Source organism: Canis lupus, chromosome 21 (assembly GCF_003254725.2).
Source record: "Canis lupus dingo isolate Sandy chromosome 21, ASM325472v2, whole genome shotgun sequence".
NCBI lineage: Eukaryota > Metazoa > Chordata > Mammalia > Carnivora > Canidae > Canis > Canis lupus.
Window position 1 is genome coordinate 29,061,090 of NC_064263.1, and position 144,179 is coordinate 29,205,268.

At 37.9% G+C, this 144,179-nt stretch overlaps 10 protein-coding genes across 10 annotated transcripts in view; 9 read left to right on the forward strand and 1 right to left on the reverse strand.

Moving 5' to 3' along the window:
- The first annotated feature begins 16,194 nt into the window (after positions 1–16,194).
- Positions 16,195–21,580, forward strand: LOC112667519 (olfactory receptor 52H1-like). Its single transcript, XM_025459253.3, has one exon. The coding sequence runs from the start codon at positions 16,717–16,719 to the stop codon at positions 17,884–17,886; it is 1,170 nt and encodes a 389-aa protein (XP_025315038.1). The 5' UTR covers positions 16,195–16,716; the 3' UTR covers positions 17,887–21,580.
- Positions 21,581–23,957: 2,377 nt separating this feature from the next.
- Positions 23,958–30,123, forward strand: LOC112667521 (olfactory receptor 52H1-like). Its single transcript, XM_025459256.3, has one exon. The coding sequence runs from the start codon at positions 29,108–29,110 to the stop codon at positions 30,053–30,055; it is 948 nt and encodes a 315-aa protein (XP_025315041.1). The 5' UTR covers positions 23,958–29,107; the 3' UTR covers positions 30,056–30,123.
- Positions 30,124–30,218: 95 nt separating this feature from the next.
- Positions 30,219–46,899, forward strand: LOC112667520 (olfactory receptor 52D1-like). Its single transcript, XM_049098843.1, has 4 exons — positions 30,219–31,332; positions 32,663–32,817; positions 38,093–40,445; positions 40,608–46,899. The coding sequence occupies exon 4, from the start codon at positions 42,854–42,856 to the stop codon at positions 43,802–43,804; it is 951 nt and encodes a 316-aa protein (XP_048954800.1). The 5' UTR covers positions 30,219–31,332; positions 32,663–32,817; positions 38,093–40,445; positions 40,608–42,853; the 3' UTR covers positions 43,805–46,899.
- Positions 46,900–58,023: 11,124 nt separating this feature from the next.
- On the forward strand, positions 58,024–62,092 carry LOC112667364 (olfactory receptor 52P1-like). The gene has a single exon (XM_035704134.2). It carries the CDS (start codon positions 58,051–58,053, stop codon positions 59,026–59,028), a length of 978 nt encoding a protein of 325 aa, XP_035560027.1. The 5' UTR covers positions 58,024–58,050; the 3' UTR covers positions 59,029–62,092.
- An 8,211-nt stretch (positions 62,093–70,303) lies between these two features.
- Positions 70,304–71,281, forward strand: LOC112667371 (olfactory receptor 52D1-like). Its single transcript, XM_025458949.3, has one exon. The coding sequence runs from the start codon at positions 70,304–70,306 to the stop codon at positions 71,279–71,281; it is 978 nt and encodes a 325-aa protein (XP_025314734.3).
- A 10,903-nt stretch (positions 71,282–82,184) lies between these two features.
- On the forward strand, positions 82,185–83,181 carry LOC112667372 (olfactory receptor 52D1-like). The gene is given in 2 exon segments (XM_025458950.3): positions 82,185–83,069; positions 83,071–83,181. Coding segments are annotated over 2 exon segments (978 nt in total). The 3' UTR covers positions 83,164–83,181.
- Positions 83,182–93,350: 10,169 nt separating this feature from the next.
- Positions 93,351–94,286, reverse strand: LOC112667368 (olfactory receptor 52P1-like). Its single transcript, XM_025458946.3, has one exon. It carries the CDS (start codon positions 94,284–94,286, stop codon positions 93,351–93,353), a length of 936 nt encoding a protein of 311 aa, XP_025314731.2.
- Positions 94,287–113,336: 19,050 nt separating this feature from the next.
- On the forward strand, positions 113,337–114,317 carry LOC112667374 (olfactory receptor 52P1). The gene has a single exon (XM_025458952.3). The coding sequence runs from the start codon at positions 113,337–113,339 to the stop codon at positions 114,315–114,317; it is 981 nt and encodes a 326-aa protein (XP_025314737.3).
- Positions 114,318–121,601: 7,284 nt separating this feature from the next.
- Positions 121,602–122,567, forward strand: LOC112667909 (olfactory receptor 52N4-like). Its single transcript, XM_025459967.3, has one exon. It carries the CDS (start codon positions 121,602–121,604, stop codon positions 122,565–122,567), a length of 966 nt encoding a protein of 321 aa, XP_025315752.3.
- Positions 122,568–137,998: 15,431 nt separating this feature from the next.
- The window catches only part of LOC112667911 (olfactory receptor 56B1), a 6,367-nt gene continuing 186 nt past the window's right edge, over positions 137,999–144,179 (forward strand). Inside the window, 5 exon segments of the mRNA XM_049099101.1 lie at positions 137,999–138,074; positions 138,361–138,416; positions 140,351–140,501; positions 141,595–141,764; positions 141,766–144,179. The exon segment at positions 141,766–144,179 is cut by the window's right edge and continues 186 nt beyond it. Of these exon segments, the coding sequence (XP_048955058.1) occupies positions 141,601–141,764; positions 141,766–142,570 (969 nt within the window). The 5' untranslated portion in view covers positions 137,999–138,074; positions 138,361–138,416; positions 140,351–140,501; positions 141,595–141,600 and the 3' untranslated portion in view covers positions 142,571–144,179.

The window sequence follows — 144,179 nt, forward strand, 5'->3', positions numbered from 1 at the left end:
TACATATGGGTATATGTACATGTAATCATTTGTATAAATACATGTATATATATATTAACATGATCCTGGTTAGTCTTCACAAATATCCTAAGAGGGAGAAATTTATATCAGGAGGTTAAAAGAGTTTATAAACTAAAAAAAAAAAAAAGTTTATAAAGTGTTATAATTTTCTCCTATGGACCAAAGGCTAATGAGCAAGGGAGGCAGGATTAGTACCAGCTGTGTGCTACTCCAGCTTCTGTGGTTCTCCTCTGTACCACACCCCAGAGAAGGCAGCAGCCTGGCTCCCACGGATGTGGGGAAGAAGGGAGAGTCAGGAAATTCTACCTGCAGGGGAAGCCTGGTGCATCTTAGGGAAAAACTTAGGTGCCATTAAATGAAATTTTATATGCTCAATCCATCTAGCCTAAATGAGATGGAAGTAAGTCATGACCATAGGCAATATTATGTTGAGCTTTTCATGGCCAGCATGCTATTGCAGATGACATGAAGAAAATATCCCCACCCTTTAGTGTAGATGATAAAGGCTAGAATTGGAGGTTATAAGGCTGGACTCTGAAAACAGATCAAATTTTGTGTAATGAATATATAGCCTCTTTGTGGCCCTTATCAAATACACTGAATACAATAAGAAAAAGTGGGAATTGGTAGCCAAGGAGCAGGGTCAGACATTAGTAGATGGAAAATTACTAACATCACTAAGAAAATCCCAAAGAGGTAAATATTGCTAAAAATGACTGACAGAAGTTTTGTCAAAGGGCAGGCCAGGGTGATAAGGTATTGAAGAGTGTTCAGATCAGGGGCAGGAATTTCCAGAAAACTCAGCAGGATTCTGGACCACAGAGAAGAATGTCAGAAGTCTGAAAGTCAGGACCCAGTTGAGGAGAGAGTTCAGAGGAGCCTGAGTGAGTTCGGTCAAGGAGAGAATCGTTGGCACCATCCAGGCCTTTGTACGAGCCTAACAACAGGCAAGTGTCTCTGGGCCCCTACAGCCTTCTATTGTGATGGCTCCCACTGCTGAATATATTGTATTCAGTATTGATATTGTATTAAGTATTCCGTATTGATAAGGCATCTGTGCACACCTTTGCTAGCCTCCGCCCCCAAACCGTTATAGGGACATTTTGGTGGGGCATGTGGAAAATTGTAAACATACTTGATTCACAGGCTATAGCAAATGGCCTGACTGTTTGATTGGACCTCTACAGAACCTTAGGCTAGCATATAAAACAAGCCTCCCCATAGAGATGGGGAATTTGGAGAAAAGTCCATTGTTCCTATTATGTTTTTGTGATCCATGTGGATGCTCAGCAGAGAGGACCCCATGCTTGGCCAAGGAAACAATTGATGAATAGACCATGACTGTCAACTAAATGTGGAGACTACAATGTCCTCTACCCCAGAGCAAACAGTATGTGACCAATTTCTTGAATTCAGGTGAGGATGGCCTTTGACAATCTAGACTCCATCTTATGTCAGGCCTACACACACACACTGCCCTGTGAGAAGATGCTAAAAGAGTATAAAAAACGTGTCCCATCTTACCTATCAGACTCTGCATCACTGCTCAAGGACAGATTCCCCAGGGCAAGGGGTGGAGTACATTCTTGGCAGGTGGAACATTCTGCCTCACAGCAAACCTCTTGTCCCATCAGAGGATCTCACGTGATCCTGCATAAGTTGACACTTTCATTGCATGTGTCCGAGCCATCCCATGCATTCCATTGACTCCAGTCTCACTATCCAGGCCCTCCAGTGCCACGTTTATTTCCTGTCCAGGTTTTCTGAGCACCTTGCCTCTAATAATGGCCTTGTCTTTGTAGCCCAAGCTACAGATCAATGGATCTCATCATGGGATGTATCATGGACTCCCAGTATTTTAATGGACAACTAATAGATGGAATTTTGCAGCTGATGGTAAGAGAGAGCCAACCCCACCCTGGAATACACATCTCAGACAAACAATCTGGGTTCTCAAAGCAGCAGCAAGGTGTCCTTTGTCCCCAAAAGGACACTTCTCACTTGCAACTCATGTTTGACCAGGTTTCTGTTCCCTTCCTTCACTTCTACATTCTTCTTTTACCATTTTGATATCTCAATATTTGAGAGGGACTCTATAAAGGCCTTCTAATCCCTTACCCCTTCTAAAGATTAAAATAGATAAGAGACTAACATGATAGCAAGGGATGAGAAATTCAAGATATTTGTGCTAACCAATTCTTCAACATGACGTGTCTTGCTGATTAAGTTGGAAAAAACTTTTTCCTGTATAAATGCTTTTGTCCCTCTTGCATACAATCCTCTGGACTAAAAGGTTTGTATGAAAATAAGGATTTTTAAAAGATGTAAAGTTCATTATTAAAAGGGACACATTGATAGCAACAACACAGGAAAATGAATAATAAAAAAAACAGAAAAAAAATCCTAGAATTTAGTACTTACTGAGGCATGGTGGAGGGGGAAAGACATTAGCAGTCTTTTAGATCTTTCAGAATTGGCCCTGAAAGCTTTGCCTGTTCCTGAATTGAAACCTCGGGGTGCTGCCTTTTGGAGCTGATGTAAACACTTTGGATCCAGACTGACCAATTGGACCTGTGGTCACACGAGAGCACACACAGATGTCGTTCATACCATGAGGCTGATAATCTGATATCACACACAAATAAGACTGGAATTGCAACTATCTGTGGTAGTTCTTAAACTGGTTCTAATGGACTGGGAACCCCAGGATAGGAGTTCTGTTAGTGTGCTGCCTGGTGAGTAGATGTCCTGCTTGGGGTACCTTCAAGCAGGGGAAACCTGTTTCTAGGGGGACTGCACGTGCCCCCTGGGATTATTCTTCTTGTATGTGAATCGTGACCATCCTGACATTGCCTCGTCCCCTCTGAAAGCCTTTAGCTGTGTGGTGCCCAAAGCTGTGCTGTGCTTGAGTCAATGCCTTGGGCCAGATGAAAAAGAACTCAATTTACATAGAGACTTAGGGAGAAAGCTTCCTGGCTCTCTGAAGTAAGTTCTACTGCTTATGGGACATGGGACATCTTTTTCTGACTTGGTAACTGTGGAGACCTGGAGTTACATTCAGTTCTTCAGACAGGTCTCATCCCACTCAGAGCGATCTTGATCATTGGCAGGTCCACTGTTGTCCTGATAGAACCCCTCAAAGTCTCACCCATTAGGGTTCATGATGGGTTAGACTATTTCTAGCTTGAGTCCTGAAAATTTAAGGACTGAAATTCATTTTAGCTCCAGGATGAAATCCTATGTGTAATTTCTTAGGTTCCTCCATTGCCGATTACAAAAGCTTTACTTCATACGGCAGGCTTCATAGGGCAAAAAACCCCTCTCCCACCAGACTTGGTGCACTGCCATGCATGGCAATCTTGGAAGGGACCTGTGGTCAAGGCCTCGAAGGCCACCCCCACCATGGCCCAGCAGGTCATGCTCTTGTGCAAATATGTATTGCTAGCCCAGATGTCTTCACTTGGAGGTCTTCCTATTGGGAAACCAGGAAGACTTTTTACTCTAGATCAGTACTAAGTACTTTGCACTCCTAGTCCTCCCTCTTCAAGTTCCCTCAGGCACAGGGGTTCATAAAATGGCAGGAAACTTTTATTCAGGATTCCCTTAGCAGCGAGACAACCCCCGTGTCTGTGCTGATCGCTCTGCCCCTCAGCTTGAGCTCTCCTCCAGAGGGGAAAATGGGGTGAGGACATTGGCACTGTTAAAATCAATTATAGACTCAGCCTCTGTCTAAGGAGACAAAACCAGCTTAGTCGTGTAAAGTTTAATTATGTTTATTTTGCATGGCTCCCTTAACCTGGGCCATTTCTAGCTTGTGCCTTAGGAAATCCTAAGCAAAACCTGAATGGTTTCCCAAGGTTGATATCAGGCAACCACTGACCAATTCCCTGTAATTTATCAGGAAATTCTAAAATCATAACCAATCTCTGTGAAGAATAAACAGTCAAACCTTTTCCCACAACACAAGCTGTTTTATACACTCACAGGCCTCATACCATGTTTTGGTTTGAGTTCTCCCCCTGGTTTGCAAGTTATCCTTTTGATGTGTGCACAATAAACTTTTACTGATAACTACTTCAGTAATTCACTGGTTTTACTTCTGTTATTTATGAAATTCGATAGCATTTTCTCTTGTTTTAGCCTCTTCCTCTCTTCCTTATGCTACTGCAGTGAATGTTTAAAGGCTTTACTGTTACTTTTGTTTTGGCTTATTGTTTTTAATCTGCTACTCTGATGCTTGATTGCTTAGACCTCTTTAGATCATCTGGGAGCTCCTGGACACGCTCAGCCTCCAGGTGATCATTCTAGGGCTTTGCCCTTCCCACCACGTCTGAATTTTGAGTGGCAATCACACCATTCGTATTTCTGGGGCCTTAGGACTTTGCTGGAACACTAATGAATGAGGTGGGTGTCCACAGTGGGAAGTCTGGGTAGGCTCAAGAGAGCCTTCAACCCTCAGGATCACCCATGGACAATGTATAAGCGGTGGTACCTAGAACCATCACCAGACAGTGATCAGACATTTCTCAATATGCTGAACTGAGATGTTGTTATTGGAAGACTGACACGCAGACCACCCCCATGGGTTTGGAATTCCAATAATTTCCTCTTTGCTCAAGGAGGATACTAGACAATCTAATTTTTTTAATAATAAATTTATTTTTTATTGGTGTTCAATCTAATTGATCAAGACTCCTAATTTCTCTAAATTGTTCAACCCCAAACTTGTTTTTAATCTCAAAAGCCTAAGCCCCTCCCCCTCTACTGTGCCTCTTTGGACTATGCACCCTCCCTTCCTCCTCACCCCACCTCTCTGTTCTGGTGACTCTCTCTCCTGTAGTCTGTCTGAGGTGGTAAGTGTGGTTTTATTTCTTTCCTGAGTCGTGCTTTCCTACTAAGACCCTCCCTGCACATCCCTAGACTCTGAGTATTTTCAGTTGTTTTTGAGAGTTTTAGAAAGCAATAACCCATATTGTCTTCAAGGTATAGAGAAAAATCCTCATAGCAGATAAATGTTATTTCTCTTTCTATCAAACATACCATTATGCCAAGTTGTCATCTTCAACAAACTCATACAATTTTACAATATTTATATTTAATGTGTAACCTGTATACATTTTTGGTATTTAATATAGTCTAGCAAAACTAGAATGAAGTGATGATACATTACAAGTGGCACCTGGGCCCTCACAGATGTTCTCAATGTCCCCAGGTCTTCCTGTTCACTAAGAGCTTTATTTCCTTTTGCAGAAATATCTTAGTCTCTTTATAGCTGTCTACTTTTATTAGGTATAATATACTAAATTTTTAAACAAAACATTTCCATTTTTCATCTCCTAACATTTGGGCTACAAAAATAGTTATAGTTTTTGTTTATCTGATAAAATGTCTTCATTTTGGCCTTATTAAGAATATTTTCATTGCATACAGAATTGCAGACTCATATATATACATTTTTTCCTTCAATTTTTAAAAGATATTATTCCACTGCCTTCTGGTCTCTGATGTCTCTAAATAGAGGCCAACAATCATCCCACTCTGTTTATTGTGCTGCTTCCTCTTGCTGCAGTCAAATTTTTCTCAGAACTTTGACTATAATACTTGAACCTGATTTTCTTTGTATTTATTCTAATTAGGATTATGTCTTTCATAAAATTAGGACTTTTTTTGGCTATTATCTCTTTAAAAATTTTCAGATATATGTTGTTTTCTTTTTCTTTTAATTCTGGAATCTCAATTAAATGTGTGTTATACCTTTTATTTTGTCCTATAAGTCACTGAGACTCTGTTTTCTTTTTTTTTCTCTTCAGTTTTTTAAATATGTTGTTCAAGTTAGATATTTTTTCCTCTTTATTGAGGTATAGTGGACAAAAAAATTGTATATATTTATGGTATACAAAATTATGTTTTGATATATGTATATATTGTGAAATGATGACCATAATCAGGCTAATTAATATATCTGTCACCTCATAGAGTTCCTTTTTGTGTGTGGTAAGAATACTTAAGAGTTATTTTCTTAGCAAATTTCAAGTATACAATACAGTACTTTTTTTAGGATTTTATTTATTTATTTTAGAGAGAAGAAAAACAGAAAGAACAGGCAAACGAGTAAGAGGAGGGGTTAGGGGGAGGGGTAGGGGGAGGGAGAACAAATCTGAAGCAGACTATCTGGATGAATGTGGAGGCCTCAATCCCAGGACCTTGAGATCTTTTTTTTTTTTTTTTTCTGTGCAAACTACCTTTATTTATAAGGAAAAATGTCCCCCATTTGGTTATAAAACCAGCGCTGTGTGAAAGCCCTTGACTGGAGAGAGGTGGGACAGAGGTCCTGGTAGAGGCCAGTGTGTCTCACCCAGCCCTGGAAAGATGGGGGCAGAGGTGACTCCCAGGGAAATCCAGTGGTGATTCATCCCAGGCTCCACTAGGATGGTGCATTGGCTTGTTTTGAGGGGGTGAGAAGGGTTGGCAGTAGGAGTGAAAGGCACTTTGGACGGGATCTGATCTGGCAAATGGAGGTGGTGGGGGTGGTGGTGCTGGTGCTGGTGCTGGTGCTGGTGGTGGGGTCTCTTGCCTCCAATGATTCCCAACCCCAAGGCGATCTCCCATGGCTAAGGCAGTTTCTAAATTTAAGGCCGGGGTTCTCCTTATCCCCTGGGCTTCCAGGGAAGCAGAGAGCTGGAGGTGAGGACCAAAAGTCTGATGCTTAACCAACTGAGTCACCCAGACCCCCCCTACAGTACACTATTATTAACTATAGTCATCATGCCCTGTGTTACCTCTCCAAAACTTATTTATACTGCATAACTAAAATTTTGTATCCTTTGGCCAACATCTCCTCATTTCCCTCAGCTCCTAGCCACTGGTAACTACAATTCTACTCTAGTTCTAAGACTTTGACTGTTATAGATGCCACAGATAAGGGAGATCATGCAGTGTTCGTCGTCCTCTGACTTATTTCACTTAGCATAATGTCCTCTAAGTCCATCCATGTTGTCACAAAAGGCAGAAATTCTTTTATTTTTAAAGCTGAATAATATACCACTGTGTGTGTATTGTGTGTGTGTGTACACCACATTTGATTTATCCATTCATCTGGTGATGAACAATTGGGTTATTTTCATGTCTTGGCTCTTGTGAATAATGCTGCAATGAACAGGGGAATGCAGATATCTTTTCAAGATGCAGATTTCATTTCCTTCAGATATATAGCAAGAAGCGAGATTGCTGGATCATATAATAATTCTATGTGATTTCTTGAGGAACCTCCATAGTGTTATTCATAGTGAATATATCACTTTATCTTCCCACAACAGTGTGCGAGTGTCTTTTTTCTCCACATCTTCATCAACATTTATTTTTTTGTCTTTTTAATAATAGTCATTCTAATATGTTTGAAGTGATATCTCAATTTGGTTTTGATTTGAATTTTTCTGTCGGTTAGTTCTGTGCTTATTGCTCAACACTTAGCCACCTTTTTTAAAAAAACCTTTTAGCCATTTGTATGTCTGCTTTGGAGAAATAGTTATTCAGGTCCTTTGCTCATTAAAAAAAACAAGGTTGTTTTGTTCTGTTTTTGTTTTTGTTTTTTGGCTTTTAAGTTGTTTGAACCTCTTTCTTATGTTATTTTGGGTATTAACTTCTTATTAGAGGCATGGTTTGCAAATATTTTTCCCCAACCCACATCGTGTTTTACTTTTGTTGCCTATGCTTTTGGTCTCATATCCCAAAAAATCATGCCCAGACCAATGTCAGAGAGATTTTTCCCTGTGTTTTCATCTAGTAGCCTCACAGTTTCAAGGTATATATGTGTTTAATCAATTTTGAGTTGACTTTTGGGTAGAGTATAAGTTCAATTTCATTCTTCTGCAGGTGGATATCTAGTTTTGGGGTTTAAAAAAATTTTTTTAGATTTTTATTTATTTATTCATGAGAGACACACACACAGAGGCAGAGACATAGGCAGAGGGAGAAGCAGGCTCCCCGCGGCAAGCCCGATGTGGGACTTGATCCCAGGACCCCAGGATCACGCCCTGAGCCAAAGGCAGATGCTCAACCATTGAACCACTCAGGTGTCCTTGGTATCAAGTTTTCTTTTCCCTCAGACTGGATAACTGTAATTAATCCATCTTCAAATTCCTTACTTTCTTCTCTTATCTCTTATCATTTTTTTTAGCCCTTTTAGCAGTTTTAAGTTTCAGTTATTGTTTTTATAGTTTTATACTTTTCATTATTTCAAAATAATTTTAATTTTTCTGCTGAGATTTCCTACTTGCTCATTCATTAGAAACATATTTATCCTTGTGTTCTTAACTATAATTAAAGTAGCTGCTTTAAAATCTGTGTCCACTAATTCAAATATCTGTCTCATCGTGGAGTCACCCTCCATTGATTGCCTTTTTTTTTTTTTTGAACATGGGTCATGTTCTTTCTATTTTTCTCATATTAACCATATGGGACGAACTGTAATTTTGGATTGCCTATTGTACTCCAGAAATTGTGAATGATATGCTGCAAAAAAAATCTAGATTCTGTTATAGTTTTCTGAGTTAAATTTATTTATTCAGGCAGTTTACTTGGCTGATCTCAAATTCCATCTTCTCTGCAATAGGTAGCAGCTAAAATAGCTCCTCAGGTCTTGTAACTTTACTTAGGTTGTATGGAGTCTTCCTTAAACATGTGTACTTTAAAGATGTGGTCAGTATTTATATGGGAATTTCAAACTCTTTCTTCTGTGGATATTTCTTTTCACTTTCCAGCATATGTGGTAGACCTGTATTTTCTTTTTTAAATTATTTCCCTAATTGAGCTTCTCTACAAATTTTAATTGTGTTACCTTGTATGTCTCAGTTGAAAAGACACAAAAACAGGAAACTCCCCCAATGTTATTTCCTTTTTACTAAGGGCATACTCCCTTTTGGTTTCTGACTTTTTTTTTTTTTTTTTGGTTTCTGACTATTTTCGATTATTTTACAGTGCCTTCAGATTCTTTCCCCTCTCCCCACCCTCCCCCCTACACACATGATTTTAAGTCATCTATGGGAAGGTTATTTTGACAGAATGACCTCCTCTGCTCTTTGAAATTGAATCTCAACTTCACCTGTTTGGATCTTCTTTTAAATGAATCATACACTTAAATTCCATTATATAAGCCTTTCACCTCACTTAACATTTGTTTTCTTTATTCAGATCATTTTGTGTATCAGTGGTTTGTTCTCTTCTGCTTATTAATGTTCATACACAATCTATCCATTCTCCTGTTAAGACATATTTGAAGTTTCTTCAATTATTGGATATTATGAATCAAGGTATTATGAGCATTTTTATAGATGTCTTTTTGTGGAGGACATGTGCTTAATTCTTCTTGAGAACATACCTAAAAGTTGAATTTCCTTGTTACAAGATAGACATATATTTCGCTTTAAGATAAGTGCTAGAGTTTCTTACAATGTTGTCAGCATTTTACACACTCACCAATAACATGTGAGGATTCGGACTGCTACTTATCCTTGACAACATATGAATCTTTAAGTCATCATAATTTTAAGTACTTTAGTAATCTATCGTGCTATTTTATTGCGATTTTAATGTGTATATTCCTGAACTCACAAGCACTTTTTTCTTGTGCAAATTGGCTATTCATAACTTTACTTAATGTCCGTTCAAATCTTCCTCAATTTTAAAATTACAATAACATGTCTGTTCAAATCATTTGTCCATTTTAAAATTAGATTGTTTTGTCTTTTTTATTATTGATTTGTGGAATTCTGCATAGATTCTGGATACAAGTCCTTTGTTGAATATTTTTGATGAATATTGGACTATTTTCTCTCTCTCTCTCTCTCTCTCTCTCTCTCTCTCTGGCTTGTATATGCATCTCTTTAATGGTGTCTATAGTTGAGAGGAACTTTAAATTTTTTTGAAGTTGAATTTTTCATTTAAAAATATTAGTTGGAGTATTAAAAATTTTGAATTGGAGTATAGTTGACATGTGATAATATGTTAGTTTCAGATGTGCAATAACATGATTCAACAGTTATATACACTGCAAAATGCTCACTGTAGGTATAGTTACCCTTTGTCACCATACAAAGTTATCATAATATCATTAACTATATTTTCTACATAATTTATCATTCTCTGAAAGTTCATTGTTTCTGGTTCCTCTTAAGAAAATCTTTGTTGAGAAAATGATTAAGGGAGATAACTTAAGTGATACATGAGGTTTTTAAATACTTCATGATGTGGATAGTCTCCTTTCAGACAACCACAAAATGGAGCTGAAGGCAAAAACCTTTCATGGGTTAAAGAATAAGCAACAAGGAAGAGCAAATAGAAAATATCTGACTGGCAGGGACCACTTAATCAACCTTATGTGGGATAAGAAGGGCCAGAGTTGGCTTGGCATCCGGGGCATGGCTGATGGATATACTGTGTGTATGGTCAAGGGGAGTACTGACAGGGGCACTAAGTTGTCTAAGTTTTGGTTTGCTAATGTGGCATCCCAGGCAGGAACAGCTCCATTTTGGGCCTAAAACTTATTTTCAACATCTTTAACTATTCAAGATTATAAAAATGGTCTCCCATGCTTTCTTCTAAAGATTTTATTCTTGTATTTTTTCCATTTAATGTCTGGTTTACTGACTTTCCTTAGAGTACTGACTTTTAGTTTGACATGCAGTCGCATTGCTTGTGGCTCTTTTAATCACATTCCATTCACAGGAAACATAATGTCTGCATCCCATTCATTCCATATTCTGACATTAAAGCACCTTGACATTCTAAATCTACCTGACGTAGTTCTCAAGGAAATTGTAAGCAGCTCCAAGGTGGCTGAGGAAACATTAGTAGGAAACTGAGAATTTGTCAGGTTATATCAGAAATATGATGTCCTAGAAGGCAGGAGAAGACTTTTCTGAACCCTTTAACTATTCCTCCACTGCATCTCTGCACCTAAAGGCATCACCCATGTGAAGAAGGAGAGCTGAGAGGTTTGAGAGTGGTCTTTTTAGAAATGAACACATTTACTTTATCTTTAGTCTGTAAGAAGTAAATGGTACAAATGAAACTTTCTCTCCCACTTTAATAGAAAAATGGGGAAATAGACCAAACATTTGTTTTTAGGCTCTGGGAAAATAAATATTGTGGAATTGTGATCCCTAAACACTAATGACATTTTTGTGGATCAAGGAAAAAAAAATAAAACAAGGACTATGGGTCAGGAGGTTCACAAATCCATAAATATTGAGTTCCAGATATAGAACAAACTAGTAGCCTAGAAAGAAATTCAGCTCCTGCAAGATTTTGACAAGTTCTTTCATGTAGCAGACCAAAACTGAGGTCACTACTTGGGATAGGGTTCCTGCTCAAAAACATAAATTAAACACACACACACACACACACACACACACACATATCATCCACACACACCCCCAAACTGGCATCAAACCACTTTCTAGAATTCCATTTATAGAAAATGTTTATCTGGAGATGTTAGAGTTTAGATACACAGTCTGCCCCAAGGAACTGAAGAATTAATCTTCCTTTCGTGCCAGTAACTAGATCTGTGATGTCCATGAAATGATCATTGGATCAGGATCAGAAGCCACCACACTAAGCTTTGATTCAGGACAGAGTGCTAAGAATAGGATGAGGTAACTGGAAGAATGAGCACAAGAAAGAAGTCAGAAAGAGAAAGAAAAGTCAGAGGGACTCTCCCACTCAGAACCGTGCTGCAAATCACCAGGATATGTGAAAAAAGGCATTATGTATGTATATTACAAGATAGCCTCAATAAGTAAAATATTCACTAAGAAGCAAGGAGAGGGCAGCCCGGTGGCTCAGTGGTTTAGCGCCACCTTCAGCCCAGGGCATGATCCTAGAGACCTGGGATGGAGTCCCAGTCAGGCTTCCTGCATGAAGCCTACTTCTTCCTCTTCCTGTGTCTCTCCCTCTCTCTCTCTCTCTCTCTCTCTCTCTCTCTCTGTTTCTCTCATGAATAAATAAATAAAATATTTAAAAAAAAAGAATTAAAAAAAGAAGCAAGGGGAAATGAACAAAACAAAATGACATGTTTAAATGCATCTATTATTGACAATATATCTAGAGATTAAATTAATCAAGAATAGTGAGTTCGTCAAACATAATTTACAAACTCTGAAACTTGGTGTGGTAGGCAGAATAATGGTCACTCAAATAGTATCTCCATCTTAAACCTCTCTGATTATGTTAGGTTACATGGCCATGAGGCATTAAGATAATCAGATGAAACTCATCAGTAGACTTTAAAAATAGGGAGATTATGCCAGGATATCTAGCTGGCCTAAATGTAATCACAGATATTCTTAAAAGTGAAAGAGGAAGGCCCAAGGGGAGAGGCAGAGGGGAACTGAATATGGAAGAAGGGCAGAAAGAATATTGCTTTCTTTGAAGATGGAAGGAGGGGGTTTCAGATGCAGAGAAAGTATTTCTAGTTACTAGAGAAAGCAAGGAAAGAATTTCTCTTCTAGAGCTTCCAAAAAGAGAAGCAGCCTTCTCAACACTTTGATTTTAGTCCAGTGAGAACTACACTGAACCTCTGAACTATAAAACTGTAAGATAATTACTGTGATCTATGGCATTTAAAGCCATGGAATCTATGGTAATTTTTATAATAACTATAGAAAATAAACATTCTGCACCCCATAAAAAAGAGTATTTGTGTTTTTAACTGAGTTGTAATTGACATATATAGCATTGTATTAGTTTCAGGTACGCAACACAATGATTCAATATTTGTATACACTGCAAAGTGTTCACCATAGTAAGTCTAGTTAACGATTATAATTATAGTTCCCTTGCTGTATATTCTTTCTCCATGACTTATTTATTACATAACTGGAAGTTTGTACCTTTGACCACTTTCACTCATTTTGTCCACCCCCCCCCACTCCCCCCCTTTGGCAACCACTAGTATGCTCCCTGCCTTTATGAACTTGTTTTTGTTTGTCTTATTGTAGTTTTTAAGATTCCACATATAAGTGAGGTCATATAATATTTGTCTTTCTCTGTCTGACATATTTCAGTTAGCATAATACCTCAAGGTTCATCTGTGTTGTCACAATGGCAAGATTTCATTATCTTTTTATGGTTGATACATACATACACACATATATGTATCACGTTTTCTTTTCCATTCATCCATGAATGGATACCTCTTAGCTTGTTTCCATATCTTGATTGTTATAAGTAATGCTGCAATGAGCATGGGTATATAGATATATTTTCAAATTAGTTTTTAACCCATTATTAGGGAAATTAAAAGAAGACTATGTTAATAATAGAATATATCATACTTTTAAAGATATAATATTATGAACATATCAGATATTTACGTATTGATATACAGATTCAATGCAATCAAAACAAACTCTGTGTGTGTGTGTGTGTGTGTGTGTGTGTTTATAAATTGAGAAACTGTTTATAAGGTTTTTGGCAATGCAAAGTGCAAAGAATGGCTAAGAAATTTTTTTAAGGGGGGGATGGGAGGAGGAGCAGAGGGAGAAGGAGAGAGAGAATCCCAGACCCCTTGGGGCTCTATCTCACGACCCTGAGACCATGACCAAAACTGAAATCCAGAGTCAGATGCTTAAATGACTGAGCCACCCAGGTGCCTCTGGCTATGAATTTTTTTGAAGAAAAAGTCAAAGGTCTTACATTCCAATGTCAAGACAAGAAAACTTTAATCATACTCATACAATATTGGTGCAAGTTTACACAAATAGACTAATTAAAGAATACCACATGTACAGGAACATTCTTAGGCCCCTGAGAATTCTGTCTCAATGTGTCTAAATTGTCTAGACTGAATCTCTTAGGAATCCAATATCTACAGCCTACTGAAATCACCATGGTACATTCCATCTCAAGGGAAAAGAGTTAATATGGTTGACCTCATCCCCTCTCTGGGGATGGAAAAACTGGTGGTACCCACATAGCATGAATTCTATTTCCTGGGAATAGAAGGTAGCACATAAAAACTTTCACTTCACCTCTTATGGAACATCTCCCAGCCTAAAATTTTACTTGTTTCCTCTAAGCAGATATTTCCCACTCCTCCTGTAAAGCACGAGGTAGAAGACAATTTGGTGAGCTCAAAACTACAGCCGATTAGGGAAGAGAAAAATGCTACACTGACTTTTTAATTTTTATCAAACAATGTAGTTTGGTGTTTACTCAGTGTCCAGATAGGGTCTGTGTCCTAGAGGACATGACTCTGAGAGGAAGGAGTCCTGCTGACACCTATGACTTCATAAGGAGACAGCTCCTGGCAGAAAACGACTGATCTCAACTGTAGACCAACTAATGTAACCAGGAGTACAACGGGGAATCCGGAAGAAAAAAAAGAGCTCTTTGGGTAAAAGAAGTGAAGTCAGAGTAGATTCGGACCAAAGCAGCAAACCTTGGTTTGTATGTTTTCTGTTGACCTCCTTTGTAGTTTTAACAATTAGTGGTTCATTTTTCTCCACATTAAATTTATTCCCTGGGACCCTTCTTGGAAGGCAGTGAGTCTGTGCTTCAAGAGACTGAGTTGCAAGCTAGCCTAAATTATAGAGACATTTTGGGACCTTCTCAGTCTACTTTTCATATCACACGAGATGAGGTGGTTGTTCTTTTAGGGAGGTTTTCAAAGACTCTGTGAGTACCATTATTCTCACAAATTCAGTGCCCACAGGTGGTTAGCCTACATCAGATCTGTAGGTGGAATTTAGAGTCTACATCCTCATGGGCATAGAGGATGAGTCGCGATTGGGGCGGGGATGAGGGGCTGCTTTTGGACAGTGGGAACTGGTTAGATTCAACCCAGGTCAATGTTTTTTCACTTTGACTGATTAAGGACTCTGACAATGACAGAATCATTCCCTACATGAGAGAACCTCACTATGTAAAGCTTTGACTGGGCTTCTGGATTCACAAAATCCCACGTCTCAACCTGTTCCTCCCTCCCTGTCACACAACCACACATTTCTGCCAAGACATAACAGTATGGAACTGTTATGACCTGTCTGAAAAATCCGCTTCCTTTCCTTCAAAGCTTTTTGAATGATTTTTTAAAATTTTTTGGAGAGGATAAGAACTAGATCTCTCCCGAAAGGGACCGAAGGATGGCTCCACTTGTGCTGGCGTCTCCGACTCTACACTCTCGGCTATCACTGTTACTGGTCCGTGTCAAAGTACTTTATAAAATAGATCATACAGTGGAGTTAAACTTTTTTTTTTTAAGATTTTATTTATTCATTCATGAGAGACACAGAGAGACAGGCAGAGGGAGAAGCAGGCTCCATGCAGGTAGCCTGACATGGGACTCAATCCTGGGTCTCCAGGATCAGACCCTGGGCTAAAGGCAGTGCTAAACCGCTGAGCCACCTGGGATGCCCCATACAGTAGAGTTAAAACTGAAATACAAAAAGAACCTCCAAAGGCAAGCCCTAATTAGTGCAAAGATGGGGTCCAAGTACTGGCAGACCAGAAACAAAAACATTAGGGCAGCACTGTTTTATTATTTTTAATTTTATCTCTAGGAGGTGAGAATCTGCTCTGCTTGACTTTGCCCAGGCTAATCACACTGGCTGGTATCGTTACAGAGGCATTGTTACACTCACTGGTGGATAAACTGTCTCCTCTACTAAGTTAGGGGGCAGAGATCCTCCAAGATTTAGGGCATCATCATCCATGAAGCCATAAATCATCCTCTGAGCTCACTACCCTTTGCCTGAGTCAGGAGAAAGCTGCTTACCTGTCCTTGTGCACTTGTTGGTGGATAAATTCTCTTATTTTCACATTACGGGAAGCTACCCTCCTAATCTGAACCATATGTCAATCTCTGGGTAACAAAGTCTCCTGTATCACCTACCCCTCTAGAATCTATTCTTTATTTTTCCTTCCCTTTTAATTATTCCTTGTATTACTCTATTGAAGTTCTTCAGTTTATTTTTTTAGCTTTTTTTAAATAATAAATTTGTTTTTTATTGGTGTTCAATTTGCCAACATACAGAATAATACCCAGTGCTCATCCCGTCAAGTGCCCAACTCAGTGCCCGCCACCCAGTCACCCCCACCCCCCGCCCTCCTCCCCTTCCACTACCCTTAGTTTCCCAGAGTTAGGAGTTAGTTCGTTCCCAGAGTTAGGAGTCTTTCATGTTCTGTCTCCCTTTCTGATATTTCTCACTCATTTTTTCTCCTTTCCCCTTTATTCCCTTTCATTATTTTTTATATTCCCCAAATGAATGAGACCATATAATGTTTGTCCTTCTCCGATTGACTTATTTCACTCAGCATAATACCCTGCAGTTCCATCCACGTCGAAGCAAATGGTGGGTATTTGTCGTTTCTAATGGCTGAGTAATATTCCATTGTATACATAGACCACATCTTCAATTTATTTTCTAAAAAACATTGGCAGAAACCTAATATTTGCTCTATAAAAGTCCATTTCTCAAAGCTCATCCCATTTAATAGTTGTAATTTATTCTACTTGTCTCCCTCCACTGCCCTCCCTCTCTCTTACATACACAGACCTTTTCTTCATATATAATGTAATAATTTCCTTCTCCATTTGAGCCCAGGCTTATTACAAATAATCTACATTGAGAAATAGACACAGTTACTTAGGTTTAATCACATGAAATTGCTGACCTACAAAAAAAGCATTCTGTAATGTGTATTAATAAATGTATAAAAGAAATGAAGTGGGGCCACTGGCAAAGAAAAGGGATAATAAAAAGTCAATTCTATAGGTGTCAACATCCAGGGGGCAGAGGGGACTCTCAGGCAAGATGCCTGAATGCGACAGTTGCAGTCACCTACCATGGTCAGTCCCAGCCCATTCTATCGCTGATGTGTCCTCAGGGCCCCAAAGCCAGTGGATCCCAGACTGAGGAGACCATGTATAATCTGAGCTGTTACAATCCTGGTTCCTTTATCCTTGTGGGGATACCTGGCCTGGAGAAGTTTCACATCTGGATCGGGATTCCCTTTTGTGTCATCTATGTTCTGGCTCTTGTGGGTAACTGCACCCTCCTCTACCTCATTGCAGTGGAGCACAGCCTCCATGAGCCCATGTTTTTCTTCCTAGCTATGCTGGCTACCACGGACCTCATCCTGTCCACTGCCACAGTGCCCAAACTGCTCACTAACCTCTGGCTGCACTCCCAGGAAATAACCTTCTCTGGCTGTCTCACCCAGATGTTTTTCCTCCACTTCAGCTTTGTAGTCGACTCAGCCATCCTGTTGGCCATGGCATTTGATCGCTACATTGCCATCTGCTTCCCCTTGAGGTACACCACCATCCTGACTCCGCAGGTGATCATCAAGCTTGCAGCGAGCATTGTTGTAAGGAGCTTCTCTGTCATCTTGCCAGATGTTTTTCTGCTGAAACGGTTACCCTTCTGTGGGACACGCATCATACCACACACATACTGTGAGCACATAGGTGTTGCTCGGCTTGCCTCTGCTGACATCTCCATCAACATCTGGTATGGCTTTTCTGTGCCTCTTATGACTGTCATCTCAGATGTGATCATTATTGCTGTTTCCTATACCTTCATCCTCCGTGCTGTCTTTCAGCTCTCATCTCAGGGTGCCCGCCAGAAGGCCCTCAGCACTTGTGGTTCTCATGTCTGTGTCATCCTCATGTTTTACACACCTGCCTTCTTCTCCATCCTTGCCCATCGCTTTGGGCATAGTGTCCCTCGAAATGTGCTTATCCTGTTTGCCAACCTCTATGTGGCCATCCCCCCTGCTCTCAATCCTATTGTCTATGGAGTGAAGACTAAGCAGATCCAGGACAAATTTATTCTCCTCTTCTCTTTGAAGAAGACACAATGAGTGGGGGAGAGTCACTGAAGGAGAAGTTTAAGTAAAAATAGACTAGGTGAAATTTTATAGAACACAGACATAAAAATAAAACTGTAACTCCCATTAACTTGAAATTTTAGGGTTCTAGCTGTATGCAAAGTATGGGAAGGGAGGAAATAGGAGAAAGAAAATACTCTAGACTTTCAGAAAATCAAGGGTTTTCTTGATCAATTTTCTCATCATTTATATGAAGGAGGTGATAATGGGTACACAAGAGCACTAATGCTCAGGTTTACATTTTTCCTGTTGCTAATTTTGAGATATTTGAAGGCTAGGTATTTCCTAACATACAACTCACCCCCGTGTTTCTCATTTGCTAAGTTAAAGGCAAAGGCTCTTGTGTTCCTTTTTTCAGTAGCTATCAATGTTTTCAACTATAACTACCAAACTTGCTGCTTTACACTTCAGTCCTGAGTCTATACACTTTAAATCCCACCTCCTATGACCTGTACTTGCTTTACTTTTTTCTTTAACCATCTCAAATTACATAGAACTGATTATCTTTTGTATCTGTCCTCTTAATTTGCATGTTCCAAGAAAATGTTTACTACCTTTGGCCCATATTTTACAATTATTAATTAATTGAATTAAACCTAATTATGACAGGGTAATATTGGTTAATTCATTTCACAGATGAGGAAATGGAGACTTATGAAATGATAGAAAGACAATTAGTAGATTTAGGATCCAAACCCAGGTCTGTCTGATTCAGAATTCTTTATCCAATTGCTTCCTGGTTGTCTACTCACTTGAATGGCTTTCAAATGCCTCCAACTTAATTTCTCCAAAACTGACCTGGGAATTCACTAACTTCTTCCATAAAAAGTGCCCTTCCTTTTCAGTCTTCTTTTACAGTGAATGGCACTACCACCAACATGAATTCCCAAGCCAGAAACCTATGGTTTGTCCTTGATTTATCCTACATCACACTCCAACAAAATTAAGTCGATATTTGGGTTAAATATTTTATTTAAAGTTGCTTATAAGTGATACTAGTAGATATATACATGAAATTCTCACCTCTTTCATGACCATGACCAGCTTGCCTGGGCCCTTCTCTAACATCCATCCCTCTGAGAGTATTTCAAAGTCATCTTTTTAAAGGAGTTCCATCCCTGCTCCATTCAATCCATTCTCTCTATAAAAGCTAGAGTGATCATTTTAGAATTCATATGATGGTGTCACGTTGCACCTTGCATCTCTTGAATAATTCTATTGTCTTTATGATCAATTCAAGGAATGGGAGAATTTAATGAAAAGAGCAATCTTCCCTGAACTCAGAGCTTTACATTTAATTTACCTTTATTTATACTTCATTTATATTTATTTCACTTAATTTGCATATCTCTGACTCTGAGCAAGTAATTTCAGAAGCGATATTCTTTTTGTGTGTGTCATACTCAATGTCTTGTTACTTAACAACAAGTTGGTGTGAGTGTAGAGTGTGTATTGACTGGAGTTGGGTAGGAGCCATCTATGTTTCTCTTAAGAAACCATCCCAGGATAAAAATGCCTATTTCCTAACAATTTCCACTGAAAAGGAAGCAATAAATTTAATCAAGATGAGCATATTAAATTACTTGGGAATAAGAAGTAAAGAGTAAAATTGGTATAATGGATAAGATCTCTGTGTACGTTGGTCTGTGTGTGTGTTGACATTTTCTTTGCTGTCTGTACTGTCCTTAGGCAGTTCAAAAAATACACAAGCAGGGCTGCTTTATCTATGCCATAATTACAAATCATAATACTTATTTGCATGTTTATCTATCGATGCCTACATCATGAGTTCCTTGAAGGAAGAAACTTAGTCCTAGGCATCTTCTTATACCCTTTTATATGAAAATATCTAACATGTGTTCTCAGTAAAGGTTTCATACATCTTCAAACTTTATCAGAAACCTCTTCCTTAAGGCCATTATACCTTACTTTTCCTTTCTTCCTTCTCTATCCAATTTAGATTCCATACTATATTATTGCAGTCTTTGTCTTGTTTATCCTAAACTCAACTGTCTCTCTTACATACTCAGGAATCCTAATGAATCCTGATGAAGTTAGCCCTGTATTTTGGGGAAGTTGGAGAAAAAGACTGCACAAGACATACTGATACTACAGTTCATGAATTCAGACAATACACAACCAGACTTGCCTACTTTCAGCTTCTCAAATGCATCAGATTTCTCCTTTTCTCTTCCACATGTGCTTTCTCTTTATTCTTTGCCTAGCAATTTATGTTTAAGCTTCAGCTAAAAATACCCTTAGATATTCCTTTTTTAGTCCTGTATTTGGCTACTACCTTTCACATACATTCTCATTGTACAATGTACTTTTCATTTTAAGACTTACCACAACTTTAATAAGGTGATTGCTCATATACTCAGTTGTTTAATGTCTATTCCTCCATTATATGTCATCAAGAACCAGGTTCATGCCTGCCTTGTTTATCATTGCTTCCTATCATTTAGAAGCTCCTGCTTTGTAATAGGAATGCAATAGGGCAGCCCAGGTGGCTCAGCAGTTTAGTGCCACCTTGAGCCAGGGCCTGATCCTGGAGACCCGGGATCGAGTCCCATGTTGGGCTCCCTGCATGGAGCCTGCTTCTCCCTCTGCCTGAGTCGCTCCCGCTCTCTCTCTCTCTCTGTCTCTATGTCTTTAATTAATAAAAAAAATTAAAAAAGGAATGCAATAAATGCTGAATAAAAGAGTTGAAATGAATGAGTTTTAATGAAGGAATGAGATCCATCTTCCTTAGTAGAAGTCTACCGGCATTTGTAAGTCTGCATAATTAGAGAAAGAATTATGGAGAGTCATGGAAAAAAAAAAGATTTATTTTCTCTATAGTCAGGTAATAGGTTGTTTCCTCACTTATTCTTCAGAGTTCTTCTTTCAATTAAGCATTTTTAAACAATTAAGCATTACATCACATCTGTGTTTAATTGCTCATCTCTTTTTATACATGCAGAAACTTATTTCTAGAACAGTTAAAGCATTTTGTTAGAGTACAAAAAGAGGAATGAGTAGAACAGGGATAAATTCCAGATGTTTAGCCACTAGACATTGAAAGTAGTGGGAAGTTGTACATAGTGTTCTGTTGGAAGGATGAGATTGTACCCTAGCTGGCTAGCTATGATTTTTAGATTTGCATGTGCTTTGTGTTTTGCCTTAAACAAATAGATTAGTAGCCTGTAGTCTAAAAAAATTGAATGAACACAAAGTTAGTGATGATTCTACACTGAGGGGAGTTGGACAGAACTACCAAGCAAGACTAAGCATTGGGGTAGGTATCTAAGAAGAGAAGCCTCTTCACACCTGGAAAGATGCTGCCTCAGTGAGAATTATCCCCAGAGTTTTTTTATACAAGGTTAGAAGCAGATACATTTCAGTCCAATAGATATTTATTGATTTTCCTCTATGAAGTACTCTCAGCTAGGGATTCAGAGGAAAATGAAACAGTCTCTACACAAGAAGTATTAGGAGTTCTATATTGGGCTAACACATAGTAAAATGACTCTTGACAGACTTTCTTTTTTTATTTTTTATTTTTATTTATTTATTTTTTAATAAATTTATTTTTTATTGGTGTTCAATTTACCAACATACAGAATAACACCCAGTGCTCATCCCGTCAAGTGCCTCCCTCAGTGCCCGTCACCCAGTCACCCCCACCCCCCGCCCTCCTCCCCTTCAACCATCCCTAGTTCGTTTCCCAGAGCTAGGAGTCTTTATCAAATTACTGATCAAGCTAGATCATGACCCCGCTGAGGCTCAGGTATGCTATCATCATGAATTCCAAAATTTCCAAGCCACCACTAATATGAGCAGAAGTGTAAGTTTCTAAAGCTGGGAAAGTATTAATTTGACTGAATCCTTCTTCGTGTCCCAGACTGACTTGGAGCCTTGGGACCGGAGGCCTACAGGTCCCCTGGGTTCAGAGGCTTTCTGTTCTAATTTGTCTCTAATCCTGGGAGATGACAAGAGAAGTACATTGGCAATCCTCTTTTCCAGGCTTTGTGTTGATTCTGCCCTACAGTAAGCATGATCTTATATGTCTGTTCCTATGTCCCTGTGTCTGTCCTTACTAACTCTGGTGCTGCTTCTTTTGTTCTTTGCTCTGTTTTTCATCTGCTGTGCTTCTGCACTCTCTGATTATCTCCTTGCCTTTGCAAAGCAGTTCTGAGACCAGGATCTGCAAGGTGTAAGCCCATGGTGAGCAATGCAGAACTATGAGGAAGTAATGGAGTAGAGCCAATTAGAAAAGGCTCTACTAGAGCTGGTGAAGAGGAAAGAGACAGATGGGGAAAGAAGGAGCTCCAAGAGGAGAGGGCAAGATTAGAATTCTACATATAGATTATAGAGCTGCCGCTCATGCTAAAAAATGGTATGAAATAGAGGTGTCTATTAGGAGCTTTATTCTGAGCTCCTCCCATTTATTTCCCTAAAATATTTCTAGGCTTTTCTAAAGGTCAAAATTTATAATGCTACGGATGTAAAAATAAGTAAATAAATAAATAAATAAATAAATAAATAAATAAATAATAAAATGAGTAGTCATGATAGACTTAGAACTGACCATTTCGGACTGGGTCCAGACACCTCGAGATTGAAATTTCATACACCATCTCAGAGACTTTTAGGTTATCTTATATGTGTAAACATCAGTTTGTATTTGTGAGTACATTTACGAATGAGTGTCCTATTGTTTTTGGGGAATCATAGGGGTAAGCACTCAGATGTCCACCTACCCTAGACACCACAGAGGGACACAAACACAAAACAGATTTGAACAGTTACTTTTTGGATTGGATCTTAAAATAGTCCTTCTTGTAACCCATGGGCCAACCATGGATATCCCTTTCTCTAAAATAGGGCAGAAGAAAGATATTCACATAGACAAACTTAGCATAAAAAAGAGAAATAAAGTCAAGGTTTGGATTATAATACCTCATGATCAAGATATTACCGAAAGTCCTGTCCTGTGTTTAGTTTAGTGCTAGAGGAGATGGAGCTTGTAGAGACATTGGATGTGTTATTGCAATATTCCTAGTCTTAGGAGAGAGAAGAAAAATGCTCCTCAGTCAATCAGAGACCAGTAAATAAGGTGGTAGTAGAATACTTGCTAAAATGCAAAATCTTATTCAGGAACCTGTAATCAAAGGGACTGTGATCAAAGAGTACTAGTGCTAGGAGATTAAAGAGAATGTATAGTTAGTGATGCCTGAGAAGTTCCAAGAAGGCAAACGTAAAGCCCACAGACCTTTTTCTGTATCTAGAACTTTGAAGGTAGGTGAGGAAGGTGTACTAATTTCCCACATCTAGCTGAGTCCTTCCTCCCAGACCATCTTTCATCACTGTGCAGTGTTTGTGGATTCATTCCATAGGTTTGTTTGGTGGGAGCCTTCATCCAGTTTGGAAATATTTAAATAAGGGAAGCAAGTTTTCATGCGTTTCTAGATCTTTAGTTTTCCAAGTTTTATGTGGAGGAGCCTACTTTATATTGTTGTGGTAGGCTGAGAGGACATAAGACTGAGGGAATGGTGAATAAATGAGAGGATATTCACAACACTATTTGAATGATCAAGTTAATTAGTATGAAGTCCACTGGTCTCTCTGGCACTCATTTATTCAAGAACCTATTGAACACTCTGTGACACATTCTGTTCTAGGGATAGAACAGTGAAATAAGCAGACGTGATATATATCCTCTTAAACTTTATCACTTATTAAATGAGAAAGCAAAATAAAATAAAATAAAATAAAATAAAATAAAAATAGTGTGATAAGTGCTCTGATTGGATAATGTGGAGTGCCAGGAGTATACCTGGGGCATTACCTAATTTGGATATTGTTCAGGAAAGCTTGTTTTGTGCTATAGATGAGAGAAAGTTTGCTAGAGAAAGAAAGAAAATGGACGAAGCTGAAGAAACTTTCTTTCTTTTTTTTTTTTAATTTATTTTGTATTGGTGTTCAATTTACTAACATACAGAATAACCCCCAGTGCCCGTCACCCAGTCACCCCCACCCCCGCCCTCCTCCCCTTCCACCACCCCTAGTTCGTTTCCCAGAGTTAGCAGTCTTTACGTTCTGTCTCCCTTTCTGATATTTCCCACACATTTCTTCCCCCTTCCCTTATTTTCCCTTTCACTATTATTTATATTCCCCAAATGAATGAGAACATATAATGTTTGTCCTTCTCCGACTGGCTTACTTCACTCAGCATAATACCCTCCAGTTCCATCCACGTTGAAGCAAATGGTGGGTATTTGTCATTTCTAATAGCTGAGTAATATTCCATTGTATACATAAACCACATTGAAGAAACTTTCAAGACCAAATGTAGGTGGAAAAGAAATCAGATAAGAATATTCCTCAAAGCTGAAATTTAAATTGGGGTGACACACTCAGTGGACTAAAGTTATCTCATGTTTGACATGGAAGAAGGCTTTATGGCCTCTTCTACTTTGATATTCTCTTCTGGGATCTAGTGTTAGGTAATATTTGTTTCTGACTGAACAAGAAAAATTATTGAAAGTCTTTAAAGTCTTTAAAGCATTGAGGAACTACATGGGTGTCAGTAATGCCATGGTGTTAGGTATAAAACCATGAGTTTTATGCAAATTCTTCAGTTATGAGATTATGCAGCAAGAGATATACAGATGTGGATACTACTCATAGGATCAGATAATGTGTCTTCAAATTAATGTCTATTTGCTTACCTTAGTTGATAGTAAACAAATGGGCATATTTTAAATAATCTTAAAATTATTCTCTAAAATCAGGAGACAAAGTAGAAGCCAAGGAAACAAAATAAAACAGGGCAAACTTGACTTGAAGTTCATAGATATGGAAGAATTTGCTGGTGTTTCAGCAACTTCATCACTCCTCTTTCCATCACCCCTCTATTGACCGATAAGTCCTATCAATTCTGTCTCCTCATCTTTCTGAAGACAATCTCTTCTGTTACAGTAATGCAGGCTGCCATTTTTTACTTCACTTCAGTCATGATCATACTCAGTCCCTTGTTTACAGAATGGGTTCCTAGTTCATCTGGGTACATATTAGGACTTACAAGTAATGTTCAAATAAAGGAATATATTTAGGTTTCACAAAATAGTTTAACTAGCTTTTAAAATAAACTTAGAACATTTTCGGGCTTCCTATATGCTCAGAAATCAGTTGTATCCTACATGAATTACCTGCTCTTTAAATATGAGAAGATATATTTGATGAAATTGTCTAGTTTGGGCACCATTCGGAGGGAGATAGGTCTCTGATAACCTTTTTATTTTATATAAATTGGTTTACTTAGGTTGTATGATTATTCATCAATCATGTTTGTTTCTGTATATTTTCCCAAGTATCTTAATTTTACTTTAATTGTCAGAGCATTATAAGGGACTTCAAAATACCATTATTGTTTAAAAATATATCTTCTTTGTCATTAGAAAATTTTTTGTCTTTTTTATCTTGATTTTAATCATTATGCTTATGTAATTCACTTGTGACTTTAGAGAATTCTACTGATTACATTTTTTTTTTTTACTTTTTTCTCTTTTTAAAGTAATTGATTTCCAATTTTGGATATTTAATATACTTATATTAATTATTCTTATTTCATTGATAATGTGTTTAAAGATTTTTTTCAGAGATTTTATTTATTTATTTACGAGAGACACAGAGACAGAGGTAGAGACACAGGTAGAGGGAGAAGCAAGTTCCATGCAGGGACCCCTGTGTGGGACTTGATCCCAGAGCTCCGGGATCACGCCCTGAGCCAAAGGCAGATGCTCAACCACTGAGCCATCCAGGTGTCCCTTAAAACTAACATTTTGAATCCTAAAGCAACATCTACTAGTTTTCGAAGATTTGCCATTTAGTGAATCTTTGGTGCTGTTCTCTAGTCTGTATCTACCTTTTTGTCTTTCTGCCTTATTTGATATTTCCTGATTGTTTACCTAAATATATTTCTTAAAAACCTCATTCTCATACACATTTCAGGCGCATATACTTTTAATATAAGCTAGAGGTTTTATTGTGATACTGTTTACATATATTCATATATGATGCATATATCTTTTTGATTCATGAGGAATTTTTTAATTGTGAATCCAACTACATATTCTTCTGCAATAAATAAGAAATAATTTCCAAGCCTTTTGTGGAATTATCCAGTATTGTCTCACCAATCTTGATTCCTCTAATTGCATATAGTATAAAAATTACAACCAATTTTGGAGCTATATATTCTGTCCTTGGGTGTATTTATTCTTGAGCCAGCAAGATACTATGTAGTTTAGTCATGTATTTGATTTATGTGTGTATGCATTTAATAAATGCATTCAAGTTAATCATGTCATTTTATTGTTAATTGATAAATCATATAATCCTTTTTCTTATCATTTAAAATTTTTCTTTACACATTTTTTTTGCTATTTAAAAACATTCTGAAATTATGTTGCCCTTTAAATATTACCAGCTAACCTTCTCTGTTTTATTCCAGTTTTAGTATGTGTCCTGCAGAAGTAGCACTATTTTGGCATCTTTTGATTCCTATACACATAGCTTTACCTCATTCTTTTTGAAAGCCATATACTATTACATTGTATGAACATACTGTAAATGTTAAAATAATTCCCATATAAAAATTAAACTGATGCTAGCTTTTCAATTTTTATTTTCATATTAAAATTTCTCTCAAATTTCATATTATAAATGTTGCTGCTGTGAATATCTTTTTGCCATTTTAATTTATATAATTGTATCTCTAGATCCTATATTTGGAACTTCTGGGGCAATGGATATGTGCATTTTATGTTTTGATACACATTGTCAAATTAGTATCTAAGAATGTTATATAGTAAACCCTTCTAAAATAGTTATGACAACTCTTACTTCCTCAGACCCTTCACAGGATGTATATTATCAATGATACCATTGATCATTTTAAGTCTTGATTGATAAATAATATACCTCATCATTCATGTTTATATTAAGTTTAATTATTTACGAGACCAAAAATATTCTACATATTGTTACACATTAGAGTTTCTTCTTATATGACCTGGTTATTCATATCCATTGTTACTTTTTCCACTTGATCACAGGGCTTTGCTTTAGGGATCTGTAAGAATACTTTAAATAAATGTTAATGGAATTATATATTTTTCATTTAGATTAGTCTTTAATTGTGGTGCTTTTGTCATGGAATTTATTGTCTCCTGCTTAATTATCATTTCTCTGTAATAGTTTGTTCTTCCAATTTCCATATTTTGTCCTTCTTTCTTCCTTTAGATGTTATCTGGGTGTATATGTGGTAGGGAATATGAGATGCGGGTGAGGTGATTTATAGATAATTTTGTGAATAGGGAACCAAAATCCTGGATCCTGAAACCTAGCTAAGGCTTCTCTATGTGTCTCTGCTATACCTGTATCTATTTTTAAAGAGGTGGACTCCATGTAGATTTAAGCACTGAAGATATTTACTGCTGCCAATGGTCAGCCTTGCCATTTCTTCTTATCTGGAATTATAGTCTTTCCATTTTCTTTTCTTTCTAGTTGGGACAGACTTTACATCATATCTGCCTTTAATTGCTCAGGGAAAATCGGTGCATTTGAGTTAGAATGCAGAGGTCTTGATGAGAGATGATAGCATGTAGGATAGAGCAGTCAATGCGAGGATAGCAATAAGTTGATGTAAGACAGAATGAACACTTACTTGTAACATGATACTTGTTTGGAAGATGAGCAAGATGATTGTGTGTGAAAGAATAGGATTGAGATAATTTCAAGGCTTCTAGACTAAGAAACCGTGTTATACTATCATTTGCTGAGTTGGAAAACATTATAGGAGAAACAGATTTGAAGCAATGGAAAGAGAAATAAGATAGTTTGAAATATGCTGAATTGGATGCACCTGTGGTATTTCTAAGCTAGCAGGCATTGAGTAAGTAACTAGTTCCAAACCTGAGGGGAGAGAAATATCTGTAAAATTATAAACTTCAGAATCTTCAACATAGGAGACACAAAGTCATGGCATTTGGGGATATCACCCAGATGGAGTTTGTTGACCTAGATAGAGTAGCAGATATAGAGCACTACAGAATAACAACATTCAAGAACAGGTAGAAAGAAAAATGAGAGACTACTGAAGTTGGAGAAGATATTTGTGTGTCATGTCACAAATAGAAGACTTTTGGGAAGAGGTCCCGACTATTTCAATGAAATCTCACAAGAATGAATTGTTACATAGATTAGATAGGGGCAAGAATACTGGGGTATAACTACCCAGAGACTGGGCTGCCCCTGCTGAGATATCTTCTGTGAGAGTTGAGAGGAGGATTATATTCTTTCCTTGAGACCAATCTGACATAGTAAGCTAATGGAGAATGTCTTTTCTTGGAAGATTTTCCAACCTGGGAATATCTGAAGGCAGAGTAAACCACCTAAACCATAGCCTTTAGGGAAGAATATATTTTGTTTCCTCTTTAAGCTGGTGAACTTTGCTACAATACTAATGAGAACCAAGGTAAATGTCCCACTGTGGAGAAAGAGCAGAAAAGAGACTGCATGGTCTACTTCAGAGTTAGACCCCTTGAGACTCTACAGTTGTTAGTCCAGTTCACTAGGGCTGGAACTTTACATTGAACTTGTGCCAAATCCCCAACTAGCCATTGTCTCTCCACCTAATAGTATTTTGAGCACCTATTTTCCTAGAAAACTTCCTGGGGAACAGCGCGGGTGCTCAGCATTTTAGCGCCACCTTCAGCCCAGGGTGTGATCCTGGAGACCCAGGTCGAGTTCCGCGGCGGGCTCCCTGCATGGTGCCTGCTTCCCTCTCTCTCTGTGTCTCTCATGAATAAATAAATAAAATCTTAAAAAAAAAAAAAAGAAAATAAAAACAACTTCCTGGGTTCCTGGTAACTAGGCAGGTCTAAAAGTATATGACTGGGGTTATGTGATTTGTATCTCTGGGAAAAATTATTTTGATACCTCTCTTAATATGACTTAAAATTCCAAGTAAAAGTTTAGCAGGTGTTTATTAGCAAAAAAAAAGTGACAAATGATAGTCTGTCACTTCACAGAGCTGCAAATAAGTGGATAATACTGAAGTAGGTTCAGAGGTGGACGTCTATAGATCACTAGCAATCAGCCATGAAATTTTTATTTCCAGGCTATGAGGCACATCTAATCCAAGACCATGGTGGCCACATTCAACTTGAGCAGCTTCAATCCGGGCCCATTCATCTTACTGGGAATCCCAGGGCTGGAGGAGTTTCATGTCTGGATTGGGATTCTCTTCTTTATTATCTATCTTGTGGCCCTGGCGGGCAACAGCATCCTTCTCTACCTTATTTCCATGGAGCGTACCCTTCATGAGCCCATGTTCTTTTTCCTCTCCATGCTGGCTGCTACAGATGTCATCCTGTCTAATACATGTGTACCCAAAACATTCAGCATCTTCTGGCTAGGTCCTCAGGAAATCACTTTTCCTGCATGCCTTACTCAGATGTTCTTTCTCCACTACAGCTTTGCTATGGATTCTGCTATTCTGCTGGCTATGGCATTTGATCGCTATGTTGCTATTTGCTTCCCCCTAAGGTATACGAATATTCTCACCCGTCAGATTATTACTAAGATTGTAGTGGCTATTGTCAGCAGGAGCTTTTGTATCATCTTCCCATGTGTCTTCCTATTAAAGAGACTGCCTTTTTGCCGAACACTCTTCATTCCACACACATACTGTGAGCACATAGGCATAGCCCAACTAGCCTGTGCGGATATCTCCATCAACATCTGGTATGGATTAGCTGTACCTATAATGACTGTCACATCAGACTTGATCCTTATTGGCATCTCCTACGGTCTCATCCTTCGTGCCGTCTTTAACCTTCCATCTCGAGATGCCCGCAAGAAAGCCCTCAACACGTGTGGTTCCCATGTTTGTGTCATTCTTATATTCTATACACCAGCCATGTTCTCTGTCCTCACCCACCGTTTTGGTCACAATATTCCTCGCTCTTTCCACATACTGACTGCCAACCTCTATGTAGCCATCCCTCCTGCACTCAATCCAATCATCTATGGGGTGAAGACCAAGCAGATTCGGGAGAAAATCATCTTACCCTTCTTCTCTAAAGGGAATTAGTGACATGAGATGGAGAACTTGGGAAAGAAAACAGGTAACTATATTGACTTTGGAATGTATTTCATTTTTTTTACAGCTAAAATATCTACAATGGTGATTTCAATACATATGAAGTCCTAAAAGTCCTCTATGTGTTGGAGGAATCAATAAGACAAGGTAAGGAGGCAGATGTCAAGAAAGGCAACAGAAAAGGTTGAAGAAGATGTGTCTGCCTGCAAAGATAGATCAGAGGGAAATTTCTATTTCATTTTGAGTTAGATTTCCAAGACTTATGGGATAGAATAGTGATCATATATAATGTAGATGAAAAAAGTAGAATATTACTCTTAATTAATAGGTTAAAAGAGATGACCAAAAGGTCTAACAATTTGGGATAGTTTTATTGAATACTTTCCAGATGAGAGTTAAAGCTAATGGCAAATGATTACCTTCTTTTGGAATCATCCAGGATGATTAATCATCCAAAAACATGGTTTTCAAACACCAATGAGTCTCATAACCACCTGGGTAATTTGATATGCTTGCAAAGTCTCAGGTTTTATCCTACTTCCATGAGCCTCTGTGTTCTTTAACAGTTCTCTAGGTGATTCTGACACCTAAGAAATCGTGGATCCTTCCAAATCAGAAAAGTCCTGGTCCTTTTAAATACCCATAGACTTGGTTCTTCTAGTAATTTCCTGGGCTTGGAGTAACATAGCTCTCTTTTATGCTCCCAATAACTGTTTCTTGCTTAGTATTATTGATCCATCTTAAAATTCCACAACTTTAAATCTCATATCATCAAAATACATTATCAATTATCTCTACTTACTATAGTCTTTGAAGGATTTCACTTCTGGCACAATTTTCATCATGATTATTGGGGATTTTAATGAACACAGAGAGGATCCATTAATAACTTGGTGTGATAGACTGTATTCTCTAAAGATAAAGACAGAATACTATATTCCATCTTCCATGCTTTTCTGCAATGTGAACTTGCCATTCCACATTTTGGGTGGAGTCTAATTCTATTTCTCTTGAATCTGGATTAAACAAAGGGGTTCCTTGATAAATAGAATTCAGTGAAAGTGTCATTCTGAGGCTTCTGAGGTTAGGTCACAAAAACCTTTGCAGCTTCCATTTGGGTCTCTTGAAATGCTTTATCTTGGCATGCTCCCTTTTGGAACCCAAATACCAAGCTACAAGTATTTTGACCAGATGGAGAAGCCATGTCTAAATATTCTGCTAAAGGACTTCAGTTGAGATCTCAGTCAACAGTTCACAACAACATGTTGGTAAGTTATCTTAAACAGCCTCTGTAGGCTCAACTGACATCTCTCTTTAATGTATGAGAGACTCAAAGAGAGAACTACTCAACCAATCAAAACCAGGTCATAGAACCAAAAAAGTAATAATTTGCTGTTTTAAGCTAATAAACTTAGGGATGGCTAGTTATGCAGCAATAGAGACATGATGCAGAAAGTGGTAACAGGGAGTGGGGTGTTGGTGTAGTAGCAAAAACCTAAAGCATGTAGCATTAGCTTTGGCATAGTCAGCAAGCAGAAGCTGAAAGGGCCTTGATGAACTGTTAATGGAGGCCTGAAAGACAGTGAGAAAATTATTATTGGAAGCTGGAGAAACAGGTACAAGTGCTATGTAATTATAGGAGGTTTGAAAATATAATAACCTAGAAAGTAGAAGATATACCTAATTAACCGATGCATTTGGCCATGGGGATTGTGAAGCAGAGTATTGAAAATATCAACATTATTTTTATACCACAGATGATTAGGTACAGATAGATGTAAGCTAAAGTGAAATTATTCAGTGTTCAAGCATAACTTAGAGTAAATTTAAAGGAATCATAGTTGGCTAAATGCAAATAAAAAGGAAATCTCCTTCCAGCCTTTCCAAATGACAAAGACTCTCTTTGGAAAAAAAAAAGAAATGTCTTCAGGGTGTAATATTATCTCTAAGACAAGACTGTAAACTCCTTTGCTTAGAGTAGAGAAATATTTAAGGGTATGCCTAATAAATCTTCTCAATTAGACAAAGAAGCTTCCTGGAATCTTAAGGACATTTTCCCAGAGAACCATAACTCTCAGACAAAATCAAACAGGGAGAAAACTGGAAGATATTTGTGGGTAAGATTTCTGTCTAATGGAGTAAAACCTAAAAGATTCGTAGAAGACCACAATTTTTAAGAGAAATGTACGCATGTAAGCACCATCAGCTTGGACCAAAAGGAACGGAATTGGTGCAAAATGAAAAGGGACTTTGGGTCTCCAACTTCATAGGCAGAAAGCAGATGAAGAAAAGTACTCAGATGTAAACATAGGTCACTACTCAATGAGAAGCAAAGATGACAGAATTCAGAGCCAAATACTCAGAGGTTAGACAAAAGCCATGGAGAATCATTCCCAGGGAGCAGGATTGGGTCCTTTTTAAGAAACTGGTGATATTAATCTCTGGCTGGATTTTAGAAACTCTAATGGGCTAGTGACTGTAATACGAATCTCTCAATATTTTACATATAAGGATCAATTGCAGCTATCCATCTCAGCATCACCATGGTGTGTTGGCTGTGTAAATGGAAGATTTCTTTCTCATTTCTTTACTTCACAGGTCTTCAGATTGAAAGGAAGTGCATTCAAGAATCTGTATACAAGAAACTGAATTGAAGGAGCCCTATTCACACTTTGTCCTGATTTAGAGGCTGAGGTCTTAGACTTTGAACTAGTCTTGTAGTGGGAATGAAATATTGGGATCTTAGGGAAGAGGTGAACATATTTTTTGTTTTGTTTTGTTAATATTTTTGTATGTAAAAAAAGATCGGCATTATTATGACCTAGAGTGCAGTGTTGCAAGTGTTATTTTCCAAAGATAGCCAAAACAATATCATGCATCCTATACACTTTGCAATATGGTCTTGCCACTTGTCTAAGAGGTGTGGTGTAATTTTACTCCCTTCTTATCTGGGCTGGCCTTAGTGACTTCCTTGAAAAAAAATGTAATCAATATTACATTTCAGGATATTCAAGGCTGGATTATAAGAACCCTTACATCTTCCTCCTTGGTGTCTCTGGATAGATATTTGCATTTTTGGATGCTCTTCTCTACAACACAGCCACCATACAGTGAGAATCCCAGACCGCATGGAGAGTTCATGTAGTTCACAGTCTAGCTGAGCTACTAGTTAATAGCCAGAATTAATTGCATCAATTGCTTAGAGATAACTGCAGATCTATCCAAAATCTGATTGCATGGGCAGCCCCGGTGGCCCAGCAGTTTAGCGCCACCTTCAGCCCAGGGTGTGATCCTGGAGACCTGGTATCAGTCCCTCGTCGGGCTCCCTGCATGGAGCCTGCTTCTCCCCTCTGCATGTGTCTCTGCCTCTCTCTCTCTCTGTGTCTCTCATGAATGAATAAATAAAATCTTAAAAAAAAATCTGATTGCAGCATCAATCAATGCATCTGATTGCAGCATCAATGATTGCATCTGATTGAGAGAAAGAGAGAGAAGGAGAAACCCCAAGCAACAACCTGCCCAAATGATCTCAGGAAACCTACAGAATCATGAGATAATAAATTGTTTGAAATCAGTACTTATGGGGGTATTTTGCTATGCAATAATAAATAACTGGAACAACTAGATTCTCAGTACTCTGAATTTTTCTCTAAAGATCTTGACCATCCTACTTCACCTATTTAATTCCTTAGAAACAACTTAGAATTTGTGTTCCCACAAATATATGCAGATTATTAAAAATCTAAATATTAGGCATTCAGTTCCTGATCCATCACCTCCTATTTTTCCAATTCACTTTTTCTTGAATCTCAGTCCAATAATCTCTCCACTTCTTCAATTCATTTATAATAAATTCATTTTATTACCTTTTCATATTTCCTCAATCTCTTCTTTTCTCCCTTCCTCCTTACCAGCATTAATTTTATAACTCATTCTTAGAATTTCTGTTGAGTACAAACTATTTCTCTCCTTTAACCTTCTTTCACTTTGTAACACACTCACTTCACTGTGCTTTTCCAGTAACTTTTTTTCTAAATTGACTGTCCACTCTAGGTCTGCAGCTATGGGATAAAATTGTAAGTACACTGACTCGCCTTATTTTAAACTTACCATTGCTAAAATAAGAATGTTTTTAGTTCTAAAGAGACCACAATAATTTGACAGTGACAGGGAAACATAATTTTACTTAGATAACAGATATAAATTGGAACTTTCCTGGGCAAGCTGGAATATACAGCTTCCTAAGTTTTATAACTCATGGTAATTATATCATATTTCTCTATTTCTTCTCATATTCTTTTTTAAAATTTTGTTTTGAGGTTGTTGAGTTTTTTTAAGTCCTCAGACTCTAAGGTCCCTTGGGGCACATAGCTGTTCCCTAGGCTGTGTGAGTGTCTTGGGCAGTTTTTTGGCTCTATGTGCTGTTTGGCCCCGCCAACTTTCAATAGATGAAGTTATGCCATCTCAATGCCCCAGAGTCTTCCAAGCCCTTCCTGGTCCCAGACAGAGTGCCAAGCACACAACAGTCCTATTTTATTCTGCTAAGGAGCCTTTGAATGAAGTGTTATTACTATCTCCATTATATAGACCAGACAACCAAGGCCCAGAGAGGGTATCACATTGCTCAAATTCACACAGCTAGAAAATGGGGGAGCCGGGATATTAACCCACACAAGCTAGTCTCAAAGTCCATGTTCTTAACCACTAAAACTTAATGCTTGGGGAAGGCCCAGAAAGGGGTATGGATTCAGTTTAAAATGCTATGCACTCTCTTAGTTACTAAATTTAGTTTCCTGGAAAAAATATTTCCTGGCCCTTGGGATATGTGTGTTGGTGGGGGTGCTGTGTAAGCAGATCTCACTAGCTTTCCTTGGCCATTGGGAGTGTCCACCTCCCAGTACCAAAGGTCTACAGGACTGGGTCACTTCCAGTCACTCCTGAAGGCACTGAGGCCGTGACCATTGGCACCCAAAGATTCCTCACAGATGCAGAACCACGACTGTCACACTACCAGTGAGAAAGCACCTTTGCTGCCTCAGTGTCCATGCCCCTGCCTCATGTCCATGCCCCTGCCCACGGTCTCCTGCAAGCTCCTCTGCTCATTGACAGCCCAAGTGCCCTGTGGGACAGGGGCCGGTGAGTGGTAGGAACCTGCCACCACTTCCAGAAACAGATTAGCGCCTGGGATCCCTGGTGCCTTCACCTGAAGACCAGTGAAGTCATGAGATTTCAGCTATCCAATTGGCTGGCTACTCTCCAAGCTTCTGTATCCAATTTAAGAAACAGGCAGGGCAGGCTGGAATGGAATGGAGATTCTTAACCAAGAGTTAATGGATCAGCCTGGATTTGTAAATTAAATGGACCAGGCTAGACTTCTAAACTTCTAAATTAAAAAAAAAAAACTGTATATATATATATATATATATATATATATATATATATATATATACATATACATATGCACACACACACAAAATGTGGCCATATTAACATGAAGATTGATTTAGAATATGAGTGCTTGGGGAACAGACCTTCTGGGTTCTCCAGACAATTAAACTATTGAAGTGCCTGGCACAGGGGACTTCTGAATCTTAGCATTGTTATCTGTAAATGGAGATGAAGAAAATACCTTAGTGACATGCCCAGTACCTGCATTTTCAGAGAACATCTCAGAAAATTCTAGCTATGTCACATTTGACCACCTTCATCCATTTTTCTTCCACCACCAACCACTGCCAATGATCTAATCTATACTCTGTCCGTGAGCTTGTTTTTTTTTTTCTTCTATTCCATGTATAAAACAGAGAAAGATCATATGTTATTTGTCTTTCTTGGAGTTATTTCATTTTTCATTATTTCATTTAGCATAATGATCTCTGGTTCCATCCAAGTTGTTGCAAATGATTTGATTTTATTTTTATTGCTAGATAATATTCCATTATATATTTTCCATTAGATATATGTACTATAGATATATGTAGATATGTATATATTTCTTCATCCATTGATCTGTCAATGGACATGTAAGTTGTTTTATTTCTTATGTCCACAAAGTCTTATAGCAATTGACAAATATCAAGTGTAGTTTTTCTCTGTGCAGTGATTCAGGGACCCAGGTTGCTTGTAACTTGCAGTTCAGTGATGACAGTATGGCTTCCTTGTCACTGCAGCAGATGAAGAGAAAACATAGAGCATACACACTAGTTCTTAAATATTTTAGCCTAAGATGACATTTGCCACTTCTATTCTAATGTCGTTGGCCATAAATAGCCACATGGCCCCCTCTAAAAATATCAGGAACACTTTTATATAGACAAAGGAGAGAGAAACCAGATAGATTTGAGAATCAGAAATCTCTATTACAGAATCCAAAACAATCTTAACTTCCTGTGCATCTCTGATCTCATCTACTCCCTGACTTACTTGCTTTTGGCATGCTTGTCTTCTTGAATCTTCTCAACTATACCAAGTATATCCTCTCTCAGAACCTTGATGATCTACCCACTGTCATGGCCTAGGTTTCATGCCATAGCAATTAAATCAGCGTGGTTGTGGGTAGGATTAAGACACCAGCATTTTTTAAAAAGTTCTCAGGAGGTTCCAGTGTACAATAAAGTTTTGGAATAGACTTATGGTGTAATTAATGACTCTATTTTACAGATGAAGAAACTAAGGGCCTGAAAAATTAAACAGCCAATTCAAAATGTCTCAGCTGGTAAATGTCAGACCTGGGATTCAAATCTACATCTCTCTCATTTTAATTTAATTTATTTTCAATAAAATAGATTCTTCTGTGTGGCAGGACTAGATTAAGAGAAATCACTTTTTAAGTTTATACTCGAATTACTTTCTAAAAATCTTGAACCAATTTACACACCAACTTGCATGAAAAAAATCACAGATATATTATAAATATTATTATGCTCTGAACATGTACTTATGGTTCAATACCCATGAGTTAGATACCTAGGTCTGGAGTGAGGGAGGGTGAAGAAGGATAACTAAGATGTTTGCAGTTCTGTGAGATCTACCTGGTGAGTACAGTTGAAATGAATATGAGTCCACCTTGTCCACTCTTCCTTAGAAAGCTATCTTCCCATGGTTCAGATATACCCTAGTTTTGATAGTTTAAAATGACAATCCAGCCTGGGGAGGAAATGTTTTCATAATTTATAAGAGTCTCTCCTGACATAATCAATCCAACATATACTTTTGCATCTTCCTTCCAGGCTACCTAGATACTTGGCCTGAGTGAGACTTTGATGAGAAATAAATAGAAGTATTTCAAAAGCCCACCATATCATTCCCTCTGTGCATAATAGAAGAATGTATCTTACACTGGACTGTAACTAACAATACTTTTGAATCAATAGCTTATCATCTGATCTAATTAGATAAAGGAAAAAAGACAAAGAATTACCCTAATGAGGATACAAACTGTTAAAGGGAATTAAACACTCAAGCTCCAGGTCAATGTGGAGAAATTCGGAGTAAGCAAAGTGATTATTTTCTTGAGATCATGTAATATGTGGCATTGAATTAAGAACCAAAGGGAGCCATACAAATTCCAACTCAAGGTATACCTCTTCCCAGTCTATCCTCATTCCATGTCATCTCCTTTCTCCCTGAATATCCCTTCACAACCATTTCACACAATTTGGCTACATGTTTTTTGTTGTTGTTTTTTTAAGATTTTATTTATTTATTCATGAGAGACACAGAGAGGGAGAGAGGCAGAGACACAGGCAGAGGGAGAAGCAGGCTTCATGCAAGGAGCCCAATGTGGGACTCGATCCTGGGTCTCCAGGATCATGCCTTGAGGTGAAGGCGGCGCTAAACCGCTGAGCCACCCAGGCTACCCATGTTTGTTTGTTTTTATCTAAGTGCTGGGAAGATATTAACTTACTGTAGGACAGTGATGTCCTTTCTCTTGCCTTAAAATAATGTCCTTCCTTTAAGAGAAGACTCTGATATGATTGGTGTGTCTCCTTAGGGATCTTATTTGCAAATTCACCTCTCTTTAAGCAGCTGGGACCTTTGGTGCTCTGAGCCACACCACAGCCTCTCTAGGTCAAAAAAAAGGTGGAGATAAGAGACACCAAATCATATATCCAGGAGTATGTTACTTGTGCCGAATCAAGATTTTTCCAGTACAGCTGACCATCAAGGGGGTGAGTGTCAAATGGATGAAATTGATAGAAAAAAAGGTTGAGGACAGTTCTGTAAGATTAGGAGGAATGACCAGGAAGATACAGGGAAATGACAAACATACAAAGATATCTATATCCTTGGCCACTCCAGAAGTTATATCAGATTGTCCCCTGACTCCATTATAAGAAGTACAGTTCCTTGAATTCCTCAGGTGTTTGCATAGCCTCAGTGCATATTAAAATGTATTATTGGTAAGTCCTTCTTTTCTTTGCATTTCAGTCCTTCCTGTTGCAATTAGATATTTTAGTCTCTTGCTATTTTCCTTATGGACTCAAGACAAGCCAGGAAGGTAGATCTCTGGGAACAGCCTTTCTTAAAGTAATGATGAATTCAGAATTTCTTAATAATAGCTGCATCTTGTTATCACTCATATCAACTTGGCAGGAGTGATCTATCTATCTATCATCTATCTATCTATCTATCTATCTATCTATCTATCTATCTATCTATTTATCTATCATCTATTATCTATCTATCTATCATCTATCTATCATCTATCTATCTATCTATCTATCTATCTATCTATCTATCATCTATCTATCTATCATCTATCTATCTATCCATCCATCTATCCATCTAATTAGAGAGTAAACTTGTTCTTGAATATCTAAAATCATCACAGAGAGCCTAGGGAATCATCAAACTCATCTGATTTTTAACCTCACCAGGGTCCACGTATAGCTGGCACTTTTTCAATCCAATTCTCTAATCCTGTCCAGTAATTTAACATGCAGGAAACTTAGAAGCCCATCAAACCAGGAATCTCTGTTACAGTATCTCCAGGTTCTATTGTCTTTTCAGGGGCAAAATCAGATGACTGTCTTATTGAACAGCCTAATAGAAGTTCTTCCTTTAACTCAAATAAGATACATGTTTTTCTTCTTTACTGTCTCTTAGTAGCAGCACAGAATATACTCATTCCTGTTGTACTGAAGGATCCCAAATACCACAATTGTTTCTTGGTTCAAAAGGGAAATTACTGAGGGGAACTCAATGACATTGTCACATTGATGCGATTGGGATCACTGAAGAGCCATTCCATCTCAGATCTTGTGAGAGTTTACCAAACCCAGCTAACTGAGAAGTGGTCTTGGATATCTCTGAAGATAGTTCTTAATTTAAAAGTGGATGAAATCACAATGCCTTCACCCTTGGATTACAGACTCAAGAAAATCCAGTGTATCTTTCAACATAGGAACTAAATGAAGTTTCCTCTTCTGAGAGGCAAGTACACCATTAGCCCAATGCACTCTTAGATGTGCAAAAGTATGAGAAATGTCTGCATTATAACAAATGCATATTAAATTACAAACTGTATCATGTACTTTATGTGATTTTTTCTAATTCCCTGACAACCTTATGAAGTATCACCTGAATTTTATATTAGGAAACTGAGAACAGAGGGGAATAAGACAAGTAACAAGTAACTGCAATCAGGATGCATTTTGAACCCAGGCATTCTGAATTTAGTCTCTGATCTCGTATTTTGCAGACTACATAAAAAAGGTGACAATCCTAGGAAGTAAGTTGTACAAGAGATGTTTGAAGCATTTGAGGAAGACTCAGATTTGGAGACTTAAGTTTTATTTCCTTTGTGAAGCTTTCTTTGAAAAAGATCTGGCTTATGTATCTTCTTCATAGCATACATCAACATAGCATTTCCACACATATATTGGATATTATTTGATTAATTATGTCTTCTCATTAGCAAGCTTAAAGTATCATGGAGCATGCGTATTCTTACTACTTAATATTATAAAAAATCTAGAAGAGTATCTGGTATTTATTAGACTATCAATAATGTGTTTTTTGACAAAGTAGTAAAATGAAGGAGCAACTTTAGAAATTATATTAAATTCATAAAATTGAAAACTTAGGACACTGAAGAAGAATAGTACTTCTCTGATGTGGATTGTTCACAGATATTGACTTAAGGAAAGGAGAAATTCTCAGACTCAGAGGGTCTGAAATTGAAGATGACTGTCTCAAAAAAGCATAGATTTTCTGCAATTAGAGTTGTACAGGCAACTTCCCCATGATCACTTTTCAAGATAACACATTTGGGAGCCAAGCATCATAAAATTATTGAACTGTTCATGTTTTGTAATTTATTTCCCAAATAGATGACAAGATTATATTCCATTTATTTAACTATTGTTTAAAACCACAGGTATTCTCTCTTCTGTTCCACTGATCTGTGTGTCTGTTTTTGTGCCAGTACCACACTGTCTTGATGACCACAGGGTGTTATTCTGTATGTTAGTAAATTGAACACCAATAAAAAAAAAAAAAATCAAAAAAAAAAAAAAAAAAAAAAAAAAAAAAACCACAGGTATTTCCTGGATAGAAATTAAAAAATATTTATACTTTCCAAGATGAACATTGAAATGTTTATAGTCACTTGTTGTTATAACTTGATTATTGAATTTTTGAGAATATAAAAAATTATAATAGAATTATAATAAATTTTATTTTATGGCTTAAAAAGTTAAGCAAAATAATAATTGTACTAGTAATTAAAAGTTGTAATGACATTATAATCTATGTGATTTATAGCTATAATAATTGTTAGCATGAATAAACTTGCAGTAGCACCTGAGAAATGCATATTGCAATTAATAAAACAAACAAAATTAGTTGGTCTTTAATAATACAATTGGGTATGAATAGGGGATTGAATAAAGGATATTATTTTTAATTATTATAGAATATTTTATCTTGTCTTAGGTATTTCCACATTCTAAAATTCTTTTGAGGAGAGGACAATTGGATCAACTTAATGTTAATGTCCCTTCTAAAACAGAAGGTCTTTGAGTCCCAAAGACTGGACTTCAATAAGATAAAAATGATGACTTTGACTTCACCCACAAAGATCTCTCAAGGCAAGATGGCTCCAGGAAAAGATGCCTTTCTCACTCTTTTCTTCTTGGCTGTTGGCATAATCTCAATCTATGGCTTAGTCACTCCTAGAAACCTTCCCTTATTTTAACCTACCTGGGAGCCCTGGTTTCTGACTTTCTACTTCCCTTCCCATGGCATGCTTCACTTGGAGACTTCGGGGAGCACAAGCCTCTGTGGTTTCTGGCCTGATTGGTCATATCAGGGCTCATACTTTAAGGCAAACAAAATAGATTCACGCAGGTATGTTTTATAATCCAACTAAATTATGAAGCCAGTCAAGAAAATGATAGAAATTTATTACATAGGTAGATTAGATTAGACTACAAATTATTGAAGAGCTAAATAGGAGCACCTCCTGGAGTATATTGAGTGAAAACAACATGATGGGCATCATAGATATGACAAGAGAAGACCTTGTCTGACCCAAAGGAAAACCATTTTTCAACTCTGGTCACTTACAAAAGTCTGTTAAAAAATTCATTTGCTGTGTTCAATCTTTTATCCATTTACCTGTTAAATGTTATTTATTGGTCTTATGTATATAAGGCATTAATGCCAGTTGTAGAAAAAAATGAGACTCAAATTTCATAGTGTAATGGGGCAAAAGACATACGCATAATCATAGTTTATATTTCCTAAGGACGGTATGCTGAAGATGTATGACTGTCTCTCCACAGCAGCAGAGATCATAGATGAGCTTCATAGAAAGGAAAATATTCATGTGGGTTTTGAATAATATTAAGTAGCAGCTCATCAGGTGAACAATGGGAATAACTATTCTGTGCCCCCAAAAGCAATACATGAAAAAGCATGCAGATACGATAAAGCATGATGTTCGACATTTCAAAACACATATGGCTGGAGCATGAAGTAAGTAGTGGAGTAGGATGGTAAACAATATGAGATAGGTGGGTAAAATCCAGGAGAGCTTTGCTTGCCATAGCAAGATCCTAACAGGAAATGGAACTCACATCTACATTAGGAAAATTCAGGACAGTGTAATACAGAAACTGTTTTCAAAGATGTGATTAAGCATAGAGAAGTCACAAGTGCTTGTGAACTTCCTGCATTAGTGACAGCAAGCAGTCTTATAGTCCCTTGGACTAAAGGGACAAAAGGACATGGTTACCAAAGCCAGAGAAGGATATTTACAGAGATAAAACCAGCTTGCAGCAACCCTATCGGGAGAGAGCCAAAAAGAACAAATCCCTGACCTGCCTTTAATCCTCTCTCGGTGTTAACCACCGTCAAATCCAATCAGAAGTGAGAAAGCGAGGGAGTCTCTGGATATGGTCCAGTATTTCAGGACCTACAACATGATGGGAAGTGAAGAAGGGTAGACCAGAGGAGGGTAATACAAGGGATTCTGAAAACACACTAAGGAAGGTTGTCTTTGTATTATTATTGATGATTTTCACATGATAGAGCCCCTCCACAGCAATGTAGAGGCCTCACTGGAAGATGGAAGCCCTAAAAGTAAGCATATTACTTAGAAAGCTGTTTTAATACCCCTACGCAAGAAATGAGGAAGGCATGAATTGGAATAGAATTGGTGGGAATGAAAGAGAGGCAAGAAATTGAATGGATATGTGGGAGGAATAAATTACATCAAGGATGATTCATTTCATTTTCTAAACCACTTTTAGGAAGATAAGGCCTTGTGTTCTCTTCATCATTATGCTTTCTGCATCGGTCACCAATGACACTGCCTTCCATCCCTCCACATTTATTCTACTTGGAATCCCTGGGATGCAAGACCAGCACATGTGGGCTGCCATACCCTTCTGCTCCATGTATATCCTTGCTCTGGTTGGCAATGGCACCATCCTCTACATCATCATGACAGATAGAACTCTGCATGAGCCAATGTACCTCTTCCTGTGCCTACTTTCTATCACTGACCTGATTCTCTGTTCTACCACACTGCCCAAAATGCTAACAATCTTCTGGCTCAGGTCCCACATAATTTCCTACCATGGCTGTCTCACACAAATGTTTTTTGTTCACACTATCTTTGCCACAGAGTCAGCAGTTCTACTGGCCATGGCTTTTGACCGCTATGTGGCTATCTGCCGTCCGCTTCATTATACATCCATCCTCAATGCTACAGTGATTGGGAAGATTGGTCTGGCATGTGTGGTCCGTGGTCTTCTCTTTGTCTTCCCCTTTGTTATCCTCATCGAACGCTTACCCTTCTGTGGACATCACATCATCCCCCACACCTACTGTGAGCACATGGGCATTGCCAAGCTGGCTTGTGCCAGCATCAAGCCCAACACCATTTATGGTCTCACTGTGGCACTTTCAGTCACTGGCATGGATGTGGTCCTCATTGCCACCTCCTATGGCCTGATCCTTCGGGCAGTGCTGCGCCTACCCTCCAAGGATGCCCAATTCCGAGCATTTAGCACTTGTGGAGCTCACATTTGTGTGATTCTTGTTTTCTATGTACCTGCCTTTTTTTCCTTTTTCACCCACCGCTTTGGCCACCAAGTACCTCCTCATGTCCACATTGTACTTGCAAATCTCTACCTTCTTGTGCCCCCTGTTCTCAACCCCCTGGTCTATGGCATTAATACCAAACAGATCCGTCTGAGAATATTTGGCTTTTTTATGGGAAGGAGGTAGCTGGACTCTCTATGTACCCCAAGGATCAATGGTAAAAGTTAAAATTAATCTGTCACCTTCTCTAGTACATCTTATCCTTGGACTAGAGGTATCGTGTATTATCTAAAAGTTTTTGAAGTATTTAGAACAACACATTTATACCTGCTAAATCTACAGAATACTATCTTCCTGGAAGGCTATTATGTGGCTTGTTAATGGGTCTGTAGGTTTTGAATCATTGTGGAAAGTGTCAGGAGGCATTATAGTAGTACTTTTGACAGTAAGAGCCAGTAAGTTACTCCATGTACAGAACATCCAGCACTGGAAAGAGGAAAAGTGACCCCAAAATATGTACTCGCTTATAGCTTCAAGATATTGAGAATAACACACACACACACACACACACACACACACACACATATTGATCGATTGATTGCTAGCACTTTCTTAGACCAAGAGTGCTTGCAGTAAGAGTATCAACCCTAGACCAGAGATGGGCTGAGGCAGCCCAGGATACTCTGGATCTGGCATGAGATTTAAACAGATGGAGAGGACTGCTAAGTAACTCTTTCTAAGAAGTCTAAAAGGAGATGTATCAATGGGAAAGCTGTAACATGAGTTTCTCAAAGAATAGCTTCAAAAAATGACCCTTTGTAGGTAATATATTCACTCATGTCTGATGATCTTTGCATTTTCCCCCTGATACTCTCTGAGTGATGAACTTCATCTGTAAATGATTTTGTGGGCTACTGTGGAGGTAGTCTGACCTTTAGTTTGCCTCACTTAGCCAACAATGCTTTGTGCGTATACAAATTCCCCAGACACAGAGTTTCCTGCTAATGCTAGCCAGGGAAACTCAGGTTAGTCAGAGTTGAAAAGTATCTTTCACCAAACAGCTGGCCTTCATGCTTTGGCACAGGCTTACCTTCCATAGAATCTGAGGTGTTTGTTTTTAGATACTTTAAAAGGAATGAAAGCAATCAGTCTACCCTCATACACAACACATCAATCTTTTCCTGAGCCACTTTTTCATTGTATATTGTCTTTGATAAGAAACTCTCCATATTCTAAGGCATTTGTGCCACTTTTCAACTTTAGTATCCATATCTATCTTTTTCTAAAGTCTGAGATTCAACTTACACAGACTCTATTTAGTTTGTAATGTGATGTTTGAAGCATAACAGTCATATAAGCAGTGATAAAAATTTTATTGTGCTCTTTTATTGTGCCTTTGAAGTACTTACATTGTACAACCATCAGCACTATATATTTCCAAATATTTCATCACCACAAATAGAAACTCCATAACTATTAAGCAATAACTCCCCATGCCTACCTCTATCTCTAATCTCCTAAAACACAAAAAACAGGCCTTTTGCAAGAACGTTGGAGAGACTGTTCATTTATTTACCCTTGTAGTTGAACATTCATTCAAAAGTATATATTGAATATCAACCATGTACTAGGTACAATAGGTATTGTATTTTTTAGGTTAATAAGACAGTGTGTGATTTCAGGAAATTCATGCTCTAGGGAGAAAGGAAATAAAGTAATACAACAGAATATGGCATTTGCAGTGAAAAGATGTAAAAGATACTATTGGGGGGATCCCTGAGTGGCTCAGCAGTTTAGTGCCTGCCTTCAGCCCAGGGAGTGATCCTGGAGTCCCTGGACTGAGTCTCCCATCGGGCTCTATGCATGGAGCCTGCTTCTTCCTCTTGCCTGTGTCTCTGCCTCTCTCTCTCTGTGTCTCTCATGAATAAATAAATAAGATCTTTAAAAAAAGAGATACTACTAAAGAGGAAAATAAGTACATATTAAGATAATTCTATGTTTTTCTAACAGTGAAATAATCATTAATTTATGATCCATCCTAATACTATGCCTTCTTTCCACTGGGCTGAGGCAAAAAGGTACAACATGTTTGTATCTTGGTTTTAATCTTCTCATGATACACATGTCAAATAACTAAACCATCTCTATAAAAAATTCGATCAAAAAGTAATCATAGGAAAAGACAATTAAGTAACTGTGATAACTATTTCCACTGTTAAAAATTATTAAAACTCACCAATTTAAGACTGGTAAATACAACAAACTATGATAATATAGATTAGTAATAAAGCAAATTAATAAAAGAGAAGAGATCTCAAATTAACCTCGGTTTGTTTTCTTGGCTAGACACTGGACACTTTGTGTCATCACCTGAAAATTAGAACATTTTGGGTGAGCTGTTGCCCTCCAAGAATTGTCTGCTTCTTAAGGTTCCAATGTGTGGATTCCTTAATAATTTTCATTAAAAAAGGGACATTGTTAGCTGGAAACATGTATTCAAGGATCAGTTCCTTGGGGCTTCACTGTTGTGCTGGTTATTAACAAGTACCTGAGAAGTCTCCAGTGAGGATCAGGGTAATCTTTTTTGATGTTGCTAAAATATCTTATCTCCTTTTTTAAGATCATATAGTAGGTGGTAAATAGGTGGCTGCTGAGGGAAGCCGATCCTTATCTGTTGATGATAATCCTAAATAGCTGCAGTCAGTATATCATCTTAACTAGCATTATCAAAATAGAAGAGAATGGAATTCGCAACTGATAATGTGTTAACACACAATTAACTTTTAAAGATTTTTAATATGGGATTGCCCTATTAGTATCATATAAGTATCCTATTAGTAAGAATGAATTATGAAGCCAGCACTTCTATAAACCAATTAATTTTTTAAAACAACCAAATTGGGATCCCTGGGTGGCGCAGCGGTTTGGCGCCTGCCTTTGGCCCGGGACGCGATCCTGGAGACCCGGGATCGAATCCCACATCGGGCTCCCGGTGCATGGAGCCTGCTTCTCCCTCTGCCTGTGTCTCTGCCTCTCTCTCTCTCTCTGTGACTATCATAAATAAATAAAAAAAAATTAAAACAACCAAATTAACCTTTAAAAAGAAACTTGTCATCTTAAATAAAGGAACAAAGGGTAAAAAAAAAAGAACGAATTATGAACAGTAAAGATATTAATAAATCTTCAAGGTTCTTGTGCCTGTTCCATGATGTATGTTTCTAATACATTTTTTGTGTCTTTAAACATAAAAATGAATATGTTTTATCTAATCTAAAACTTCATCAAGATAAGAAGCTTTTGCACAGCAAAGGATACAGTCAACAAAACTAAAAGACAACCTACAGAATGGGAGAAGATATTTGCAAATGACTTATCAGATAAAGGGCTAGTTTCCAAGATCTATAAAGAACTTCTTAAACTCAACACCAAAGAAACAAACAATCCAATCATGAAATGGGCAAAAGACATGAAGAGAAATCTCACAGAGGAAGACATAGACATGGCCAACATGCACATGAGAAAATGCTCTGCATCACTTGCCATCAGGGAAATACAAATCAAAACCACAATGAGATACCACCTCACACCAGTGAGAATGGGAAAAATTAACAAGGCAGGAAACAACAAATGTTGGAGAGGATGTGGAGAAAGGGGAACCCTCCTGCACTGTTGGTGGGAATCTGAACTGTTGCTGCCACTCTGGAAAACTGTGTGGAGGTTCCTCAAAGAGTTAAAAATAGATCTGCCCTATGACCCAGCAATTGCACTGTTGGGGATTTACCCCAAAGATTCAGATGCAATGAAATGCCGGGACACCTGCACCCCGATGTTTCTAGCAGCAATGTCCACAATAGCCAAACTGTGGAAGGAGCCTCGGTATCCATCGAAAGATGAATGGATAAAGAAGATGTGGTCTATGTATACAATGGAATATTACTCAGCCATTAGAAACGACAAATACCCACCATTTGCTTCAACGTGGATGGAACTGGAAGGTATTAGCTGAGTGAAGTAAGTCAATCGGAGAAGGACAAACAGTGTATGTTCTCATTTATTTGGGGATTATAAATAATAGTGAAAGGGAATATAAGGGAAGGGAGAAGAAATGTGTGGGAAATATCAGAAAGGGAGACAGAACATGAAAGACTCCTAACTCTGGGAAACGAACTAGGGGTGGTGGAAGGGGAGGAGGGCGGGGGGTGGGGGTGACTGGGTGACGGGTACTGAGGGGGACACTTGATGGGATGAGCACTGGGTGTTATTCTGTATGTTGGTAAATTGAACACCAATAAAAAATTATTTTATTAAAAAAATAAAAAATAAAAGGTGTACAATCATCAAAATATCTATCTTAATATGGATAATGAGAGACCTATCACTATAGAATTATTAAAATTTGGAGAATGCAAAACTATAAGAGACTTTTAATTGTAGGAAACAAACTGAGGGTTGTTGGAGGGGAAGTGGGGGGGGGATGAAGTAACTGATGATGGGTATTAAGGAAGGCACTTGATATGGTGAGTACTGTGTGTTATATGTACCTGATGAATCACTAAATTCTACCCCTGAAATGAATAATATAATATATGTGAACTAAATTAAATTTAAATGAAAAAAGAGAATGCAAAACAAACCTAATTATTTCTATTATGCTTTTTTTAAAAAGAATGTAAGCAAATCTTTATGATAAGTAATGGTCATTTAAAAAACTCAAAGATAGTTTAAGTATCAAGACTTCTTATCATTTTTATTATTTTGAAATCAGGACCTTACTTTGGGAAATATAAAGTCAAGGAAAATGATTAGAGAAGACAAGATAAGAATATAAGACATAAATAACATGACATAATAAAAAAAGGTAATATACTGAGAACACAAAGCTATAAGCAACTTTTTAATTAAAATTTCTACTATAGGGAATCCCTGGGTGGCTCAGCGGTTTAGCACCTGCCTTTGGCCTAGGGCATGATCCTGGAGTTCCAGGATTGAGTTCCACATCAGGCTCCCTGCATGGAACCTGCTTCTTCCTCTGCCTGTGTCTCTGCCTCTCTCTCTCTCTCTCTGTGTGTGTGTCTCTCATGAATGAATAAATAAAATCTTAAAAAAAATGTTTACTATATTTTTTAAATGAACTTTTGATAAAGCAATTTAAAATATGGCCAAAGCCAAAAGAAAAAATGTTTAAAGATCTGAATTTTTTGAGCTACTGTATTATTTTCTTCATTATTTATGGATTTAAATTTTAACATATATTTGTATCAATATAGTTATAATTACAAAAAAGTACAAATATACATATGATAAAATTATAAATTTAGAGCTATCAAGTTTTAAAACATAGTTTTAAACACCAATTATTTCAAGAAAAATAAAAGTGTGCATATTATACTGAATTTGCAATCTTAAAAAATTGTAGTCACTTTCTTAACAGAAAAAATAAATTATGTAATTATTATATATATGAGATTTGTCTGAATAGACAATCTTAGAGTGGGCCCAAACCAAAAAAAATTGGGGGGTCAATTTATCCCAAAACTTTTTTAAAAAAGAGGAAAAAACAGAAGGAATAAAAAGGGAAAGAGACAAAGAGAGAAAAAGAAAGAGAAAAAGAAAGAAGGAAGGAAGAAAGGGAGAAGGAAGGAAGGAGAAAGAATCAGCAATAGATTTAACATGGGAAATATTACATGTTGGAGCAAAGGGAGAGTAAGAGTTATATTAGAAATCCTACCACTTTACATAATTTTCAGGACCATGTCAGTAAGTCTTTTCCAGTCACAATTTTGGATCTTCTGGCTCTAGCCAGACAGAGCGCAGGAGCTTAACACATCTAACTTCCTGGCATGACTCAGGAAGATAATAGGGAGGAGACTTTTGAGTCTGTTACATGTTTGTAACTCTACTCATGTCAGTTAAGAAAAGCAGATCAATGGCTACATTATTTGCTTTTTGTTTTAGGTGCCTCACAAATGAAAAATTTTGTGCACATCAAAATGTCCTCCAAAAACTAATCTTTGGGCAGCTTATATTAGAGCATAGAATTTTGTATTAGTCAGGTTTTCCAGGGAAACAGGACCAATAGGAGGAAGATAGCTGATAGATGATTACAGAGATACATAGATAAATAAGTAGATTGATGGGAACATGATAGATAGATGATAGATAGATAGATGATAGATAGATAGATAGATAGATAAATAATAGATAATAGAGAGATAAAAGAGATTTATTGTGAGATCTTTTATGTACTAGGTACAATGGGCATTGAATTACACAGGTGAATAAGGTACAGTATGTGACTTCAGTAAACTTGTGTTGTAGGGAAAAAAGAAAGTAAGTTTAAAAAAAGTTGGCTTGAGGTGCCTGGGTGGCTCATTAAGTTAATCATCTGCCTTCAGCTCACGTCATGATCCTGGGGTTCTGAGATCAAGCTCCATGTTGGTCTCCCTGCTGGGTGGGAAGTCTGCTTCTCTCTCTCTCCACTCATGTTCTCTCTCAAATAAATAGACAAAATCATAAAAATAGTTTGGCTCATACAATTTTAGAGGCTGTGAAGTCCCATAGTCTGCTGTCTGTAACATGGAGACCTGAGAAAGCCAGTGGTTGTAACATTCTGAGACTGAAGCCTTGAAAACCAAGGAGCCAATGGTGTGAGGCTCAGTATGAGACCTGAGGTCTGAGAACCAGGAATGCTGACGTTCAAGGGAAAAAGATAGATGTCCCAGTTCAAGCAAAGAGAGCAAATTCACCTTTTATCTGCCTTTTAGTTCTATTAGGGCCCTCAGTGGATAGAATGATGCCTACCCACATTAATGACTACTATCGTTACTTTGTCCACTGGTTCAAATGCTAATTTCACTCCCACCTCTGAAATACTCTCACAGACACACCCACAAATAATGTTCTACTCACTCTTTAGACATCCCTTAGTCCAGTCAAGTTGGTACATAAAATTAACCATCACAAATTCCTATTGGGTTTGTAATTGTGCTTGCACTACATTATTTTTAAAAAGAATAAGGGATGACCACAGCTTTGTAGTACAACCTGAAATCTGGCATTGTGATGCCCCCAGCTATGGTTTTCTCTTTTAAAATCCCCCTGGCTATTCGGGGTCTTTTTGATTCCACACAGTGTGGTACTGGCACAAAAACAGACACATAGATAAATGGAACAGAATAGAGAATCCAGAAGTGGACCCTCAACTTTATGGTCAACTAATATTTGACAAAGGAGGAAAGACTATCCACTGGAAAAAAGACAGTCTCTTCAATAAATGGTGCTAGGAAAATTGGACATCCACATGCAGAAGAATGAAACTGGACCACTCTCTTTCACCATGCACAAAGATAAACTCAAAATGGATGAAAGATCTTAATGTGAGAAAGATTCCATCAAAATCCCAGAGGAGAACACAGGCAACACCCTTTTTGAACTTGGCCACAGTAACTTCTTGCAAGATTCATCCATGAAGGCAAGAGAAACAAAACCAAAAATGAACTATTGGGACTTCATCAAGATAATAAGCTTTTGCACAGCAAAAGATACCATCAACAAAACTCAAAGACAACCTACAGAATGGGAGAAGATATTTGCAAATAAGATCTATAAAAAACTTATTAAACTCAAGAGCAAAGAGACAAACAATCCAATCATGAAATGGGCAAAAGACATGAAGAGAATTCTCACAGAGGAAGACATAGACATGGCCAACATGCACATGAGGAAATGCTCTGCATCACTTGCCATCAGGGAAATACAAATAAAAACCACAATGAGATACCACCTCACACCAGTGAGAATGGGGAAAATTAACAAGGCAGGAAACCACAAATGTTGGAGAGGATATGGAGAAAGGGGAACACTCCTGCACTGTTGGTGGGAATCTGAACTGTTGCGGCCACTCTGGAAAACTGTGTGGAGGTTCCTCAAAGAGTTAAAAATATACCTGCCCTACGACCCAGCAGTTGCACTGCTGGGGATTTACCCCAAAGATACAGATGCAATGAAACTCTAGGACACCTGCACCCCAAAGTTCATAGCAGCAGACGAATGGATAAAGAAGATGTGGTTTATGTATACAATGGAATATTACTCAGCCATTAGAAACGACAAATACCCACCATTTGCTTCGACGTGGACAGAACTGGAGGCTATTATGCTGAGTGAAATAAGTCAATCAGAGAAGGACAAACATTATATGGTCTCATTCATTTGGGGAATATAAAAAATAGTGAAAGGGAATAAAGGGGGAATGAGAAAAAATGAGTGGGAAATATCAGAAAGGGAGACAGAACATGAAGTCTCCTAACTCTGGGAAACGAACAAGGGGTGGTGGAAAGAGGTGGGCCAGGGGTGGCGGTGACTGGGTGACAGGCCCTGAGGTGGTACTTGATGGGATGAGCACTGTGCGTTATTCTATATGTTGGCAAATTGAACACCAATAAAAAAATAAATTTATTAAAAAAATAATAAAAATAATAAATAAATAAATAAATAAATAAATAAATAAATAAATCAGGGATATGAACCCCTTATTGGATATACCATTTGCCAATATCTTCTATTCAGTAGGCTGCCTTTTTGTTATGTTGATGGTTTCCTTTGCCGTGCCATATATTTTGGATTGATAAAGTCCTACTTGTTTATTTTTGCATTTGTTTCCCTTGCATGAGGAAGTATATCTAGAAAAATGTTTCTACTGCTGATGTCAGAGAAATTACTGCTTATGCTTTATTCTAGGGGTTTTATGGTTTCAGGTCTCACATTTAGGTTTTTAATTCATCTTGAGTTTATTTTGTGGATAGTGCAAGAAGATGGTCCAGTTTCATTCTTATGCATGTAGCACAATTTGTTGAAAAGACTGTCTTTTTTTAATTATAACATAATTTTTTATTGGTGTTCAATTTGCCAACATACAGAATAACACCCAGTGCTCATCCCGTCAAGTGCCCCCCTCAGTGCCCCTCACCCATTCACCCCCACCCCCGCCCTCCTCCCCTTCCACCACCCCTAGTTCGTTTCCCAGAGTTAGGAGTCTTTATGTTCTGTCTCCCTTTCTGATATTTCCCACACATTTCTTCTCCCTTCCCTTATATTCCCTTTCACTATTATTTATATATAATAGAAAAGACTGTCTTTATCCCATTGTATATTCTTTTTTCTTATTGGAGTCCAATTTGCCAACATATAGCATAACACCCAGTGCTCATCCCATCAAGTGCCCCCTCAGTGCCCATCACCCAGTCACCCCTATCCCCCGCCCACCTCCCTTTCCACCACCCCTTGTTCTTTTCCCAGAGTTAGGAGTCTCTCATGTTCTGTCACCTTCTCTGATATTTCCCATGGATTTTCTCTCCTTTCCCCTTTATTCCTTTTCACTATTTTTCATATTCCCCAAATGAATGAGACCATATCATGTTTGTCCTTCTTTGATTGACTTATTTCACTCAGCATAATACCCTCCAGTTCCATCCACATTGAAGCAAATGGTGGGTATTTGTCATTTTTCATGGCCATTGTATATTCTTGCCTCCATTGTTATAGATTAATTGACCATATAAGTGAAGGTTTATCTCTATACCCTCTATTATGTTCTTTTGATCTGTGTCTATTTTTTTTGCTAGTACCATAGTGTTTTGATTACTATAGCTTTGTATTACATCTTGAAATCTGGGATTGTGATACAACCAGCTTTGTTCTTTTCCAAGGTTGCTTTCAAGGTCTTTGTGTTTCCATACAAATTTTAGGATTATTTATTCTAGTTCTGTGAAAAATGGTATTGATATTTTGATGGGCATTGCATTAAATCTGAAGAATCCTTTGGGTACTATGGACATTTTAACAATAGTAATTCTTCTAATCCATGAGCATGAAAGATTTTTCCATCTGTTTGTGTCATCTTCAATTTCTTTCCTTAATTTTTTATAGTTTTCAGAATGTAGATCTTTTATCTCCTTGGTTATGTAAAGAACTTATACATCTCAACACCAGAAAACCCCAAATAATTCAATTAAAATGAGCAGAGGACCTGAATAGACATTTTACTAAAGAAGACATACACTTGGCCAACAGTTACATGAAAGATCCTCACCATCAGTCATCATCAGAGAAATACAAATCAAATCTACAATGAGATATCACCTTACACCTGTCAGAATGGCTAAAACTAAAAACACAAGAAATATCAAGTGCTGGCCAAATGTAGATAAAAAGGAAACCTCTTGCCCTATTGGTAGGAGTACAAATTGGTGGCAGCACTGTAGAAAACATGATCATTCCTCAAAAAATTAAATACAGAAGTACCATACAATCCATTAATTCCACTACTGGATAGTTACCCCCCCAAAAAAAAATAATTCAAAAAGAAAGATAATAATTCTGCTACTGGATACTTACCTCTCCCCAAAATAAAAACACTAATTTGAAAATGTTCATTACATCATTAACCAAGATATGGAAGCAACCCAAGTATCCGTTCCTACATGAATGGATAAAGACTATACACACACACACACACACACACACACACACACACACACATTTATTTATTTATAAAAATAAAATAAATATGTAAAGATTGATTTGGGGTTCAGGTCATGATCTCAGGTAGTAAGAGCCTCGCCTTGGGCTCACCCTTCAGCAGGAAGTCTGCTGGAGATGCTCTCTTCCGTCCCCTCTGCCCTTCCCCCTGCTCACGGATGTGCACGCATTCTTTCTCTCTCTTTCAAATAAATAAATAAATAAATCTTTTTTTTTTTTTTCCTAAATAAATAAATCTTAAAAAGAAATGTCTTACAAAATTGATAGATATAAAAATAAACAGAAAAAAGCTAGAAATAATGAAAAATAAAGACATGCACTTAGCAGATAAACAGAGGGAGCCAATAAATTTATGAAACAATCTCAACCATCTAATTAATAAGGAAAATGAAATAAAAACCATTTAAAAAAACACCCATCAGATTGGCAAAATTAAAACAAAAATCAAATAATGCTAACAATTACTGACGATATAGAGAAATAGAAGCATTTATTCATTCCTAGTGGGATACTAACTGAATCAACCACTTCCAAGATCAATGTATAAATAGTTAGCAAAGTTAGAGATATGCATATCCTATAACCCAGAAATTTCACCTCTAAATATAGGCCTGAGAGGCACAAAACACAAGTGAATAAGGTAGACTTATATAAGAATATTAACATTATAATTATAATCATTGTAAACCACCTAAATGTTAATCAAAGAATAATGAATGAAATAGATTTTCTTCATTCAAATAAATCTATGAATTAAATGTGATATTGTTGTTGAAAATCGACTTCTGTGCTTCAGAGCCAAAATATAACTCAAAGACAGAGTCTGGGATAAAGAGGAGTAATAGTTTCATTGCTTTGCCTGACAAAGGTGGCGGCAGCAGACTATGGCCTTCAAGAAACAGCAAGCACACCTGGAAGAAGGGGCTAGGGGACTTTTATAGGGAAATGCTGGATCTAGCTGGTTTTGACAGGGATTTTCTACCAGCCTGTTTTGTGATGATACAATTCATCGCTGAAGGGAGAGAGAAACAGATGCCAGAAGAATAAGCTACACAGGCAGATCTTTAATTTTTTGTGACATTTCCTTCTTAATCTACATTGTGAATATATGAATATATGCTAGATTATTCTTTATAATCCTTGTATATCCAAAATACATTAAAATAAAGAAACCTGGATTTCATATTAGTAGACAGGAAAACATACTGGGTGATGTGAGATACTATGGCTTATTTGTATATAATTGTATTATTTCTTACTTATCTTTTTCTCCACTGTCTTCAGATATTGTCTGCATAGATACTTGGGTATTTTATTGATGCTAGTCTGCTCTGCTCCAATAAGTTATCTCTGCATCATAGCCTCATTGTTTGTAATATTTTATAATACATTTTAATTTCTAGGATGCTCTGTGATATTATTTTCAGATATTTGTTCTCTGGTTGAATTTCTGAATCATTTTGTCAAGATTCTAAGAAAAATGAATCATTGGAATTTGTTCGATTTGTCTGATTTAGGAATATATTGAAGAAGAAGGCATAGCCTTCAAAATGGTTGTGTTTTGATTTTCATTAACAAAAGAAAACAAAACCATGCAAGAAAAACTAGGATACATAATAAGTTCATATGTAAAGAACTTACTTATTGGTTTAGCCATTCCCTTATTCATTTATTTGACTTTGTTATCTGCCCGCTAGGTGACAAACATGATGCTGGTGATTGGGATACAGTACTTGGGGAGAAAGCAGACCAGGGCTATTCTCCCTGAGTAGTGTGATTATCCAAAGAGCAAACTTAAAACTTGGGATTCAGAGGTCACAGATTCTGGGCAATGCCACCACACTTGATAGACTTTGAGGATATCCTATGAGAAAAGATGCATTGGAAGTTGTATACAGGGAGTTCACAGAATCCTGGATATAAAACTGAGGCAGTAGGACCAAGAAAAAGGAAGTCTTGCTGATTACTCCCGGTCATCATTGTCCATCAGGATGTCCCTGCAGCAACGAGGAAAGAATGATTGAGCCCAGGATTTCGGCATGTTACTATAGCACAGCTTTCTGCAGGGGAAGCTGTGCAGATGTGTCTATAAGCAGGTGCCTTGATGGTGGACTATTTTTGCTGGTGATTCCTTCTGTTGATGTATTGATTGTGCTACACACTTTATTCTGCTACTCCTTCCCTTACCACTGCCTCCCTCCTGCTGACACCTGACTCAGAGAAAAGTCTCCCTATAGGGTCTGCTGTTTGGCAGACTTGCATTACATCATGATTTAGAAGGTGGCCCTCTGCGTCCAACTCTTGGGGTATCTTTGCATGATTTTGATAATGTTGGATTTTGACAATGTTGTGCATTCTGCAATGCACATCGGAATTTTTGAAAAATTTTGTTATCTGACATAATAAGAAAGAAATAAGGCTACATCTGGACCCAGAAGTCGATGGTATGTTGAGACATGAGAGGTGATATTACAGGAAAGATTCTGGGGCAGGGAATGTCTAGGGTTAAGCCATTGGCCTGGAAAACAAGTTAGAATAAAAAACCTGGGTGATGCTAAGGATAGATGGAAACAGAGCTACTAAAGCATTTTATCAGTGTGCCCAACAACAGGAGCTATGCCACTGAGGCCTTCAGGATGTGATGACCCAAGTCAAGGAGTAAGGCCCTGCTGGACTCCTACATCTACAGAAACATGGAAAACAGGTCCTTGGAAAAAAAAAAAAAAAAGGAAAACAGGTCCTTGGGATACAAGCTCCCAGGTTCTAATCTAGTTTCGGATTCAGTTTTAAGCTCACCTTCCCCCTTAATCTCCTACCAGATTAGCAAAGACTAGCATATGCCCCAAACCCCTAGGGTCAACCATCTTCATTTCCTGGCAACTCAGGGAAACCACCAGGGTCAAGTTTACACATAATAGCAGTGGTGACTGGTGTGTGTGTTTGGGGAAAAAGGAAATGCCAAAGAGCTAATTCTGGGTACCCAGGGGGCCTTTCCTTAGATGACATAAGGGGCCATACCAGGACTTCTTGTGTGTCTGAGAGTAAGCAGTGGGGACATGCAGGGCACTGAGTTATCACTGTGAGATAACACTGAGTGTTATCCAGGAGACATATAGTTGTAAATAGAGCCACAGACAGCTGTATATACTCACACATACATGTTTGAGGAAAGGGTCGGAGTCCAGCTTCCCACACTGTGACTGCTTCACAGTCAAGTGAGTATTTCTGGGTGAGGTGGGCTTCATCATCCCATTCTGGCAACCCAGTCAAAGGTGCCCAAAAGCTTGCCACCTGCTGCCTCTGGGTCCTCATTGAATATCTGTCATCACAGTTCCCTTCAAGTCCCTAATGGGCTGTAAATGTGTATGCTTCAATTTTGGTGAGCAATACTGTTGTAAGCATTTAAGCTGTCTTGTTTCTGAGAAGGTCTTTTGTTGACCTATTTTCATCCTCTGTTCACTCAGAGTGGTACTGAATAATCTGTCATGGTTTTGGTATTTCTACCCATTTTTGTCTCACATCCATGAAGTTCCATTCTTAAAGGGGATACACATACAAAAATACATATACCATAATTCCATATGCTTAATGACATGCTTCATATGTGAAAATTATTAAGTGCATCATTAATAAAAATATTCAAAAAGAAAATACACTGGGAGATTTAATGTGGTAAGACCATATTATTGTTACTGTAATATTAGAGCATGTTATATAATAAGACATATAACACTGAATCATATTATATAACATATATTACATTGATATCAGAATATATTTGTATACCTTATCATTCTACTTTTTTGTTTAACTTTCTAACCCTGAATTCTTTCAAGTTTGAGGCTCATGAAGTGTTTTATGATTCTTCTAGGCTGCTACACCTGGGTGTCACCATGACTGTGTGCAATGTCTCCCTGGGGCATCCTCCTTTCTTCATTCTCCAAGGCATTCCCGGGATGGAGGACAAACACAGATGGATCTCTATCCCCTTCTGTTCCATGTACTTCATCACCATCCTTGGGAACTGCACCATCATCTTCATCATCTGCACAGAGCGCTCCCTGCACAAGCCCATGTTCCTGCTCCTCTGCATGTTGGCCCTCACAGACCTGGGCATGTCCACTACCACCATTCCCAAAGTGCTATGCATCTTCTGGTTTAGACACAGTGAGATCAGCTATGTGGGCTGTCTGGTCCAAATGTTCTTCATTCACTCCATATCGGCCATGCAGTCTGCCATTCTGATGACCATGGCCTTTGACCGCTACGTAGCCATCTGTGAGCCCCTGCGCTATGCCACCATCCTTTCCAATAGTCGCATTGGGCTCATTGGCTTAGTGAGTTTAGTAAGAGCCATCCTTTTCATTCTGCCCATGCCTGTCCTCCTCCAGAAGATGCCTTTTCATGCGAATCATGTCATCCCCACCACCTACTGTGAACACATGGCTGTGGTGAAGATGGTGTGTGTGGACACCACAGTCAACCGGATATATGGTCTGGTGGTGGCCTTGTTGGTTGCCGGGCTAGACATCTCAGCTATCGCCTCCTCTTATGTGCTTATCATCAAGGCTGTCTTGCGACTGTCTTCTAAGGAAGCCCACCACAAAGCAGTCAACACTTGCACCACTCATATCTGTGTCATGCTTATCTCTTACACGCCCTCACTGTTCTCTTTCCTCACTCACCGCTTTGGCAGGGGAATTCCACTGCATGTGCACACCATTCTTGGAAACCTCTACTTCCTTGTACCTCCAATGCTCAATCCTATTATTTATGCAGTGAAAACCAAGGAGTTTCGGGAAAAACTGATCAAATATGGGTACTGGAAGAAGGAGCTCAAAACCGTTACCCATGGTCCGAAGCCTGTCTGATCATCCAGCACTGGTGGGAAAGAGATAAAAATGTTATCCAGAGGCAGTTTCCAGGAGAATTGGCTCATGGCAGAAAAGTGGTGTACATTCAGAATGAGTACTGGAATCCTCAGACGTGGAAGCTAAATCACAGAAGACCACTTTGCTGTCAGTAACTCCAAAGGAAGGCTGTCATCCTTTGTGAAATGAAAGTGATATAGTCTCTGCATTGCTGGCATGGTGGTTGGGCAAATTACATGTGATCATGTGTGTAGAAGGACCTGAATACAAAACTTGCTGAACACATGTGAAATAAGATGGAATGTTTCCCCTTGCAGGTAACATATAACAAACAATGACTTGTCTGCCAACTTGCCATGCAAAGGCAAGGTGTGATGGGAGCGAGTGTGCATTTCTATTGGGGTGTGTAAGGGGAAGTAAGAGGTATAGTTTGGGGACAGTAGGAAGGGTCAAGGAAAGTACAAGACGGTATTTATAGTTACTCCATTATTTCATTTGCTAGCCGATGTTTACTTAGAAAACTTTGTTGTGTCCATGAAGAACCAAGGAATATGCACAGGTGACATAATCTGTAACAGTCAGAGACATTTCAGAGGAAAGGGAAAAAGAAAAGTTCCTGAGCTTAAAAGTTGCTAGGTATTTGACCTAATTTTGTCCTGGTAAAACCTCCCAGAGTCCTCTCTCCTGCTCCTCTCAATTGATTCACTGTTTGGTAAGATTCTCTTAACAAAGAGAATTTCTGAGAATGTCCCGTTAAAGGTTTTTGTTCCAAAAGTCGGTTTTATCCTGGAACTCTATGATTACAGACCTCTGCAAAGCAATTTCTGTGGGTGCCCACGAAGATGTCCTGAACAGGTATTCAGGGCGGCTGTGGAGCTCAGATCCTGTGCCCAGATGTTGGAATTCGTTACATTCACAGGACATTTGTTTCCAGCTCTAGAGAATTGATGCGGATGTAATGGAAAGTATTAGAAGTTGCGTGATGTTTGAAAGCAGAAAGATCCTAGTGTTTCTATCATGTTGTAGAACTAACATATGAGGCAGACTTCAGTGAAAAAGATGCCTCTCCTTAACGCCACATGGCCACCATTTAGAGGAGACTCCTACAGTTCGTCCACTGGAAGGAAATACATGAAATTTCTTCAGAATGTTGTGCCCGCTGTAAGAAATAGCAAGAAATGTTTGCAGAACCCTGAACAGTTGAATACCAAGGAGGGAGAGAGCTAGGACATTTCAAAACTTGACCTACGGGGATAATGTTCAGGAGAAACAATGAGGACTCACTAGACAGTGCCTTTTCTATGGATGGAAGAAACAGGAGCAGTGTGGGGGGAGGAATAGGTTTTTGCATGTCAGCAAGGAGTCCTCAGGTCATACATTGAATCCTCCTTCGATATAGACAACATTCAAACGAACACAAAACCCTGAGCAGAGTGTTCTATGGTTAATAATTTAATTGTCAAATAAGTAGCAGAGAGTGAACACGCCGGGGCACCCATTGATCTGAAGTGCTGTGGCAGCAGAAGGCTGGTTTTGCTCAGAACTGAGAGTGACTTTCTTTTCATCTGGTTTGAAGAGATTTTCAGGTACAGAAGAGAGTCCACCTGCTGTAAATATTTTTACATTTATTTTTTCATGAGCTACTCTATAGATATGAGAAGCCATTTTTGTTTCACTGAAATTAAGGACTAAAACTTTATTAACGCCTGAACACAATACACTAGGAAGAATGTATGTGGAATGCTGGCAGTAGCAGCTGATTCTGGAAAATTATGGGGAGCTAGAAAATCAGAGATGGCAAGGGAAGGGAGCCCAATTCTGTCTTCATTTCTCACTGGGCTTTTTTCCTTTTTTACAAGTGTTATTAATCTGTGATTGATTGTTCTTCCTGTAGGGTGGGCTTCATTTCTCTCCTGAGGCCTTGCTGGAAAAGTTACTGAGGACACACATGTGAACTGACTAGTTTTTGTCACCTTTATAGAAAAGGTGAAAAACTAGAAGGATATTCATACATTTGATACAAAACACATATAAAACACATTCTGCTTTCTGCCAGGTATTCTAATCTGAACAAAGGCCAGTTCATTTCATGTTCCTTTTCTCCATTATATTTGGAGAACTTGAGCCTTGATGTGTCTTAACAACCAAGTAAAAAATTATAAATATTTCTATGAATGAATATATAATGTTTTATTAAAATAAATCACTCCTAATAACCTGTGAGTACGGCAACAACTGTCACTGGAGTCTGAGTTCCTGGCACAGAAGAACTAGCAATTTCACCACTGGGGAGTGTAAGCTGGGTGCCCCAGAAAGCACGGCCTAAGACACAGCTTGGATATGGGCAGTTTCTTGAGACAACCGATCGCACAGGATGGGTGTGCACAACAGGTCAAGTGAAAGCTGGAAAAAAGTAAAGCCAATACAGGGATTTTTTTTTTTTTTTTTTTTTATCAAGCTGCACAGGACTAGAGGAGACTGGTGTCCAACATTGCTAGGACCAACTGAAGCGCTTTAGGAAATGCATTTCAGAATTGTTGTCTTCAAGAGATGAGAGGATTTTACCCGTGGCTCCTGTGTACTCATGTCCTCAACCCTAGTCATTCGAGGCTGTATGCATGACAGCAGAGCTGGGGGCTGGTGTCCATGGCATGGAGTTAGGGAGGCCGCATGGCTAGGAGCTCCAGGTACTAGGTGTCACCTGATGTCTACTATCTGATCACACCTGCCTGGAAGTGGTCCCAGCACCGGTGGCTGAATAGTATGTGTGACCAAGGGCATTAGGCAGTGGCATGGAGTTTACCTGCTGAAACAGTCCACATGACTGAGACCTCACCTGGTCTGTGAACTTGCTTTGAGATTAACAGGAGCTCCCTCCTTGAACCCATCCAACAGAATTGTTATTTTAACTTTAAGCTGTTACCAGAAATTATCTATCTTTATTATGATTAATTCAATTTCAACAGTTATAATCAACTGAGGTAACCTTTGCTGGTATTCTCTAAAAATATTCCTTAAAAATATTTTAAAGAGCTCCAGAAAGAGTTTCTATACATGTACATGGTTCTCCAAAAGTTATATATTTTTGAATTAATCGTATCACACATAACTAAATAAAAATGTTGCTTCTGTTTGCTGTGCCAAATTCTGTTCTTCCTGTTAAAATAATGCATGCACTCAGAAAGGGAATAGAATGTCTTAGTTTACTCAACAGGATGTAAAATTGTCTCCACTTCCATGTAATGTCACTTCCAGAATCATCCCTTTGGTCATGTGTTACATATACTCATAATTGCCTTATATTTCTAAAATAGTAATGAATATATACATAAGAATGAGGATATTGTTCTGATTTTCACAGGTATGACTCTCCCATCTATATTCCCAGACATGTATCAGCTTTGATATTTTACTTGCAGAAGTTTTTTTGTTTGTTTGTTTGTTTACTTTTTCCTTTCTGGTTTGTAGCCAATGGAATGGGCTTTCCTGTCCCTGGCATGGACCACGGGAGCACATACTTTTAATTTTTTCTTAATTCACTAGGTCCTGGTTGTTTCTATTTTATTTCTTGCTAAATCATATTTTCCTATCCATGTGAAATGGCATTCAACAAAAACGTAGCCAAACAGACCCAGGAGAAGTGAGACTAGAGGCAAATGGAGCTGGCAGTGGCCCTCCTTTGATCCCAGTGTCCTATAACTCTGAGAAAGACTGTTTCCTCTCTTGCTGCAGGGCTCCTTTTTCTGAAGCGCTTCCTGCATTTTCCTTTGGCTGTGAACTTGATCCATGCTGAGCTCATGCTCCATTTTGACAGAAGTGAAAGCACCACTACCAGCCTCTCCTGAGTGTCTTCCAAGGATTTGCGGGAGCATAGGCAGTTGTGGGAATTGTGGTGATATTGTTAATTTGTTTCTGAGCGTCCAGTGTAGCTTTGTGAGCTTGTGAAGTGTGCATTTTTAAAGAATTCATTTTTTTAAAGATTTATTTATTTTTTTAAGGATTTTATTTATTTATTAATGACAGAGAGAGAGAGAGGCAGAGACATAGACAGAGGGAAAAGCTGGCTCCATGCATGGAGTCCAACGTGGGACTCGATCCCGGGTCTCCAGGCTCACGCCCTAGGCTGAAGGTGGTGCTAAACCGCTGAGCCATCTGGGCTGCCCTAAAGACTTCATTCCTGCTGGTGTGAAACTAGATTCCCCATTAAGAGGCTGAATACACTTTTTCCAAACCTCCCCTCTATGAGTTTAAAATGGATATTGAGGTGAGTGTTTTGGCCTCCTCTTAAAGGACCACTGCTTTGAAGTTGGGTTCCTAAAATTTCTGTCCTGTGGTTCTCTTAATACACCAATACACCCGAGAAGATGCTAACATCTTTACAACTTCTTATATGTATTGAGTTCCCATTCACAAGCTAAACCTACTAATCTACCGGGTCTCTGGTAGAATTTTGCCTGATTGTTTTCAAATATCATGTTCTTTGTTCTTGGAGTCTTACATGCCAGTACCTATGAAACAGGTGAATACTAGATTCTGTGGCAATAATGCTTCTCTTGGTATAGGTAAATGGAGAGGAGAGAGAAAGAAATTTAGACATTTACATAGATGTGTACACACACATTATCTATCTATCTATCTATCTATCTATCTATCTATCTATCCTTCTGTCTGTCTATCAATATCATCTATCTATCTAAAATGAGAATTGATAGTTTGAATATGCATTACCAACCGAAGGCCTCCTGCTCCACTGAACACTACTTTAGCTTTTGACAGGCATTACTTTCTGTTTTTACTAAATTGTTTAAACTTGTGAAGTCCAATGCAAAAGAAACAAACAAACAAACACACAAACAAAAGCTCCTGTTTCCATATTGGGGATTATTAGGAAGTTCTCATCATTTTTATACAATAGTTGAATGGAAGATGTTGGAGATTTAACACCTTATCACATGTGTGCAAGAGCGAGGGTAGAACATGAGTATTTAATATTAATTCAAATAGTTGATAAAAGAAAACAAGTATAGTCAAACAAGTCATATAAAACCCTACTGATGGCAACAGAAGGAAACTCTATCACACTTCACTAGATTCTGCTGTGAACTTTGGGCTGTTGATAGCAGTCACATGTAGCAGAGGTATATCAGAGGTGGTCTGGCCTCAGGGAAGTTCCACTTGGATTACTGAGCCACGTGCCTAGAATTAGATGAGAGAAAATTGAAGCAATAATTGACAAGTGAAAAAAAAGATGATTTCAACTTATATTAGTCTCCTTTCATCCTCTTTCATTTGAATGTCTGCCATTGGTTTAAATCCAATATTCAGGGCAAAACCAATTAATTTTGTATGTAGGTATTCCCAGAGGTTATCTAACAATTTGTTAATGAGTGCAAACTGTATGAAACTCTAAGCATATTTCCCTTCCAGTCTCTGAGCATAGAAGTATATTTGTGTGTGTGTGTGTGTGTGTGTGTGCCCTCTTAAATCGTTCACCAATGTTTTATAGTTTTCAGAGTCCAGGTCTTTCAAGTGCGTGGTTAAGTTTATTCCTAGATATTTTATTATAGTAGGTGCAACTGCAAATGGGATTGTGTTCTTCAATTCCCTTTCTTTTTTTTTGTTTTTGTTTTTTTTTTTTCTTTTTTTTTTTTTATTGGTGTTCAATTTACTAACATACAGAATAACACCCAGTGCCCGTCACCCATTCACTCCCACCCCCCGCCCTCCTCCCCTTCTACCACCCCTAGTTCGTTTCCCAGAGTTAGCAGTCTTTACGTTCTGTCTCCCTTTCTGATATTTCCCACCCATTTCTTCTCCCTTCCCTTATTTTCCCTTTCACTATTATTTATATTCCCCAAATGAATGAGAACATATAATGTTTGTCCTTCTCCGACTGACTTACTTCAATTCCCTTTCTTACTCTTCATAATTAGTATAGAGAAATGTAACAGATTTCTGCACATTGATTTTGCATCCTGTAACCTAATGAATTCACTTACCACTCTCTTAACTATAGGGAAAAAAACTGCTGGTTACCCAAGAAGGGTCAGGGGTGGGGGATGGGAGAAATAGGTGAAGGGGATTCAGAGTATCCTTATTTTTATGAACAGTGAGTAATAATGGAATTGTTGAATCACCTGAAATGCATATAATGCTGTATGTCGACTACACAAGATAGGAATCATGATAGTGCCTACATCACAGATTTGTCCATATGTAAAGCACCTAGAATCATGTCTGGCTCACATTAGCAATTTATAGCTATTCAGTATATCTTTTATGAGAAATGCTTTGGAAATTAAATGAATATAATGCCTGATAGAAAATTATTATGAAATTCAAGCCCACTCTAACAGACCCATACTTTGAGATCTGGAAAGTCTAGAATCCTAAAACTAGGATTTGGTCATGACATCTGGATGGATGCTACCGTTGAAGATCATTGTAAATCTGGTCGTAGGATAGTCTAATTTTTGGTTAATTACTAAGTGAAGTTAAGAAAAAAATGCAGCCTGAAGATAACAAGGGGACCTTCACCCATCTTCTATGGAACATAGAATCACAGTTTACACAGATGGGAATACATTATGATAATGTTTTTACTTATTTTAATCCATAATAAAATTCTTAGGATCCATTCCATATTGGCACAAAATCATTTATGTGGCTTCAAATTCAAAGAAAATACTTTTTTTTTTTTAGTAATTCAATCTCATAATAGCATTACCAATACATTTTTAAACCATATTGACTATTTGTATGAAGCAGCAAACGTGTGTAGGATATGAGAGATGCAAATTGTAATTAAGAAAACACACAAAATTAGTTGGTCTTTAATAAAACGGTGATAGATAAAGAGGGAATAGAAGAAAGAATTTAATTATCGTAGAATTTTTTTATCTTCTTTTAGGTGTGTCCACATTCTAAAATTCTTCTGAGATGAAGACAGTTAGATGAACTTAATATTTATGTCCCTTCTAAAAGTGAGGTCCTTTGAGTCCCAGAGACAGGACTTCAATAAGGAAAGAATGAGGACTGTCTCCTAACCTACAAGGATCTGTCAAGGAAAGAAGGCTCCAAGGAAAGATGCCTCTCTCACTCTTTCCTGCTTGGCTATTGGCGTAATCTCAATCTATGGCCCAGTCCCTCTCAGAAACCTTCCCTGATTTAACTCACTGCGAGGCCTGGTCTTTAAACTTCTACTTCCCTTCTCATGGCATGTTCCACTTGGAGACGTCGGGGAGCACACGCCTCTGTGGCTCTTAGTCTGATTGGCCATAGCAGGTCTCATACTTTACAGCCAACAAAACAGACTAAGGCAGATGTGTTTATAACTTTTATAAAACAACTAAATCATGTAGCTAGTCAAGAATGCAGGGAGACAGCATGACATAAGAATATTAATAACATTATGCCTATCAATAATTTTCAATGAGCTAGATACTCAGCAAAGAAGCATCAGTGAATAAAGCATAACATCTTCATTCAAATACTTTCATTAATTAAATATGGTATCCACTCTTTTAAGTATATAGGTGCATATAATCGTACCGCTACTGAGTAAGGAAAAATATCTCTTTTATAGCACTAAGGAACACTTCACCAGACCTGCATGCATCATTCTGAGTGTATCTCACAAATATAAAGTTGTGAAAAATCAAGATTTATCAACTGGCATTCCATAGCACCATTTGTAAAGAGCTTAAAAATATGTCATGGTATTTGTTAAATTAGGATTCACGTTTATGTCGTAGCTATATTAAAAAGTATAAAATGTTAAGGGAATTACATGAAACAATTCATCCTTGAGGATAAGAAAAAGAAATACCATGAAAATAAGTTAGACAGGAGGATCTTATACTTTATGTAACGTTTTCTGAAACTATATTGTGAATATTAATGCATGCTATATTATTCTTTATAACCTTTTTGTTTCCAACATGATTAAAATAAGAGGAAAAATATTGACATTCATAGACATGAAAACATCATGAGTGATATGAAAAATAAAGATTTTTACTCTATACTTCTATAATATGATTATAGTATTTATAATCCATTTTATCTGCAGTGTTTTGACATATTGTCTTTATCACACAATATATGGCACATATACTTAGGCATTTGTATAGATGTTATTCTGCTTAAATAATCAGGCTATTCTCATACCACAGTTTTTTGTTCAAAAAAGAGCCATTTTACATTTAAATTTTAGTAGGCTAGTGCCCCTATACAATCATCATTATTATCTTCAAAACTTGTTTTCCATTTGAATTTCATGATTTTATATATATATATTTCATGATTTTATATAAATATATATAATATGTATATTATATATATAAAATAATAATAATATAATATAATATATATAATATATAATATAATATATATTATAATATATATAATATAATATAATAATATAATTATATATTATTATGAATTTCATGATTTTATATATATATTTCATGATTTTATATAAATATATATAATATATATTTTATATATATAAAATAATAATATAATATAATATATATAATATATTATATAATTATATATTATAATTATATAATATATTATATAATATGATAATTATATATAATTATTATATAATTATCATATTATATAATAATATAATATAATAATATATAATAATATATAATATAATATATAAAAATATATTATATATATATATATATAATATAACTTTTTAAGAGAGAAAGTGCACAAGTAGGAAGAAGAGGCAGAGGGAGAGAGAGAATCTTGAGCAGGCTCTACACCTGGTGCAGAGCCCTATGTGGAGCTTCTTCTCATGACCTTCAGATATGACCAGAAGGAAAAACAAAAGTCAGGTGCTCTACAGAATGACCTACCCCAGCATCCATCTTCAGTTGAATTTCAGAATCATTCTGTCAAGATTCTAAAAAGAATGCATCTTTTAATTTTTTTCCATGCATCCTGGTTTATGAATTCTTTGATGGGGGAATAGATAGCTTTCAAATATAGTTGTGTTCTGGCTTTTATTAACACAAGAAAACAAATCCAAGTAAGATGCCCACAAACTAGGACACCTAATTAGTTCATATAAGAGAACTATTTATTTGCTTATTCATTTACTTATTCATTGATTTGACTTTATTTCTGCCCACTATGTGACAAACATGACGCTGGTGATCGGGATACAGTACTTGGAGAGGAACTAGACCAGGGCTATTTTCTCTGAGTAGTGTGATTATCCAAAGAGCAAGCTTAAAATTGGTGACTGAGGGGTCCAGGATTCTGGCCAGTACTATGGCGCTTCATAGAGCTTTGGCGATATTCTACAAGAAAAGTCTGTTTAGAACTTGTACACAGGGAATTCACAGGATCATGAATATAAGCCTGAGACAGTAGGGCCAATCAAAAATGAGTCTTACTGGTTACTCCTGTCATCATTGTCCATCAGGATCTCCCTGGGGAAAAGAGGAAAGATGACTGAGCCCAGGATTTTGGCATTTTACTATAACACAGCTTTCTGCAGGGGAAGCCTTGTGGATGTGTCCATGAGCAGGTGCCTTGATCCTGGCCTATTCTTGTTAGTGATTCCTTCTGTTGATGTATTGATTGTGCTACACCCTTCATTCTGTCACTCGTTCCCTTACCATGGCCTCCCTCCTGTTGACACCTGACTCAGAACAAAGTCTCTTTACAGGGTCTGTTGTTAGGCAGAACTTGCACTACATCATGATTTAGAATGTGGTCCTCTGAGTCCCACTCTTGCAGTGGCTTTGACTGTTGTTGTCAATGTTTTGTTCTATATTGTACATTCTCCAAGTGATGTGGCACAGATTTTTTTGGACAGATTTTTTCCCCTGACTTCATAAGCAAGAAATATGCCTACATCTTGTCCCAGAAATAGAGGAGATATTGGGACATGATTGTTGCACATGCATAAATATGCTGGGGGAAATATCTAGGGACTAGCCATTGGCTTGGGAAACAGAAAACACCTGTAAGACAGTAACGATTGACAGAATCAGAGATGCCAACAGCATTTTATGAGGTTATCCAACCACAAGGGTGTACCTCTGATGTTCTCAGGACTATGACTATTCAGGCCATAGAGTAAGGCCCTAATGAGTTACCACATCTACACAAAGGTGGAAAAGAGAGCCTTGGGGATACAACCTCCCAGGCCACAATATTGTGCCACAATCATCTTTACCTTCACCCTCTCTCCCTAGTCTCCTCCTGGACTACCAAAGACTAGAATATGCCCAGAACCCCTAGGGTCAACCAGCCTCATTTCCTGGCAGTTCAGGGAAACCTCCAGGGTCAAGTATACATTAATAGTACTGGTGTCTTGTTTTGTGTGTTTGGGTTGGAAGAAATGGCAAAGAGCTATATCTGGGCACCCAAGGGGCCTTTCCTTAGATGATTTAAGGGGCCTTATCAGGTCTTCTTGTGTACCTGAGAGGGAGGAGTGAGGATATTAGAGCACTGAGTATGTTCTCCAGGAGCCATATGGTTGTAGACAGAGCCACAGACAGCTGTATACACTCACACATACTCGTTTGAGGAAAGGGTCGGAGTCCAGCTTCCCTCACTGTGACTGTTTCACAGTCAGGTGAGTGTCTCTGGGTGAGGTGGGCTTCACGGTCCCATTCTGGCAACCTGGCCAAAGGTACCCAGAAGCTTGTCACCTGCTGCTTCTGGGTCCTCATTGAAAATTTGTCATAATAATTCCCTTCAGGTCCCTAATGGGCTATAAATGTGTATCCTTCAACTTTTGGTGAGCAATTCTGTTGTAAGCATTTAAGCTATTTTGTTTCTGAAAAGCTCATTGTTGGCTGATTTCAACCTCTGTTTACTCAGAGTGATATTGAATATTTTGTCATGGTTTTAGTATTTCTGCTGATTTTTGTCTCACATCCATGAAGTTCCATTCTTAAAGGGGATACATATTCAAAAATACACATAAATATTTTTATTTACTTAATGACATGCTTCATAGATGAAAACTGGTAAGTGCATTGTAAATAAAAATATTCCAAATGTATATATTCTAAGAGATTTAATATGGTAAGAACATGTTATTGCTACTGTAAAGTTAGAGCATGATGTATAATATATAACATTAAACTATGATATATAATATATATCACCTTAATATCAAAATTATTTGTGTACCTTATCATTCCACTTTTTTGTTTAACTTTCCAACCCTGAATTCTTTCAAGTTTGAGGCTCATGAGTGTTTTATGGTTCTTCTCAACTATTACACCAGGGTGATACCATGACTGTGTGCAATGTCTCCCTGGGGCATCCTCCTTTCTTCATTCTCCAAGGCATTCCCGGGATGGAGGACAAACACAGATGGATCTCTATCCCCTTCTGTTCCATGTACTTCATCACCATCCTTGGGAACTGCACCATCATCTTCATCATCTGCACAGAGCGCTCCCTGCACAAGCCCATGTTCCTGCTCCTCTGCATGTTGGCCCTCACAGACCTGGGCATGTCCACTACCACCATTCCCAAAGTGCTATGCATCTTCTGGTTTAGACACAGTGAGATCAGCTATGTGGGCTGTCTGGTCCAAATGTTCTTCATTCACTCCATATCTGTCATGCAGTCTGCCATTCTGATGACCATGGCCTTTGACCGCTACGTAGCCATCTGTGAGCCCCTGCGCTATGCCACCATCCTTTCCAATAGTCGCATTGGGCTCATTGGCTTAGTGAGTTTAGTAAGAGCCATCCTTTTCATTCTGCCCATGCCTGTCCTCCTCCAGAAGATGCCTTTTCATGGGAATCATGTCATCCCCACCACCTACTGTGAACACATGGCTGTGGTGAAGATGGTGTGTGTGGACACCACAGTCAACCGGATATATGGTCTGGTGGTGGCCTTGTTGGTTGCCGGGCTAGACATCTCAGCTATTGCCTCCTCTTATGTGCTTATCATCCAGGCTGTCCTGCGGCTGTCTTCTAAGGAAGCCCACCACAAAGCAGTCAACACCTGCACTGCACACATTGTTGTCATGCTTCTCTACTATACTCCCTCACTGTTCTCTTTCCTCACTCACCGCTTTGGCAGGGGAATTCCACTGCATGTGCACACCATTCTTGGAAACCTCTACTTCCTTATACCTCCAATGCTCAATCCTATTATTTATGCAGTGAAAACCAAGGAGTTTCGGGAAAAACTGACCAAATATGGGTACTGGATGAAAAAGCACATAATCAGTAACCATGGTCAGAATCCTTTCTAATTATATAGCACTGGTGGGCATGAGGAAATAATGTCAAGTAGAGGCAGTTCCTGGAGTGTTGGTTAGTGGCAGAAATGTGTCATACCGTCAGATTGACTACCTGAATCCTCAGACTTGGAGGCTAAATCATAGGGGACCTCTTAGCTGTCAGTAACTCCAAAGGAAGGCTGTCATTCCTGTGAAATAAAAATAATGATAAATTTTCTGCATTGTCGGCATGGTGGTGGGTGAGTTTATAAGTGATCATCTTTGTGAAAGGATTTTAGACAAGGACACCTGATGAACATGTGGGAAGGAAGATGGAATGTTTCCTGTCACAGGTAACATATAGCAAACAATGACTTGCCTGCCAACTTACCATGTAGAGTCAAAGTGTGATGGGAGTGAGTGGGCATTTATATTTGAGTGTGTAAGAGGAAGTGGGAGGTTTAGTTTGGGGACAGCAGGAAGAAACAAGGAAAGGACAAGATGATATTTATAGTTACTCCATTATTTCCTCTGCTGGCTGACATTTACTTAGTATAGAAGACTTTGTTGTATCCATGAAGAACCAAAGAATATGCACAGGAGACAAAATCTGTATCATTCAGAGACAGTTCAGAGGAAAAGGGAAAAGGAAAAGATCCTGAGCTTAAACGTTTCTAAGCATTTGACTTAATTTTGTACTAGAAAAAAACCTTCCAGAGTCCTCTCTCCTTCTCCTCTCAACTGATTCACTGTTTGGTAAGATTCTCTTAACAAAGAGAATTTCTGATAATGTCCTGTTAATGGTTTTTGTTCCAAAAGTCTGCTTTATCTGGAACTCTATGATTACAGAGCTCTGCAAAGCAATTTCTGTGGGTGCCCCTGAAGATGTCCTGAACCTGTGCACCTATGGAATCAGACCCTGTGCCCAGTTGATGGAATTTGTTCCATTCACAGGACATTGTTTCCACCTCTAAAGAATTGATGTGAATGCAATGGCAAGAATTAGAAGTTGTGTGATATTTGAAGCAGAAAGATCCTAGTGTTTCCATCTTATTGTAGAACTAACATATGAAAAAAAAAAAAAGAACTAACATATGTGGCAGACTTTAGTGAAGAAGATGCCTCTCCTTAATTCCAGATGGCCACCATTTAGAGGAGACTTCTATAGTTCATCCACTGTAGGGAAATACATGAAATTTCTTTAATGTTGTGCCTGCTGGAAGAAATACCAAGAAACGTTTGCAGAACCCTGAACATTTCAATACCAAGGAGTCAGAGAGAGCTAGGACATTTCAGAACTTAGACTAAGGGGACAATGTTCTCGAGAAACTATGAGGATTGTATAGCCACTGCCTTTCCTATGAATCAAAGAAACAAGGGCAGAGTGGGTGAGGAATAGGTTCTTGCATGTCAGTAAGGAGTCCTATGGTCATACATTGAATCCTCCCACAATATAAACAGCATTCAAACCAAAACCAAACCCTGAGCAGAGTGCTTTATGCTTAATAATTTAATTGACAAATAAGAAGCAGAGAGTAAACACGTCGGGGCACTCATCGGGCTGAGGAGCTGTGGCAGCAGAAGGCTGTTTGCTCAGATCTGGAGTGTTGTCTTTTCATCTGGTTTGAAGGGATTTCAGGTACAGAAGAAAGTCCACCTGCTGTAAATATTTTTCTGTTTATTTTTTCATGAGCTACTCTATAAACATGAAAATCCATTTTTTGTTTCACTGAAATTACGGACTAAAGCTTTATTAATGCCTGAACACAATTCACTAGGAGTAATGTATGTAGAATGCTGGCAGTAGCAGGTGTTTCAGGAAAATTATGGGAAGCTAGAAAATCAGAGATGCCAATGGAAGGGAGCCCAATCCTGTCTGCATTTCTCACTGGGCTTTTTTCCTTTTTTACAAGTGTTATTAATCTGTGATTGATGGTTCTTCCTGTAGGATGGGCTTCATTCCCCCCCCCCCCCACCTTAGCCTTACTGGAAAAGTCACCGAGGAACCACATGTGAACTGAGTAGTTTTCCATCAACTTTATAGAATGTTACCTAGGGTGAAAAACTAGAAGGATATTCGTACATTTGATATTTTAGTCACATATAAAACACATTCTGCTTTCTGCCAGGTATTCTAATCTGAACAAAGGCCAGTTCATTTCATGTTCCTTTTCTCCATTATATTTGGAGAACTTGAGCCTTGATGTGTCTTAAAAACCAAGTAAAAAATTATTTCTATGAATGAATATATAATGTTTTATTAAAATAAATCACTCCTAATAACCTGTGAGTACGGCAACAACTGTCACTGGAGTCTGAGTTCCTGGCACAGAAGAACTAGCAATTTCACCACTGGGGAGTGTAAGCTGGGTGCCCCAGAAAGCACGGCCTAAGACACAGCTTGGATATGGGCAGTTTCTTGAGACAACCGATCGCACAGGATGGGTGTGCACAACAGGTCAAGTGAAAGCCGGAAAAAGTAAAGCCAATACAGGGATTTTTTTTTTTTTTTTTTTATCAAGCTGCACAGGACTAGAGGAGACTGGTGTCCAACATTGCTAGGACCAGCTGAAGCACTTTAGGAAATGCATTTCAGAATTGTTGTCTTCAAGAGATGAGAGGATTTTACCTGTGGCTCCTGTGTACTCATGTCCTCAACCCTAGTCATTCGAGGCTGTATGCATGACAGCAGAGCTGGAGGCTGGTGTCCATGGCATGGAGTTAGGGAGGCCGCATGGCTAGGAGCTCCAGGTACGAGGTGTCACCTGATGTCTACTATCTGATCACACCTGCCTGGAAGTGGTCCCAGCACCGGTGGCTGAATAGCATGTGTGACCAAGGGCATTAGGCAGTGGCATGGAGTTTACCTGCTGAAACAGTCCACATGACTGAGACCTCACCTGAAGTCTGTGGACTTGTTTTGAGATTATAGGAGTTCCCCCCTTGAACCCATCCAACAGAATTGTTATTTTACCTTTAAGCTGTAACCACATAATTATCTATCTTTATTATGATTAATTCAATTTCAACAGTTATAATCAACTGAGGTAATCTTAGCTGGTATTCTCTAAAAATATTCCTTAAAAATATTTTAAAGAGCTCCAGAAAGAGCTTCTATAAATGTACAATGGTTCTCTGTAAATGATATTTTTCTGAATTTACCGTATCACACAGGACTAAATGAGAATGTTACTTCTGTTTGCTGTGCCAAATTATATTGTTCCTGTTAAAATAATACATGTACTCAGAAAGGGAATTGAGTGTCTTAGTACACAACAGGATGTAAAATTGTCTCCAGTTCTATATAATGTCACTTCTGGAATCATCCCTTTGGACATGCGATATGTATACCTATAATTGCCTTATATTTCTAAAATAGTAATGAATATATACATAAAAATGAGATAGGTTCTGATTTTCACAGATATGACTCTCCCGTCTATATACAGATGTGTATCTTGCTTTGATATTTTTCTTCAAGTTGTTTTTTTATTTTACCTTTTCTCTCTGTCTTGTAGCCAATAGATGAGTTTTCCTGTCCCTGGCATGGACAACGGGAGCACATACTTTTAATTTTTTCTTAATTCACTAGGTCCTGGTTGTTTCTATTTTATTTCTTGCTAAATCATATTTTCCTATCCATGTGAAATGGCATTCAACAAAAACGTAGCCAAATAGACCCAGGAGAAGTGAGACTAGAGGCAAATGGAGCTGGCAGTGGCCCTCCTTTGATCCCAGTGTCCTATAATTCTGAGAAAGACTGTTTCCTCTCTTGCTGCAGGGCTCCTTTTCCTGAAGCGCTTCCTGCATTTTCCTTTGGCTGTGAACTTGATCCATGCTGAGCTCATGCTCCATTTTGACAGAAGTGAAAGCACCACTACCTGCCTCTCCTGAGTGCTTCGAAGGGTTTGCGGGAGCATAGGCACTTGTGGGAATTGTGTGATATTCTTTATTCGTATCTGAGTGTCCAAGGTAGCTTTGTGAGCTTGTGTTTTTAAAGACTTCATTTCTGCTGGTGTGACACAAGATTCCCCATTAAGAGGCTGAAAACACTTTTTCCAAACCTCCCCTCTATGAGTTTAAAATGGATATTGAGGTGAGTGTTTTGGCCTCCTCTTAAAGGACCACTGCTTTGAAGTTCAGTTCCTAAAATTTCTGTCCTGTGGTTCTCTTAATACACCAATACACCCGAGAAGATGCTAACATCTTTACAACTTCTTAGATGTATTGAGTTCCCATTAGCAAGCTAAAGCTACTAATCTACCAGGTGTCTCTTGTAGAATTTTGCCTGATTGTTTTCAAATATCATGTTCTTTGTTCTTGGAGTCTTACATGCCAGTACCTATGAAACAGGTGAATACTAGATTCTGTGGCAATAATGTTTCTCTCGGTATAGGTAAATGGAGATGAGAGAGAAAGAAACTTAGACATTTACATAGATGTGTATACACACATATATACGTATATATCCATATAGGTATCCATAATGAGAAATCGATAGTTTGAATATGCACCACCGACGGAGGGGCTCTTGTTCCACTGAACACTACTTTAGTTTTTGACAGGCATTACTTTTGTTTTTATTAAATTGTTTAAACTTGTGAAGTCCAATGCAAAAAAAACAAACAAACACACAAACAAAAACTCCTGTTTCCATATTGGGGATTATTAGGAAGTTCTCATTATTTTTATACTATAGTTGAATGGAAGATGTTGGAGATTTACACCTTATCACATGTGTGCAAGAGTGAGGGTAGAACATGAGTATTTAATATTAATTCAAATAGTTGATAAAAGAAAACAAGTATAGTCAAACAAGTCATGTAAAACCCTGCCGACTGGCAACAGAAGGAAACTCTATCACACTTCACTAGATTCTGCTGTGAACTTTGGGCCTGTTGATAGCAGTCACATGTAGCAGAGGTATATCAGAGGTGGTCTGGCCTCAGGGAAGTTCCACTTTGGATTACTGAGCCACGTGCCTAGAATTAGATGAGAGGAAATTGAAGCAATAATTGACAGGTGAAAAAAAAGATGATTTCAACTTATATTAGTCTCCTTTCATCCTCTTTCATTTGAATGTCTGCCATTGGTTTAAATCCAATATTCAGGGCAAAACCAATTAATTTTGTATGTAGGTATTCTCAGAGGTTATCTAACAATTTGTTAATGAGTGCAAACTGTATGAAACTCTAAGCATATTTCCCTTCCAGTCCCTGAGCATAGAAGTATATTTGTGTGTGTGTGTGTGTGTGTGTGTGCCCTCTTCAATCGTTCACCAATGTTTTATAGTTTTCAGAGTCCAGGTCTTTCAAGTGCGTGGTTAAGTTTATTCCTAGATATTTTATTATAGTAGGTGCAACTGCAAATGGGATTGTGTTCTTCAATTCCCTTCTTACTCTTCATAATTAGTATAGAGAAATGTAACAGATTTCTGCACATTGATTTTGCATCTTGTAACCTAATGAATTCACTTACCACTCTCTTAACTATAGGGAAAAAAACTGCTGGTTACCCAAGAAGGGTCAGGGGTGGGGGATGGGAGAAATAGGTGAAGGGGATTCAGAGTATCCTTATTTTTATGAGCAGTGAGTAATACATGGAATTGTTGAATCACCTGAAATGCATATAATGCTGTATGTCGACTATACAGAGTTAAAAATAAAGTAGAAGGAATGAAAGTAGACAGTTAAATCCAACCATGAGTCTTTAGGAAGATAGGAATCATGATAGTGCCTACATCACAGATTTGTCCATATGTAAAGCACCTAGAATCATGTCTGGCTCACATTAGCAATTTATAGCTATTCAGTATATCTTTTATGGGAAATGCTTTGGAAATTAAATGAATATAATGCCTGATAGAAAATTATTATGAAATTCAAGCCCACTCTAACAGACCCATACTTTGAGATCTGGAAAGTCTAGAATCCTAAAACTAGGATTTGGTCATGACATCTGGATGGATGCTACCGTTGAAGATCATTGTAAATCTGGTCGTAGGATAGTCTAATTTTTGGTTAAAATTTAGTGAAGTGAAGTTATGAAAAAAGAAGTGAAGTTAAGAAAAAAATGCAGCCTGCAGATAACAAGGGCACGTTCACCCATCTTCTATGGAACATAGAATTACAGTTTACACAGATGGGAATACATTATGATAATGTTTTTACTTATTTTAATCCATAATAAAATTCTTAGGATCCATTCCATATTGGCACAAAATCATTTATGTGGCTTCAAATTCAAAGAAAATACTTTTTTTTTTTTGGTAATTCAATCTCATAATAGCATTACCAATACATTTTTAAACTACATTGACTATTTGTATGAAGCAGCAAACGTGTGTAGGATATGAGAGATGCAAATTGTAATTAAGAAAACACACAAAATTAGTTGGTCTTTAATAAAATGGTGATAGGTAAAGAGGGAATAGAAGAAAGAATGTTCTTTTTAATTATCGTAGAATTTTTTTATCTTCTCTTAGGTGTGTCCACATTCTAAAATTCTTCTGAGATGAAGACAGATGAACTTAATATTTATGTCCCTTCTAAAAGTGAGGTCCTTTGAGTCCCAGAGACAGGACTTCAATAAGGAAAGAATGAGGACTGTCTCCTAACCTACAAGGATCTGTCAAGGAAAGAAGGCTCCAAGGAAAGATGCCTCTCTCACTCTTTCCTGCTTGGCTATTGGCGTAATCTCAATCTATGGCCCAGTCCCTCTCAGAAACCTTCCCTGATTTAACTCACTGTGAGCCCTGGTCTCTAACCTTCTACTTCCCTTCTCATGGCATGTTCCACTTGGAGACTTCGGGGAGCACACGCCTCTGTGGCTCTTAGTCTGATTGGCCATAGCAGGTCTCATACTTTACAGCCAACAAAACGGACTAAGGCAGATGTGTTTATAACTTTTATAAAACAACTAAATCATGTAGCTAGTCAAGAATGCAGGGAGACAGCATGACATAAGAATATTAATAACATTATGCCTATCAATAATTTTCAATGAGCTAGATACTCAGCAAAGAAGCATCAGTGAATAAAGCATAACATCTTCATTCAAATACTTTCATTAATTAAATATGGTATCCACTCTTTTAAGTATATAGGTGCATATAATCGTACCGCTACTGAGTAGGGAAAAATATCTCTTTTATAGCACTAAGGAACACTTCACCAGACCTGCATGCATCATTCTGAATGTATCTCACAAATATAAAGTTGTGAAAAATTATCAACTGGCATTCCATAGCACCAATTGTAAAGAGCTTAAAAATATGTCATGGCATTCATTAAATTAGGATTCACGTTTATGTCGTAACTATATTAAAAAGTATAAAATGTTAAGGGATTTACATGAAACAATTCATCCTTGAGGATAAGAAAGAGAAATACAATGAAAATAAGTTACACAGGAGAATATTATACTTTTTGCAATTTTTTAAAAATCTATATTGTGAATATAAGGATACATGCTATATTATTCTTTCTAACTTTTCTGTTTCCAAGCATGATTAAAATAAGAGGAAAAATATTGACATTCATAGACATGAAAACATCATGAGTGATAAAAAAACACAGATTTTACTTCTATATTTTTATCTTATGAATCTAGTTATCTATAATCCATTTTATTTGCAGTGTTTTGACATATTGTCTTTATCACATAATATATGGCACACATACTTAGGCATTTATATAGATGTTATTCTGCTTAAATAATCAGTCTATTCTCATACCATAGTTCCCTTGTTTATTATTTTATTAAAAGATTTTATTTATTTATTCATGATAGACATAGAGAGAGATGCAGAGACACAGGCAGAGGGAGAAGCAGGCTCGATGACAGGAGCCGACGCGGGACTCGATTCCGGGAATCCAGGATTGTGCCCTGGGCCAAAGGCAGGTGCTAAACCGCTGAGTCACCCAGGAATCCCCCAGTTTCCTTGTTTAAAAAACAGCTATTTTACAATACATTTTAAATTCTATTAGGCTAGTGCCCCTATGCTATCATCATTATCACCTTCAAAACTTTTTTCTATTTGAATTTCATGTATATATATATATATATATATATATATATATTTTTTTTTTTTTAAGGGAAAAAGTGCACTAGCGGGGAGAAGGGATAGGGAGAAAGAGAGAATCTTGAGGAGGCTCTACACCCAGTGCAGAGCCCTATGTGGAGCTTCTTCTCATGACCTTCAGATACGACCAGAGGTAAAATCAAAAGTCAGACACTCTACAGAATGACCTACCCCAGCATTCCATCTTCCAAGTGAATTTTAGAACCATTCTGTCAAGATTCTAAGAAGAATTCATCTTAGAATTTTTTCCCAATCATCCTGATTTATGGATTCATTGATGGGGGAATAGATAGCTTTCAAATATAGTTGTGTTCAGGCTTTCTTTAACACAAGAAAACAAATCCCCACATACTAGGACACCTAATTTAATAATATAAAGAAATATAAAAGATAAAACATAAATATAAAATATTTAAATATAAAATAATAAATATAAATATTTATTTAAGTATATATAATGTAATAAATATAATAAAATATATAATAATTTATAATAATATAAAAGAACTTATTTATTTTCTTATTCATTCACTTATTCATTGATTTGACTTTATTTCTGCCCACTATGTGACAAACATGACGCTGGTGATCGGGATACAGTACTTGGAGAGGAACTAGACCAGGGCTATTTTCTCTGAGTAGTGTGATTCTCCAAAGAGTAAGCTTAAAATTGGTGACTGAGGGGTCCAGGATTCTGGCCAATACTATGGCACTTCATAGAGCTTTGACGATATTCTACAAGAAAAGTCTGTTTAGAACTTGTACACAGGGAATTCACAGGATCATGAATATAAGCCTGAGACAGTAGGGCCAATCAAAAATGAGTCTTACTGGTTACTCCTGTCATCATTGTCCATCAGGATCTCCCTGGGGAAAAGAGGAAAGATGACTGAGCCCAGGATTTTGGCATTTTACTATAACACAGCTTTCTGCAGGGGAAGCTGTGTAATGGGTCCATGAGCAGGTGCCTTGATCCTGGCCTATTCTTGTTGGTGATTCCTTCTGTTGATGTATTGATTGTGCTACACCCTTCATTCTGTCACTCGTTCCCTTACCATGGCCTCCCTCCTGTTGACACCTGACTCAGAACAAGGTCTCTTTACAGGGTCTGTTGTTAGGCAGAACGTTGCACTACATCATGATTTAGAATGTGGTCCTCTGAGTCCCACTCTTGCAGTGGCTTTGACTGTTGTTGTCAATGTTTTGTTCAATGTTGTACATTCCCCAAGTGATGCGGCACAGGTTTTTTTGGACAGATTTTTTCCCTGACTTCATAAGCAAGAAATATGCCTACATCTTGTCCCAAAAGTAGAGGGGATATCGGGACTGTGATTGTTGAACATGCATAAATATGCTGGGGGAAATGTCTAGGGAATAGCCATTGGCCTGGGAAACAGAGGAAAAACCTAGAAGACAGTAAGGATCGACAGAATCAGAGCTGCTAACAAAATTTCATCATAGCATCCAACAACTGGGGCAGTATCTGTGATGACTTCTGGAGTAAGTTCCTACTGGGCTTCCACACCTATGCAAATGTGGAAAAGAGGGCCTTCGACATACAACCTCTCAGGCCCTAATATAGTTCCAGATTCAGCTTTAACTTCACTCTCTCTCTTTAGATAGCCACAGTCTACTGAATACTGGAATTTGCCAGGACCTATTAGGGCCAGCTAGCCTCATCTCCTACCAGCTCAGAGAAACCCCTGGCTTAAGTTTACAGATAATTGCAGTGGTGCCTTGTGTACGTGTTTGGGGAAAAGCAAAGGGCAAAAGAGCAAAATCTGGGCACCCAGAGGGCCTTTCCTTAGATGATTTAATGGGCACCACCTGGGCTGCTTGAGTGCCTGAGCGGGAAGGGTTTGGACATGAATGGCACTGAGTGTATTCTCCAGGACCCATATGGTTGTGCACGTATATATAGCCAATAGCCACAGAAAACTGGACACACTCACACACACATGTTTAAAGAAGGAGTCTGAGCCTAGCTTCTCACACTGTGGCTGCTTCACAGTCAGGTGAGTATCTCTGGGTGAGGTGGGCTTCACGGTCCCAGTCTGGCAACCTGGTCAAAGTGCCCAGAAGCTTGCCACCTGCAGCCTCTGCATCCTCATTGGATAATTGTCATCACAGTTCTCTTCAAGTCCCTAATGAGCTATAAATGTGTATCCTCTAATTTTTGGTGAGCAATTCTGTTGTAGGCATTTAAGCTATCTTGTTTCTGAAAAGCTCCTTGTTGGCTGATTTCATCCTCTGTCATGGTTTTGGTATTTCTAGCCCATTTTTGTCTCACATCCTTAAAGTTCCATTCTTAAAGGGGATATACATTCAAAAATACACATAATATAATTTTATATATTTATGATGCTTTATATGTTAAAGATGATTAAGTGCCTCATTTATAAAAATATTCAAGATGAAAATATGGGACGCCTGGGTGGCTGAGTGGCACTGTGTCTGCCTTCGGCTCAGGGAGTGGTCTGGAGTCCCAGAATCGAGTCCCACATGGGGCTCCCCACAAGGAGAACACACCTCTCTGCCTGTGCCTCAACCTCTCTCTGTGTATCTCATGAAAAATGGATAAAATCTTTAAAAAAATATATTCAAAAAGAAAATACTCTGGGAGATTTGATGTGGTAAGACCACATTATTGTTACTATAATACTAGAGCATGTTATATAATAAGGCATATAACACTGAACCATATTATATAATATATATCACATTGATTCAGAATATATTTGCATATTTAATCATTCCACTTTTTTGTTTAACTTTCTAACTCTGAATTCTTTCAAGTTTGAGGCTCATGAAGTGTTTTACGATTCTTCTAGGCTGCTACACCTGGGTGTCACCATGACTGTGTGCAATGTCTCCCTGGGGCATCCTCCTTTCTTCATTCTCCAAGGCATTCCCGGGATGGAGGACAAACACAGATGGATCTCTATCCCCTTCTGTTCCATGTACTTCATCACCATCCTTGGGAACTGCACCATCATCTTCATCATCTGCACAGAGCGCTCCCTGCACAAGCCCATGTTCCTGCTCCTCTGCATGTTGGCCCTCACAGACCTGGGCATATCCACTACCACCATTCCCAAAGTGCTATGCATCTTCTGGTTTAGACACAGTGAGATCAGCTATGTGGGCTGTCTGGTCCAAATGTTCTTCATTCACTCCATATCGGCCATGCAGTCTGCCATTCTGATGACCATGGCCTTTGACCGCTACGTAACCATCTGTGAGCCCCTGCGCTATGCCACCATCCTTTCCAATAGTCGCATTGGGCTCATTGGCTTAGTGAGTTTAGTAAGAGCCATCCTTTTCATTCTGCCCATGCCTGTCCTCCTCCAGAAGATGCCTTTTCATGCGAATCATGTCATCCCCACCACCTACTGTGAACACATGGCTGTGGTGAAGATGGTGTGTGTGGACACCACAGTCAACCGGATATATGGTCTGGTAGTGGCCTTGTTAGTTGCCGGACTAGACATCTCAGCTATTGCCTCCTCTTATGTGCTTATCATCCAGGCTGTCCTGCGGCTGTCTTCTAAGGAAGCCCACCACAAAGCAGTCAACACCTGCACTGCACACATTGTTGTCATGCTTCTCTACTATACTCCCTCACTGTTCTCTTTCCTCACTCACCGCTTTGGCAGGGGAATTCCACTGCATGTGCACACCATTCTTGGAAACCTCTACTTCCTTATACCTCCAATGCTCAATCCTATTATTTATGCAGCTGAAAACCAAGGAGTTTCGGGAAAAACTGACCAAATATGGGTACTGGATGAAGGAGCACATAATCAGCAACCATGGTCAGAATCCTTTCTAATTATATGGCTTTGGTGGGCATGAGGAAATAATGTCAAGTAGAGGCAGTTCTGGAGTATTGGTTAGTGGCAGAAATGTGTCATACCGTCAGATTGACTACCTGAATCCTCAGATGTCGTGGAGGTTAAATCATAGGGGACCTCTTAGCTGTCAGTAACTCCAAAGGAAGGCTGTCATTCCTTCTGAAACGAAAGTGATGATATAGTCTCTGCATTGTTGGCATGGTGGTTGGGCAAATCACATGTGATCATGTGTGTAGAAGGACTTGAATACAATACTTGCTGAACACATGTGAAATAAGATGGAATGTTACTGCTTGCAGGTAACCTAAAACAATGTCTTGCCTGCTAACTTGCCAAGTAGAGTCAAAGTGTGATGGGAGTGAGTGTGAATTTGTATTTGTGTGTGTCAGGGGAAGTGGGAGGTTTAGTTTGGGTATAGCAGGAAGGAACAAGGAAAGGACAAGATGGTATTTATAGTTACCCCATTATTTCCTCTGCTGGCTGACGTTTACTTAGGATAGAAGACTTTGTTGAATCCATTAAGAACCAAAGAATATGCACAGGAGCATAATCTGTAACACTCAGAAACAGTTCAGAGGAAAAGGGAAAAGGAAAAGTTCCTGAGCTTAAAGGTTTCTAAGCATTTGACTTAATTTTGTACTAGAAAAACCTCCCAGAGTCCTCTCTCCTTCTCCTCTCAACTGATTCACTGTTTGGTAAGATTCTCTTAACAAAGAGAATTTCTGATAATGTCCTGTTAATGGTTTTTGTTCCAAAAGTCTGTTTTATCTGGAACTCTGTGATTACAGAGCTCTGCAAAGCAATTTCTGTGGGTGCCCACGAAGATGTCCTGAACATGTGTCAGGGCACCTGTGGAGCTCAGATCCTGTGCCCAAATGTTGGAATTTATTCCATTCACAGGACATTTGTTTCCAGCCCTAGAGAATTGATGTGGATGTTGTGGCAAGTACTAGAAGTTGCGTGATGTTTGAAAGCAGAAAGATCCTAGTGTTTCCATCATATTGTAGAACTAACATATGAGGCAGACTTCAGTGAAAAAGATGCCTCTCCTTAACGCCACATGGCCACCATTTAGAGGAGACTCCTACAGTTCTTCCACTGGAGGGAAATACGTGAAATTTCTTCAGAGTGTTGTGCCCACTGTAAGAAATAGCAAGAAATGTTTGCAGAACCCTGAACAGTTGAATACCAAGGAGGGAGAGCGCTAGGACATTTCAGAACTTGAACTAAGGGGACAATGTTCACGAGAAACAATGAGGATTCACTAGGCAGTGACCTTTCTATGAATGGAAGAAACAGGAGCAGTGTGGATGAGGAATAGGTTTTTGCATGTCAGTAAGGAGTCCTCAGGTCATACGTTGAATCCTCCCTCAATATAGACAACATTCAAACCAAAACAAAATCCTGAGCAGAGTGCTTTATGATTAATAATTTAATTGTCAAATATTTAACAGAGAGTGAACAGGCTGGGGTCACTCATTGGGGTGAGGAGCTGTGGCAGCAGAAGGCTGTTTTTGCTCAGAACTGAGAGTGATTTTCTTTTCATCTGGTTTGAAGGGATTTGGGGCAGAAGGGAGTCTACCTGCTGTAAATATTTTGTTCCTTTCTTTTGTGAGCTAGTCTATAAACATGAGAAGCCAGTTTTTGTTTTCCTGGAACTATGAACTAAAAACTTACTAATGCCTGAACACGATACACTAGGAAGAATGTGTGGTAATGCTGGCAGTAGCAGCTGACACTGGCAAAATGCAGGGAGCAAGTAAATCAGAGAAGCCCCAGGAGGACGCCTGACTGTCTACCACTCTCCCTGGTTTTTTTTGTTTTGTTTTGTTTTGTTTTGTTTTTTTCCTTCCTCATAAGTGTTACTAATCTGTGATTGATTCTTCTTACTGCAGAATGAGCTTCACTTCTCTCTGGTTGCCTTGCTGTAAATGTGACCGAGGACAAACACGTGAACTGACTAGTTGTCTGTCACCCTTATAGAATGTTACCTAGGGTAAAAAACTAGAAGGATATTCATATGTTTGATATTTTAGTCACATATAAATCACTTTCTGCTTTCTGTCAGGTATTCTAGTATGAATAAAGGCCAGTTACTTCATTTTCCTTTTCTCCATTATATTTGGAGAAGCTGAGTCTTGATGTGTCTTAACAACCTAGAAAAAAATTATAAATATTTCTATGAATGAATATATAAAGTTTTATTAAAATAAATCACTCTTAATAACCTGTGAATGAGGCAACTCCTGTCACTGGAGTCTGAGTTCCTGGCACAGAAGAACTAGAAATTTCACCACTGAGGAGTGTAAGCTGGGTGCCCCAGAAAGCAGGGCCTAAGACATAGCTTGCATATGGGCAGTTTTTTAGAAAAGCGACACAAAGGGTGGGTGTGCAAATAGAGGGGAGTGAAACTGGAAAAAAGAAAAGCCAATACAGGGATTTTTTTTTTTTTTTTTTATCGAGTTGCACAGGACTAGGGGAGACTGGTGTCCAACTCTGTCAAAAACAGCTGAAGCACTTTAGGAAATGCACTTCAGAATTGTTCTCTTCAAGAGATGAGAGGATTTTACCCAAATGCCTCTGTGGGACTCATGGCTCTTGTGGGGTCATATCCTCAACCTTTGTAATTCATGGTTGTATGCATGACAGGAGAGCTGGGGGCTGGTGTCCCATCCCATGGAGTTAGGGAGGCCGCATGGCTAGTATCTCCAGGTACTAGGTATCACCTGATGTCTACTATCTAATCACACCTGCCTGGAGGTGGTCACAACACCAGTGGCTGAATAGCAAGTGTGACCAAGGGCATTAGGCAGTGGCATGTGGTTTACCTGCTGAAACAGTCCACAAGACTGAGGCCTCATCCTGAGGCCTGTGCACTTGCTTTGAGATTAATAGGAGCTCCCTCCTTGAACCCATCCAACAGAATTGTTATTTTAGCTTTAAGCTGTTACCACAAAATTATCTATCTTTATTATGATTAAGTCAATTTCGACAGTTATAATCAACTGAGGTAACCTTAGCTGGTATTCTCTAAAAATATTCCTTAAAGATATTTTAAAGGGCTCCAGAAAGAGCCTATTCCATACATGTGCATGATTCTCCTCAATCCTTATTTTTCTCTCCGTTTTGTTTTTCACACAGAATTAAATAAGAATGGTATTTATCTTTGCTATTCCAATTTCCATAGTTGCTATTTAAATAAAACGTATTCAGAAAGGCAATTGGGTGTAGTAGGGTACACATGGAATGCAAAATCGTCTTTCCACTTCTAAATAATGACAGTCTCTGAAGTAAACTCTTTAAACTCGGTATGTCTACTCATAATTACCTTATACATTAAAATATAAATACATAAATACAAGAATCTGGATATAGTTTCCTTTCCCACTATTATGATTCTCCCATCCATACTCCTAGAGGCTCCTTTAGCTTTGATATTTTACTTGCGAGAGGTTTTTTGTTTTGTTTTGTTTTGTTATTGTGTGTGTGTGTGTGCTATTGTTTTTTTGTTTTTGTTTTTTTTATTTCCTTTTTCTGTTGTTGCTAATCATGAGTCAGCTTTCCTGCCCCTTGACATGAGCTAAGGGGGCATTTTAAAAATTATTATTATTCATTCAATACAATTGTTTCTACTTTGTTTCTTTGGTAAATCACACTTTCCTATCCATGTGCAGTGTCTGTTCAACACAAATGTAGCAAAACAGACTGAGGAGAAGTGAGAAATAGAGACAAATGAAGCTGCCAGTGGCCCTCCTTTGATCATCATGTCCCTGCCTCACTGTCTTGTAATTCTGAGAGACTGTATTTCTTCTTTTGCTGCAGGGCTCCTTTTCCTGTAATGTTTTCTGCATTTTCCTTTGTTTGTGAACTTGAGCCATGTTGAGCTCATGCTCCATTTTGACAGAAGTGAAAGCACCACTACCAGCCTCTCCTGAAAGTTTTCCATGTGTGTGCGTGAGCACAGGCATTTGTGGGACTCGTGGTGATATTCTTTATTCTTATCTGAATGTCAAACATACCTTTGTGAGCTGTTTTAGTTTGCATTTTTAAATAGTTCATTTCTGCTTGTGTGACACAAAATTCCATATTATGAGGCTGAATATGCTTTTTCCAAACATACTTACTATGAGTTTAAAATGGGTATTGGGGTATTGAGGTGAGTAGTTTTGGCCTCCTCTTAAAGGACCACTGCTTTGAAGTTCTGTTATTAAAACTTCCAGCACGTGGCTGTTTTAATAGGCCAATACACCTGAGAAGATGCTAGCATCTTTACAACTTCTTGGATGTATTGAGTTCACATTAGCAAACCAAAGCAATAATCTACTGGGTGTCTCATTGCATTTTGCCTGATTATTTTTCAAATATGTTCTCTGATCTTGGAGTCCTATAAGCCAGTAACTGTATCAAACAGGTGAATACTGAATTCTGTCTGTATATGTATATGTTAATATATGTATATAAACATACATATATAAATCCAAGAGATTCATATTTTGAAGATGTGCCACCAACCGAGGATCTCTTTTTACGGTGGTCAGTACTTCAGCTTTGACCGACACTGCTTTACAGTTTTTATTTAAGATATAAAGTTCAATGCAAAAAAAAAATCCTGTTATCATTTAGGGGATTATTAGGAAGTTCTCAGCATTTTTGTATTATAGTTCAATGGAAGAAAGTATAGATTTGATACTTTGTCAAATGCATACAGGACAAAGGACAGAAATTGAATATTTAAATATTAACTCAAATAGTATACAGAAGAATGAAAATATAGTCAAACAGATCATGCAAAAAACTACTGACTGCTACAGAAGGAAATTCCATTACATTTTAGTAAATTTTGCTATGAACTGTGGGGCTATTGTTACCAGTCAAATGCAGCAGAGCTGTCTCAGTGGTGGCCTGATTTCAGGGAAGTTCCACTTTTTTTATATATATATATTTTTAAGACTTTATTTATTCATGAAAGGCAGACAGAGAGAGAGGCAGAGACACAGGCAGAGGGAGATTGCCCCAATGTGGGACTCAATCCCGGGACTCCAAGACCACGCCCTGAGCCAAAGGCAGATGCTCAACCACTGAGCCACTCAGGTGTCCCAGGAAGTTCCACTTTGGATTACCAAGCTAACATGCCTACATTTTGATGAGAAAGTTTAAGCAATGGTTAACAGTTGAAAAATTAATAATTTCAATTTGCATCAAATCCTCTTACATCTCATTTTATTTGAATGTTCTGCATTTGCTTAAAAGCAATATTAAGGGCAAAATCAATTATTCTATATTTAGATGTTCTAAAACTTACTATTTTTAGTAACACATTAATAACATAATAACATTAGGACACTTTTGCCCATTCTAATATAGTTAGTTTTTGTTTTCTGGATAACTCAGAATCCTAAAAAGTATGATTGGGTCTTTGATATCTGAATATACACTGTTGTTGAGGATCACTATAAATCTGATGGTAGAATATTCTAGTTTTTAGTTAGTTTCTAAGTGAAGAAAACACAATCTTCTTAAAATATTTTATTTACTTATTCATGAGAGTCACGGAGAGAGGGAGAGGCAGAGGCACAGGCAGAGAGAGAAGCAGGCTCCCTGTAGGGAGCCCAATGCGGGACTCAATCACAGGATCCTGGGTTCACAACCTGAGCCAAAGGCAGACGCTCAACCACTAAGCCACCCAGGTGCCCTAAAAGTGCATCTTTTTTAAAAAAAGAATGTTTATTTATTTATTTATTTGTTTTTTTAATTTATTTAAGATAGAAAGACAGTGTGGGCATGAGTGGAGGGGTAAGGGCAGCGAGAGATGGAGAAGCAGACTTCCTGTTGAGCAGGACCCTGGGATCATGACTTGAGCCTAAGGCAGACACTTAACTGGCTGAGCCACGCAGGCACCTTGAGAAAATGCATCTAAACATAAGTGTCTACATGATTGCTATAGAAAAAGATTTATTGTAAAAATTAAACTGTGGGCAAAATTGAATTAATGTTTATAATTTACATACATGAGAGCACATTATAAACTTTTAAATGTGTTTATTTAATGTTACTTAGCAACTGTGTCCTATCAGCAGAAATAGATCTATTTGATTCTTTATGACTCCTGAGCATTCCTTCATATGAAATCAACATTTATTTCCACAGTCACCTACTGATGGACAGATGTTTGTCTCCAGGCTTTGTTTTTTAAAAAGGTCTTATGAGAGCACCTTGTTATACTGACCATTTTCCCCCCTGCATATGACAAATATTATTAAAGTAAAAATGTATTAGAGGAAAGGGTATATGCATTTTTTCTTTCTTATTGTAACTCTTTTTTGCCTGATCACCAAAATATACTACATTAAATATAAACATTAAAATATAAAGATATAAACATTCCAGTTAGCTAATGACTGGTAATAGTTCATATGTACACTTGTTTCTTAGGGCTAAAAACAAACTAAGTCACTGCACCAGTTTGCACCAATAGGGCAAGAGGGTTCCCCTTTCTCTGCATCCTAGCCATCACCTGTTGTTTCTTGTGTGGTTGAGTTTAGCTATTCTGACAGCTGTGAGGTGGTATCTCATTATAGTTTTGATTTGTATTTTCCTGATTATCAGTTGAGCATCTTTTCATGTGCCTGTGGCCATATGAATGTCTTCTTTGGAAACTGGTGTAGTCACTGGAAAATGTCAGGAGGATTTCTCAAAATGTTAAAAATAGAACTACCCTATGATCCAGCCATTGCATTACTAGATATTTACTTCAAAAATAAAACACTAATTCAAAGGGATACATGGCCCCTGGTGTTTATTGCAGCATTATCTACAATAGTCAAAGTATGGAAACAGCCCAAGTGTCCATCGAATGATGAATGGATAAAGGAGATGTATTAGATAGATAGGTGGATGGAGAGGTGATGAAAGAAGAAAGAAAAGAAGAAAGAAGAAAGAAAGAAAGAAAGAAAGAAAGAAAGAAAGAAAGAAAGAAAGAAAGAAAAGAAAGAAAGAGGAATATTGATTAGCCATAAAAATGAAATCTTGCTATTTGAAATAATGTGGATGGAGCTAGGGCTTATAATATTAAGCAAAATAAGTCAGAAAAAGACAAATATAATTTCACTCATATTTGGAATTTAAGAAACAAAACAAATGAGCAAAGGGGAAAAAATGGGACAGAGAGCCAAACCAAGAAACAGACTCTTAACTATAGAGAACAAACTGATGGTTACCAGAAGGGAGGTGGGGAGTGGGATGGGTGAAATAGATAATGAGAATTAAAGAGTGCACTTGTTGTGATGAGCACTATTAAATAAAATAGTGTTGTATGGAAATGTTGAAGTCACTATATCATATACCCAAAACTATTATTACACTGTATGTTAATTAGCTGGAATTTAAATAAAAACAACAAAAAGAAGTCGATCTCTTAAAACAATTTTCTCTCTCTCACACTTTTGGAGACTACAGGTCCAATGTCAAGCTGTCATTAGGGCTACATTCCCTCTGAAGACTGAAGAGGAGAGTCTTTCCTTGCCTCTTTCCTAGCTTCTGATGAGTGCTGGCAATTCCTGGTGTTCCTTGGCTTGAAGACGCATCACAACCTCTACCTATGTCATCATGTGGCTTTCTCCCTTCTATTTCTTCACCTCATCTTCCTTTGTGTTTGTCTGTGTCCATATTTCCTTCTTCTTATGAAGGCCTCAGTCACTAGATTAGGTCCTACTCTAATCCGTATGACCTTATCTTAATTTGATTACATCTGAAAAGAGCCTATTTCCCAATAAGGTTATATTCTGATGTTCTGGGTAACAGGAATTTGGGGGGACACTATTGAATTAAGTAAAACATGCATCTGTTGAAATCAATCCTTATGTAAATAAAATTCTACAAATATTATTACTAAAAATAGAATTTTTATATGTATTATTTTGCAATTTATTATTTAGCCTATAATGATGTCAACCCATGATATTACACAGAGATTTATCCCTTTTTTAAACCCTCATACTGTGGAATCCTTTGTTGGTAGGCAGTTGGATTGATTCCAATATTCACTTTTATAAACAGTGTGGGTCTTAGAACAGGGCTTGGGAAACAATGACCCATGGGCTAAATTTGACTTGTTACCTGTTTTTGTAAATACAGTTTTATTATAACACAGTCAGATCTATTTGTTTACATATTATCTATGACTGCTTTTGCACCACAGTGGTAGTGTTGATTAGTTCTGACAGAGACCATTTTACTCACGAAGACAAAAATGATTATTATCTGAAATTTTACAGAAAGAGTTTGTTGACTCCTGCCTTAGGGGAAACCCTGGAGTCACAGATTGAGGATGTGACTATGGAGAATTGTTACTCAGAATTTTTTCTCTTGTCCTCCAAATTCTATTCAGTTTCCTATAACAGTCATTTGAATGTGCCTCCCAGTTTTACAACAAAGGCAGCCTAATCAAATGAAGGATGTAACTCTAACAATTTTAAATCTATTATTGCATTTGCAACAAAGTTATGCCTCCCATTGGCTTATCTCTACTAATGACAGAACTGTGGCAGGGATGCTGAGCAAGACCATTCCTAGAGGATGTATGACAACTTGGTAGGCTCCTTGGTCAACTGACTTGCCTCGCATGTCAATCTAAGATACTTCTACCCAGTCTTTTCTTCCTTATTACATTGAGGTTAGACTTATATCATGGACTGATTGCTCCCCAATCTACACTTATTCTCTTCCTTATTTTCTGTCACACAGATATTTCTTTTAATAAAATCCTTACATGTTAAATTCCATCTTGGAATCCGCTTTGTAGAAGACCTAGGCTAATACAACTTATAATGAGAGTAGTAAATGTGGTAAGACAGGGAATTGGGACCAGCTCACTTTCAACCTGGTAGGCAGAGGATGCTCTCCTTATTGGTAAGTGGGACAAGGTGGTGCCTGGAAAGAGGAAGTGGCTCAATTGCTAAAGATTTTATCAATGGTGGGAAATTTTGTATGAAGTAGAAGTATGCAGACATTTGAAAAATATGAAAGAAGTGCCTACAAACACAGGATTTTACTGGTTACTGGTAACTTGTCTTGTTGTACTATAGAAGGGTGACAAACAGAGTCATTAACAAGCATTTAGTAGCTTGTTAGAGAGAACCACAGAACCTGAATCAGTAGTATATAAAGTGACCTTCATCACTTATCATTGAAAGGCAGACATAATTGAATGGCGGGCTAGAGACTTAATTATGAGAATAGTTGGACTCCAGGGATGTTGGACCTTTCATCTAAAGCAGGCCTGTTATGTGTAGATCAGGGTCCTGGTAGAAAAACATGGAATTTTGAAAACTAGGACAGAGGTATTAAGATCTGGATGGAATATCATTTGAGGAACAGATAGCTTCCTGCTAACATATGCTTTTCTTAAAGGTAAAGTTCCTGGTCTCAGAAGTCTTTTGAATTAGTCATCTGGACACATGTTTTCCCGTTGCAATGTAACCTTCTGTGATATGTATTTCAACAGTCCCCCTGTTCTGGGTATATATGTCTTCTTCAAGCTCCTTCATTTTTGTTGTAAGCATCCACATCATTGCAATCATCCAATTGGTATTGTGCACATTTTGCATTGCCATTGCATTAAAAACAATTCCTGGTGAAAAGATCAATTTTCTAAAGAGTTACTACATGTTAAGATGATATCCAAAGATAATGAGTATGTAGGTTCCTTTCAGTATTAAGACATTTTTTAGAAACCAATACAGAATTTAAAAAATAGAAAATAGAAAACCAAATCAATATAAACTTTCCATCAGACACAGAAAGACAGTCTTGGACAATTTACAGAAAAATCTTGTGTATAGCTTATGAACATGAACACAAATGTAAAAGTCATCAGAAGACCTGTGCCACAAGAGGGCTCTTGTTAAACAGACATAGAAAGAATCATCTTGGGCTCTTCTTTTTTAGTTCATAGCTTAATGAAAGCACAAACATATTGGTTCTTCATTCAAGCCAAAACAGAACAAGCCAAAACATAAGAAACCACCACACACAAAATACTTCTCCAGAATCTATTTGTTTCACAGCTCATTTAGAGATACAACTGGGTCTCGGACAATTGGACAAAGGCCCTGTCAGTTGTCCTCACTCTTTGTTTACTCATGGGTACATTGTCTATGCTCACAGCCTATGCAGATCCTCTGCAAAGGCATTTGGCCACCTTGTGCCGTATTTCCTTCATTTTTATGCCATAGATGATGGGGTTGAGTACTGAGGGTAGAAGAAGATAAAGATTGGCAAGGAGAACATGAGCATGAGGTGGGATGTTGTGACCTATGCGGTGAGTGAGAGATGAAAAGAGTGCAGGCACATAAGTGACAAGAATGACAAAGAAGTGGGCTGAACAGGTGTTGAGGGCTTTGCAAGTTGCATCTCGAGAGTTGAGGCGTACCACAGATTGCAAGATGAGGCCATAAGAGAAACCAATTAGCAGCAAATCAAGTCCCACCACAAGAAGAATCACAAAGAGCCCATAGATACGGTTAGGTCTTGTATGGCCACAGGCCATTTTCACCACAGCCATGTGGTCACAGTAGGTATGAGGAATGACCATTTGGCAGAATGTCAATCTTTGAAGTAGAAGAGGCATGGGTAGGATAAGAATCACACCCTTGGCTAAAGCCAGCAGTCCCAGGCGTCCAACTAAGGAATGACTCAGAATTGTGTTGTAGCGTAAAGGCTCACACACAGCCACGAAGCGGTCAAAGGCCATTGCCACAAGTAGGGCTGATCGTACCACAGATGTTCCATGGATGAAAAACATCTGGGTGAAGCAGGCATTGGCAGCTATGTCCCGATCATTGAACAAGAAGAGGCAGAGGAGCTTGGGCAACAGAGCCAGAGTAGATATGAGGTCAGCCACCATCAGCAAGGCCAGGAGCAGATACATTGGACTGTGCAATGTGGACTCTATGGCCTCCAGAAAGAGAATAGCACCATTGCCAATGAGAATAGCCAAAAACATAGAGGAGAAAGGAAGAGATAACCACAAGTGCTGTGACTCTAAGCCTGGTATGCCCATCAATGTGAAGGTCAGGAAGCTGGAATGGTTGAAGATTAGCATAGTAGAAACTGTTGGAGGCTGTTAAAGTAAGTTTAGACACCTGTCAATGAGACATGTGTGGTGGTTTGTTCATACCAGTTTGGCTTGTAATAACCTGCTGAGATGAGGCTTAGAGAGAGATAAAAAAATAAAACACTTCTGGGGTCATAGAGTCTGCAATCTGGGTTCAAGTCTATCTGTAAGCACCTATATTGTTTTCACATTTTGTGAGCCGAGCTTTGGGATTCTTTTCTGTATAGAGGATTTTGTAGTGGACTTTTACTCTTACCTGTCCCAGTTCAGCAGTTCTATACTTCAAACAATTTTAGAAGAAAAAATTCTAAAAAATTTCTTCTTTAGAATAGAAGAAAATATTTTTATCTTTGATTAAAGGATGAAAGAATCTGATACAAGATCCATGATCTTCTTCTTGGGAAGCTTCTCAATTAAATAAGAAATAGACTTACTTACCCCTTGTTGCAGGAGGGCTGAGCTGTTGGGGCAAATTTCCTTTGAGTTTCTTTGCTTTTACATGCTGTCCCTCTTTCAGAGATCTACTCTCTGGTCATGAAAATGTTTCTCCTTCTGGGGTCCTCTGCTTTTCAGATAATATATTAAGGACATATTATCCAAATAAGGACACCATCAGATGGCTGCTTCTGACTAACTCTCAAGTATTTATGTACTAGATGAACAGTCCTTTGAGATTTTTGCATGAATTGTGCATTTGTCTTTCATTTACAACTGACCCTCATTCATTAATAGATTGAATTGCCTTTAATCATGAGGCATTTACTTCAAATTAGAGCTCACTGTCTTTTTCATTCTTCAGTTCCTATCATGAATTAGCAGAATTTATCTTTCCTTCCAAAGACCTGTAAGCAATAAAGAAAGAACATCTTGCACAAATACCTGCCTTTATTTTATCTATTTTTTCATTTCTCACATGTTGTCCATTTCATCTATTTTTTAGGCTATGTATATCCAATTTGTGCCTATAGCCTCTACTCATAGTCTTATATTTTAGGGAACTTAACATTATATAAAATGATATTTAGAAAGTCCCTTGAGCTGTTGAAGTCATGGAGATGATTAGGTGATTCCTATATGAAATATGTGTGCATATGTTTGCATTGTGGTGGAAATTTGTATTAAACTTAGGCACCTAAAAGGAAGCTAATCTTTTTAATAGAGTGTATATGGGGGCAGGAAGGAAATCAGGATCAATAACACAAATAGAAGAATTTTTGTCCAAATGAGGTTAACACTGTCACTAGCATTTTGTAAAATATGGAATAAATCTCCTTGGAAAGTAGTCATACAGGGTGCAATTTTTTTTTTTTTTTTTTTTTTTTTTTTTTTTTTTTACTGAAGGAGAGGAGCAGAGGGGAGGGAGAGAGAGAGCAATTTAAGCAGGGTCCAGAACCTGTACAGAACCTGACACAGGACTAGAACTCATAACCCTGAGATTATGGCCTGAACCAAAACCAAGACTGACAGTTAACAGATTGGGCCACCCAGACATTCCATTCAGGGTGCACTTTAAAGGGACTTTGCGCTCCTGCCTGTGAAGATACTGACAACAGCTAGTTCTGATACAAGAGAGCAGCATCCCAGATGGGGTTTGTTGAAGAGGGTCTGTAGATCCTGTACAACACAAGGAAAAGAGCTTAAGATGAAAATAAAGACATTTCTCTAGTCATAATGCTAGGGGCTTCTTAGAAGCTCACTGTAGGGAACATACCTGAGAATTGTGTGATGTTACTGATTAATGCTATTGCAGGATACCACTTTTATTACACAATTCAGGGGGAATTTATGGATATTTGAGGTACTCCTTTAGAGTATAATGATTCTAGAAATATATGTCTCAGGTTATCTGAAGGATTATTAAAATGCATTCTCCACTTAAGTCTTTATCACACACCAGGATCCCAGGTTTGCCTAAATGTAGTAGGGACATAATTAAATATGCTTATACTTGTAGTGCCTGGGTGGCTTAGTAAGTTAAGCATCCAACTCCTAATTTAGGATCAGGTCGTGATCTCAGGGGTGGTGAGACTGAGCCCTGAGTGGCGTTCTATGCTCAGTATGGAGTCTATTTGAAATCCTCTCTCTCTCTCTCTCTCTCTCTCTCTCTCTCTCTCTCTCCCTATCCCCTCCTCCCATTCACTAAATAAATAAATAAGTAAAATCTTAAAAAAACCTGCTTATACTAAATATTATATGCATGATTTAAAAAACTATAGGCCTGCCTTATTCTGGTTCCATTCCTAAAATTTGAGTTCATTATTATTACTCTTGTTTTTATATGATTATTGGTTAAAGATTTCCTTTGCTTTTCATATAGTTATCTAATCCTAACTGAATACAATTTATTCCTGCAATTATTCTACCCGTTTTGTCAATTGACTTTCCTTTTTCTAGTGAGACTTCTGACTATTCTCATTTATACCACCACCATTCTAGCCAATACACATTTTGTTTTCACTTGGATCACTAAAATAATCTCCTCACTGATCCTTCTGCTTCTCCTTCACAAACTACATATTGTTTATTGCCCATAGAGTATTATCTATGGGAAATATCTATTATCTTTAAAAACATAACATGATATTACAATCCTCAATAGCTTCCTATTATATGAGGAATAAAATCAAAAGTCTTTGTCATGATGTACAAGGCACTCTAAAGTAGTCCGATCATGAATGCTCATGGCACTCATGATACACAAAGTGTCCTTTGGCCTCATCTCATCTCTTCAGCTCCAAGCTTCTATCACTCCCTCCCCTGCCCCACTTGATCATTTTGCTCTTCCTAAATAATCCTAAGTTTGTTCTTGCCTTATGGTGTTTCCTCTTGCTGTTTCATCTCCCCACATGCTTTCATATCACTCACTCCCTACCTTTATGTGCATCTGTGAAGATAAAATTCTTCTTCAACTTCTATTTTTATTTTATTTATTTTTTTTAATTGAAGTTTGATTTGCCAACATATAGCATAACACCCAGTGCTAATCTCATCAAGTGCCTTCCTCAGTGCCGGTCACCCAGTTATACCATCTGACACCCGCCCCCCCCCCAACCTCCCCTTCCACTACCCTTTTTTCATTTCCCAGAGTTAGGAATCTCTCATGCTTTGTCATTCTCTCTAATTTTTTCCCACTCATTTTCCTTCCTTTCCCTTATAATCCTTTTCACTGGAACTTCTATTTTTAATCATACTTCTATTATCAACTTCTATTTTTAATAAATGTCTATTTTATCAACAGCTATTTTAATTGACTTCTATTTTTAGTCCCCCTGAACAAAATGTAGGCCATTTTTCTTTTTCTCCCTCTCTTCATACTTCATAGATGACTGGCTCAGAGTCCTAGATTCATATTAGAAATATCTCAGGAGTTTAAAAATTACCAATATTTAGAAAACTTAGGTATATTTAAGTAATAGTGAGAAATTCAGTGTGATCTTGATGTCAAGTACATGGAATTCTGGAGACATGACTAACAGTTCCTTTTGTATCAAATGATTTCCATATTCCTTTCTTCTTTTCTTGGCAAACTCTTATCCTCACTTCTCTGTTCTTGTGCACATTGTGGCTCTGCTCATATCTGTGTTCTATTTCATAGCACTTCAACTAAATTTCCTTTCTTTAGGCAACTCCTCATTCAACTCGCATTTATTTAGTACCCACTATTACCCAGGTTTTGTTTTTTTTTTAAGATTTTTATTTATTTATTCATCAGAGACACAGAGACAGAGAGAGGCAGAGACACAGGCAGAGGGAGAAGCAGGCTCCATGCAGGGAGCCCAATGTGGGACTCGATTCCGGGTCCCAAGGATCATACCCTGGGCTGAAGGCAGTGCTAAACTGCTGGGCCATTGGGGCTGCCCTATTACCCAGGTTTTGTAAATCAACTCATATCTGACAGTGTTTCTACATTATTTCAAAACCATTTTATTCTTGAATATTTAGTCCTTCACCCCTTACATCCTCTGTAAACTTGCACAATTTTCAGAAGCAGGGCAGTATTTTTAGGTATCTGGGATAGAGGTTGCAGCTGGAAAATTAATGCCAGTTAAATAGAATTAGTGAGGGCTACAGATAGAAGGCATTTGGGGAAAATACTCTAATTGAAAGAAGATGTAGGGGTAGTTTTAATGATTAAAATCAGAACTTACCTAGAAATGTTCTACTATGTTCTTCTTACCCCTTTTCTCTTCTGATAACCAGAGCCTAATTATTCTAAGTCACAACTTGCATCTGCCTATTTCATGTTTAATGGCACACTATTTTTCCTTTTTTTGCTGAGCTGATCTTAGCTCCTGGGAAGGGACTTCCTGTCCACCCTGGCTCTTCTCTTGAAATTATTCCCAGGACACAACTGAACAAGCTTTTTGTTGCAGGGGACCAAAACTCTCACACGATATGAGGTAAATTTTGAACTCTAATATTTCATCACCCAAGACCTCTGGGCACAGCTATGATTCTCCAGGAGCCACGTAAAAATGAAAGGTAAAAGAAACAGTTCATTTGGAGATCCCATTGGGCCCAGTACTCAACAACAGTACCTGAAAAGCAGTTCTCAGAGGAAAAGGGACAATTGTGACCACTCCCAGTTTTCACATAATGATGGTGTTATGTGACTTCCCTCTGTTTGGTGGATGCCTATAGAAAGAGCTTTAACCCTTCACATAGGGGTTTCTGAATAAAGTTGTCTTTCAAATAGACGATAGTTTATAATCCTCATGCAAAACAATACCTCTTTTGAGGAAATTCAGGTACCTCTGTGTCATTATAATAGGTGCACAAGTGCTGATTTAGCAAATGTTAATTTCCTATCAAAAAGAGAATAGAATTCTCTAAATGGACACTAACTTTAGAAGACACAAAGATAAGCATTTTGTTTTTTGTTTGTTTGTTTGTTTGTTTGTTTTAATTTATTTTTTATTGGTGTTCAATTTACTAACATACAGAATAACCCCCAGTGCCCGTCACCCATTCACTCCCACCCCCCGCCCTAGTTCGTTTCCCAGAGTTAGCAGTCTTTATATTCTGTCTCCCTTTCTGATATTGCCCACACATTTCTTCTCCCTTCCCTTATATTCCCTTTCACTATTATTTATATTCCCCAAATGAATGAGAACATATAATGTTTGTCGGAGAAGATAAGCATTTTGGTACTCAAATGCCTCTGTAATGACTTTCTCTTTATAACTACTGCTGGAAGAATATAGCCGTGGTTCTCAAATTTCCAAAGGGCTTTTAAAAACACAGGTTGGGTATGTCTAGGTGGGTCAGTTGGTTAAGCATCTGACTTCATCTGACTTCAGTTCAGGTCATGACCTCAGGGCCCTGGAATAAAACCCCATGTCAGGCTCCCTGCTCAGCAGAGAGTCTGCTTGTCCCTCAGCCCCTCCCCGTGCTTATGCACTCTTTCTCTATCTCTCTTAAATAAATAAATAAAACCTTAAACACACACACACACACACACACGCACCAGATTGTTGAGCTTCATCCCCAGTATTTCTGTTCAGTGGGTCTGGGGTAGGACCCAGTAATTTGCATGTCTATCAAGTCCCTAGGTGATGTTGATACTACTGTTCTGAGGACTCCATCTTGAGAAGCACTGGGTTAATGTATGGTCAGTTGTGTTCCAGGAACTGCATATGGAGAATATTTACAAATTGTATCTGATAACACACTTGTGGTTAGTTGCAATTGATCGCAGATTCTGAGCAAGCTCTCAAGATTAACATTTTAAAAATATAAGTCTTCACATTTATTAAGTTGTGTTTCTTCCAACTTCTGTTAAAATAAGAACAGTTTTTGGTAATGCCTTTACTCTAAAAAGCTAAAGATTCCTTAGAAAATGGATTCTGCAGTTAAACTATTTTCCTTTTTCATAAAGATGCAAGGTAATATTGTTTTCTATTTTGAGATGATGCAGGCAGGGTGTAATTCTTGGTGGAAATCTTGAAGGTATGGGAAGATGTTGCCCTATTTGTATTAATGTGTGTTTTACTCTCGGGTAGTTGTTCTATCCCTCTCAAACCAAACATGTCCTTACACAATTCTTAATTATGAAATTATATGAATAATCTTCCTAATAGACCTAAAATCTATATAATATCCTAATTGTAATACAAAGGATAAAAATAATTTGCAATAGATGTAAACAATTGTACATATATTATGTGATACATACATATAAGTGATAAATCTATGTATAATACACACAAGTATGTATAATACATGTATGTAATAAGGACAAATGTCTTCTAATATAAATATTCAGGAATGACAAGAAATAGAAATCTAATGAAGTTCAAAATTAGTGTTGCATGGGGAAGAAAAATAATTTTCCCTTCACCCTACTAGGTTCTTGGCTGAATACATCCCTGAAACAAAAAGAATTACAGGAGCAAAACAGAAGTTTGATAACATGTATATCTCCTGTATACATGGGAGAGACTGAGGAAACTGATTAATTCCCTGAAATGACCTAAACCACCCACCGTCTTAGATAATATCTCTAGCTAAAGACAAAAGAGGTTGTTCGTGGATGGTCAGAGAAGAGAAGAAGCAGTTATGGGAGGATATTAGCAAAAGCACAGTAAACAAGAGTAAGGTGTTTTTGGTGTTTTCTTTTTATTTTTTTAGGTAAACTTTGCACCCAACATGGGGCTCAAACTTATGACATTGAGAAATAAAGATCATCTGCTCTACTAACTGAGCCAACCATATGCCCCAAGAAAGTTAAAGTTTTTAATGGAGATTTGAAACATTTTCTTCTCCACTGATAAGAATGTCCAGTGAAATAGGCTCCTCCTTCTCTTCCTGGAACAGAGAGGGAGACTCTAAAACAAAGTTTTCCCTTACAAGTGTATAAGTCTCTTATAAGAGGCTAACTTCTATTCAGTTTCAGAGCTTATCTTCTGTCTGAATTATCAAGCTAAAGTAATTCCTAGGACAAAGAGGCATATTTTGGAGTGACGAGTTTTGTTTCCCTTTGGTTGCAAATACAGTTGGATAGCAGTCAGTGGTGTAAGGCTCTCAAATACAACATGCTTTATTGCCATCAATAAAGTCAGTTCTAGGTAAAGTCCTAAATAAATTAAAGTAGAACCAATTTTCAATTACTCCTCAGAGAAATTGAAATTTTGTGTTTGTGTTGTTGAGCTTGGCTCTTTGTGTGTTAGGGATCTATTCTGAGAAAAGCATGCCCCAGGGGGCTTCTATCTCAGCCTGGGTTCTAGGATGAAAACACTTGGAGTTGTCATGACTTCCCATGAATTCAGTTTGATTCTTAAAACCAAGCTAATATAACCTGCCTAATGTACAGAACCATCCAGCTGTGCCCAGTTTAGAATCTGCCTAACTTTAGAAGTGAAACAAAATTCATGTTGCTTTAAACTGTATTAGTTTCCTACTGCTATAACTTGTAACAAGTTATCAAACACTTATAGGCTCAAGACAACACAAATCTATTACTTTACAATTCAAGTGGTCAGGTGTCCAAAAGGATCTCAGTGGGTGAAAATCAAGATGCCATCAGGGCTATGTTCCTTCTGGAGAATCTAGGAAAGAATCTGTTTCCTTGATTTCTCCAGATCCTAGAGGTTACTCTCATTTCTTGGCTTTTAAGCTTCTTTCTCCATCTTCAAAGCCAGCAAGAGCAGGTTCTTGTCATCCTGCAATCTTTCTGGGTCTCTCTCTTTCTTTGGCTTTTCTTTCACTTATAAAGACGCTTTATCAGAAAGGGAGACAAAACATGAAGACTCCTAACTCTGGGAAACGAACTAGGGGTGGTGAAAGGGGAGGAGGGCAGGGAGTGGGGGTGAATGGATGACAGGCACTGAGGGGGGCACTTGATGGGATGAGCACTGGGTGTTATTCTGTATGTTGGCAAATTGAACACCAATAAAAAATAAATTTATTATATAAAAAAGACCCTTTTGATTATATTGAGCCCACTTGAATAATCCAGAATAATCTCCTCATCTCAAGGTCAGCTGTTGACCAAACTTAATATCACTTATAAACTTAATTGCCCCTTGCCATGTAACCTAACAGATTCCAGGTATTAGGACTTGGAAGATTTTGAAGGGTCTGGGGGCATTATTCTGCCTACCATATAAATCATTAAGTTTCGGGTTGCTTTGTTCTGCAGCATTATCATGACAAAAGGCATCTAAAGCTAATATACTTTGTTTCATATTTCAATTTTGGCCTAGATAATCAAGAGATTTTTATGGTTTCTCATTGTGTAGAACTCCATCATCTCTGCCTTCCATCCATTAAATGCCAGAAGGGCACAGTCCTCATTCTCACTTGAGACTCAATTAATGATGTAAATTTAGCATATATTCTTCTCACATACTTTGTGTCTTTAATAATTATGAATGAGTTATTAAAATGTATTGTCTGACTTTATATGCATGTTTAAACATATAAGACTTACTGTACAACCTTTCTCATGCAGTATTTTGCATAATCTAGCTCTATATTTTATCTGTAAAATAGTATTCTTTTTAATGTAATGCAATTTAAAAAAAATTTTCATGTGAATGTTTTAACTTTTGCTATCACAGATAAAGACATCCTTTTTCTGTCTCCTTTTACAAGAGGTTTTCTGGGACACCTGGGTAGCTCAGTGGTTGAGTGTCTGCCTTGGGCTCAGGGTGTGATCCCAGAGTCCTGGGATGGAGTCCTGCATCAAGCCTCCCCCCCGCCCCCCAACCCAGGGATCCTGTTTCTCCTACCCAAGTCTGCCTTTCTCTATGTCTCTCATGAATAAATGAGAGACATATTTAGTTCTCATGAAATAAAGACAATTAAAGGCAGAAAAAAACGACAAGAGATTTTCTGCATTAGTATCCTAATTGATCTGCTATCCTGTTATAATACGCCTTTTGTGATAATAAATGAGTTACAGATATGCTGAGCTATTGATCTCTTCAGTCCTAATGGCAGCTGGAAGTGGGGTGGGGTGGGAGTGGGGTAGGAGTAGGAGTGAGGGGGTTAGGATTGGGAGTGGGAGTAGGAATGGAACATTTTTATGGAGGTGGGCTGCCTCCAGTTATGAGGAGCCTCTTGTCTTTATAATGTAATGCCATCGTTTTTCTTTTCCTTGAAGTTCCATCGTGTTGCGATGTTGGAAATATCCTATAATATAATATATACAAAGAAACAGAATTGCTTTACTCAGGTTTATGCATACTTTCACCTTTACTTCATATTGTTAAATTTCTCTCCAAAATATTTCTATCATCTTGCACATTTTTATATACTATTTGAGAGGGTTCATTCCCTGTATTCTTACTAGCACTTGGTGTGACTTGCTTTTGTTAATCTGATGCATATGAAATGGCATCTTATTATTATTTACAGTTGCATTTTTCTTCTAAATTTATTAACCATATGATCTTTATTTCTTTGTATTTTTCCTATTTTCTTAAATGGTTATTAGTCTCTTTAAAAACTGGTTATTTTTATTTTGAATTTATAAATATATTGTCAATCATATCTGTTTCAATAGTTTTCTCCTAACCTATTGAAGATTATTATTCCATATCACACTAACATCAATCATGAAAAAGTGAAATGTATCAATTGCTCTGTAGGAGCAAAGGCAGGTTGCCCCCAAGATGTGCCATTTCAGAATACCGATTATGCTGATCTGAAAACAATGAAAGCCTGGAAGACTTAAGAAGAAACTTTGACATTCCCCTATGACTGCCTAAAATAATGCAGAGAGAAGACCTTCTCTAAGGAGAGATATCACCATAGATTATAATCACATTATAATGTGAATTATGTGTGACACACAGGGAGGAACCTAGCAAGGCCTGTTTGATCAAAATCTTTCAATTTTTTTTTTCTAAGTGGTCCAGCAAACCTTTGTTTATCAAACATTTACATTCAATCTTCCTATGAATTGCATTCTTTCCCTTTTAAGTCCCAGACTGCTATCCTGTTCTTCTTATTTCAGGATGACATATATATCTCATTTTACCAAATATCTTTGATATTTCAAGTCTGTGTATTTCCCATATGCACAAAATTAAATTTGATTTCTCCTGTTAATTTGTCTCATATCAGTTGAATTTTTAATCCAGCTGGAAGAATCTTGAAAGTTAAATTTGTTCCTTCTCCACCACCCAGTGTCATTTATGACAACAAATGCACATATATGTACTTTTAAAAAATATTTTATGTATTTATTCATGAGAGACACAGAGAGAGAGAAAGAGAGAAACATAGGCAGAGAGAGAAGCAGGATCCATGCAAGGAGCCCAATGTGGGACTCGATCCCAGGACTCCAGGATCACTCCCTGGGCCGGAGGCAGGCGCTCAACCGCTGAGCCACTCAGGCATCCCTGATATGTACATTTTTGCCTTACTTTTCTTAATTGTCCAGGATCATCAAGCTATAAGTCTGCAATATTTTAAGAATTTAATCCATCTAGAATGTCATATGAAATGATCATATTATATTTTAAAACTGGAGGGTATTATGCTGAGTGAAATAAGTCAATCAGAGAAGGACAAACATTATATGGTCTCATTCATTTGGGGAATATAAAAAATAGTGAAAGAGAATAAAGGGGAAAGGAGAAAAAATGAGTGGGAAATATCAGAAAAGGAGACAGAACATGAGAGACTCCTAACTCTGGGAAATGAACAAGGGGTGGTAGAAAGACAGGTGGGCAGGGGGGTGGGGTAGGTGACGGGCACTGAGGGGGGCACTTGATGGGATGGGCACTGGGTGTCATGCTATATGTTGGCAAATTGAACTCCAATAAAAAATAAATAGAAAAATAAAACATACATACCTTTTTATTAAAAATTTTATTTATTTATTTGAGAGACAAAGAAAACACCGGGGAGGGACAGAGGGAGAAACAGACTCCCCACTGAGCAGGAAGCCAGATGGAAGTCCAGATCCCAGGACCCAAGATCATGACCTGAGCTAAAGGCATTACTTACCTGACTGAGCCACCCAATGCCTTTGTTTTAAAATATATTAATAGCCCACTACTGATTAGTGCATCCTATCCTTTCTGGTTATTAATGGCATATATGTCAAAGAAATGTCCAGGCCTGTTTCCGGGCTTTTCATTATTTTACAATTGTTATTTAATAATTTTTAATATTTGGTAGAGCAAGTCTCCTCATCTTGCTATTGCAAACTTGGCTATTACTAAATTTTTATTTTTTCATATAAATGTCACTGACAATTTCTACAGAATTCCTTTTGGAATTTTAACTGGGCTTTCATCTAATTTATAGATCCATTTGAAGAGATTAGACATCTTTAGGGTGTCAGGTCTTTCATCCAAGATCATGGCATGATGTTCTCTTCAATCACACATAAATAAAATATAAATATATAACAATAAATATAAAATTCATTAATAATCTCTTACATTGCTCCATAATTTCTCAAAAATTTTTCCATTTATGTTGCTTTTGTATCTGCTAATCTTGTTGAATTCTCTCAATAGTCTACAAATTCTCTGTAGATTCTCTTACTTTCTACACAAATATTAATATTCTCACTTCTTACTCTTTTTTAAAATATTTTATTTATTTATTTGATAGAAAGAGAGCACAAGCGGGGGAGAGGGGCAGAGAGAGAGGGAGAAGCAGATTCCCTGCTGAGCAAGAAGCCTGCAGAGGGGCTCAATCCTGGGACCCTGAGATTGTGACCTGAGTGGAAGACAGAGGCTTAACTGACTGACCCACCCAGGTGCCTCTTTTATTCCTTTCATTATTAGCTGTCTTTCTGATTGAATGGATGTGACCTCCAGTACAGTGTTCAGTATGGAAGGAGTAGGGATACTAGTGGATTCCTTTGTAGTTTTACTTTAGAACCATTTATAAATACTTCCAAATTGTCATGACTTATTATACACTTCTAATTGTTTGACTACTTGCTCCCTGTTATATTTTCTTGAAAATGTGTTATTGGTCTAAGATTTCATACCTATTTTCATTATGTTTTTGTAGTAACATCATGTAATGCTTTACTATTTGCTATATGTGATTTTTGTCTTGTTTTCCATTTCTAATACTTATTTCATTTGTCCTTTTCCTTTCCCAAACACCCCAAATTCCTGGAAAACATACATTCAATAAAATAATGAGATGAAAAAAACACATTGGTTTCTGTCTTAGCCAAGGTTCAATCAGAAAAAAAAAAAAAAAAACATAACTACTGAGACTATTAATACAGATTTAAATGTAGATACAGATACAGTTCTATTCAGGAGAATGACTTATTCAGTGCTTGGGCTGGCCCAGAAAGTCTGAAATTCATAAGGCAGATAGTCAGTAAGAAGAGTTCAGAGCCACTCCAGGCATGGACTGAAGCTGTTTTCCATGATACAGTCTCTTTTTTTCTCTAGGAAAGCTTAAGCCTCCTTTAAGGCCTTCCAAGTGATTAATAAAGACCCACTCAGGATAAATCCCCTAACTTAGAGTCAACTGATTGGGTTGTGTTAGTACATCTATGAAATCCCTTTGCAGTGGCACCTATGTGGGTGTTTGAATCACTGAGAGTTGTATGTGTGCCACACCATGGCTGCTACTTCTCTTCCATCTTCTTACTCTCACTAGGGAGTATATCTAGTGTCCCACCCCAAATGGAACATGCTAGAATGGTAATTCTGAGGGATGTAGTTTAGCCTTCCCAAGTTGACACACCACAGAGCTATAATAGCCTCCACAGAATGCACCACCTGGGACTTTACCAAGAATTTGCTGACTTGTTTGAGGAAATGAACAAAGACATTATTTGTCTCTTCCTTGTTTTATTTTTATTTTTCCCTTTTACCTACAGAAGTGTAATGAATTGAAGGGTTCCTGGAGGAACTTTTAGTTGTAGATAAAATAAGATGTTTTAGGGAATGTTTCTGTAAAAGGAAATTTGCTGCAACACTGTTCTGCTCTAGGCTTTTAAGGTGACTTATTAAAGATGTTTGCAGTAGCTACATAGTCTAATAGAACCCATCAGGAGTGCAGACCTCATAGCAGTTTGGGGAGAAAAACCCAATGGAAATTTAAAATAAAAATTTAATATTTCTTTCCTTAGAGCAGTGGTTCTTAAAATGGGATCTCCTAGCCAGTTGCATCAGCATTAATTGGGAAGCCAACTGCTCCAAAGTAACTGAATCAGAAATTCTAGCAACTTGTTTTCATAAGAGCTAGAGGTAATTTTGAAGCACCCTGAAGTTCAGATACTGCTGGCTCAGAGAATCTCAGGATCAATAATATGCAGCTAACCAGAGTTTAGATCTGGTCCAGTTGTGGAGATTGCCCACAGTAAGGATAGATCCATTTAAATATGGTGTGATTAGAAGAGAGAATAACCAAAGGACTATTTAAAAAGGTGATGAGAAGACCAAGTCCTGCAGTAAATTGTGGACAGAGAGGATAATTTTGCAAAGACAGTTTTTGGACTTGCATAATTCGGGGTCCTAGATGATAAATGGGCTGGTTTTCTGGGACGAGGAGTTTAAGACATTTGTTCATGATCTGAAAGAGGTTTGTGATGCACAATGGAGTAATGTATATGAGTGGTGAGGCTGTACCAAATAAACTCTTTGTGTGTGGAAGTCTTGGTCAAGAGTGAATTAGACCCAGGAAAAACTGGGTTATGGATTTAATGCAAAGAAACTCTCTGACAGTACAGTTTACTGAGATAAACACAATGAATATAGATTCTCAGCAAAAGACACCAGAGATATAGGTTTGGTAAGTCTTCTCAATATAATTACCTCATATGGTAAAAAACTGCCTTTGACAATTCACATCTTCTACCTATGAGTGTAATTTCCAGTTGAGTTCTATTACCAGCTTGCTACATGTTACATAGATAATATAAACAAACTGATAGGACATCTCACAAAGCCAGTCACTCTGCAGTTGTTTAACAATGACCAGTCCAGGGACATATACAGTAATAGTGGAGTCCCAGGAAGGAGTAAACATAGCATAACAGGCCAGAGATAATCCCTGAGGACAAGAGGAAGGAAAGCATGTCCTAAGATCCTTGGGGAATGGGGCTGTATGAAAACAGAGAGGGATCCAGATCAGATACCCACAGTCCCTAAAGCCACAGTGCCTCTAAAATGTTAGGTGACCTTAGATAAATAGTGCCAGCCAAAGATGTGGAGGATTAAAACCAAACCAAAACAAAACAAAAATAAAGTGTTCCAAGAGAGCAGACTGCAAATACTTTTTTCCATCCTCTTTAACAAATGTCTCTGCCTTCACTTCTACATTCTCATCTGGTCAACCAAAGGACAAAGCTTAGCTGCTCAATTTCCTTAGGGAACATAGAAACTCCCTAGACAGCTCCAGGCATACATCCAGTGCAACCCACTGAAATCTCTGGGGGTCCTGTAAAATAGGTTTCATCATTATAGCAACCTCTCAGCTCAATATTGAGATAGTTGAGGGTGGGAGACTAGTAATGTTCTCTCAGTCTTCTGAGGATGCTTCCAAACTGCTGTGCCTTCTCATTTCTGCTGTCCTGGAGTCATGTGAGTTTCAGCTAGGGAAAAAGTCTGGGAAAGACATTTCTCAGCCCTCAAGAGAAGTCTATCTGTGCAATTGGTGATATAATGTTTACTTCAAAGCAGGGAAGATATGTGGAGGCTAGGAAAGGGCAATTTGCGGAATAACACCCCTATGTGGTCTGAATTAAAGTTTTCGTTAACAGGCTTCCTACAATAGAAGTTTTAGTTTGGTAATTAGGCCAAATAGAAAGAGGAACATAGTGGGGAGTTGCCAGCCAAGAAAGGAGCAAGTGATATGTTAGCCAGACCAGGGAGATGGGAGGCATTTTGAAGAAACTTCAAGACATTTACTATGATATTCCTGAAATTACTAACAAGAAATAATTACCCACCCACTAAGTAAGCATTTGGGAGAATTGTGTATGCCTAGTGAAGTAGACAGAAACTGTATCCATACCAAGAAATTGAGAAGGGGAATCAGCGGGACCTTAATGATGACATTAAACATATTCATGATCTTGGATTCCAAAATGATTATCTTGAGCTCTTTTATGGCCCAGTGTTCTCACACTGGGCAGAAGTAGCCCACATTTACCTGCGCTCTTGTGCAGACACAGTGACAGCCTTTGATCTGTGGTGCAGTTTCAGGCATTCTCTATTCCTAATCTTCTCCCCAGAGTCTGACGTTATAACTTTTATCTTACTGAGGGCATTGGCTCTAATATCACAATAAGAATTAGATTAGAGATGGAGTCAGACATCATAAACTATTTTATACAAGAGATGCTGTGAGACTACAAAGTCATTCTTGTGAATTGGATGGGGGTGGTGGTGGACTTGAACTGTGATTCACATTGTTTTTTTCCTTGCATTTTCCTGATATACCTTTACTGATCCATTTGCTGTGAACTTTATGTAATTTCCATGTGTCAGGTGGGTTCTGTGTTACCAGATTCCAAATGGAGATTGCCTTGGCACCCAGTCTAAGTTTTTGTCAACAGTAGAGTCACCCAATTGCATGGAAAATTGTAAAGTTAATAAAGCAATTAAAAAGCAAAAAAATGGAGAGTCTATCAGTCCAACTTCTACAAGAAAAATGTCATAAAGCATAGGATCTGAGACTTAAAATACAAAAAGGAACCTCACTGAAGAATCATCAAGTGAAGTGTCCTGGCTATAGATGAGTGAATTTGTGAGACAATTAAAAACCGTAGAAATGTCTGACAAAAACTAAGTGGTTGGGTGGTGTAGTCAGCAGGGCTTTGCTGTTTGTGCCTCTGACTCCAGCTCCATTATTTATGTTGAGCCACTCAGCTGAGCAGAGACCCACATTAGCTCATCAAGCAAATCTGTGTCATAGCAAGCAGAGCTGAGTACATCCAGGTTAGCTGAAAATGGCCAGGGAGGTTGTTTTCCAATCTCCTAATGTTTGCAATGTAACCTCAGAGAGCATACAGAAAAAGTTATAAAGAACACTTATTTTATCAGCAGGCTTGCTCTACAACTGAACAATTCTCATTACAAAAATGTTCATGCTAAGACTAGATTTCAGATGGTTTAGGAAAATGAGTGAGGATTCTGTATTAGATATGAGATCACTTTTGTCTTAAAGGCAATTGAGTAGTAAATGACATTTATTGATAACCTTCTCTGGGCCACAAACTCTACTAGGTACTTTGAAAGTTTTTCAACAACCTTACAAACTATTACTATTATTATAAAAAAAAACAGTCCAAGAAAACTATAGGATCTTATAGGAGGATTGATTTGTACAAGGCAGCACTGGCAGTAAGAATTGTAAATACAAAGATTTTTTTCCCAGTTCCATGGATTCCAATTTCTATACTTTCTTTTAACCACTGCACTTTATGCTTTAAAAACTCCCAGGTCCTATGCTTCCAGAATATCCTGCCTCTTGAAAGAATATGTGAAGGCAAGCATGCAATCTGAGTGTACTCTTGCCTTAATAATAGGTGGAGATCGGGGAAAATTAACAAGACAGGAAACCACAAATGTTGGAGAGGATGTGGAGAAAAGGGAACCCTCTTACACTGTTGGTGGGAATGTGAACTGGTGCAGCCACTCTGGAAAACTGTGTGGAGGTTCCTCAAAGAGTTAAAAATAGACCTGCCCTACAACCCAGCAATTGCACTGTTGGGGATTTACCCCAAAGATTCAGATGCAATGAAACGCCGGGACACCTGCACCCCGATGTTTATAGCAGCAATGTCCACAATAGCCAAACTGTGGAAGGAGCCTCGGTGTCCATCGAAAGATGAATGGATAAAGAAGATGTGGTCTATGTATACAATGGAATATTCCTCAGCCATTAGAAACGACAAATATCCACCATTTGCTTCAACGTGGATGGAACTGGAAGGTATTATGCTGAGTGAAGTAAGTCAATTAGAGAAGGACAAACAGTGTATGTTCTCATTCATTTGGGGAATATAAATAATAGTGAAAGGGAATATAAGGGAAGGGAGAAGAAGTGTGTGGGAAATATCAGAAAGGGAGACAGAACATAAAGACTCCTAACTCTGGGAAATGAACTAGGGGTGGTGGAAGGGGAGGTGGGTGGGGGGTGGGGGTGAATGGGTGGCGGGCACTGAGGGGGGCACTTGACAGGATGAGCACTGGGTGTTATTCTGTAAGTTGGCAAATTGAACACCAATAAAAAATAAATTTATTATTAAAAAAAGAATAGAATTGCTCAGTTTTAAATTTTAATCTATAAGTACTTTTATCATGACAGACCTCATAATGTAGTATTATATTTATTTATCATGGGTATATTTATATTTATTTATCATGGGTAACCCACACAGTAAATTCTGTAGATCACTATATAGTGATTCCCTAATTACATTAAAGTAATTGCTTATTCTTTAGAATTTTTGTTTGTATAAAAATCAACTTCTTTATTTCATTGTTTTATTTTTTTAATAAATTTATTTTTTATTGGTGTTCAATTTACCAACATACAGAATAACACCCAGTGCTCATCCTGTCAAGTGCCCCCCCAGTGCCCGTCACCCATTCACCACCACCCCCACCCTCCTCCCCTTCCACCACCCCTAGTTCGTTTCCCAGAGTTAGGAGTCTTTATGTTCTGTCTCCCTTTCTGATATTTCCCACACATTTCTTCTCCCTTCCCTTATATTCCCTTTCACTATTATTTCTATTCCCCAAATGAATGAGAACATACACTGCTTGTCCTTCTCCGATTGACTTACTTCACTCAGCATAATACCCTCCAGTTCCATCCACGTCGAAGCAAATGGTGGGCATTTGTCATTTATAATGGTTGAGTAATATTCCATTTATACATAAACCACATCTTCTTTATCCATTCATCTTTCGATGGACACCGAGGCTCCTTCCACAGTTTGGCTATTATGGACATTGCTGCTATAAACATTGGGGTTCAGGTGTCCCGGCGTTTCATTGCATCTGTATCTTTGGGGTTTCTATCTCATTACCATCATGGTTTCACATGTTCTGCATAGTTCCTTTGAGCTTAAGTACTCCCCACTATAGGCTGCGTCCTCTTGGGGAGGGGAGGTATGGGAAAGGTGGGATAATGGAGAGTAGTATAAGATTTTTCCTCAACAAGAGATGAGACATTGCCATCCAGACACAAGTCAAAGTAGTTACAAAATCACTGCTAGATATTGTGGAAGAATGAAATTGAGAATTTGGCTACATCCTTTCTATGAAATCATCAAGAAACACAGGTAGAATGTGAATGAAGGATTAACCCAAGAGTGGACTGTAAAAGGTTGGAAGTTTTTATTTCAGGAATTGGATGAAGTCCAAGAAGGGTTAACTTGAACATCTTGGGAAGTGAAAACTAGGCATGTGGAGCATCCTATAAAATTGCAAATGTAGCTTGATCAGGAATATGTATAAATTTATCTTGGTTAGTGGAAAGAGTGGAAACAACTATGATAATAATAAAATCAGAAATAGTTTCCAAGCACTGGGTCCCAAACCATAATCCATTCTAAGTTGAAAAGCAAGAAAAATATCCAACTCCATCCAGTGAACTGCATTAGCAGTTTGTGTTCTAGTATGACACAAAGTCAGTCTGGACTGATACAAGTCCCATCGTATCTCTACCTGTACTTCAGAAAAGAGTACGAGTGTGTGTGTGTGTGTGTGTGTGTGTGTGTGTGTGTGTGTGTTATATTCCAGGGAAGAATGAACGAAGTTCCTATCTTTCTTTGACAACAAAAGATTTTAGCTGGAGGACAATTCTGATTTCTTCAGATGCTTGGTTGAATCATTTTTTCACATTCATTTATTTTATTTGACAACTATTATGTACCAAGTACTACTCAAAGCTCTGTACAAATATTAACCAATACAATTCTCTTAACAACTCTGGGGGACATTACTTTTAGTTTTCCCATTTATAGTTGATAACACTTATCTAACATTATATAGCTAGTAAGTGTCAGTCAAGGCTCATTCATATCTCTCTTCTGTGTTTGTCTTTCCAGGTGATGTGATACTGTGTGGTGGTTTCTGACTAGAGAAGATGCCTAGAGCTTTTGTCCAGTCTCCTAATCACACTAATCTGGACCCTTCTGTTTTTTTCCTCCTGGGCATCCCAGGTCTGGAACAATTTCACCTGTGGCTCTCACTCCCCGTGTGCTGCCTGGGCACAGCCACAATTGTGGGCAACATTACCATCCTGGTTGTTGTTGCCACTGAACCAGCCCTGCACAAGCCTGTATATTTGTTCCTCTGCATGCTCTCTACCATTGACTTGGCTGCCTCTTTCTCCACAGTTCCCAAGCTATTGGCCATCCTCTGGTGTGGAGCTGGACACATCTCTGCCTCTGCCTGCCTGGCACAGATGTTCTTCATTCATGCCTTCTGCATGATGGAGTCTACTGTGCTTCTGGCCATGGCCTTTGATCGCTATGTGGCCATTTGTCACCCACTCCGTTATGCTACTATCCTCACGGACACCATCATTGCCCGAATTGGAGTGGTAGCTATGGTGCGGGGCTCCATGCTCATGCTCCCATGTCCCTTCCTCATTGGGCGTTTGAGCTTCTGCCAAAGCCATGTGATCCCCCACACATACTGTGAGCACATGGCTGTTGTGAAGCTAGCATGTGGAGATACCAGGCCTAACCGTGTGTATGGGCTGACAGCAGCACTATTGGTCATAGGGGTTGACTTATTCTGCATTGGTCTTTCCTATGTCTTTATTGCACGGGCTGTCCTCCGTCTTTCATCCCATGAAGCTCGGTCCAAGGCCTTGGGGACCTGTGGTTCTCATGTCTGTGTCATCCTAATCTCTTATACACCAGCCCTCTTCTCCTTTTTTACCCATCGCTTTGGCCACCATGTTCCACTTCATATTCACATTCTTTTGGCCAATGTTTATCTGCTCTTCCCACCTGCTCTTAACCCTATGGTATATGGAGTTAAAACCAAAGAAATCCGGGAAAGGGTTATCAGGGTGTTTCAAAGGGGGCAGGGAACTGGGTTAAAAGTACCAGAGTGATCCAGAAGTACAGAAGGGACTTAGTCCAAAAAAGATTCTCAATATTAAACAATATTCAGTATTTGGGACTGAAAAGAGGTCTTAGTCAGGTATCAATGTCCTTCACAGTACCTCCTAGACCATTCCCAAGAATAATAAATCACAGAGGAGGTCAAATTAGTTCAGCATCCTTAACTTCCATCCAGGGAAGTATAACTTATTGAGGTTCTTCCAACTTATATTAGAAGAGCCTCTGATAATCATAGGACTTCTCTCATTTTCTGGCCTTCTCCTTATACAGCAGGCATGGATTTCTAACTACATACTTCACACTAGAGCTGATGTGTCCCATCTGCAAGGACCAGAACATAGGGCATACAGCCACAGTTAAAGAAAATAGAACTGTCAGGGACTTACATGCTTTTGCATAAATCTTATATATTCTCTATTAGCTCTTGAAGCCAAAAGAAGAGAAGGACTCACCAATACCTACAATATTAGTAAATTGGAGAGCAAGAAATTGAAACCTAGAATCCTCTGGCACAGAATAATAAGACATCTATGGATGAGAGTATAGGAGAGGTCAGGATTAGCTCTTCATTTCTAAATTTGGAATATTCATTCTACAGATATAATATTGTCTCCACCCTCCAGGGAGCCAACTTAATTTCAATGACTTGGATATTATTCCCTGAAAAGCAATGTCCAAATACCTTATTACAAGGTCCTCCCAGAGGTCATTGACTTCTATCACTAAACACATAAAGAACAGTCACTTACATGAACCAGTCAGATGAGGAATCCTAACCATTCATTCATTCATTCATTCATTTATTTAGAAGAGAAAGAGAATCATCCACAATGCCAAGTAGAGGAGATGTAAAAGGCCCTGCTGGAAATTCATAGGCTCTTTCTCCTTTGGAGAGTATCAGTCCTGAGAGCTGAACACTAAAGGACTAGCTTTTTAAAACTTCCTTTCCCAAGAATATGAATATTTTGACTGTGATACTTCACATAGAGATAGTTTTAAATATTAGAATTCAATAAAGTATGCTGAATATGTTTTTCAAAAGAAAGAAAATCATTATGTTATTCTATAGGCGGATTATCAGTGCATGGGTGATACTAATTTAATTAATTTTTCATTCTAATCCTCAAATTGAGATATTCTTAATCAATTTTTAAGAATTTTATACAATTCTAAACACCATAGTTCATCAGCTGACTTTCAATTTTATACTTCAAGTTTATAATCTTGCCAGCTTATAAACCCTATACCCCACTCTGGGACACTTCTGTACTCTGTGTTTTAAGTTCCTATCCTCAGAGTGTGGAGCAGTTCTGAAGAAAGTATACAGACATGCATATTGCAAGTATAGTTTGCTCACAATTTTGGATATTAAGTAGGAGCCTATATCTACGTGGCTATGCTTTTACCTGTTGCATAGTTTGAAAATGTGTTTACCATTTTCAGTTTTCTTATGTACCCTTTGCCCTTCATGGTTGCCTTAGTCCAGTTATTTCTATTCCATAAAGAAAAATGATACAATTAGAAGTAAACTACCTCAAATTCTAATCCTCACATTAACTTTGACATCTATAAGCATTGTTTTCTCCTTTACTACTGTACACATTTATTACTAATTCCTTTTTCTGATTAAGCAAGCTTCTCAAAATATGCTCAAGAGAGCTCAGATCACCACTCACCTCTTTTATTTTATTTATTTCTATAATTTGTTTGAATGTATTGGTACATTGACCAATAGAAAAATTTCCCTTGACCTTAGTTATTTTTTTATGCAAGTTTCTGGAAAATATTTTTGGAACTAATTATTTTTGCTTTCTTGACTCCTATTCCTTCCTACATTATAATCTGACTTCAATCACAAGCTAAAGTTTCCAGTGAACCACCTGCCATCAAAGCCACTGGTAGTCTTTTCTAACTGGATTTCAGTACAGCATGCTGTATTATTAACCATACCAGCCCAGAATCTTTCTGTTGTGATATCTGCAATACCACACAATCTTAGTTTTTCTTCTATGCCAATAATGTTTTCTTCCTTAGTCTCAAAAAAATCGTATTAGTTCAAAAAGGAAGCTTCAATGAGGTCCAAAGGGAATAAATAATTTAAAAAATTCAAAACTTAGGGTAATAAGGTTAGAAATTAAAAAAAAATCAAAGTCAATATATTTAGCTATACAGCACTTATACATTTAAATGTCATTGACAAATCCATTTCTTCAATAAAATTAGTAAAGATGTTCTGAAGATAAACTTGTCCTTGGCATGATAAAATGGAAACTATTTATTTTATTATTTTATTTTATTTTATTTTATTTTATTTTATTTATTTTTTAAAGATTTATTTATTCATGAGAGACACAGAGAGAGAGAGAGAGAGAGAGAGAGAGAGGCAGAGACACAGGCAGAGGGAGAAGCAGGCTCCATGCAGGGAGCCCGATGTGGGACTCGATCCCCGGACTCCAGAATCATGCCCTGGGCTGAAGGCAGGTGCTAAACTGCTGAGCCACCCAGGGATCCCCTTCTATTTGTTTTAAATAATAGAGTGTCATATGATTTACAAACTATCACATTATTGCAGTATTTTTATTAAATCAAAAAGCCCTGGATATCAAATTACAGAAAAAAATATTTAAATAAATTATATTATTTTATTTAATAAATACTTTACAGTCTTAACAACCTTTTTTTGGAGGTTAACAAAGAAGGACACATCAGGGAGCTTGATGTGGGACTCCATCCCAGGACCTTGGGATCACAACCTGAGCCAAAGGCAGACGCTGAAAAACTCAATCACCCAGGTGCCCCATAATATTCCACTTCTATTAAAGCAATACCTGGGTATATACTCATGTTAATAAATTTAAAAATACATATTGGTACACATTTCTTTGATGGAGAGACAAATACGTGTTAAAAAAAGTAATTTTAAAAGAGTAATTTAATGAATGTGTGAGTAAATCATTCATATAACTCACTTAATATCCAGCTTGGTTCCCTTGAGGTCTTTGCAAAACTTCATAGGAAACGGAGCCAAACCTCTAGAATAGTGACATCATTAGGTTCTATTAAAATATCTCATTTCTGATCTATATCCAGGTATCTATCTACATGCACACACACATGTTCACATATCAATATATATATATATATATATATATATATATATACACACACACACATGCATTCACATGTATATACAGATACATGTTTAGATATTTGTCAATTCTCATTTGTGCTCCCTGGAGGTTAGCTTGATTCCAATACTAAGTGTGTCTCTGAAGCTTTGAAGTGTTCCCTTAGGATATTTGGGGTATATAACATTCATTTTCCTTCAGGCTCAAGTCAATAGTCATCGTATCAAGAAGTTAAAAACTTGCCCATAGACTGATATTTAGACAACCAAGTTCCTGGAAAATCGGAACAGATATCATTTATCTCTTTGTTTTTCCTTCCAAAATCTAAGGTATTTATTTAACTAGAACAGTATATGGGGCAGTGACAAGATAATTTCCATTTTAGACACAGAAATAAGGAGGAAAAATATTTAAAGTTAATATTAACTGCTTTTTTCCACCACACAGATTTAAATGTTTAATTCTATTGACCTAGATTCAAGTTAGAAGGTTATTCAAGACAATGATGCAGGGGCTGGTGGAAATATTTATCCCTCACTTTTGACATTAAAAATTTCATTAAATGTTCATAATGTCCAAGCATCTACATAAACAACTCTTTTAAGCATATAGCAATATGTGCTTTGGGAGTGATGGAAACCAAGAATGGACCACTCTCATGTCAGGGAATAATGGGCAATATATAGAGAACAATTATAGGTCATGAGAATCCATGTTCAAATTTCTCTTGCTGCCTACCTGCCTTCTCTTTTTTCCTTACGAGTGTCTGACTTTACTTGAGTTAGACTAGGGAAATACTTACTTGAGCCAAAATATATTTTAGGCCAATATATATTATATAGCTTTACCTACCAGGAGGAACCTATTGTCATGTCATAAGAATTCAGAATGGTTTGGTGGGAGAACATAGTGTGAACCCTAACAATTGGTTTTTCTTTTTTGTAATGCAAGTGCCTGATTTTTATTGCATCCATTTCAGAGAGGCACCCACTTCCAAGATGCTATCTCAGATAAACAAATTACCAGCCAAAAAAAAAAAAAGAAAAAAAGAAAGAAAGAAAGAAAGAAAGAAAGAAAGAAAGAAAGAAAGAAAGAAAAAAATTACCAGTCATATGATTGGATAATCCCCGCATCTCCTTTTTTTTTTACAAATCTTGGGTGATTCTGATAATTGACCATTTGGGCCACTTATTTTTTTTTTCTCTTGCTGTGCTTTAAATTCCCATTCTTATGTTTTAATTCACTGATAAAGAATGAGTCTGAGATATCCTATATCCCACCCTCAACCCCAAGGAAAGTAGAACCTCAAGCTCCCACACACTTCCCTACCCCTGCCTTGACTTCTCTGTGTGGCCCCAGACGTGCCATGTGATTTTCAGGACATGTAAGTAATAAACCTTGTCTCTTTCAAAGTTTTCTGATGTTTCTGGTAACAGTGGCTTCCACCCACAATGTTGGTTATCCATAGGCTGAGACTAGGACACAATGGGGGGAAAACAGATCACTCTCTATAAATTCTGGAAATGAGGATTGACAATGAGTGGTATATCAAATTTGTACTTTATGTAAAGTGAGAGAGGTGTAGAAATATCCAGAAACACTGCCTATACACCTAGAGCAAAGTACTAGTGTATTTCTCTGGAAAATGATATTAAATTAGACTGTGGGAAACAATTTTAAATTTCTTTTAAAACCGATTAAATTTGAGGTTAATACTCTGTCACTTTGGTTTAAGCTTATATCACTAGCAGGGTGTTTGGCAAATGGATTGAATCTGTACAGAGCATAAAACTTATTGTAAGAATAAAGCCATCCTTAAATTATTAAAGTTATCTTTATAAAAAAAAGCATTTAGAAGATTATTTTATAGAAGGTACTATAGAGGAAATATTAAAACCTAGAATTAAGCGTTGTCCAGAATTGTCAAGATTGGCTTACAGTAAAGATGAAGCAGCAAAAGTGGCTAAACATTTAGAGCACAGGGAATACAAACTGAGGCAGACACATGATCATAATAGAGAAGAATTTATAAGTTTATAGACTAAGTGTATTTTTAAGAGAGAATAATAGTACATGACCCCTCAGACTTAGCTTCCTAATATTGTAATATATTTACCTATGATATATACATTTAAATTTGTATTTTTGTAAATGATATATGACAGTCCTTTGAAGTGTATTATGTTGTAAACTCATTTGTAAACAATTTTTAAAAAGGTTTTATTTATTTATTCATAAGAGACACAGAAAGAGAAAGGCAGAGACATAGGCAGAAAGAGAAGCAGGCTCCATGCAGAGAGCCCAGTGTGGGAATGGATCCTGGTACCCCAAGATTACGTCCTGAGCCGAAGGCAAACTCCTTAACTGCTAAGCCACCTGGGTGTCCCATGTAAACAATTTTTTAAAGTGTATTTAAAACACTGATGAATTCAGGGTTATAGTTTTGGTCCTAGAGGACCTAGACATCCTATTTTCCACATAACCAAGACTACCGTACTTTGACTATTTGTCTAAACTGGAGATTAATAACAAAGCAGAAATGTTAGTTTAAAACCAGTCATGGTGTTAATTTCAAAACTGGAGGTTTCATCAGATTTAAGTGTTAGTTTGGAAAGTCTTCATGTTAATACCTACTATATACTAACAAGTTACATAACAGGATTTCTGTGTTGCTCATGATTTAGGTATGGATATTTATCAAAGATAGGGTAGAACTATCATTGTTAAAACAATTAACTTTAATCAATTTTAAAGTCCCCCTGTAGAATTTTACCTCTAAATTCTAGAAATTTTACCCAGAATTTCTCAAAAAAAAATTCTGACCCAAATTTTTCTTGCTTTAATTTCTACTTCACTTGAAATTAATATGTCTGCTCCAAAGTTTATGTGTATTTTATCTAAGGATCGTACATTATTTTACTTTGTTATTTAGTTTTCTTTATTATATGGCCCTCTGTACTTCTTTGTATATATTTTTATAAAATCAACAGATTTATGTCCATTTAATAGGGCAGTTTATTTATTTATTTTTTTAATAGGGCAGTTTAAATAATTTATCCTAATAGTCCAAAACTAAGTATTTGATTTGTCCTTTGTCTTATTCACATTTTATTGATGTATTTAGGAATCATTTGCTTTCTCTGTTTTATGAGAATGTTTTGTTTAGTTAGTATTTTTACAGTGATTTATGCATTTACATTCTGCTTTTATTTTTTTTATTTTTTTTAAATTTTTTTATTTATTTATGATAGTCACAGAGAGAGAGAGAGAGAGAGAGGCAGAGACACAGGCAGAGGGAGAAGCAGGCTCCATGCACCGGGAGCCCGACGTGGGATTCGATCCCGGGTCTCCAGGATCGCGCCCTGGGCCAAAGGCAGGCGCCAAACTGCTGCGCCACCCAGGGATCCCTACATTCTGCTTTTATTCTTAGAGGTTCCTTTTGTGTTTTCCAAATAATAGTAATTAAACTATATTTCAATAATTTTTAAAACATTCTGACAGCTGTACTTTTCAGTATGATATATGAGAATCAGGTGACCCTCAGCCTATTTCCTTAGGGGAATTTTGCTATTAAGAGTTTGATTAAGGATTTCATGATTGGCTCCTATTTCTATCCCCAAAACCAACTTCCTAATGCCCACATGCAAAAGACATTACTATTTTTTTTCAAAATATAATTTATTTAAAGTCCCATGATTTTTTTGGGGGGGAATTATTATTATTATTATTTTTTGAGGAATATATATGTAGTCATATATATATATGTAGTCACCAATATTTAAATAATACAGTTTAACAAAAATAGCTTCAGAAAAATAATAACCAAACTGTCTTTTATAAGTGAATGACATTTGTCTATTAAAAAACTAGGCAAGTATTAAGCACTAAAAAAGTATTTGTTGTCTATATTGATAAATGAATAAAAAATAATACACATACAAAATAATCTATTTGATTAACACATATTTATACTCCTATTCCCTGGAAGTCAGAAAAATTGGTTGTTTGGCCAATTGAAATGTACCTAGAGGAAAAAAGGCAAAAGAAATTAAGTGAGTGACTATGACCAAATACTTTCTTCATTTATCTCTATCTAGGAGGACCCACAAATTCTATAACATGATTAATGATCATTCTAGCTTGATGATGCTAATGCTGAACCAAACAGACCTGACTCCAGGTTCATTCATTCTTAATGGGATCCCAGGACTGGAAGACATGCACATGTGGATTTCCTTCCCATTCTGCTCCATGTATATTGTGGCCATGGTAGGGAATTGTGGGCTTCTCTACCTCATCCACTATGAGGACTCCCTGCACAGGCCCATGTACTACTTTTTAGCTATGCTTTCCCTAACTGACCTTTTCATATGCTCTAGTACAATCCCTAAAGCCCTCAGCATACTCTGGTTCCATTTCAAGGAAATCAGCTTTGATGGATGCCTGGTCCAGATGTTCTTTGTCCATACTTTCACAGGGATGGAGTCTGGGGTTCTCATGCTCATGGCCCTGGACCGCTATGTGGCCATCTGCTACCCTCTGCACTATTCTACTGCCCTCACCAATTCTGTTATTGCAAAGGCTGGGCTCTCCACCTTTCTCAGAGGGGTGTTGCTCATCATTCCCTTCACTTTCCTCACGAAGCGCCTGCCCTACTGCAGAGGCAATATAATTCCCCACACCTACTGTGACCACATGTCTGTAGCCAAATTATCCTGTGGGGACATCAAGGTCAATGTCGTCTATGGTCTGACAGTTGCCCTCCTGATTGGAAGCTTTGACATCCTGTGCATCACAATCTCCTACACCATGATCCTCCGGGCAGTGGTCAGCCTCTCTTCAGCAGATGCTCGACAGAAGGCCTTCAGCACCTGCACTGCCCACATCTGTGCCATTGTTTTCTCCTACAGCCCAGCCTTCTTCTCTTTCTTTTCCCACCTCTTTGGGGGCCACACAATCCCTCCCTCTTGCCACATCATTGTGGCCAATATTTATTTACTCCTGCCTCCAGCTATGAATCCTGTTGTCTATGGGGTGAAAACCAAGCAGATACGAGACTGTATTGTAAAGATCCTTTTGGGTTCTAAGGACATCAAATCCCAAAGCATATGAAAAGGATATTTGCCTGAGTTGGGATGTGAAGGGAAAAAACGTTTCTCTTCGTCTGTTTAGGCAGGAGAATTTCCGAGAATAGGTGTATGATTTTTCCACATAAAGATGATGAATAATTCATTCCCATTAAATTTTCTACAGAATACCAAAGTAATTTTTCATGCCATATCACTGTCCATGTGAGGTTTTTTTTTACCTCTAAGTCTTCTGTGTAACTCAGGTCTCAGTAATATTAGGTCCCAAGAATAAAAAATACTAATAATAAGCTGGGGCAATTATCCAGAAAATTGAATCAAGTGAAACTAATGTTCTGGAGCAGATGACCCAAATCATCTTTTTTTTTTAATTGTAAATGGAATTTCCAGATGGATAACTGTAATTTAACCTTGGAAAAATGTATTATATATTCTCATTACTCACAAAAGTCTTTTTTTCTTAGCAACTTTTAAAACATGAAACGAACAAATGTTCTCTGTATGAGGTGTAAACCTCTGTGGTCCTTTGAGAAACTTGACCTTGTACCTGACAAGGTCTGTCCTAGCATGAGACATTAAGGTAATTACTTACTTCCCAACTGGTAAGTTGTCTTTTGTCTTCAAGGTGACTTTCAAAGAATAAGCAGTTTGAAAGGAGCTATGAATAACAGTTATGACATTTATGAAATATAATATGAATGACCATTATTTTAAAAATACAGTAAATGTATATTTCTATAAGTACAGGACTATGAGGAGCATTAGTTACTTTTCTTCTTTTGAACTGAGAATTGACTTAAGAATTGCTTAAATATTTTTTGTACAATATTCAAGTTCTTTCTAAATTAATATGAAGTAAAAGATTACAAATAATGATAGTTTTTCAGCATTGTCACAGATAGCATAAAGGAGATTGCAAAGTTGGTTTTTCCTGCCCAACTTCTAAGAATTACTTCTCTCTGATGCTGGTAATTCATAACCTCTACTATTTTTCATTTTTAAAAATATATTTTATTTATTTATGAGAGAGAGAGAGAGAGAGTGGCAGAGGGAGAAGCAGGCTCCATGCAGGGAGCCTGATGTGGGACTCGATCCTGGGACCCCAGGATTATGCCCTGAGCTGAAGGCAGATGCTCAACCTCTGAGCCACCCAGGCATCCCTGGTATTTTGCATTTTATAAAGGCATAAAATAAATAAACATTCATCACAAAAATCACCCTCTTTTCATATTTTATTTCTCTGCATTTTGATAGTAGAATTTCTTTAAAGATTACCAGTACCCATTATCTCTACTTATACATCTTGAAATAATTCTTACTCATTCCTGGTTTTCTTCAGAATCTTTCATCTCATTTTTTCACTGGAATTGCTTTTATCAATTTCACAAATGATTTTCATATTACTAAAGTTAATAGGTCCTTCTCTATTCCCATCTTGCTTGCCCTGCCTCTCCACAATAGTGAATATAATTTATTAGTCCCTTTGTCTAAAAAACCTCCCTTTTCTTGAATTCTCGAACACATCACACAGTCTAAGTCATTCTTCATTCTCATTGAATATTCCTTATAGTTCTATTTTCTTTCCCCATTCCTCTGGATTTTTTTATATTAGGATATCCCTGGGTTCAACTTTCTTTTCTTTTTGCACTCATTCCCTAAGCATTCCAGTATACATAGCCATAAATGCCATTGTATGCTAATGACCGTAGATTGATTAACTCTTTAATGGATTCATGGAAGCTCAAGTGCAAGTTCAAGGTGAAGTAACATTCATGATTTCATTTTTTTAATGGCACCTCATTATTTCTAGGTTTTTCTTTTGTTTTTACTTTGATCTTATTTCACATCTAATTTTCAGGCCTATTATCCATTGATATTCTCCATGTTTTGACATATATTCTTAAACATGTGACTATGAAGTCATTTGCTAATATTTATTTTAGAAATTTACATCCATTTTATTGTGCTAAAATAATATGTTCCTTACTTTTAACTCAATTATTTTTAAAAATGTTTTTTTTTAAATTATAGATACTTCACTTATTGCTTCTGATTATTTTTATAGACTTTCCTTGCATGCAACTAACAATATTTTCCCTGATTATAAATATACAAGTTTTTTCAGTCTCTGTCACCACAAATAGTACTATACTGGACATCTTTACTCACATGCACACATACACACATGCAAGCCCTTATGGAATTGGGGATATTTTATTCAGAACATGGAGTGGGTTTGCAGAGTCATAATCTCTACACACTATCTTTAATGAAACAGCCTTTAGACTGCTGGTCAACTTTTCAATAGAAACAATGGAAGCCAAAAGACAATGAAATGTTATATTTGAAGTGCCTCAAAAACACTTGCAACTTAGAATTCTGATCTAATGAAAAATACTTCAAAAAAGAAGATAAAACAAATATCTATTTGCATAAACAAACACTGAGTAGAAAAACTAAGTTAAGTATGTTATTCAGAATATAGAATAATGATTACCTGATGGAAGCTCAGAATGAAATATAGGAATGCACAACAAAACTAACATCGAAGAAAAAATACAACGACAACAGTAACACCTATTTTATTGGCCCAGAAGTGGCAAGAGGAACAAAGGAAAGAACAGATGAGACATGGTAAAAAAAGACTAAAGGAACATGGTAGACTTGACAAAAATTATGTTAGTAACAACATTAATGTAAGCTGATTAAGCAATTCAGTGAAAGAAAATGAAATGAAAAAATCCTAAGAAAGTATATTATTTTTAGAAGACATATTATGAATATATGTAACATATACATTATATATAATATAAGAATATTATATAAGAGAAAGCTTGTGTGGCTATAGCAGGCAAAGTAGATTTTAACACAATAAATATTAGGAGTGATAAAGTACAAAATTTTGTAATGATGACAGTAGCAATTCAACAGGAAAATATACCTAACTTTGTATGTGCTTAATATCATTATAGATACATGCATACATAATCATACTCACAAAAGAGGTGGATAGAACTAGAAGGGGAAATTGATAAATCCACAGTGAAATCATAGTTAGATATTTTAACATATCCTCTCAGCAACTGAAGAGCAGAGTTAGAAAAATCTAAACAGTGTTAGAATATTTGAACACAAGCAACTTAAACTGATTGGCTTGCACAGTAAACAACATCCACCAGGTTTAAGTATAATTTTATTTCTCAAACTAATATGAAACATTTACCAAAATAAACAAAAAGAAGATGTCAAGAACAATGCATCCCGTACATTTGAAAATATAGATGAGATATATACATATTAAAAACACTATAAGCAATCTAAGAAGGAATGTAAAGTTATAGTTGTCATGCATCTATTAAGAAAATGAATTAGTTATATAAAAATCTCGATAAGCATGTGAGTGTGTGTGTATGTGTGAATGTGTGTAAGGGGTTGTATGATAATATATTATGACCAAGTGGGATTTATTATAGGAACTCAAAGTTGGTTGGTTAAGGGGATCCCTGGGTGGCACAGCGGTTTGGCGCCTGCCTTTGGCCCAGGGTGCGATCCTGGAGACCCGAGATCGAATCCCACATCGGGCTCCCGGTGCATGGAGCCTGCTTCTCCCTCTGCCTGTGTCTCTGCCTCTCTCTCTCTCTGTAACTATCATAAAAAAAAAAAAAAGTTGGTTGGTTAAGCACACACATAAAAAAAGTTATCAATTTAAATACCACAAAATGAATTTAAAAAGGAAAAAAAATCTTATGATTATTATAACAGATTAAGACATTTGTTTTAATCAAACATCTATTCATGACAAAAACACACAGTAAAATAGTGAATTTAGAAGGAAGTTGTCTTGAGAGGGGGCAAGATGGCAGAAGAGTAGGGTCCCCAAGTTACCTGTCCTCACCAAATTACCTAGATAACTTTCAAATCATCCTGAAAACCTACGAATTCGGCCTGAGATTTAAAGAGAGAACAGTTGGAAAGCTACAGTGAAAAGAGTTTGCGCTTCTATCAAGGTAGGAAGATAGAAAAAAATAAAGAAATAAATAAAAAAGCATCCAGGGGGGAGGGGCCCAAGGAGCCGGGCTAAGGCCACAGCGAGTGCCCCCAGGACAGGAGAGCCCCGTCCCAGAGAAGCAGGAGCTGCACCAACCTTCCAGAGGGGAAAGGCGCTCGCAGGGAGATAGAGCAGGACCCCAGGAGGGGGGGATGCCCTCAGGGTCCCTGGGACACTAACAGACACCTGCACCCCAGGGAGAGTGGCCGAGCTCCCTAAAGGGCTGCAGCGCGTGCCTGGTGCGGCCCCGGGAGCACCTCGGAGGCGGCTTGGGCATCGGCTCCATGCGGAGGGGGCTGTGGGGCCCCGGGAGCACGATTCCAGCAGCTCAGGCCGCAGAGCCCAGGGTGCCGGGGACACAGCCCAAGATCCGGCGCTCCCCCCGGGACAGGCAGAGGCCGGGAGGACACTGGGCAGCCCCGAGCTGTGCAGATCAGCGCCGCCAACGCCCCCCCCCCCCGCCCCAGCATCCATGGACTGGGTGCTGCGGTAGTTACTGCGGAAGCTGACTCCAGGGCTGGAGAGCTGGCCGCTGCCAGTGGGGTTGTTCCTCCTGGTGTCAACCTGTGCCTGGGACTGAGCAGGGACCTCAAAAGATAAATAGCTCCCACTGAGCCGTGCACCTGGCCAGGGGGCTGGGCAGCTCCCTGCCAGGTGCACACACCTGAGAATCAGCATAGCAGGCCCCTGCCCCAGAAGACCAGCTGGAAGGACAGGGGAAAAGCAAGTTATTGACCAAGTAGCACTGCAAAGTTACAGGGGAAGTCGAGGGATTTACACTATATAGAATCAGAGGATACTCCCCCTTTTTTTGTTTTCTGTTTGTTTCAGTCCCCCCCTTTTTTTCTCTTTTCTCTCTTTTTCTCCTTTTCCCAGTACAACTTGTTTTTGGCCACTCTGCACTGAGCAAAATGACTAGAAGGAAAAACTCACCACAAAAGAAAGAATCAGAAACAGTCCTTTCTCCCACACAGTTACAAAATTTGGATTTGGACAATTCAATGTCAGAAAGCCAATTCAGAAGCACAATTATAAAGCTACTGGTGGCTCTAGAAAAAAAGCATAAAGGATTCAAGAGACTTCATGACTGCAGAATTTAGATCTAATCAGGCTGAAATTAAAAATCAATTAAATGAGATGCAATCCAAGCTGGAGGTCCTAACGATGAGGGATAATGAGATAGAAGAATGAGCGAGTGACATAGAAGACAAGTTGATGGCAAGGAAGGAATCTGAGTAAAAAGGGAGACAAACAATTAAAAGATCATGAGTATAGGTGAAGGGAAATAAATGACAGCCTCGAAAGGAAAAATCTACGTTTAATTGGGGTTCCCGAGGGCACAGAAAAGGACAGATGACCAGAAAGTGTATTTGAACAAATCATAGCTGAGAACTTCCTTAACTTGGGAAGGGAAACAGGCATTCAGATCCAGGAGATAGAGAGATCACCCCCCCCCCCAAAAATCAATAAAAACTGTTCAACACCTAGACATTTAATAGTGAAACTTGAAAATTCCAAAGTTAAAGAGAAGATCCTTAAAGAAGCAAGAGATAAGAGATCCCTAACCATTATGGGGAGAAGTATTAGGTAAACAGCCGACCTCTCCACAGAGACCTGGCAGGCCAGAAAGGGCTGGCAGGATATATTCAGGGTCCTAAATGAGAAGAACATGCAGCCTAGAATACTTTATCCAGCAAGGCTCTCATTCAGAATAGAAGGAGAGATAAAGAGCTTCCAAGATAGGCAGAAATTGAAAGAATATGTGACCACGAAGCCAGCTCTGCAAGAAATATTAAGGGGGACCCTGTAAAAGAAAGAGGAAGTCCAAGGAACAATCCACAAAACAGGGACTGAATAGGTATCATGATGACACTAAATTCATAACTTTCATAAAAACTCTGAATGTGAATGGGCTAAATAACCTCATAAAAAGGTGCAGGGTTTGAGACTGGATAAAAAAGAAGACCTATCTATTTGCTGTCTACAAGAGACTCATTTTAGACCTAAGGACACCTACAGACTGAAAATAAAAGGTTGAAGAACAATTTACCATTCAAATGGCCCTCAAAAGAAAGCAGGGGTAGCCATCCTTATATCAGATAAATTAAAGTTTATCCCAAAGACTGTAGTAAGAGATGAAGAGGGAAACTATATCATACTTAAAGGATCTATCCAACAAGAGGACGTAACAATCATCAATATATATGCCCCAAATGTGGGAGCTGACAATTATTAACAAAAGTTAAGACATACTTAGATAATAATACACTTATATTTGGTGACTTGAAATTAGTGCTTTCTACAATCTACAGATCTTCTAAACACAACATCACCAAAGAAACAAGAGCTTTATTTTTTTTAAGTCATGACTTTTTAAAAAAAATTATTTATTTATTTATTTATTTATTTATTTATTTATTTATTTATGAGAGACACAGAGAGAGAGCAAGAGATGCAGAGACACAGGCAGAGGGAGAAGCAGGCCCCATGCAGGGAGCCCTACATGGGATCCAATCCTGGGACTTCAGGATCATACCCTGGGCCGAAGGCAGGCGCTAAACCAGCTGAGCCAATCAGGGATCCCAAAACAAGAGCTTTAAATGATACACTGGACCTGATGGATTTCATGGATATTTACTGAACTTTTCATCCAAATGCAACTGAATGCACATTCTTCTCAAGTGCACATAGAACTTTCTCCAGAATAGACCACATACTGGGTCACAAATCAAGTCTTAACTGATACCAAAAGATTGGGATCATACCCGGAATATTTTCAGACCATAATGCTGTGAAACTAGAACTAAATCACAAGAAGAAGTCTGGAAGGATTTCAATCACGTGGAGGTTAAGAACCATCCTGCTAAAAGATGAAAGGGTCAACCAGGATATTAGAGAAGGATTAAAAAGATTCATGGAAACTAATGAGAATGAAGATACAACCTTTTAAAATCTTTGGAATACAGCAAAAGCAGTCCTAAGGGGGAAATACATTGCAATACAAGCATCCATCCAAAAACAGGAAAGAACTCAAATACAAAAGCTAACCTTGCATCTAAAGGAGCTGGAGAAAAAACAGCAGATAGATCCTACACCCAGCAGAAGAGAATTAATAAGGATTTGAGCAGAACTCAATTAAATCGAGACCAGAAGAACTGTGGAACAGATCACCAAAACCAGGAATTTGTTCTTTGAAAGACTTAATAAGATAAATAAACCATTCGCCACCCTTATTAAAAAGAAGAGAGAGAAGACTCAAATTAATAAAATCATGAATGAGAAAGGAGAGATCACCACCAATACCAAGGAAATACAAATGATTTAAAAAACTTATTATGAGCAGCTATATGCCAATAAATTAGGCAATCTAACAGAAATGGACGCATTTCTGGAGAACCACAACTACCAAAACTGGAACAGGAAGAAATAGAAAACCTGAACAAGCCAATAACCAGGGAGGAAATTGAAGCAGTCATCAAAAACCTCCCAGACACAAAAGTCCAGGGCCAGATGGCTTCCCAGGGGGAATTCTATCAAACGTTTAAAGAAGAAACCTTACCTATTCTACTATAGCTGTTTGGAAAGATAGAAAGAGATGGAGTACTTCCAAATTCGTTGTATGAGGCCAGAATCACCTTAATTCCAAAACCAGACAAAGACCCCACCAAAAAGGAGAATTACAGACCAATATCCCTGATGAACAAGGATGCAAAAATTCTCAACAAGATACTAGCCAATAGGATGCAATAGTACATTAAGAAAATTATTCACCATGACCAAGAAGGATTTATCCCCAGGACACAAGGCTGGTTCAACACTCGTAAAACAATCAATGTGATTCATCATATCAGCAAGAGAAAAACCAAGAAACATATGATCCTCTCATTAGATGCAGAGAAAGCATTTGACAAAATACAGCATCCATTCCTGATCAAATCTCTTCAGTGTAGGGATAGAGGGAACATACCTCGACATCTTAAAAGCCATCTACGAAAAGCCCACAGCAAATATCATTCTCAATGGGGAAGCACTGGGAGCCTTTCCCCTAAGACCAGGAACAGACAGGGATGTCCACTCTCACCACTGCTATTCAACATAGTACTGGAAGTCCGAGCCTCAGCAATCAGGCAACAAAAAGAAATAGCCAGCATTCAAATTGGCAAAGAAGTCAAACTCTCCCTCTTTGCAGATGACATGATACTCTACATAGAAAACCCAAGAGACTCCACCCCAAGATTGCTAGAACTCATACAGCAATTTGGCAATGTGGCGGGATACAAAATCAATGCCCAGAAATCAGTGGCTTTTCTATACACTAACAATGAGACTGAAGAAAAAGAAACCAAGGAGTCATTCCCATTTACAATTGTACCCAAAAGCATAAGATATCTAGGAACAAACCTAACCAAAGGGGGAAAGGATTTATACCCTAAAAATTACAGAATACTTCTGAAAGAAATTGAGGAAGACACAAAGAGATGGAAAAATATTCCATGTTCATGGATTGGAAGAATTAATATTGTGAACATGTCCATGCTACCCAGGGCAATTTACACGTTTAATGCAATCCCTATCAAAATACCAGGGACTTTCTTCAGAGGGTTAGAAGAAATTATGTTAAGATTTGTGTGGAATCAGAAAAGACCCCGAATAGCCAGCGGAATATTAAAAAAGAAAACCATATCCGGGGGCATCACAATGCCAGATTTCAGGTTGTACTACAAAGCTGTGGTCATCAAGACAGTGTGGTACTGGCAAAAAAAAAAAAAAAAAAAAAAAAAAAAAAAAAAAAAAAAAAAACAGACACATAGATCAACGGAACAGAATAGAGAATCCAGAAGTGGACCCTCAACTTATGGTCAACTAATATTCGACAAAGCAGGAAAGACTATCCACTGGAAAAAAGACAGTCTCTTCAATCAATGGTGCTGGGAAAATTGGACATCCACATGCAGAAGAATAAAACTGGGCCATTCTCTTACATCATACACAACGATACACCAAAATGGATGTAAGGTCTAAATGTGAGACAAGATTCCATCAAAATCCTAGAGGAGAACACAGGTAACACCCTTTTTGAACTCGGCCACAGTAACTTCTTGCAAGATACATCCACGAAGGCAAAAGAAACAAAAGAAAAAATGAACTACTGGGACTTCATCAAGATAAGAAGCTTTTGCACAGCAAAAGAAAAGTCAACAAAACTAAAAGACAACCTACAGAATGGGAGAAGATATTTGCAAATGACCTATCAGATAAAGGACTAGTATCCAAGATCTGTGAAGAACTTATTAAACTCAACAGCAAAGAAACAATCTAATCATGAAATGGGCAAAAGGCATGAACAGAAATCTCACAGAGGAAGACATAGACATGGCCAACAAGCACATGAGAAAATGCTCCACATCACTGGCCATCAGGGAAATACAAATCAAAACCACAATGAGATACCACCTCACACCAGTGAGAATGGGGAAAATTAACAAGACAGGAAACAACAGATTTTGGAGAGGATGTGGAGAAAGGGGAACCCTCTTGCATTGCTGGTTGGAATTTGAACTCGTATAGCCACTCTGAAAAACTGTGTGGAAGTTCCTCAGAGTTAAAAATAAATCTGCCCTTCGACCCAGAAATTGCAGTGCTGGGGATTTACCATAAAGATACAGATGCAGTGAAACGCCGGGACACCTGCACCCCGATGTTTCTAGCAGCAATGTCCACAATAGCCAAACTGTGGAAGGAGCCTCGGTGTCCATCAAAAGATGAATGAATAAAGAAGATGTGGTCTAAGTATTCAATCGAATATTACTCAGCCATTATAAATGACAAATACCCACCATTTGTTTCAACGTGGAGGGACCTGAAGGGTATTATGCTTAGTGAAGTAAGTCTATAGGAAAAGGACAAACATAATATGGTCTCATTCATTTGGAGAATATAAAAGTTAGGGAAAGGGAATAAAGAGACAGGAGAGAAAATGAGTGAAAATATCAGTGATGGTGACAAAACATGAAAGACACCTAACTCTGGGAAATGGAAATACAAGGGGTATTGAAGGGGAAGTGGGCGGGAGGTTGGGGTGACTGGGTGTTGGGCACTGAGGTGAGTACTTGGTGGGATGAGCACTGCGTGTTATGCTTTATGTTGGCAAATTGAAGTTCAATAAAAACAAATAAAAAGAGAAGGAAGTTCTCTTGATAAAAGTATGCACTGAAAACTTACATCTAATTTCCTACTTAATGATGAAATATTAAAATATTTTTTCCTGAAGATGACAGTAAGACAAAGATGTCAACTGTTTTCACTTCTGTCCAACATTGTACTAGAGGCCAAACAGTGGAATAAAATAAAAAGGGTAGAGAAAGTCATTAGTATAGAAAAAAATTGAAAAAAAATGAAACAAGAATCCTAACAAAAAACATAAGGGCTGTTGCAAAACAGTTCTTACATGGAAACTCATAGTAGTAGCTGAAGATATTAAGAAAAAAAGAAATATTTCAGAAACAATTTCACTTTATGCCTTAAGGAACTAGAAGAAAAAAAAAAAAAACAAATTGAAACCAAAGAAAGCAGAAGGTGGAAATCACAAAACCAAGCTGGAACTAAATAAAGTGAAGGCCATAACAACAGTGGAAACATGAATGAAAGTGAGACCTAGTTTTTTGAAAAGATGAACAATATTGGGAAACTTCTAGCTAAACTTACTAAGAAAAAAAGAAAGAGGACACAAATTAACAAAAACAGATATGAAAGAGGAGACATTACAACTGACACCATGGAAATACACTCGATTGTTAGAGACTACTATGAAGATCGTGAAGATCATATGCCAAAAAATAACCTACATAATATATTCTATATTACAGTAATTGTCCAGTAATATTTTGTCATTCCAGTTTTTTTCCTTCAGATTTCTATTCTGGGAACTGAGTATGGAATATATACAGAAGTTTTAGAACACAATCATAAAAAGATAAACCGATTAAAAACTGGGCAAAGGCTATGAATAGATATTTCTCCAAAGAAGATGTAAATAAGCCATTATAAGCACATGAAGAGATGCTCAACATTAGTCCTTAAGGAAATGTGAAACAAAGGCACAATGAGATACTATTTCACATCCACTAAAATTGTTATTATTATTATTATTATTATTATTATTAATTATTCATAAGAGACTCAGAGAAAGGCAGAAACATAGGCAGAGGAAGAAGCAATCTCCCTGCAGGGAGCCTGATGTGGGATAAAATCCCAGGACCCCGGGATCATAACCTGAGTCAAAGGCAGATGCTCAACTACTGAGTCACCCAGGTGCCTCTCAATAAAGTAGTTATAATAAAAAAAGATAATACTCATGTTGGCAAGTATGTGGGAAAACTGGAATATTCAGACACTGCCAGTGGGAATGTAAAATGGTTAAAAAATACTATTTTGCTCTCTGGGATGACTTTTCAGTGTGCTGAATAAGCAGGCTTTACATGGATGCTTCAAAAGTATCTCATGATTGTTGTGACCTAATCTGAATTCATTCTCTTCCCCTATAACCTGGTCTTTATCCAATCTTCCTTAAATATGTGAATACCATTACATACCATCAAACTACATAGATCAGAAACTTAGAATTCTTCTTTGGTCATATAAATGTGAAGCCTTCAAACCATAAGGCACCTAGAAAAGAACATGAGCAGTAATTTCTTTGACATCAGCCATAGCAATACTATTCTAAATATGTCTCCTAAGGCAAGGGAAACAAAAGCAAAAAAAAAAATGAACTGTAATAAACCAAAATAAGAATCTTCTGGACAGTGAAGTAAATCATCAACAAAGTGGAACCTACTGAATAGAAGAAAATATTTGCAAATGATATATCCAATAATGGGCTACAATTCAAAACATATAAAGAACTTCCTACAACTCAAGACCAAAAAAGCCCAAATAAACTACTTAAAAAATGGACAGAGGACCTGAAAAGACATTTCAGAAAGGAGTCATACAATTTTCCAAAAAATACATGAAAATATGTTTGGTATTACTAATCATCAGGGAATCAAAACTACAATGAGATATCCCTATGACAATGGCTAGAATCAAGAAACAAAAAATAACAAGCGTTGGTGAGAATGTGGAGAAAAAGGAATACTCATGCACTGCTGGTGGGAATGCAAATTGGTGTAGCCACTGTGGCAAACAGTATGGAGGTTCCATGAAGAATTAAAAATAGAATACCAATAGTTCATTTTTGCTTTTGTTTCTTTTGCCTTCGTGGATGTATCTTGCAAGAAGTTACTGTGGCCGAGTTCAAAAAGTGTGTAGCCTGTGTTCTCCTCTAGGATTTTGATGGAATCTTGTCTCACATTTAGATCTTTAATCCATTTTTAGTTTATCTTTGTGTATGGTGAAAGAGAGTGGTCTAGTTTCATTCTTCTGCATGTGGATGTCCAATTTCCCCAGCACCATTTATTGAGGAGATTGTCTTTCTTCCAGTGGATAGTCTTTCCTCCTTTATGGAATATTAATTGACCATAAAGTTAAGGGTCCACTTCTGGACTCTCTATTCTGTTCCATTGATCTATGTGTCTGTTTTTGTGCCAGTACCACACTGTCTTGATGACCACAGCTTTGTAGTACAACCTGAAATCTGGCATTGTGATGCCCCCAGCTATGGTTTTCTTTTTTAAAATTCCACTGGCTATTCGGGGTCTTTTCTGATTCCACACAAATCTTAACATGATTTGTTCTAACTCTCTGAAGAAAGTCCATGGTATTTTGATAGGGATTGCATTAAACGTGTAAATTACCCTGGGTAACATTGACATATTCACAATATTAATTCTGCCAATCCATGAGCATGGAATATTTTTCCATCTCTTTGTGTCTTCCTCAATTTCTTTCAGAGGTGTTCTATAGTTTTTAGGGTATAGATCCTTTACCTCTTTGGTTAGGTTTATTCCTAGGTATCTTATGCTTTGGGGTGCGATTGTAAATGGGATTGACTCCTTAATTTCTCTTTCTTCAGTCTCATTGTTACTGTACAGAAATGCCATTGATTCCTGGGCATTGATTTTGTATCCTGCCATGCTACCGAATTGGTGTGTGAGTTCTAGCAATCTTGGGGTGGAGGCTTTTGGGTTTTCTATGTAGAGTATCATGTCATCGGCGAAGAGGGAGAGTTTGACTTCTTCTTTGCCAATTTGAATGCCTTTAATGTCTTTTTGTTGTCTGATTGCTGAGGCTAGGACTTCCAGTACTATGTTGAATAGCAGTGGTGAGAGTGGACATCCCTGTCTTGTTCCTGATCTTAGGGGAAAGGCTCCCAGTGCTTCCCCATTGAGAATGATATTTTCTGTGGGCTTTTCATAGATGGCTTTTAAGATGTTGAGGAATGTTCCCTCTATCCCCACACTCTGAAGAGTTTTGATCAGGAATGGATGCTGTATTTTGTCAAATGCTTTCTCTGCATCTAATGAGAGGATCATATGGTTCTTGGTTTTTCTCTTGCTGATATGTTTTTCACAGCAAAAGATACAGTCAACAAAACTGAAAGACAACCTACAGAATGGGAGAAGATATTTGCAAATGACCTATCAGATAAAGGGCTAGTTTTCAAGAACTATAAAGAACTTATCAAACTCAACACCAAAGAAACAAACAATCCAATCATGAAATGGGCAAAAGACATGAACAGAAATCTCACAGAGGAAGACATAGACATGGCCAACATGCATATGAGAAAATGCTCTGCATCACTTGCCATCAGGGAAATACAATTCAAAACCACAATGAGATCCCACCTCACACCAGGGAGAATGGGGAAAATTAACAAGGCAGGAAACCACAAATGTTGGAGAGGATGCGGAGAAAGGGGAACCCTCTTACACTGTTGGTGGGAATGTGAACTGGTGCAGCCACTCTGGAAAACTGTGTGGAGGTTCCTCAAAGAGTTAAAAATATACCTGCCCTACGACCCAGCAATTGCACTGTTGGGGATTTGCCCCAAAGATACAGATGCAATGAAACACTGGGACACCTGCACCCCGATGTTTCTAGCAGCAATGGCCACAATAGCCAAACTGTGGAAGGAGCCTCGGTGTCCATCGAAAGATGAATGGATAAAGAAGATGTGGTCTATGTATACAATGGAATATTACTCAGCCATTAGAGACGACAAATACCCACTATTGCTTCGACGTGGATGGAACTGGAGGGTATTATGCTGAGTGAAGTAAGTCAATCGGAAGGACAAACATTATATGTTCCCATTCATTTGGGGAATATAAATAATAGTGAAAGGGAATATAAGGGAAGGGAGAAGAACTGTGTGGGAAATATCAGAAAGGGAGACAGAACATAAAGACTGCTAACTCTGGGAAACGAACTAGGGGTGGTGGAAGGGGAGGAGGGCAGGGGTGGGGGTGAATGGGTGACGGGCACTGAGGTGGGCACTTGACGGGATGAGCACTGGGTGTTATTCTGTATGTTGGTAAATTGAATACCAATAAAAAATAAATTTATTTAAAAAATGGAATACCATATGATCCACTAATTCTGCTCCTGGATTTTCACCCAAAGAAAATGAAAACACTAATTCTAAAAGATACATACACCCCTATGTTTATTGCAGCATTATTTACAATAGCCAAGATAAGGAAGCAACTAAGTATCCAAAAATAGACAAATGAAAAAAGTAAAGAAGATATATATATATATATATATATTCATATATATATATATATGACATTAGCCATAAAGAAAATGAGATCTTGCCACTTGTGACTACATGGATGGACCTAAAGGGTACTATGAAATAAATAAATTAGATAAAGAAAAACAAATAAGATAAGTAAAAACAAATACCATATGATTTCATTTATATGTGGAATCTGAAAAAGAAAGCAAATGATAAACAAATCGAAAGTAGAATGCAACCTAGAAATACACAAAACAAACTGATGGTTACCAAAAGATAGGAGTGTGGAGCCTTGATGAAATAGGTGAAAGGGAGTGGGAGATACAGGCCTCCAGTTATAGAATGAGTAAGGGATGGAGACAGAAGGTACAGCATAAGGAATAGAGTCAGTGGTATTTTAATAGCATTGTACGTGACATACAGTAGGTGTACTTGTAGTGAGCATAGCGCAATACGTAGAGTTGTTGAATCACCATGCTGTATACTTGAAACTAATGTAACATTTTCTGTCAACTATACTCAAAAAAAGAGAAAGAAAAGAATTTTTAAGAGAAAAAACTTTAATAATAAAATATTCTTCAGTTATAGAAATGATCAATTTAACCTCTCTCTATATATATACATATATATACATTATTCACTATATATAGTGAATAAATACTCCCCTAAGAGTTTTTTTAAAAGCTTTACTTCACAACTACAGAATTTAGAATGCCCTGAAGTTTGTACTCAAGAACAATTCAGACACTGATAAAGTGACCCACTTTTATAGGGCCATTTTGGTTTCATAAATGAAGGTATTTTTCTGTTTATGTAAGCTTTCAGATTACACTGATAAGAAATATATCTCTGAATTAATCTCCTCTAACCTTTTGGGATTTAGTATCTTAGGATTTCTTCTTTGTCTATGAGATGTTCTCTTTTCATGTCTCCAAGGGAAGTCTATTATGCTTAGATCACTGAGATGTTTACTACTCCCCATAAATTTCAGAAGCTCATAGTTTTGGTGCCATGGGTCACCTGAGAACACAACTTCATCTCATGTGAAAGCTCTTTTCTCAGAAAGTTGTGTCTTTTTTCCAGGAAGGAAACCACTGTCATTGCCAGGACCTCAGACTGAGTCTCTGCTCATAACCACAGTTAAGTACTAAAATTTTGGCATCTCACATTGGCTAAATCCCAGAGCCAATGGCTCACCCTTAACCTTTCTTTATGTTGTTTTGGCAATATCCTCCACAAGAAATGGACTCTTTCCTCTACCCTAGCAGGAAATAGAGGCTTGGAAAAACCTCTCAAGATGGTTAGGGCTAGAATTAGAGAATATAAGGTTATACGGCACTCTAGAAGTGACTTGTTTATCAAACAGCTGCTAGATTAACTTTAGGACGACTACATGAACTGTTTTCCATAGCAAGATCACACTCATGTACTGGTAATCTCTAACTTATAAAAAAATACTTAAACAACTATTTTTTCTGTGACCTCAAATATGCTACTTTTCTTAGCTGTATTGAACTAGTATCAATCAGGGGAAAACATCAAAGTTACAAGGCTGTGTCTTTTATAGGAAGATGTGTAATAATATATGAGTATTTGGCAAAAATACCAGGCCTCATACAGTCAAGTGTGTCACACACTTTCAAGCTCTTAGGATGGAGAGAGGGAGCTGAAGTCTTCAAAATTCTGACCTATAATTCCAAAGTCAAACTAATATCATCTCCAAGATTCTTTGTGTCTGTTTTGTTACAATTTACTGCCAAAAGATGAGTGGATAAAGAAGATGTGGTCTATGTATACAATGGAATATTACTCAGCTATTAGAAATGACAAATACCCACCATTTGCTTCAACGTGGATGGAACTGGAGGGTATTATGCTGAGTGAAGTAAGTCAGTCGGAGAAGGACAAACATTATATGTTCTCATTCATGTGGGGAATATAAATAATAGTGAAAGGGAATATAAGGGAAGGGAGAAGAACTGTGTGGGAAATATCAGAAAGGGAGACAGAACGTAAAGACTCCTAACTCTGGGAAACGAACTAGGGGTGGTAGAAGGGGAGGAGGGCGGGGGGTGGGAGTGATTGGGTGACGGGCACTGGGGGTTATTCTGTATGTTGGTAAATTGAACACCAATAAGACATAAATTAAAAAAAATTTACTGCCAATATATTTAGAAGATTTTAGTGTTAATAAAATTACATTACCATGAAAAAAGGATGATTTGCCCCATGATTAGGCAGTACATGCTTATCCAAACATAAAGATAGCAAGAAATTTCTGGAAAAAAATGCTTCTAATTGCAAACAGGAATCATCTTTTGTTGGTGAAACATGAGAGAATTTTAATTTCTTTCAGATATGTTTTCCTATATTTATAAGTAATTATATCAAGAATAATTCCTGGGTGTTATATGAAAGGGATGAATCACTAAATTCTACTCTTGGAGCCAGTGTTACATTATATGTTAACTAACTAGAATTTATTTATTTATTTTCAATATTTTATTTATTCATTCATGAGAGACACACAGAGAGAGGCAGAGACACAGGCAGAGGGAGAAGCAGGCTCCATGCAAGGAGCTCGATGTGGGACTTGATCCCAGGACCCCAGGATCACGCCCTGGGCTGAAGGCAGATGCTAAACTGCTGAGCCACCCAGGCATCCCAACTACCTGGAATTTAAATAAAACCTTTTAAAAAAGGAATAAATCTGTAACTATTTTATGTGTTATAAAGGAATTTAAATTTTACTTAAAAGAAAGTGTGAGGTCTTGGGTCATTTTAAACAAGAGAATACGATGATGGAATTGCTGACAAAGGAAAGAAGCATGGGGAAAGGCAAATGAGAACAGGTAAGGCTGCAGAAGCAGGGCTCAAGGGGAGGGCTTCTGACTGAAGTAAAGGGGAGAAGGCAACAGGACAAGGAAGCAGTGGTTTGCCAAAAGGAAACATGGTTTGTTAGTCTCAGGCTTGGCTGGTGGGCTCCTAAACAGAATAAAAAGTACATGAGAAACAACAATGCAATGAAAGATGAGTCTAGTTTTTTTTGTTTGTTTGTTTGTTTTATTCATAGGAGATACAGAGAGAAAGAGAAGCAGAGACACAAGCAGGGTGAGAAGCAGGCTCCATGCAGGGAGCCTGATGTGGGACTTGATCTCAGGTCTCCAGGGTCATGTCCTGGGCTGAAGGCAGCGCTAAACAGCTGAGCCACTTGGGCTGCCCCGGTGAGTCTACTTTTAAACATGAATCTGAAGTTACAGTGGCAAAGTCTTCAGCAGTATGGACAAATAATTCTTGTTTATTAAGTAAAATCAAAATCATCTTATTACCTTTGCCTAAATCCTATATTTACAAGCCTTTTTAGATTCTCTAAGACTAATCTAGAAAAAAATTTCAATAGTTTTCTCTTTTACGTGACTCCTCAAATCAACAAATTTGGTCATGGTCACTTCACTTTTCAAGCTATTTTTTTTTGAGACTTTCTCAAAAGTCCATACAAAGTAGGACATGAAAAAAAGTTATTCTTTTTCCAATATGCACCATGTGTATGTTTGCATTTCTAAATATCTATCTACCTAAATATATATCTAAATATCTATCAATCTAAACATTTTTGGAGGCTAGGGATGCCTGGGTGGCTCAGTAGTTGAGCGTCTGCCTTTGGTTCAGGGCATGATGCCAGTCCAGGGATCGAGTCCTGCATCAGGCTCCCTGTGAGGAGCTTGCTTCTCCCTTGCCTATGTCTCTGCCTCTCTCTGTGTGTCTCTCATGAATAAATAAATAAAATCTTAAAAAAAATTTTTGGAGGCTATATAAAACATTAGTGGACATCTAAAGTAACTAGGGATGGTACAGCTACAAAATATAATCTCCCATAATTCTGCATTTAAAAAAATCTCCTTATTGTTAGTTATTAAAAGTCTGAAGCAAGATTAAGACAAATATGAAGAAAACAAACACATTAATTCCACAAAATTTCTGAGGAAATGATGAAATTTTAGAAAACAATAACAAAAATAATATTTATGTGATGGTCTCAAATTGAGCTGGCTGATGACAGTGCAAATAGAGATTTGAGATAAATGCTGAATCTTCTCTGATTGGTCGAGACTGATAATTGCTCCTCGAAAGTTTAACTTCTGCTGAAAAAGCCCCAGAAGTCATTGCAATTTATTTTAAGTTGCTGTAAGGAATGGACTGCATAATTCATTTTATTACAGCACAAAATTGTATTTTGTAGCGACAGGTTAAAAATAATGTTTGATGATAATTCTGATCAAAGAAAGTAACTTTGAAAATCATTTTTTTTTCTCTTAGGAAAAGATGTCTGCATTTCTGAAAGGTTCTAATAGCTCCAAATTGCAGGTCTCTGAGTTCATCCTGTTGGGATTCCCAGGTATTCACAGCTGGCAGCATTGGCTTTCCTTACCATTGGCAATGCTCTATGTCTCAGCAATTGGTGCTAACACCCTCATCGTCGTCACTCTGCCAAGACCCTGCGCTTCAGCAGCCTATGTACTATTTCCTAGGTATTCTCTCTGTGGTGGACATTGGCCTGGCCACCACCATCATGCCCAAGATTCTGGCCATCTTCTGGTTTGATGCCAAGATCATCAGCCTCCCTGAGTGTTTTGCTCAGATTTATGCCATTCACTGTTTTCTTGGCATGGAATCTGGTACCTTCCTCTGCATGGCTTTTGATAGATATATAGCAATTTGTCATCCTCTTCGATACCCCTCAATTGTCACCAATGGCTTAATCTTAAAAGCTACTGTGTTCATGGTACTTAGAAATGGCTTGTTTGTTATTCCAGTGCCTGTTCTTGCAGCCCAGCGTAATTATTGCTCCAGGAATGAGATTGAGCATTGTCTGTGCTCAAACCTTGGGGTCACCAGCCTGGCTTGTGATGACAGGAGGCCAAACAGCATCTGCCAATTGATTCTGGCATGGCTTGGAATGGGAAGTGACCTAGGTCTTATAATATTGTCATATACTTTGATTCTGCGCTCTGTGCTTAAGTTGAACTCGGCTGAAGCTGCATCCAAAGCTTTGAGCACTTGTAGCTCCCATCTGATCCTTATCCTCTTCTTCTACACAGCTGTTGTAGTTGTTTCAGTAACTCACCTGGCAGAGCCTAAGGCTCCTTTGATTCCAGTTCTACTCAATGTGCTGCACAATATCATCCCCCCTTCCCTCAACCCTATGGTATATGCACTTAGGACTAAAGAACTTAGGACAGGCTTCCAAAAGGTATTTCGTTTGAGCTTAGAAAAGAAAACAAGGCACCAGTGACCTTCTCCATGATATACACAAACTTTGGTTTCTTTTGGAATGGATAGTAGTAGAATTTCAAATATGAAGGGGAAAGTGAAAGCCTTTGAGAGATCTTTTTCACATGGTAAAAGCATCTGAAAACAACAACAACAAAAATTCACAGTAGCTCCAAAATATTCATAAGAGCTGAATATATGTGGGAAGGAAGGGTTTTCTACCAAATCAATCAAATGGATTAGAAACTAGAGCTTATGATTTATGTCTCTCCCCTAAAATAAAAATGAATAAAATAATACACGCACACACAACCATAGAACAAGTAAGTGATATTTGAGTTATAGATCATGACTGTTCATTGGTAGCTGTAACTTGGGACCAAAGTCTATCTGTATGAACAAGTTCATTCCAATAATGTGCATGCAGAGGCAGGAATAGAAAACACTTCAGATGAGCATAACCTACCAGCCTATAATGGGGCTCTGGATAGAATAGGGCAAGATGACCAGACGTGGATAAACAGGAGCCAGAAGATACAGATAGATTGGTAGAAAAGAGAGGGAGAAAAGAGAGAATGAGAAATAGAGAGAGAAATGGATGCACAGAGGATTTATCTTTTGCTCCATTCACTTCTTTGGATCTGCTGTCTGCCCTTACTGCACTGTTTCGTACCTTAGAGGTCTGGAGTTCATAAACTGTGTAACCTGAGCTTCTTTGTTTTCTAGCATCTGATTAGATTGTGCCAATGGTAATCACTGACGGGAGGTTTGAGTGCAAGAGTTTGGGTTATTTATTCTTCTCCTATCTCCCAAAAGACTTGCTAGGCAGCTCATCTGCAACAGCTACAGCATGTATGTTTTACTCATGAACATTTTTAAAGGTTTTTTTTCTTTTGTTTTGTTTTTTACTTTAGACAGAGAGAGAGCATGAGCAGAGTGGTGGGCACTGGCAGAGGGAGAGAGAGAGAGAGAGAGAGAGAGAGAGAGAGAGAATCTTTAGTAGTTCCAGACTGAGTGTGCAGCCTGACATGGGGCTTGATCTCATGACCTGAGATCTTGACCCAAGCTGAAATCAAAAGTCATAAGTGTAACCACCAGAGCCACCCAGGTGCCTCCCAAGAACATTTTTAAAATATTCTCTCTCCTTCAGGACAAGGGAGTTGTCAAGTCATTATATTGGTCTTCAGGTACCAAACATCACTATTTTTTTTTCAACATCCATTTTTTGTTTCCTTAACCCAACCACAGCTCAGTTAATGGCAACTTCATGAAATTCTCCTCAGAGTCACAATTGTGTGTACCTTTTATTTCTTGCCCAGACCCTGACTGACTCATGATTTACCTCTACTTTCCCCCCACCTCTACTGCAACTACTCCTCTGCTGTGACTAATGAGGATGTAGGCAGCATGAGTGGGTGAGAAGCAGATCTATAGAAGGACAGAAATAAGAAGTCTGTAAAGCAGGAGGCAGGTGCAGGATGGTTATGCCCTGAAAATGTTTTTGTTTTTTCCATGATGCTAAAACCAATGAATAGAAGAACTAAGGCTTACCCTACTAGTGTTGTGAATTTCATTATGATCTGGGCTGGTTTCCACTGAGCCCATGTAATTAAAGTATTTCATTAAGTAGC

Excerpts from the sequence above, each read along its gene's own strand:
- LOC112667519 (XM_025459253.3), top strand. The coding sequence starts at position 16,717 with ATGTGTATTAATAAATGTATAAAAGAAATGAAGTGGGGCCACTGGCAA.
- LOC112667521 (XM_025459256.3), top strand. The coding sequence starts at position 29,108 with ATGGTGGCCACATTCAACTTGAGCAGCTTCAATCCGGGCCCATTCATC.
- LOC112667520 (XM_049098843.1), top strand. The coding sequence starts at position 42,854 with ATGCTTTCTGCATCGGTCACCAATGACACTGCCTTCCATCCCTCCACA.
- LOC112667364 (XM_035704134.2), top strand. The coding sequence starts at position 58,051 with ATGACTGTGTGCAATGTCTCCCTGGGGCATCCTCCTTTCTTCATTCTC.
- LOC112667371 (XM_025458949.3), top strand. The coding sequence starts at position 70,304 with ATGACTGTGTGCAATGTCTCCCTGGGGCATCCTCCTTTCTTCATTCTC.
- LOC112667368 (XM_025458946.3), bottom strand. The coding sequence starts at position 94,286 with ATGCTAATCTTCAACCATTCCAGCTTCCTGACCTTCACATTGATGGGC.
- LOC112667374 (XM_025458952.3), top strand. The coding sequence starts at position 113,337 with ATGCCTAGAGCTTTTGTCCAGTCTCCTAATCACACTAATCTGGACCCT.
- LOC112667909 (XM_025459967.3), top strand. The coding sequence starts at position 121,602 with ATGCTAATGCTGAACCAAACAGACCTGACTCCAGGTTCATTCATTCTT.